Here is a 144179-nt window from a genome sequence, read left to right as displayed (position 1 = left end):
GTCAGAGACAGACCTCATCTGTCCCTCTACCTCCGGCACCTAGCAGAGGGTCAATGAATGCTAATTGAAAAGATGAGGGAATTGATCAATGAATGAGGACACCCACACATGCAGGGCCTCTGTTATGTGTGTGTGGAACTTGTCTTCAGCCCTTGAAAGCTGGGATACAGCAGAACAGATCTGAGAGGCAGAAGACAATGTGGAGAAGGAGGGCAGCCCCTAAGGCTGGGTGACGTGAGGCCCTGTGTGGAGTGGGCCTTCAGCTGGAATTGAAAAAGCCTCGCGGGCTCCTTGCCCAAGCAGAAAGTTCTGCGGCAGAACTGCTCTCATCAATACCTTTCCCTTTGGGCTCTGGCGTAGAGCCCTCTCTCACCCAGCAGTTCCTTAATTACTAAACCACCATCAAATGTATTGGGCACCTAGTATGTGCTCGGCACACTGCTGGGTGCAGAGAATCCAGTATGGTCTGCACAGGCCCCACCCTCATGGACCTTCCAGCTAACAAGCCAGCAAGTCATTAACTGCCTGCGTACAGCATGGGAACACGCATAGCCCTCTGTCTAAGAATGAGTCACCTCCATGTTTATCTTGCATGACAGCCAGGATTATTATGTGGACAGGCAGTTTTCTAGTTTTCTTCCTGCTCATCCCTTTCCTAGAACAGGTGTCAAACTTACTTCCCTCCTGTGGCTTCGGCCCCTACCATGCTAGGCTTATGGGATAACAGGAGGTATTATCTTGATTACTGTCGAGAAAATAGATGTAAACTAGGATAAAAGGAGGTACCTACCACATATCAGTCCTGCTTGTCTGTATCACATGGTCCACGCCCAGAGCTGTACTCCCAGGCTGTCCCAAGGCCAGCGCTCAGCAGAGGACAGGCAGGGAGCAGGTCAGCCGGAGGAATGCTCCTGGGGGTACCACAGGAGGAGAGAGTTTGTTGACTTATGGATACACCTCTATAAGCCTGGCCCAGAAAGGAGGTGGCCCTTCATCCCCCACCCATGTGCAATACCACACACCCTCCCTGGTTTGTCCCCTCATGAGCTCCATCAGAGGGAGAATCTGACAGCTGGAGCAAAAGGACCACAGGAGGGCACAGAGCGGACTGTGGGAAGAGTTGAGAAGATGGGGTGTCAGAAAGCAGATGAGTCTTACACCCATCCCAGGTGGCTTTGGTGGAGGCTGATGGTCGACCCAGTCTATATATTCTATATAGACTCCAAATATGTCCAATGCCAAGGCATGGTCACGGGGTCACCAGAGTAATTCTGTTAGCATCTGACTTGTGGATGCTCGACCAAAAGAAGGACCCATACAGGTCCCTCCACACCACGATTAGATCTATCTGGCAATCTTTTCACTGCTCAGATGGCATCACAAGATGCCAAGAGCTCACAAGAACCACCTGAGGGCAAACTTCTCCAACGAGCGGCCATGATCACGGGGAGTGGGATCGGGGTGCTCGGAGCTATGACTAACAGTGCCCGACCCAACTGAATGCCTGGCAATCCTCTTGTGGGGTCCACGGAACGGAATGGGCTGGGCTGGAGGCTGGCTTTAACGCAGTATGGGTCGAGAAGGCTTTTGTGAAATAGATAAGCCTTTGAGCTTTAGGTCTCCCCAGAGGAGAAGGAGATACTCATAGTTTTACTACATTGTAGTGGAAGTCCAGACATCAGTCAAATCTCTTCAAGGTCATGTGCTGGACTGGTCTCTGTCTTCGTCCTTTACACGGCAGCCACACTCTGAGAAAGGTCTCAAACACAGGCAAGGTTAAGATATGAGCCCCCTGTGTGAAGGGGCTCTCCTTGAAAAAGCCCCATGAAGCCTGGTAAGACTGTCCTGGGCGTGTAGGTGGCCATTGGGAGGTTGTCCTATCCCTCTAGCTCCTGAGATCATGGCCTGTTCCTCCCAACCACCGCCTCCCTCCCCACTCTGACCTTTCTCTTGGTCCCAGTCTCATTCCAGGACAAGCATCAGTTGCTCCTTTCTGAAGGCCAGCTTCAAAGCCTGATGCCCAAAAACTCTCCCTGCTGCACACAGAGAGACTGACTGGCTGTATCTTAGCCTGCTGAGAAAAGGTTCCTGTCGGGAACCTGAGCTAAAAAACAAACCAACAACAACAATAGAACCCCAAAACAAAAAGCAAGGCAGGATGCAGTAAGGTTCAAAGGTCTGTCAGGGCAGTATATCCTGAATCTTAATACGCAGGCAATTCACCCAAGAATGTTGTTATTACGCAGATTCTGACTCAGCAGGAACTCCCAGGTTATGCTGATACTGCCAGAATAAAAACCACACTTTGAGTAACAAGCCTGTGAAATAGCAAAGCCAGAGGCTGGGAACATAGCAGGCCCTTTGCTAAGCTTAGCCAAGTGCCACTGGTAAGCAACAGGGGAACACCTGGGGCAAAGGGGCCTGAGTCCCCATTTGGGCGGGTGTTCCCTGGGGGTCTTGGCCCTGGTGGTCACAGAACCCAGCTCTCTACTGATATTCAAACCTCAGCTTCTCTGCTTCAACCTGTCTGCCCTTAAACAAATTCTAGTTGGGGGACCGTTTTGTCCCCATTTTTCTACTATGGGCCTCCCCTCCCTGATTATTAGCTCCTCAAAAGGAGAGACAGATTTACCCATTTGATTGGTCAAAACTTAGACCATTCGTTGGCTTCTAGGTAAACTTTGCACTCGCCCTCCTCCATTCCCTTGTGTGAACCTGGGCACTTCTTTTCGCCTCCTCACCTCCACACCTGCAGCGGGGCTGGGCCATTACCTGGGCCTGCTCTGGATACCCAGACATCTTAGATTCACTTGAACCTTGAGGCCTAAGCCTCCTTTGCTAAACAGCTGTTCTCGAAAATGGGTACTTGTTCAGAGGTTCCTCAACACTCTTTTGGCTGCAAGTGACAAAACCAATCAAACAAAAACCTGACTCACAGAGCTTAAATAATCCAAGGGACACTTCTATTGTATAACAATCCAAAATGTCCAGGGGGAGGACTGGCCCAAGAATGGGGCAGGGGATGGAGGAGGGGGCAGAGGGCTCCAAGATCAAGGAAGAGAGCACAGAAAGAGAAATGGAGAGTTGCTAATTGAGTGGGGAGACACCTGGAGTCTTTTCAAACATGTGTGATGATGGAGACCACCAGACTGCTCAGGGCATGTAGGGCACACAGGCCAGGGGTGTGGAGACGGACAGCCGGATTCCAGCACCAGCTATAGCTCACCAGCTCGGTGAGCTCAGCTTCTCTGCCCTGCATCCTACCACAGCCAGTAGGCACCTGGATCCAGCTCTGCTCCACAACACATGTGCTGTTTCCTCTGCTTAAACATCTTCCTGCCCCAGCCTCCCTTTCTCCTGCAACACTGTCTTACCCTTTAAGGCTCTGGTCATGGCCCTGGATCCCTCAGAGAGTGCCTTGGGCTCGGTCAGCTGCCCACCCTCCTACCCTCAGTCACCACCCCCTCTCCAGGCAGCACCTGTCCTCTGCATTAGCCCTGATCGTTCCCGTGGATCTTTGACAGTCTGCCTCCTTCACCATGCCTGGCTCCTCCAGAGAGCCAGCCTGTTCAGTTCATAAGGCTGGGCACAGAACCAGGCACACAGGAGGCATGCATAATGAATGGACAGGTGTGCTGCAGCCAATTATAATGATACTTCTCAATCAATAAAATGGATACATTGATATTTTTCCTATCTACCTTCCAGGGTTGTTTCAACAAGCAAAAGAGTATCTATGAGTACATGGTGTAGTTTACTATGTTGATGTCAAAGACCACAAGGAACACATCTGTAGTTAAGACCAAAGTTTTTGGTCTTATTTGCAACAAGGGAGACCACACACCAGAACCTTTGGCATGTTGATCTTGTTGCAATAAGTACCAATAAACCCAACTGTATTTGACCACAGATGTGTTTCTGGTGGTCTTTAGCTGCTAGGAGTCAATGACTGTGATGATATACCAGTAACCATAATAAATGCAACTGGGACAAATTCATCTATTTTAAAAAGCTTATCAGCTTATATTTTAAAAGTAAAAATTATACCCTTTTAAGAAAACATAGCATGGAGGTTCCGGCCAAGATAGAAGTATAGGCAGGAACACTTCGTGTCCTCACACAACCGAAAGAAGGATAAGAACCAATTTAAAAACAAAGAACAACCAGAACTGACAGAAAATCATTTGCATGGAAGTCCAACAACCAAGGAGTTAAAGAAACATTCATCCAGACTGGTAGGAGGGGCAGGCACAGAGGATGCACAGCAAGGCAAGGAGGCAGATCCCACATTCACATGCAGATAAGCTGGGAGGAACAATGGGGGGGCGAGACAGACTGGGAAACCCAGGGATCTAGTGTGGGAAACTAAAGACTCAAAACCCCTGGCTGTAAAAAATCTGTGGGGTTTGCAGCATTGGGGGAAACTCCCAGTCTCCCACGAGAGTCTGTTGGAGAGGCCCACAGGGTCCTTAAACATACATAAACCCACCTACCTGCAAATCAGCTCTTGAAAGGGCACAGTCCACTTGTTGGAAGCAAGGGAAGTGATGGAAAGTGAGACGAGAGCCAAGCAAGCAGCACTGTTCCCTCTCTGACCCCTCCCTCACAGACAGCACCACAATGCAGTGAAGTGTGTTGCCCCGCCCTGGTGAATACTTAAGGTTCTGCCCCTTACCATGTAACAGGTGCGCCAAGACAAAGCAATATGGCCCAAATGAAAGAACAGATCAAAAATCCAGAAAAAGAACTAAGTGACAAGGAGACAGACAACCTATTTGATGCAGAGTTCAAAACGCTGGTAATCAGGATGCTCACAGAATTGATTGAGCTCAGTCACACAATAAAGGAAGAAATGAAGGCCACACAAAGTGAAATAAAGGAAAATATATAGGGAACCAACAGTGAAGGGAAGGAAACCAGGACTCAAATCAACAATTTGTAACAAAAGGAAGAAATAAACATCCAACTGGAAAAGAATGAAGAATCAAGAATGCAAAAACCATGAGGAGAGGCTTAGGAACCTCTGGAACTTCAAATGCTGTAACATCTGAATCATAGGGGTGCCAGAAGAAGAGGAAGAGCAATAAATTGAAAACTTATTTGAAAACATAATGAAGGAAAACTTCCTCAATCTGGCAAAGGAAAGAGATTTCTAAGAAGTTCAGGAAGCCCAGAGAGTCCCAAAGAAATTGGACCCAAGGAAGCACACACCAAGGCACATCATAATTACATTACCCAAGATTAAAGATAAGGAGAGACTCTTAAAAACAGCCAGAGAAAAGGAGAGAATTACCTACAAAAAAGTTCCCATAAGGCTATCAGCTGATTTCTCAAAAGAAACCTTGCAGGCAAGAAGGGGCTGGAAAGAAATATCTGAAGTCATGAAAGGCAAGGACGGAAGATGGCGGCAACATAGGTGGGAGCGGAGTCCACTTCCCCTCAACGCCAGGGAAATACCTAGCTGATCTGAGGAGCAGAGCGAACAGCCAACAGTATCCCAGCATATACGAAGATCAGTGACCAAAGATAGAGGACACTGAAAGATCTGACGGTAAGAAGAGTGCTGAAGGACAATAAGGTCCACGGGACCCAGGACCGCGCGGTACAAGGGCGGCAGAAGCGCCAGCCCTGGCGCAGGGGCTGCGGCAGGAGTCTTGGGAGAGGGCCAGGCTGCTCTGTGAGCAGCCAGGTGCTTGATTAGACCAGGGGGGCTTGAAAAGGAGGAATTTCTCAAAAAGAAAAAGAAAATAGAGACACTCAGGGGCTAATTAGAGAACTCTCGGTAGTAGCCGAGGCCCCTGGCGCCCCTCCCCCTCCACCCCTGGACTGCTACGCTCACCTGAGGTCCGGTCGCGCGCGCGAGCAGATTAGCGAACGGGACCCACACTTGAAACCCCGGAGGGGCGCCCACACCTGAAACCTCCGAGATAATTTGGAGCAGAGTCTAGCTGCTCCACCCACAGGCCCAAAACCTCGGAACCGAGTGCCGCGTGATTCAGTCCCAGGGCGGCCCCGCCCGCCCGAGAGACTCAAGCCCAGGGCGGCTGGATCGGGCCCCCAAGCACAGAGCTTGTGGCTCAGCGGGCTGCGCGCGCTCACCAAGCACAGGGCCTGCTGGGTGCCTGTTTTCTAAATACAAAGCTGCTGGCGAGTGTCCTAACCCCAAGGCGGCTGAATCCGCCACCTGCGCGCCAGCGTTCCAAGCCCTGGCGGCTCTATTGGTCCGCCGGCTGCGCGCTCAGGGCACAAAATAACGTCACAGACCCAAAGCGGCTGGATTCCCCTGCTGCGTGCGCACGCGTCACGAGCCAAAGCAGCTGGATTGGCTGATCAACGGACTGATTGACTGCCAGGGACCACACTTACAAAACAGCGAAGAGTGTGACCCAGGAAGAGAGAAAAGTGAAACCAATCCTTCCAAACACCCCCTCCCGTTGCACAGACAGGACACCAGCAGAAATAACCTGACCGGTTTAAAGCCAACAGAAGGTTTTTTTTTGTTGTTGTTTTTTGTTTTTTTTTATCCTTTTTCTTTCTTTTTCCTTTCCCCCTGAATTCCTTCTTCCTCTCTCTTTTTTTCTTTTTTTTCATTCCTTCTTCCTCCCATCCTTTACCATTTTTATGTCTTCTTCCTGCCTTCTTTTATCTATTTCTATGTTTTAATTTTTGCTAAAATTCCTTCTTATCTTGCCTCCGATCTTTCTTTATTATTCCCTCCTTCCTTCCTTTCCTCCTTTCCTATTTCCTTTTTCCCTCCTTCCCATCTTTCTTTTGGTTTGTTTTGTGTGTGTGTGTGTTTTTTTTTTTTTTTCTTTTCTTTCGCCCCCCCTTTCTCTTTTTCCCACAGGTGAGACAACAAAACCTGGAGTGCTGAAAAGACTAGAGATAGACCGTGTTAAACACATAAACGTCAGCTCAAGACCAGTGAGCACAGGAGAGTAAGGAGACAGCACCACCGAATCCCATTGGCATTCTACCATAGAAGTTCATATCATAAAGCCAGGGAGTCAGAACAAAGCAATTTAAGACGCAGAGGCCAACAAGAAGAACCTCACAAACAATGGGAAGACAAAGAAACAATTCCCAAATGAAAGGAAAGGAGGAAGTCTCAGAAAGAATACTAACCGAAAAAGAGGCAAGTCAACTATCAGATACTGAGTTCAAAGCAATGGTCATCAGGAAACTCACTGAGCTCTCTGAGCTCAAAGAGAACTACCAGAAACTACAAGGAAACTACAATGAACTCACTGCAAACTATATCAACATGAAAAAGGAAATAGAAAATATCAACAAGAGCCAAGCGGAAATGAAGAATACAATTTCTGAATTGAAGAACACAGTAGAAGGAATTAAAAGCAGACTTGATGAAGCAGAGGATCGGATCAGCGAGCTGGAGGATAAAGTAGAAAAAAACACCCAGAAGGAGCAAGAAAAGGAAAAGAGGCTCAGAAAGAATGAAGAGGCAATAAGGGAAATGCAGGACAACATGAAACGTAACAATATCCGTATAATAGGAATACCAGAAGGAGAAGAAGAAGAGCAAGGGATAGAAAACCTGTTTGAAAAAGTAATGATGGAAAATTTCCCTAATCTGAGGAGAGAAAAAGTCACCCAAATCCAGGAAACACAGAGAGTCCCAAGCAAGAGGAACCCAAAGAGACCCACTGCAAGACACATCATAATTAAAATGGCAAATTTCCAAGACAAAGAGAGGATCTTAAAGGCAGCAAGGGAGAAAAAGGAAGTAACATACAAGGGAGCCCCGATAAGGTTAGCAACTGACTTCTCAATGGAAACGCTCCAAGCCAGAAGAGAATGGCAAAAAATATTCCAAGTAATGAGAACCAGAGGCCTCCAACCAAGACTACTTTACCCAGCAAGGCTCTCAATCAAGATAGAAGACCAAATAAAGAGCTTCCCAGACAAAAGAAGTCTAAAAGAATACAGCTCCACCAAACCAGCTCTGCAAGAGATGCTAAAGGGACTGCTTTAAGGAAAGGAAGGAAAAGAGAAAGACAGAGGAACACAGGTAGGAAATAATGGCAATGAATAACTACCTATCGATAATAACCTTAAATGTAAATGGATTAAATGCTCCAATCAAAAGACATAGAACAGCTGAATGGATAAGAAAACATGACCCACACATATGCTGCCTACAAGAAACCCATCTCAGGACAAAAGACTTACACAGACTGAAAGTGAAGGGCTGGAAACAAATTTTCCAAGCAAACGGACAGGAAAAAAAAGCAGGGGTAGCAATACTCATATCAGACAAAATAGACTTCCAAAGAAGGGCCATAAAGAGAGACCCAGAAGGTCACTTCATAATACTCAAAGGAAGAATCCACCAAGAAGACATAAACATTGTAAATATATATGCACCCAACATAGGAGCACCCAAATACATAAAGAAAATCTTGGAGGATTTCAAGAAAGATATTGACAGCAACACAATTATAGTAGGGGATTTTAACACCCCACTATCAAAAATGGACAGGTCTTCCAAACAAAAGATCAACAAAGATATTGTGTCACTTAACAATACCTTAGAGGAAATGGACTTAACTGATATATACAGAGCTTTTCATCCCAAAGAAGCAAAATACACGTTCTTTTCAAGTGTCCATGGAACTTTTTCAAAGATAGACCACATGATAGGACACAAAGCAAGCCTCAACAAATTCAAGAAAATTGAAATCATATCAAGCATCTTCTCTGACCACAAGGGTCTGAAACTAGAAACCAACGCCAAGGGTAAAAACCCAAAACACTCAAAAGCATGGAGACTGAATAGCATGCTATTAAACAATGAATGGGTCAAGAACGAGATTAGGGAAGAAATCAAAAACTTCCTGGAAACAAATGAAAACGAACTCACAACAACCCAAAACCTATGGGACACAGCAAAGGCAGTCCTGAGAGGGAAGTTCATAGCAATACAGGCCTACCTTAAGAAGTTAGAAACAGTTCACACAAACAACCTAACCCTACGCCTACAAGAACTGGAGGAACAACAACAAAAACAGCCCAGAGCAAGCAGAAGGAAGGAAATAACCAAGATCAGAGCAGAACTAAATGACATAGAGACTAAAAGCACAATTGTAAGGATCAATGAATCCAGGAGCTGGTTCTTTGAAAAGATAAACAAAATTGACAAGCCTTTAAGTAGGCTCATCAAAAAGAAAAGAGAGAGGATCCAAATAAACAGAATTAGAAATGAAAGTGGAGAGATTACAACTGATACCACAGAAATACAAAGGATCGTAAGAAATTACTATGAAGACCTATATGCTAAGAAATTTGAAAACCTAGATGAAATGGACACATTTCTAGAAAAATATAATCTTCCAAAACTGAATGAAGAAGAAGCAGAAAACCTGAACAGACCAATATCAGCAAAGGAAATTGAAGCAGTCATCAAGAAACTCCCATCACACAAAAGCCCTGGACCAGATGGTTTCACAGGAGATTTCTACAAAGCATTTAAGGAAGAACTAACCCCTATCCTTCACAGACTATTCGAAAAAATCCAAACTGATGGAAGACTCCCAAACTCTTTTTATGAAGCCAATATCATCCTAATCCCAAAACCAGATAAAGACACAACGAAGAAAGAAAACTTCAGGCCAATATCGCTGATGAACATAGACGCTAAAATTCTCAACAAAATATTAGCAAACCGCATCCAGCAATATATTAAAAAGATCATCCACCATGACCAAGTGGGATTCATCCCAGGGATGCAAGGATGGTACAATATTCGCAAATCAATAAACATAATACATCACATCAACAACAGCAAAGACAAAAATCACATGATCATATCAATAGATGCGGAAAAAGCATTCGATAAGATACAGCACCCATTTCTGATAAAAACACTCAGCAAAGTGGGAATAAAGGGAGCAGTCCTCAACATAATTAAGGCCATATATGAGAGACCTACAGCCAACATCACACTCAATGGACAAAAACTTAGAGCTTTCCCACTAAGATCAGGAACTAGACAAGGATGCCCTCTCTCACCACTCCTATTCAACATAGTATTGGAAGTCCTAGCCACAGCAATCAGACAAGAAAAAGCAATAAAAGGCATCCAAATTGGAAAGGAGGAAATGAAACTGTCACTGTTTGCAGACGACATGATAGTGTACATGGAAAACCCTATAGACTCCACTCAAAAACTACTCGAACTAATAAATGAATTTGGCAAAACAGCTGGATACAGAGTCAATACCCAGAAATCAAAGGCATTCCTGTACACCAGCAGCGAAACTGCAGAAACAGAAATCAGGAAAAAAATCCCATTCGATATAGCAACAAGAAAAATAAAGTACCTAGGAATAAACCTAACCAAGGAGGTAAAAGACCTGTACTCAGAAAACTACACAACACTGAAGAAAGAAATTAAGGAAGATACAAACAAATGGAAGCATGTACCATGTTCATGGATTGGAAGAATCAACATTATCAAAATGGCCATACTACCCAAAGCAATTTATAGATTCAATGCAATCCCTATTAGAGTACCCATGACATATTTCACAGATATAGAACAAACATTGCAGAAATTCATATGGAACCATAAACGACCTCGAATAGCTGCAGCAATTTTGAGAAAGAAAAACAAAGCAGGAGGGATCACAATACCTGATATCAAACTGTATTACAAGGCCACTGTAATCAAAACAGCCTGGTACTGGCATAAAAACAGGCACATAGACCAATGGAACAGAATAGAGAGCCCAGAAATAAACTCAAGTCTATACGATCAATTAATATTTGACAAAGGAGGCAGGAGCATAAAATGGAGCAAAAACAGCCTCTTCAACAGATGGTGTTGGGAGATCTGGACAGCTACGTGCAAAAAAATGAAACTCGATCACCAACTTACGCCATACACGAAAATAAACTCAAGATGGATAAAAGACTTAAATATAAGCCGTAACACCATAAAAGTCCTTGAGGAAAACATTGGCAGGAAAATCTCAGACATTCCACGCAGCAACATCCTCACAGACACATCCCCTAAAGCAAGGGACATAAAGGAAAGAATAAACAAATGGGACCTCATCAAAATAAAAAGCTTCTGCATGGCTAAAGAAAACAGCACCAAATTACAAAGAGTACCAACAGTATGGGAAAACATATTTGCCAACGATACCTCAGACAAGGGCCTGATCTCCAAAATATATAAAGAACTCACTCGACTCCACTCCAGGAAGACAAACAACCCAATTAAAAAATGGGCAAAGGACTTGAACAGACACTTCTCCAAGGAAGACATACAGAGGGCCCAGAGACATATGAAAAGATGCTCAGCATCACTAGCCATCAGAGAGATGCAAATTAAAACCACAATGAGGTATCATCTCACACCAGTCAGAATGGCCAACATAAACAAATCCACAAACAAATGTTGGAGAGGATGTGGAGAAAAGGGAACCCTTGTGCACTGTTGGTGGGAATGCAGACTGGTGAGGCCACTGTGGAAAACAATATGGAATTTCCTCAGAAAACTAAAAATGGAACTGCCCTTTGACCCAGTAATTCCGCTGCTGGGATTATACCCTAAGAACACTGAAACACCAATCCAAAAGAATCTGTGCACCCCAATGTTCATAGCAGCACAATTTACAATAGCCAAGTACTGGAAGCAACCGAAGTGCCCATCAGCAAACGAGTGGATCCAAAAACTATGGTATATTTACACAATGGAATTCTACGCAGCAGAGAGAAAGAAGGAGCTTATACCCTTTGCAACAGCATGGATGAAACTGGAGAGCATTATGCTAAGTGAAATGAGCCAGGAAGTGAGGGACAAGTACCATATGATCTCACCTTTAACTGGAACATAAGCAATAGAAGAAAAAAGCAAACAAAATATAACCAGAGACATTGAAGTTAAGAACAATCTAACAATAGCCAGGGCGGGGGTGGGGGGTGGGGGCGGGGATAGTGGGAAGAGGGTATTACAGGAACTACTATAAAGGACACATGGACAAAACCAAGGGGGAGGGTGGAGAGGGGGGAGGGAGGTGGGTTCACCTGGGGTGGGGTAGAGGGATGGGGAGAAAAGGCATACAACTGTAATTGCATAACAATAAAAAAAAAATTAAAAAAAAAAAAAAAAGAAACTCTACACAAACCTCAGACAACTGAAGTGAAGCAAAAAAAAAAAAAAAAAAAAAAGAAAGGCAAGGACGTACATCCAATATTACTCTATCCAGCAAAACTATCATTTAGAATGGAAGGGCAGATAAAGTGCTTCCCAGGTAAGTAAAGTTAAAGGAGTTCATCATCACCAAGTCCTTACTATATGAAATGTCGAAGGGATTTATCTAAGAAAAAGAAGATGATCAAAAATATGAACAGTAAAATGACAACAAACTCACAACTAGCAACAACCAAACCTAAAAAAAAAACCAAACAAAGCAAACAACTAGAACAGGAACAGAATCACAGAAACAGAGGTCACATGGAGAGTTATCAGTATGGAGGGGGAGGGGGAGAATGGGGGGAAAGGTAGAGGGAATAAGAAGCATAAATGGTAGGTACAAAATAGACGGGGGAGGTTAAGAATAGTATGGGAAATAGAGAAGCCAAAGAACTTATATGTACAACCTGTGGTCATGAACTAAGGGGGGGAAGATTGCTGGAGGGTGGAGGGGTGCAGGGAGGAGGGGGATAAAGGGGAGAAAAAAATTGGGACAACTGTAATAGCATAATCAAGAAAATATACTTAACAAAAGAAAACATTGCATACTAAAACAATACAGGGAGTAGAAAACGGGTAAAGGTATATCATGAAAATGTTAAGAAGAAGAAAGTAAGCATATAGTATTAGTATCAGTCAAAAGGGAATTCCAAGTAGAAATCAGAAACTGGGACGAAAAGGATGTTTGATAAGAGTTATGATAAGATTATACTTCTTATTAAGAAGAAAACATGGCCGTCATGAATCATCATGCACTAAACAACATGTTTTGCAATATATTAAATAAAAACTGGTAGCTGCAGCCCTGGCCGGTGTGGCTCAGTTGGTTGGGCACTGTCCCACCAGCCAAAAGGTAACCTATTCAGCTCCCAGGCAGGGCACATACGTGGGTTGCAGGTTTGGTCCCTGGTCAGGGTGCATATAGAAGGCAACTGATCAATGTTTCTCTCTCTCACACCAGTGTTTCTCTCCTTCTCTTTCTCCCTCCCTTCCCCTCTAAAATAATAATAGTAATATAATAATAATAATAATAATAATAATAATAAAACCTGGTAGCTACAAGGCTCAGAAATAGTAATCAGATTTTCTCTAATTTCTCTCAGAAACTGGCAGATCATGTGGTTTAAAATAAGAAGCAATGATGTACAGCATTTACAAAGCAAAAGTAAAGAGCTGGATCTGAAAGATAAAATTAGGATTTTGTACTAAAAAAAAAGAGTACACATAAAATTTTCATAAAAACTTACAGTCTAATAGCCAAAAAGAGAAGCTACAGGAGTTTCCAGGATAACAAACATATATGCCACATTTACAAACCATAATTCCGTGTAATTAGAAATTAGAAATGAAAGGATGGCAACACACACCCTGAAAAAAACGTTCAATTCTCTAAATTATTTGGAGTTTAACCAAAAAACTCCAACAAAAATCATACCTTAAAACTATTTAGAAGTGAGAGGCGTCATGTAAGCAGGACGGTAAAGTAGGAAGCTACAAGCCCTCCTCCCTCTCACAGAGACCTGGATCAGAATACCTCCATGGGAACCCTGGAGATCAGTGGAGAAGCTACAGCACCCAGGCTATTGTAAAACCGTGACAGAATTCCAGTGAAAGGAACAGGAAAGTCCGTGACATTTGGTGGGTCCATTCACACCCCTTTCACTATGCAGCATAGTCTGGAGCAACCAGGAGAAAACCCCTCCATCCCCATCCTGGGGTCCCTCCCTTGAATGGAAACAAAATATTGGATTGTGTGTCCAACACTCTGGTTTGTCCTGGAGCTGCCTGTGGGACTGGTCTCTGTGTTGCCTGAGTTGGAGCCCGGACAGGCTGGCAGCAGAGTTTGGAAGCCACTGAAAAGAGAGGTGAGTCATGTGCTCATTATAGCTGCACTTGCACAGCAGACACCAGCTAGAGCAGGGGATCGGATCATGTTTGAGGGTCTCAGACCCTCTGGCCGAGCTGGTCACCAAGGATCTTTGCTGCAGGAAGCCAGTAAGCAGAGACCGGGAGAGGTGGTTATTTTCTCAAATGCCCAGATTTCAGCAAAAAATTACAAGGGATACAAAGAGATAGGAAAATGTGACCCAATCAAAGGAACAAAACAAAACTCCAGAAACCAACCCTAAAGAAATGCGTATCTATGAGCTGCCTCCCAAAGAATTTAAAATAATTGTCATAAAGATATTCAATGACCTAAAAGAGAATACATATTGAGAACAAAACAAAATGATGAATGAACAAAATGAGACTGTTGACAAAGAGATAGAAACTATAAAATAAGAACCAAGTAGAAATTCTGAAATGAAAAACTAATGAGGCGTTCAACAGCAGACCTGATCACACAGAAAAATGCATTTGTGAGCTCAGAGAAAGGCCACTGAAAATCACCAAATCAGAGGAGCAAAGAGAGAAAAAAAATGAAGAAAAATGAGGAGAACCTGAGGGATGTATAGGACACTATCAAACACACCAACATACACATTATGGGATTCCCAGAAGGAAAACAGAGAGAAAGCGACAAAGAGTTTATTTGAGGAAATCATCACTGAAAATTTTCCAACTCTGAAGAAAGGAATGAACACACTAAATCAAAAAGATTAAAGAACAACTAGGATAAATCCAAAGTGAATCACGCTGAGACACATTATAATCCAACCGTCTAAAGTCAAAGACAAAGAGAGAATCTTGAAAGCAGCAAGAGAAAAGTGATTCATCCCACACAAGGGAGCTTCCGTAAGATTATGAGTGGATTTCTCAACAGAAACTTTGCAGGCCAAAAGGAAGTGGGGTGTTATATTCAAAGTGCTGAAAGAGGAAAGACATTGTCAACAAAGAATACTGTATCTGGCAAAACTGTCCTTCAAAAATGAGGGAGAAATTAAGACTCTGCCAAATGAACAAAAGCTGAGGGAATGGATTACCACTAGACATGCTCTACAAGAAATGCTAGAGAGAGCCAGCCCTTCAAGTTGAAACAAAAGGATGGTAGACAGCAGCCCAAAGCTGCTTGAAAGCATAATCATATTTGGGAAGAGTAAATACATGGATAGATATAACCCATCCCACTGAAATCCTGAGGCATAGAATTTATATCCACGTGGGACTGAGACAAAATGCTTTTTAAAACTACAAATCTATGTGAACAGGTATCAGTACATGAAGATGTAATCTGTGATATCGGTAACAAAGTTGGGGAGGGTGGAGCTGTAAAAGAGAGGAGGTTTTACATGCAATTGAAGTTACGTTGTTGTCAGTTTAAAATGGAGCGCTATAGTATGAGGGGGTTCTGTGCAGCTGCAATGACAGCCACAAAGAAAATACCTATAGAACGAACACAAGGGAATGAGAAGGGAACTAACTAAAACACACGACTACAAAAGAAAATGAAATACAAAGGAAGGAAGTAAGGAGGGAAAGGGGAGCAAAAAAAAAAAAGCCACAATACATACAGAAAACAGTGAATAAAATGACAATTCTGAGTCCTCCCCTATCAGTGACTAAATGCACACAGATTCAACTCCCCAATCAAAAGACATAGATTGGCTGAATGGATTTAAAAAACAGGATCCAACTACATGCTCTCCACAAGTGACTTTAGCTCTAAGGACACACATGGGCTGAAAGTGAAAGGATGAAATGATATTCTGCACAAATGGTAACCAGAGAGAGAAGTGGCTATAATAATATCAGACAATGTAGACTTTAAATCAAATACTGTTACAAGACATAAAGAAGTACATTATGAAGATAAAAGGGTCAATTCACCAAGTATATATAGCAATTACAAATATTTTGCACCAAACCTCAGAGCTTAAATATCTGAAGCTCACTTTGACAGAATTGAAGGAAGAAACAGACAGCAAGACAATAACAGTAGGAGTCTTCAATACCCCCACCTTCAGTCATGAATAGAAAAACTGAACAGAAGATCAGTAATAAAATGCAGAACTTGAACACTCCAGACCAACTGAATATGACGGGCATACACAGAACACTCCTCCCAATAACAACAGAACGTACATTCTCAGGTGCACATGGGACATTCTCTGTGACAGACCACAAAAGAAGTCTTGACAAATTCGAGACTGAATTATACAAAATATCTTTTCTGCTTACAAATGGAATGAAACTAGAAATCAAGAGCACAAGAGAAACAGAGAATTCGAAAACATGTGGAAATTAAATGACTCACTCTTAAACTACCAGTGGGTAAGAGAAGAAGCCTCAAGAAAATTAGAAAATACCTTGAGATAAATGAAAGTGAAAACACAACATAGGAAAGCTTATGGGATGCACTGAAAACAGTGTTAAGAGGGAAATTGTAAATACAGCTGTAAATATGTACATTAAAAAAATTTCAATTCAACAACTTAAATACCTTTAAAAAAAACTAAGAAAAAGAAAAACCAAAGGTAGCAAAAGCAAGAAATAAAGATTTGAAAAGAGACAAACAAAATAGATAATAGAAAAACAATTTTTAAAGTCAATGGAAGAGTTGGTCTGTTTAAAGATTAGCAAAATTGACAAAATCTTAGGTAGATTAACTAAGAAAAAAAGAAAGACTCAACTAAAATCAGAAATGAAAGAGGGAGTATTACAAACAATGCCACAGAAATAAAACAAAATTATGAAAGAATCCTATGTATACCAATGAGTTTAATAAACTAGAAGAAATAAACTAGAAACACACAACATACCAACTCTGAATCATGAAGAAATAGAAAATCTGAGCAGACTAATAAGCAAGGATGCTGAACCAGCAATCAAAAACCTCTTCCACAAAAAATTCGGGGTCTAGATGGCTCACTGGAGAGTTCTTCCAAATATTTATTGATTCAGGTATAAACAAGTGAATAATTAAACTGAATAGAGAATATAGAATGTAACCTATGCATGTATAGGAATTGAGGATGGCAAAAGAGTTTTTCAAATGATGGAATATTCAACCAATGATTTGGGAGCAATTAATTTTATAATGTGGAAAAGGAAAACAGAATAAAGTTACCTTATGCCTTCACAAATATAAATTCATCTATAAAAGTACTAGGAGAAATGTAGGCTGCTATATTTAAATTAGCTGATAAGAAGGAGGTCTTAAGACATAAAATGCAAAAAACTACAAAAGGAGAAAAAACTAATGAACTTGACCACGCCAGAAGAAAAGTGAACAAACTGGTGATAGGCTGGGAGAAAATATCTGCATAGAATGTATCAGGCTTTAAATAATATATAATGAACTATAGCAAAAAGAAGAGACAGAAAAGATAAGCCATCCAATGGAAAGGTGGCCAAAACCTATGAATAGGCAATTCTCAGGAAAGAATATACAGATGGGCCTAAAACTTTGAGGGAAAGGAACCTTACTCTTTTATCAGAGTATCTGAAGTCCCAAGAGTATCCCCAAAGAGTACTTAAGCCCCCACTTTTGGTATTTTCCCCTCTGTCCTTCTGCCACTGGCCCAAGACATGAGTGTAAGAGTGGGAAGTAGGGTAACGAAAGCCCTAGCTTTAGTTCCCTAAACAGACGACCACAATGGGAAGCCACAGGGAAATGGATAGCATGGGGAGGGCTACAGAAAAGCAGGAGCTTGGGGGGACAACCCATGAAGTTTATGAAATCCTGGGCTCACGTCTGTTCTGTTCATGCGTGGATCCAAAGCACGTATCAAAGGATCTGAGACCTAAACCAAGAGCTAGACCCGTTTCTTACGGAGAAACAACTAACCAAACAACTATGGATTTCTCATCAGAGCCCAGTGGGGCCAGAGGAAGTGGAAGAACACTTTGAGAGTGTTATTCGAAAAGAACTTTCTGTATCCTGATTATGGTAGTGGTTATACAAACCACTTTTTGCATCTAAATTCATAGAATTATACACCAAAAAAGTCAACTTTCAGGTATTAAACAATTAAAAATTCAAAAAAATACAATTTAAGAGTAGACTTCTTCATCTATCAAAACATTATTTCAATATAGAAGGAAATGTCTATGTAGCTTATTCATCTGTACTTTCAGCTACTCAAATAAAGTTACCCATGTGTTAGAGGTTCTGGAACAGCCTGCTTTTGTACTAAAGTTAGGCACTTATGCAGAATTTTTAGCTTTTTTTCCCTGGAGGTCTTCACATAGTGTTAGGCTTTGTTTTAATTATAAGAAAGCTTGCCTCTTGTGGCTTTAAAACATTCATGTGCTACAGAAAATCACACACACACTAGCAGAATTTCTGAGTTACACTGACATCATTGTTTACCAGTTGTGTATACGCTAAGCCTCATTTAAAAAACATTGAGTGGAACAGACTGTATTTGATAACAATGGGAAAGGGATACGTGGGACTAAAGCGTTCTGAGGTCATTTCATTGTCCAGGAAATGGGCAAAGGTATTATCATTCATCTTTGGTAACATCAAAGATGAATGTTATAATTGCCTGGGTAACTATGAATAGAATAAAAATAGAGTCTATGCATAGAAGCTAGTTGAGGGGAAATAAAAATATTAAAATATGTACCTAGTCAAAAATAAGAAAAGAAAGGAGAATGCAGTATGGGATCCCTGGGACAGATAGTAAGCGCACAGATGTGGATTTAAAATGAAATATAACAGCAATTAATTGTCAGTTTATTTAAATAAAAAATACAATTAATATTTTTATAAGCTATATGTTAAATAAAAAGGAGAGAAATATATCATGTAAATATTAACTAAAAGAAAGCTGGCTTAGCTCATTTTAATATATTTCTATTTAGAACTGATAGAACAAGTACACTAAAATCAGCTCTACTTTTGAGCTGATTTGAACAATGCTATTAACCAACTTGATCTAATGGGCATATTTGTTGCACCTAACAACTGGAGATGTACCTTCTTTTCAAGTACAAAAGGAACATTTACAAAAATTTGCTATAAAACAAATTTCAAAGGAATGAAAACATAGAGAGCATGTTCTGTAATCATTACAAACTTATTCTAGGGAATTGATAGGAACAAAAGACAACTGGAAATTCATGAGGAAATACAAGGGCTCTGAAACAATCTTGGAAAAGAATAAAGGTGGAAGACTCACACTTTCTGACCTAAAACTCACTACAAAGCTGTAGTGATCAAGAGAGGGAGGTGCTGCATAAGGACAGACATATGGACCAAAAGAACAGAACTGAGAGCCCAGAAATAAGCCCTAGGATGTATAGTCAATGGATTTTCAACAAAATGGCCAAAAAATTGAATAGGGAAAAGAATATTCTTTTCAACAAATGGCTTGGAAACAACTTGATATACACATACAAGGGAATAAATTTAGACCCCCTACCTCAGACCACACATAAAAATGAACTCATTTTTATGGGTCACAGATATAAATATTACGTACTTATATTTTATTTGAAAACGTGTATAGCTTTACTACAAAATTCTTAGAAGAAAGCACAGGAATAAATCTTTGCAATTAAGGGTGAAACAACGGTTTCTTACATACTGGGGCCCCCCCAAAACAGAATTATCTTCTGGAGGGCGGGCCCCTGTAGTACACGTGGCTACGTGAGTGTTCTAGGGACCCATCTGTATCAGTGTACCAGCTGGTGGTGTTGTGAGAGGCTGTACTTGGCTTCAGTGAATTTTTTTGGAGACTCTTTCAATGTGTTTGCCCATTTCATGATAGGTGATTTACAAGTGCCCCTGCCCACATTGCACTGAGTGTTCAGCAGTTTTTGACCAAAATAAGGCATAACCCCATGCCCCACCCTCCCTATTCACCCAATCTCACCCTGAGCAACTTTTTTTATTTCCCTGAATGGAAAAAAGTCCTCAGAGGGAAACATTTTGTTGATGTGGAAGAGGTGAAACCAAAAACAGCAGAAGCACTAAAAGGCATCAAAATTGACGAGTGCAGAAACTGTTTTCAGCAGTGGAAAAAATGTCTCGATAGGTGTATTGTATCAAATAAAGAGTACTTTGAAGGTGACTGAAGTTTAAACATGTGAGAACAAATACACAATTTTTTATAAATAAATTCTGAGGGTTTTGGGTCCCTCCTTGTATAACATAAAAGCACAATTAATAAAAGAGAAGACTGGTAAGTTGGACTTCACCAAACTAAAAAGCTTTTTTCCTCTAAGGACATTATCAAGAAAGTGAAAAGGCAAACCACAGACTAGAAAAAATATTTTCAAATCATATATAAAAGTCTAGTAACCAGAAAATATTTCTTAAAAACACTACAACTCAAAAATAAACAGGCATGTAACCCAATTTAAAGATGTGCAAAGAATTTGAAAAGACATTTCTTGAAAAAAGATACAAATGGTTGCTAAGCACATAAAAAATGCTCAACCTCATCAGCCACTTAGGAAATGAAAATCAAAACCACAATGAAGTACCACTTTATACCCACTAATATGGCTATGTTCAAAAAGACAGACAATAGCAAGCGTTGGCAAGGATGTAAAGAAACTGAAACCCTTCTATATTGCTAGTCAGAATGGAAAATGGCGTAGCCACTTAGGAAAACATTTTGGATGTTCTTCAAAATACATGACCCAGCAATTCCACTGCTAGGCATGTACCCAAGAGAAATAAAATGCATGCACAAAAAGTTATACACAAATGCTTATAGAAACATTATTCATATCCCAAAGTGCAAATCATCCAGATGTCCATCAAATATCTAGATGGTGTATCCATACAATGAAATACTATTCAGCTACAAAACGAATGCAGTACTGCCACTTGCTACCACATGGACGAACCTGGGAAACATTGTGCTCAGTGATTGAAGCCAGTCACTTATGATATGACCCCATTTACATAAAATAACCAGAAGAGACAAATCTGTAGAGACAAAAACAGATGGGTGGTTGCCTGCGGGGGAGGAGCAGAGAATGGGGAGTGCCTGCCAACAGGTACAAGCTTGCTTTCTGGCGCTATGAAAAGGGTCTAAGGTTAGACTATGGTGAGGCTGCAGAACTCTGTAGCTATCCTGAGATCATGAATTATTTTAATGTTTATTACTCTAGCAGATGAAACTTATGTTATGCAAATATCTCAATAAAGCTGTTAAAATCTATGCTTCTGTATACCAGCAATAGTTAGACATTTAAATAGCAAAAGAAGATGCATTTGCAATAATGTGAACAAATATTAAGTAACTAGGAACAAATCTAATGGAACATGGGCAAAGATCTCTTTAAGAAGATGATCAAATTTGTTAAGAGAAAGTCAGGAGACCAAAAAAGACACGTCATCATCACTGGCTCAAAACCTTGCATTAAAGGAATGGACCTCCAGTTCCCAGTTTGGCAGGTAGAGAGTTTATCACCCCCATCCTCTCAGAAGAGAAAAGCTGAACAAACAGAAAATCAGCAACGCTCCTTAGATCCACAGAGAGTTGAGGTCACAGGGCAGATGGCTGCCTGAAAACTGGGCGAGTAGGTGAATACAAAGAACCACAGCTTACCAGGCAAGTCCTGGGAACAGATGCCCACAGCTGGAGCCAGTGCTGGGAGGAACACTTAAACAAAATCGACAAATTGCTGGAAGCTCAGCATAGACAAAGTTAAGAGTTAAAAATTTGGGAGGGGACAGTCTTGGGGACCCCTTACACTTTTATGAGTTTTATCTCCAGGAGCCAACCAGGTTTTCACTGTGAAGATTGCAGAAGCGTTCCCTTGCGCTTTAGATCGGGGGAGGGGGAAAGGAACCATTTTGGAACATGTCCAGAGCTCTCTGTTCCCCGTAACACGACCTGCCCTTGAGGGAAACTATTATATGAGAGCCTAACTGACTTGAGTTTTACCAAAGCCTAACTAACCTGGAGAAAAGGGAATACCAGCTCCAGTCTTCTCTAGGCTCCTCATCTCAGCTAAAGGGAGAGGGAACTCAGAAGCACTTGTGAAGCCCAGGGGCAGAGGCGTGCTCAAAGATTGAGACCTAATCAAAGGACTACAGAGTGCTTCCTCTTCCCCCCACCCCACTGCCCGCCCGCTCCCCAGGACTTAGAACTCCTGTGCAGCAACAGGGGAATACAGCTAAAACACTACAAGTCTCAGATCCTATTTAAGGAGTCTCTAAAGACACCCAAAGACAACAGAGGAGACAAACACAGGAATACTAGAGAAAATTTCAGCCTCTGATACTACAGCTACAGCAAGCAGTAAATACAGCCAACTGCTCGCCAGACAAACATAAAACTTCACACTATCAGTTCCTCTTATACATCATGTCTGGCTTTCAACAAAAAATTCCAAGCATGCCGAAAGGCAAAGAACATAGTCTGGAGAAATAAAGCAAGCATTAGAACCAGAGTCAGATACGGCAGACATTCTGGGATCGTGAGACTGAGAATTTAATATAACTGTGATTAAGGTGCTGGGGGCTCCAATCCAATGGACAAAAAATGGACAACCTGTAAGAACAGATGGATGATGCAAGCGGAGAAATGGAAACTCTTAAGACAGAATCAAAAGGAAATGCTAGGAGTCAAAAATACTAACAAAAATTAAGAACATGACCTAGGAAAGAATCAGGGAGCTTAAAGGCATGTTAACAGAAACTTCCTGAATGGGAAAGCAAAGAGAAAAAGAAACAGAATATGCAGGAGCTGCGGCGCAAGTACAAAAGGTGTAACATATGTGTAATAGGATTACTAGAAAGGAGAGAGAAAGAAACAGAAGAAATATGTGAAGTAAAAGGATGCCTGATTTGATTTCCAGATTCATGTATTCCCAATCAAAATACACAAGAGGTTTTATTTTAATGTTTTTTATAGAACTGGACAAGCTGATTCTAAAATATATACTAATACACAAAAAGCTAAGATTCCAAGATCTCTTAAAGAAAAACAAAACGGGAAAACTTGCCGTATCAGATATTAAGATACTACACAGTGATGATAGTACAGAGTGTGTGGGTACAGAGCCCATAAAAACGTAGAAGTAGAATAGACTCAAGACCATGGTGGCACCGCAGAACAATGGAAAGTGAACGGCCTTTTTGATAAGCCACTCACTACAGAATACCCATACGACATGCTATATACACCTTAAACTTACACAATGTTACACGTCAAATTTATTCACCAAAAGTGAACTTAGAAAGTCTTCATTTAAAACTACTCATATGAAATACAAGGGAAACTTAGCTCCTCTATCAAACCATGCACAAAAGTCAACTCCAGTTGACTATGCACCTAAGTGTAAAATGCAAAACAATACAGATTTTAGAGGACAGTATAGAAGAATACCTTCTAACTACAGGATAAAATATTTATTTTAAAATAAGGCACAGACACCACTTCCACAAAGGTAAAGGTTGATAAATTTGACTCCATTAAGGAAAAAAAATTGTTCATCAAGAGATGCGACTGAAGCATTGAAAAGACAAGAACAGAGTGGGAGAAAATATTTTCAGTGTAGGAGGTCTGTCCAGAAAAAGTCCAGCCATAACGAGAACAGTTTGCCTGACATTGATGTAACCTGGCAGCCAAGGAGAGTGGACTGGAATGCGCATGGGTGAACAATGACACCTTCACTGTACTAGTCAGTGCGGTGGTGGGGGGTAGATGCCATTGAGTGAGCATGTGTGCATGTGTACTGTGTGGCCATCACATTCAAAATGACTGAGTGGGTAGAGCAACAAATCTGCATCAAATTTTGCATTAAGCTTGAACATTCCTCCATGGAAACTATTTGGATGATTCGGAATCCCAAAGCCATGGGTAACTGGTGATTGGCAGCTGCATTAGGACAACATGCTTGCTCAGGCATCATGTCTCATGCAGAGTGTTTTGGCGAAACTTCAAATCACCCAGGTGACTCAGTCCCCCTACAGCCCAGATTTGGCACCCTGTGACTTCCGGCTTTTCCCAAAGCTCAAATCACCTTTGAAAGGGAAGAGATTTCAGACTGTCGATGGTATTCAGGCCAATATGATGGGACAGCTGATGGTGATTGGGAGAATTGTGTGAGGTCCCAAGGTGCCTACTTTGAAGGGGACTGAGGTGTCAGTGTCCTATGTACAGTTGTTCTTGTGTCTTGTATCTTCTTCAATAAATGTCTCTATTTTTCATGTCACATAGCTGGATACCTTTTGGGCAGACCTCATATGTAACTGACAAAGGGTTGTATACCTTATATCTAATGAATTCCTATAATTCATAAAGGCACACAAATAATAAAAAAATGAGCGAAGGGGTGAAAAGGTATTTAAAATAGGATACCCAAATAAGCAATAAGGAAACCAAAAGGTGTTTAACCTCATTACTAATCCCCCTAATGAGATACCACTATACTCCCTCCCCTCCCCCCACCCCCCGGCTGGTTAAAATGCAAGTTTCACAAGACCAGTGCGACAGAAAGATGACTGATGCATAACAGAATACGAAAACATCACGTTGCGGAACAGAAGGCATAGCAAACAAATGCCAGTGATAGCCTAGGGTGGGAAGTATCAAGGCCACACCATAACAACTTCCTGGCTTACAGCCGGTCTGCATAACTGCAGAGAGCCATGTGTACACACACTCCAAATGAAAACAACACTTCAAGGAACTCTCCCACTTCCTGGAAACAACACCTGAAGACTAAGGTGGAGAGCCCTGAGATTCCTTTCCACTGGTTCTCCCCGGGGTGCTTGATTCAGCCTCCCAGAGAGTGCGGTAGATCCCCTGGCATGGGAACCAGGAAATGTTCCCTCCTCCTCTGCCTCAAGGAATAGGATGGACTCACATGGCAGACAGCAGGTAGGACAAGGTGGCCTTTACTAACTGGTTAAAATCAATTTATTCTCTGGACAAGACTCCTCAAGGTGTGATAAATTACTGATTGTTGCTAAGTGAAATATAATGTCTATGGTTCTTTTAGGTATGCTGACAATTTTTCCTAAGAAATTTGTAAAGCCCTTGCCAGTGTGGCTCAGTTGGCTGGAGCATCATGTCATACACCAAAAGGCTGGGGGTTCAATTCCTATTCAGGGTACATACCTAGGTGTGGGTTCAATCCCCAGTCGGGGCACGTGTGGGAGGCACCCAATTGATGTTTTTCTCTCAAATCGATGTTTCTCTCTCTCTCCCCCTTTCTCTCTCTCTCTAAAATCAATAAACATATTTTTAAATTTTCTTTAAAGAAATCTGTAAAGAAACCAGTCGAACCCGGTGTTTTGCATTTTAATCCAATGCAAAGGTGTCACGCATTTGGAATATTCTTCTCTCTTCCGAAAAGGGGTAGGGGAAACATAAGCGTACTGATGGAGGTTTGCCACTTTGGGAAACAAGGAACAAAGGTGGGCTTCCTGACAGGGTCATGGACCAATAGGATGCAGAAAACCCTAGAACAGGCAAGAGAGCAGGGCTGAGGGCTTCCCGCAGCACAGCGTGCAATGAGCACTCGTGGGTGGTAGTGATCACAGTGATGGTGGAGGTGATGACGATGGTGCTAAACATCCTGAGGATTGGTGGGGGGGGGGGGGGGGGGGCGGGGCGTAGAAATGATAATGGTTAATAGTGATGGTGCACAATGTTGATGATGTTATAAGACAAAAAGAGCTTGTGCACCTAGTGGCAGCAGAGCCAAACACTAAACACTGAGCATTGTGGTGAAGAAATATTGGCTATTTTATTGATGAATGGCACCACCCAGAAGAACAGGACGCTAATGCTCAGAAGCCCAAACACCCTGGTGGCATGTAGGTTGCAGATTATATAGGGCAAAGGCACAAGGCACCATGGGTTAGGGGTTCAAGGTCATGCTGGGAATTGACTGGTCAGAGGTAAGGTAAGGTTAATGATGAGAACCAAAGTCTTGCCACCTTGAAGCTGCCCTTTTTGGGATATTATTGATTTTAAGCTGTCTATTAAGAACCAAGACTCAGAAAAAACCCAAAACTTTGACCCTCCCTCCTTTCCTGCCCAAGAGATTCGGACAGAGAACCCTGCTTCAGGAAGATCTTAGGATGTCGCCTTAGGCTGAGGGGATTGAAGTGTGTAAACAGAGGGATTCAGAGAGGGGCCTGCCAGCTAGATACTCCGCGTCCCGTTGCTGCTGCGTCGCCCAGCGAGAAAATTCCTTCCACGTATGTTCAGCTCTTCCTCAGCTACCCATCATTTTTTTATTCTCACTCCTGAAATGCTCTCACACCTGTTCCCCACCTTCCTCATTTGTCCAAAAATATCTATATACTAATGTTGCCTGTCTTTGGAATTTTCATGTTTATGTGCATTCCCAGGCACATGTATTAAAAATGGATTTTCTCCCATTAATCTGTTGTTCATTCGATCATCAGCCCAGACAGAAGAACTGAGAAGGTGAGAGGGGAAGTATATAAATATTTTTAGTCCTCATAGTAATGAACCATTTTTTCAGGTCTTGAGGACAGTTCTGGATCTGCTCCAGCATCCCTCTGTCCGGCCTCATGGGAAAGTAGCCAGGGAGTCGTTCCCTTTAAGATGCCACCTTAGCCGGCCAGAGGTCCAGATCATGTGACCATTAGTCAGGTCACGTGACTATTAGGTCAGGGCCACTGTCTTCTGTTGTCTAGAGGTAGTTTAACTAACCAGGGGGAAGACTAGCTCTCTGAGGAATATATATATATATATATATATATAGAGAGAGAGAGAGAGAGAGAGAGAGAGAGAATTTCTAAAATGAGGATTTAAAGCTACATTTAATCAAACTAATGAGGCCATTTGCTTCAAACTGATGACAAAGATGGTGGGGGAGAGGGATTGCTGGTTATAGGTGTGGAGGTCATTGAGGGTGGGTGATCGGTGGTGGTAGTAACCTTGAACCTTGACGGTGATGGAAAAGTCTTGGACCCCTCTTGGAAAGAATGTAGCTACAAGGCTTCAAGCTTGTCATCTCCACGGACCCTCTGAATCCACCCCAATTAAGAATAATCATGTGACAGTAAAGGTGTTCTCATTTACCTAAGGTATGACTCAAAACACCTTTAGAAAACTGGGCTATTTTTGTGTGGACCTTTGAGATCAGTCAAAGGAAGAACAGAATGCCTGCTGTGTGAGCCCAGCTTCAGGACAGATCAGCGCAGGCCCCACCCCCATAGGCTCCGCCCCACCCCAAATGCTGCTCTGGCACAGGTGAGAACAAGGTCACTTCGTGTATTGTCTTCAGAACAGCGCATCCTTCTCGGTGGTGCTTCTTACCCATTACGGTTCACTTACTCCTTACTTTGAGCAAGTGGAGCTGCAGAGAGCATTCGCCGAAAACACCTTTATTCCTGCCCCTGGATGAAATCTCCAGTAGATCCCACAGCTTTCTGACCACTCTTGAATAATGAAAAGCTTCTAGTCTCAAGAATTCTACGATTACTATGACCAGTCCAGGGCAATAATTAAATCCTCTCTTGATTGCCAGCTTCTCTGCACTGCTGGCAAAGTGTTCTGGAAGTGCTTGTGAAATGGATACTGTTAGCCTGCTTCCTGATCTGGAAGACAGAGGTATTTCACATTGCGTTAGGATCTAAAACAAGGGGATTAGGTAGCAGAGCCTGTAACTTCCTGAATGCACAGCCCTGCGATGTGTCTGTAGAACTTTGCATACAAGTGCTCTCTCAGGCCAGAACACTCCTCCCAATGTCCTTCCTCTAGCCAACTCTACTTTTCCTCAAAACTTAGCTCCTGCGAAGCCTTCCTGCTGACCCCATGCTGAACTTGGGGCCCCTCCCTCATGCTGCCCTCTCTTAGAGCTTGACCTGTGTGTTCTGATTGTCCTCGCAGATCCACCAGCACATTGTGCAGTGGTGTTTGCCGAACAAACAGAAAGAAAGAGGAAGGGAGGAGTGTCCTAGTCCTTTATGAATGGTGATGAGAATTTACCAATGTGAGGTTGGTAGCATCGGCAACAGAGAAAGAGGAAAGGCAAAGAATGAAAGCAGGAAAGGGGAAGAGGCAGGGTGGGAGTGAAAGGGAAGGTACAGAACCAGAGCCAACGCACCATGGAGGAGAGAAGGTGAAGGGCAAGCTACCCAGATCCACAGGCTTCGTGTGGGAAAGCAGAGATTAAGGGGGTGGAGATCAGCTGTTTCCCAACTCTGCTGCTGACCAGTAGGAGGAGAGGGGAGAGGAGGGTTAGAGGGTTGGTCAGCTTCTCTTTCTCTGCTCCTTACTCTCCCTCCTTCTCCCTGTGGCCTCAAACCTTTAGTGGATGGCCTATGGGTAGGTAGATGGATGGGGATTAAGAATGAGTCTCTTCAAAGAAACTCTCTGAAATGCTTTCTTCCCTGCTCTTCTCTCATTCTTAAAATGAAACTCCTTGGCCATTTTCATTATGAACTATGCTGTGGTAGTCTGTCTCAGACTCGCTTGGAATCTGTCTATCACATTGATGATTCAGTCAAACTAAATCGGACAGGAAGAGGCCCATTTTAACACTGATTACACTAGTAAAAAATGTCACGAGGAAATAAAAATCACGGCACTAAGCATGGGAAAGGGAGCCACTAGTGGAGTTTGAAGAAAATGACAGGGGACCATCCTGATGGACAAAGCAGAGCAGAGGAGGCAGCCATAGAGGAGGTGAAAACCACTGCTCACTGAGGAGCTGGGAAGACTTTGTGGTCAGAAGGTACAGGCACAGAGGACAGGAGCCCATAGGGAGGGGAAGCCAGGTGAGTCCTAGATCTGTCTGAAAAGGGTTGTGTCCAAGAGCACATCCACCCTATGCTTGCTCCTGTCTTGAAGAGGCAGAAGGACAGGCCAGCAGGGTATGCACTCCAGGCTGATCAGAGGGTTCCCTATAAAAGAAATTGGACAGGATCTCTGGGGAAGGATGGGGCTCCAAGGAAAGGCTTCCCTGTTTTATCAGCTGGGGGCTATGTCCTAAGCATAGCCCCTAAATGAAATCCTGCCAGTCAAGGATGGCCAGTCAATCCCGCCCAGGTCTCCCAGTGGGAGGAGGGAGAGACTGAAGAAGTAGATCAACATGATGGTGGAGGACGCAAACACCAGCCACCTATTTAAACCAGAAATCCTCCCTCACTGATATAGATGGGTAGCCAAGGATTCCCAGATTCTGAGTAAAACCTACAGTACACACACATCCACAGCCTCAATAAACAAAGAGAACAATGAATGTGGGACAGAGATAGTTTGGAAATAGAAAACAACTTTTAAAAGATCTAATGAGGCCCTGGTTGGTGTGGCTCAGTTGGTTGGAGCACTGTCCCATAAACCGAAAGGTTGCGGGTCCAATTCCTTGGTCAGGGAACATGTCTAGGTTGCAGGTTCGGTCCCTGGTCAGGGAGCGTTCAGAGGGCGATCAACTGATGCTTCTCTCTCGCATCAGTGTTTCTCTCCCTCTCTCTCCCTCCCTTCCTCTCTCTTTAAAATCAATAAACATGCTGTTGGATGAGGATAAAAAAAAAAATCTACCGATTATCCTTATTGAAATTGTAGGTTTTTCTTCCTTAGACAAAAAGAAAAAGTCAGAAAATAGAAAACAATAAAACACTCTTGGAAATTAAAAATGTAATTGTCAAACTAAAAAATGCAAAGAAGTGAAAAAAATACCCGAGAAGAGTGGTTTTCAAAATGTGATTCCCAACCAGCAGCACCAGCAGCACCTTGGAACTTCTTAACACAGAAATTTCTGGGGTTCCAGCCCAATTTACTAAATCAGAAAGTGGTGGTAGAACCACAAAAGACATTGAACAGCCACAGCAATCTTGAGAAAATGAACAAAGTTGGAGGTATCACAGTCCCTGATATTGTTACAGAACAGACCTGGGGGTAGGGGGATGCGGGGATGAACAATATGCTATTACCGAATGGACCCACCCTTGTGCTCCAGGGGTCCCCCATCCTGTACTAGGTTCACCTTGCCCCCCACCAGGGAAAGACGTCTCTCAATGCCAGAAACTGGTGAAAAGGAAAGGGATTATTTATTTAAAGAGCTATACAAACTTAATAGTAATGAGTTAATGTCTTCATTGAGATCCCGAAGTCCTTTAGAATACCCACAAACACACAGTCCTTCCTTCCCCCTCTGCCCAGTCCGGGGCACCGTATCTCAGAAAAAGAAATAGAAGTCCATGGTTCTTCTCTGTTCAAGCTGCATGGTCCCAAAAAGACCCCATATGGCTGCCGCACCTGGGTTTAAATCCCAGCGCCAATCTTCCTCTGCCGCACCATTTCTGACTCCTCCTACAATCAGCTATACCTGCCAGCATTCCCGTATTTTCCAGCCTTACTGGGCTGCCATAGTAATTCTGGGCAGGTGTGGCCCTGTGGTGTGGAGTCAATCATCTCCAAGCTCTTATACAGGCTCTGCAACCACGGGGAGTTGCCTCCCAGTTACATCATGGGTTGAAGTCACTCCCATCCCCCTGGCTCAAAGCAAGGCCACAGCTATTTAACATATCTGTGAAACCAGTTAAAGGTTATAGATATGTTAAATGACCGTGCCAGGGGTTATCTGCAAAACTTGCTATTCAAAACAACTCTCAATGGCCCTGCTCCATGTGTCCCATCCCCCAGCTCAGACTTGTGGGGGTGAGGACATCCTACATATATTTTTCTAATATTTCCTGGACACCGAGTTCTGGACCCCATTACAAATCCCTATGTGGGCCCCCACCTTGGCTGTACCCTGTTACAATATCAAATTATACTACAAGGCTATAGTAATCAAAACATTATGGCACTGGCATAAAAACAGACACATAGACCAACGGAACAAAATAGAGGTAGGAACACACCCACGCATGTGGTCAATTATATATGACAAAGGAAGGAAGAATATACAGTGGGGTAAAGACAGTCTATTCAATAAATGGTGTTGGCAAAATTAGACAGATACATGCAAAAAATAGACCACCTTACACCATATACGAGAATAAACTTAGAGTGTATTAAAGACTCAAATGTAAGACCAAAACCATAATGCTTCTAGAAGAAAACTTAGGCAGAAAACTCTCTGACATTCCTCTTAGTAATTTTTTTTTTCTGACATATCTTTTGGGCAAGGAAAACAAAAGAAAAACAAATGGGACTCCATCAAACTAAAAAGTTTTTGCACAGCAAAGGAAATCATCAACAAAACAAGAAGACAGCCTACTAAATGAGAGAAGATATTCACCAATCACACATCTGACAAGGGGTTAATATCCAAAATTTATAAAGAACTCATAAAACTCATGACCACCCCCCCCCGAACAATACAATTAAAAAATGGGCAGAAGACCTGAATAGAAATTTCTCCAAAGAGGGATAGATGGCCAACAGACTTTTGAAAAGAAGGTCAGCATCACTAATCATCAGAGAAACGCAAATTAAAACTACAATGAGATATCACATCACACCTGTCAGAATGGCTATTGTTAATAAATCAACAAACAACTGGTGTTGGTTGTGGATGTGGAGAAAAAGGAACCCTCATACATTGTTGGTGGGGATGCAGATTGGTACAGCCACAGTGGAAAACAGTGTGGAGTTTCCTCAAAAAATTAAAAGTGGAACTGCCTTATGACCCAGTGATTTCACTTCTGGCAACATAACTAAAGAAACCCGAAACAGTAACTCAAGGAATATATGCACCCCCATGTTCATTGCAGTGTTATTTACAATAGCCAAGATTTGAAAGCAGTCCAACTGCCAGTCAGTAGATGAGTGGATAAAAAAGTTATGGCACATTTACACAATGGAATACTACTCGGCCATAAAAAAGAAAATTGCCCTGGCTGGTGTGGCTCAGTGGATTGAGTGCAGGCCTGCGAAGCAAAGGGTCGCTGGTTCAATTCCCAGTCAGGGCACATGCCTGGGTTGCAGGTCAAGTCCCCAGTGGGGGTCACGGGAGAGGCAACTACACATTGATCTTTCTCTCCCTCTTTCTCTCTCCCTTACCCTCTCTCTAAAAATAAATAAAGAAAGAAGAAAGTCTTACCTTTTGTGATAACATAGAGGGACCTGGAGAGTATAATGCTAAGTGAAATAAGCCAGTCAAAGACAAATATCATTTGATTTTACTCATATGCGGAATCTAAGGAACAAAATAAACAAACAAAATAGAAACAGACTTAGAGATACAGAGATCAAACTGACAACTGTCAGGGAGGATTGTGGGGGTTGAAATATGTAAGTGAATTAAGTAAACAAAAAAACCAAAAACCAAAAAACCACCCATAGACACAGAGAACAGTATGGTGATTACCAGGAGGAAAGGACGGTGGGGCAGGGAGAAGAGGGCAAAGGAGGACAAATGGTGACAGAAGGAGACTTAGCTTTGGGCGGGGAACACATGATACAGCATACAGATGATGTGTTACAGAAGTGTACACCTGAAACCCGTGTAATTTTATTAACCAATGTCACCCCAATAAATTCAATAAAAATTTTTTTAAAAAAGAAAATGTCATTTAAATCATTTCCCCATTTTCACATTTGAACGTGCCCATTTCTGGTCTCTTTATTCTGTTCCAGTGATGTATTTTTTAATATCCCATGTAAGTCCCCCCCACCACCACTATTACCATCACCATCATTGTCTAACTTTTCCAAATATTCTTGCACATTTTCTCTTCCAGACAAATTTTAAACTTGCTAAGTTCATTTTACATTCACTTATTCCTTTATGTAGACCTGTGTTCCCAACCTATATTAATTTTCTCATCTCGAAAGTTCTTGGAACATTTCTTGCAAAGGAGGTGTACTGGCAACAAATTCCCTCAATTCTCATTTGTCTGAGGAAGTCTTTCTCTTTCACTTTTGAAGAATAATTTTTCAGGGTAAAGAATTCTAGATTGGTGAGTTTTGTTTTCTCTCAACACTTTAATTTCATTCTCCTCTCTTCTTGCTTGCACGTTTTCTGAGGAGAAGTCAGATATAATTCTTACCTTTGTTCCTGTAATGGTAAGTTGTTTTTTCCCTTCTGGTTTCTTTCAGAATTTTTGCTTTATTTTTAATTGGCTATAGTTTGAAATTGGTATGTTTCGTCTAGTTTTTATGGGGGAGGAGGCGTTTATCCTGCTTGGTGTTCTCTCAGCTCCCTAGATCTGTGGTTTGCTGTGACGTTAATTTGCTCCCTCGGCTCACATTGCCCAGCGTTCTCACATGATCTCTACGTTCGCCGTTAGAGGTCTCAGCATACGAATCATTATTGTTTTAAATTCCCATTCCGATAATCTCAACATCCCTGCCATGTGTGGTTGTGATGCTTGCTCGGTCTCTTCAAATAGTTTTTTGCCTTTTAGTATACCTTGTAATTTTTTCTTGATTGCCGGACATGATGTACTGGGTATAAGGAACGACTATAAACAGTTACTATTGGTTTACTGGAAGGCTAGTGATTCTGGTAAGTTTTTCTTTACTAGGATTCTTTCCTTTGATTTTGCTCTTTTAAAAAAATTAGTTCTGATAGTTTTATTAGTTCTAATTCAGAGTCAGCAAGAGCATAAGCAGCTTTCAACTTCCAAGAACTTCAAGAAATAAAATTAACAGATTGAGATTATTAAAAAGGCATATGTACAATGATTAAAAAGATGCAGTGAAAAAACATAAACTATTTAGGTAAAAAGATATGTATTTTACAAGAAAGATTTTAGAAATGAAAAATAAAGCCATTAAACTTTAAAACCCAAATCTCTTAAAAAGTGGAAGAGCCACAACTGAAAAAAAAATACTGATAAATCAGAAGGCAGGTTACAAAATGTTACCTGGAATGCAGTACAGAAAGGTAAAATGAGGAACATTAACAAGAGGTTAAGAGACACAGAGGATAGAGCGGGAAGAGGCAACATCCCCCTTCGAAAATATTTTCTCTCTCTCTTACTGCTAGAGTTTAATTAACCTGATGATAAACTCTAGTCCTATAACCACAGCTTGGCATTTTCTCTGAGACAACCGGGAGTTCAAATGCTTACTGTAGAAATACATGTGTTATAAAAAATGTTTTCCTTAGATCTTCATCAACAATTTCAAAGCCACTTCCTGGTATCTATACCTAGATGAGAAAGTACAGTTGTAACAAAAGTACTGTGCACTTTCTAATTTCACTGCACAATTTTTTTTTTTTAAATCAAAGAACCTAGTTACCGGACAGGAAGGAGGGAAGGTCATTTGTCATGAAGTCACCAGGGCAGTGGCCAGTGCCTCCCTTTCATGGTGGGTCAGCCAAGAGTGTCGATTCTTCAGAATGACATTCCAGGTGGTGTTTGTGCTGGCGAATTAGAGCAGGGAGTTGGTGATGTCCAGGCCATTTCCTTAGTGGCTCCAGGCCACAGGCAGCAGCCCAACCCCAGTAGGCGCCTGTGGTCTCAGGTCTGGGTCCAGAGGTCAGGATTATTGGCCAAATTTGTTGCCCCTACTAGAAAAGTGACTCCAGAGACTCCAGTGAGCTTGGGCACACGCATAAATGTAAGCTGAGAACGCATGCACAGGTGTCAGGGGGACAGAGCTGTAAGAAAGTCCCCCCCCATCAGTGGTTCATGTAAAAACTCCCTATACACGGCCGTCTCACCCTGTGGGTCAACATTAATGATTGTCTCTCTCTCTCTCTCTTTCCCTTCCTCCCTCCTTCCCTGTTTCTTTCAGGAGTGTGTCTCAGAAACAATCTCTGGCGTGCCTTTCTCTAAGACTTTTAAATACATCCAGGTTTTTTTTTTTCCTGCCAGTGAGAACTCTTAGAATAATAAATCCCGTATTTGTATATTGTTCAGTGGAAAGGGGAAGGTTATTTGGTCAGTAAAATTACTCTTTGCTTCAAGACATCACATATTTAATAAACCCTAAGTACTAGAAGAATTTGCAGAGGGGGTGGAGTGGTCCTTTGTGCTTGAGGAGCTTACAATACAACAGACGAAAAAAAAATACATGTTTTTGAGATTCCTTTTTTCAAAGATTTTATTTTTTTATTTCTAGAGAGAGGGGGAGGGAGGGAGAAAGAGATGGAGAGGAACATCAATGTGTGGATGCCTCCTGCACACCCCCAACCGGGGACTGGGCCCGCAACCCAGGCCTGTGCCCTGACCAGGAATCGACCCAGTGACCCTTTAGTTCACAGGCTGGCACTTGATCCACTGAGCCACACCAGCCAGGGCTGTTTTTGAGACTTCTGGGCAAGATGATGGTGTAGGTAAACGGTACTTGCCTCCTCCCACAACCACATCCAAATTACAAGTAAACTGCAGAACCACCATCATTCAGAACCACCTGAAGTCTGGCTGAATGGAAGCCCAACAACTAGGAATTAAAGAAGCAGCCACATTGAGACTAGTAGGAGGGGTAGAGACGTGGAATGGGTAATTCCACACCCACGTGGGGCAGATAAAAATTGGGAGGGATATCTTTGGCTGCAGAGGTCCCAGGCAGTTCCTCTTCAAGCATTGAGTTACTTGGACTCACTCCCTCTGAGTTCCAGTGCTGGGGAAGCAGCTTGAAAGGTACTAGAGACATGTGGGGAGGAAATGAATTGTCTGGGACCAGAGCAAGGGCTTGGGGGGCAGTTTTCTCCCAGACAGAAATGTTGGCAGAGGCCACGGTTCCTTTCATGAGCCCTCCCCTCACAGAGCCGGCAGGCAGGTGTCATATCTGGGACTCCATCAACCTGGCTTATTACCGTTTGCCCCACCCTGGTGATTCCCTGAGGCCCTGTCCCACCCAACTTTCACGCCCACCCAAGCTGTTTCTGGTGGCTTTTCCATACTAAATGGCCTGTCTTGGTTCATGCTTTAGATTTTCCTGAAATCTCTCCGACGAGCAGCACCTGGCCTCAGCATGCCCCATACCTCTCACTAAGTGGCCCAAGCCCTGGCACTAGCAGTAGCGGTCTTGGTTCACAGCTTGGCCTTGCCCAGGCACCGCCAAGCCCGTTGCAAGTAGCAGCCATCTGCAGATCACTTTGTAGCTCCTACTGGGTGCCCCCAGGCAGAACACAGAGGGCAACTGACCTCAGCCTGCATCTCTAGGGAGGTCCCAGAGCCAGCGCACCTAGTGGACAGCTCAGGCCATGTCAAAGCATCACCACCCAACTACCTCCACAAGTGGCACATGCAATAGTGTCTGCCCAAGGGGCAGACTCATTGGACACCAGAGCCCTGCTGAAGCAAGTCCTGCTTTGTGAGGTGGGACCCTGCACAGCTGATCCTCCATGGTAGACAGAGGCTGGTGGTTGGTGGTCACAGCCCATCCTAGCAGCTGATCAGCTTGTGGGTAAATCCCTCCCACTCGAGGTGCCAACAGCAATCAGGCTCAACTACAACAGGAGGGTGCATACAGCCCACACACAGGGCACGCCTGGAGTGCCCAGCTTGTGTGATTGGGAGGCTACGCCACTGGACTCTGCAGGGCACCTACTACATTAGACCATTCTACCAAGCCTGGGAGATGTATCAGCTCTACCTAATACATAGAAACAAACACAGGGAGGCTGCCAGAACAAGGAGGCAAAAACAAAAAAAATCCCAAATGAAAGGACAGAACAAGACTTCAGAAAAAGATCTAAACAAAACGGAGAAAAGCAATCTACTAGACACAGAGTTCCAAGCACTGGTTATAAGGATGCTCAACGAACTTAGTGAAAACCTCAACAGCATAAAAAAGGACCAGTCAGAAATGAAGGATACACTAACTGAAATGAAGAATAACTTACAGGGAATCAACAGCAGAGTAAATGAAGCTGAGAGGCAAATCAGTGATTTGGAATATAAGGAAGCAAAAAACACCCAATCAGAACAGCAAAAAGAAAAAAGAATAAACACATTACGATAGCATAAGGAGCCCCTGGGACAACTTCAAGTGTAGTGACATTCACATCATGGGGGTGCGGGAAGGAGAAAAGAGAGAGGAAGAAATTGGACCCACATTTGAAAAAAAAATGACAGAAAACTTCCCTAATTTGGTGAAGGAAATAGACATGTAAGTCCAGGAAGCACAGAGTCCCAAACAAGATGAACCCAAAGAGGCCAACACCAAGACACGTCATAATTAAAATGCCAAAGGTTAAAGACAAGGAGAGAATCTTAAAAGCAGCAAGAGAAAAAGTTACCTACAGGGGAGTCTCCATAAGACTGTCAGCTGTTTTTTCAATAGAAACTTTGTAGGCTGGAAGGGATTGGCATAAAATATTCAAAGTGTTGAAAAGCAAGGACCTACAAACCAAGATTACTCGACACAGCAAAGCTATCATTTAGAATCAAAGGACAAGTAAAATTTTCCCAGACAAGAAAAAGCTAAAAGAGTTTATGACTACCAAACTAGTATGATATGAAATATTAAAGGGTCTTCTTTAAGAAGAAAAAAATTTTAAATATGAACAAGAAAATGGCAACACCGTATTTTTCGGACTATAAGACGCACCGGACCATAAGACGTACCTGTTTTAGAGAAGGAAAATAGGAAAAAAACCCGCTCCACCGCCGCCCTCCCCCCGCAGCCAGCCAGGTAAGCCACATTCGGACTATGAGATGCACCCCCATTTTCCTCCCAAATGGGGGGGAATGCATCTTATAGTCCGAAAAATATGGTAAATACATATCTATCAACAAACTGAATATAAAAAACAACAAACAAGCAGAACAGAAACAGACTCGTAGATACGATATTTTGACAGTTGTCAGATGGGAGGTTGTAGAGGGGATGGATGAAAAAGATGAAGGAATTAAGAAGTGCAAATTGGATGTTACCAAACAGTCATGGGGATGAAAAGTACAGCATAGGGAACACAGTCAGTAATATCCTGGTAACTATGTACAGTGTCAGATGGGTTCAAGATTTATTGGAATGATCACTGAGTAAGTTATGTAATGTCTAATCAGCGGGGTGTACACGTGAAATTAATAATGTACTTCAACTGTAATTGAAAAATAAAAAGGATTTTAAATGAAAGATAAATAAATAAGTACATGTCTTTGACATTCACGTGACTCTATGGATCCATACTACTTGAGGGACAAGATATTTCTCATAACAATTTTTCAGTGTTTAAAAAAAAAGTTTCAGTGACCTTCAAAACAGGAAAAAAGGTAACTCTGGCAGCCAGGGTATCACAGGGAAGCAAGCAGAAATGATAAAAGATTTGGCCCCTTTGACCTTGGAGACACTGTGAGGGTGGGGGAGCGGCAAAGGGTTTGTCAGGGACCCCAAAATTCCGCCTCTGGATGACGCAGTAAGAGCAACAGGAGTGCAGGAGGGTCTGGCGGAGGAGCAAGAAGGGAAGGTTGTTTTGTGCAGTCTGTGTGGGAGGTGAGGTAGCTGTGTGCTATTTTGAAAGGCTTGGACCAGAGTCCCAGGTGTGGGGGTGCCGGGCACTGAGTAGTTGTCTGCGCTTAGATGGAATCACTGAAGGGGAAGATGGAGAAGACTGGGATAGGAACTCGAAGAATCTGCCGCAACTGGGGGGAATAGGAGAGCGACAGAAGCCTGTGTGGAAGGTAAGAGGAAGAAAAAGCCCAGCGGAGAAATGGTAATGGAGGAGAGGGCTCCAGGCAGTGTGATGTGGGTGGTAGGGTCAGGAAGATGAGGACTTAAGAAAGGCCACTGAATCTGGCAGTGCTGGGAGTCAAAGGACATGCAGACAGAGCAGCCCACCACCCCGCCCCCACCCCCACAGACCAGTGGTCCTAGGTCAGGGGCAATGACACTTGGAGGAAGCCATGGGGTCCAACAGGACTGAAGCCCTTGATTCTTCCAGGCAGTAGGATGGCACTGGGCGGGGGAGACACCGAACTAAGAATGGAGGGAAGTCATGGCCTGGTTCACATGGACATAGGAGGAAGCCACCAAAAATCGTATGGGAAATTGTAGGGGATGAAGACCAGAAATAGAACAGAGCCCAGGGGATCTAGGGTGTGAGAGGACAATTGTGTCGGCAAGGGGGAGAGAGGAGAAAGCTCTCTGAAAGCCCAGGAAGTCCTTCTGTCTAGTATAACCACCCCAGCCTTGGCTTGCTTCCTGGGGCTTCCTCCCTTCACCTAGTTTCCAGGGTAGGGAGGCAATCCTTCCCATGCAATTCCTTCTGGAACTCCTGCCCAGGACTGCGGCATCTCCAGCTGTTCTGGAGAAACAACTGGAGCCAACTTGTCCCCTGTGATGATCCAGCCAGGCCCTTGGTCAGGGACATCCCATCACAGGATGGCTCGGGCAGCTGTGAGCAGAATGGGCTGAAGTGGAAGGGGCTGTCGTTGGCCAGGCAGTAGTGACAGAGTGAAGTGGGGACGTGGACACACTTTAGCAGTGGATGGAGTGTGGGGGCGAGAGAAAGAGGAGCCGTGGCTGGTCTCTCGTACTCAGTGGCACTGAATGATGTCATCTGAACAATAGACTCCCAAATAAGAAGTGAAGTAGGTGACTCTGTGACAGTCCAGGGTTTTGTCCTTGCCTGGGGAGGGGGCAGGGCGCAGGGAAGAGAGTAGATGACTGTTTTCCTGAGAGGGCAGAGGATGGGCAGGGGCGCTGGATGACTGGATGGGAGCATGCGAGGGGCCGCTTCTCACGCTCAGCCTCAGGAGGGACTTCCCTCAAGGATTCAGGGCCAAGGTCTCTGAGCCCGCTCCCGGGAGGCTGTGTGAGATCCAGCCTGCTGAGACTGCCACAGGCCTGACCCTCAGTGGCTCCCAGGTCCTGCCCTGGGAGCGACCATGGTAGTTGAGGCCTGGAAACCTGGCCAGACTCCTCTCACCGTCCTGAGAAATTCCCCCTGACTCTTGTGGAATGCAGCTTTCCACAAGATGGGTGTTTGGGGTTTTTACTCTGGGAAATGGAGTATTTGTCTTCCAAAAAACAGATTCTTGGATAGAAAAGACTGGATTTACAAACAAATATTCTAATAAAAATAGGAAGGGGGAAAATGAAGGAAGGCAGCCTGATTCCAGCTGATGCCACAAGTGGTTTCCTTACTGTCAGGATGAAGCCCAAGTCCAGGGAGTGTGCAAAGCTGCAGTCATACCCTGGGACCGGGTGGTCCGAGCCACTGGGTCTTGAGGGGCAAGGGTTGGGGGAGGGGGCCTTGAGGTTCACAGACGCAGTCTCTCATAGCACCACGGGGCCAATTAGAAAACCAAACTCATGGACAGAAGGGCTGGCCACTCACAGGCAGTGGCTGGATCGGCTCTCCTTAGAGCAGGGGCGCTGCTGGACAGACACGCCCTCCCCAGATGCTCAGGCTTTTAGGTTTTACTCGGCCCTTGAGGAAGGCTCTCTGCAGTCAGAACCGTGGGGGCGTCCACAGCTTCAGAGCCTTTCTTCCCACACACATTTCACCACAGCTGGCTGGTTGTGTGCCCGGCGCCCCCTCCGCCCTTCTCCACTACTGTGCTGTGCAGACGCGCCGACCTCCTCGCCTTCTCAATGAGCAGGCCTGAGCGGAGTTTCGCAGTTGTTCTAGCTGAATGAACACAGCAGTGACCCAATCCCTCCGGTGAAGTATAAACTTACTGTTCTGGAGTGGTAAGGAGAAACAGCCGACCTTTATCTCCCTAGAAACCCCTACTGTACTCACAGTCCAGCAGGAGGGAAAAGCAATGACGGGGTTGTAGCCCTCCCACAGCTCCGCACCCACAGGTCGCAGCCTCGGCACTGAACCCAGCGTGGAAAGCAGCTGGGTTAGTGTCCAGACCGGCCCATTCTGTTCTCCTGCACGTGACTGGTCAGCTAATGGTAGCTACATACAGGTTAGCTTTGGTCCAGTGTGAAAGAAGAGACAAGCCAATCAGATTGCCTCAAAAATTTGATATGAAAATAAGCAAAGAAACTGCCAGTTAGCAGATATGTAGTGTGTACACGTGTAAGGTTAAGTTGTAGACTACATGTAAGCTGAGGAAGAAGGCGGCTGGTAGCCAGACAGAAACAGAGACTTTAAGAGGCTCGGATCAAGGACCGCCTTTTGGGAGGGATGACTTGTGCGGTGGTTTTTATAGGAGAGGGGGAGTTACCTAAATTGACAGGAAGTGGCCCTGATGGGTGTGGCTCACTTGGTTTGGCATTGTCTCACAAACCAAAAGGTCACTGGTTCCAATTCCTGGTCAGGGCACATGCCTGGGTTGTGGGTTTAGCCCCTGGTGGTGTGTGTACGAGAGGCAACCATTGATGTTCTCTCTCACACATTGATGTTTCTGTCCCTCTCTTTCTCCCTCCCTACCCTCCTCTCTAAAAATAAATAAATAAAATCTTTAAAAAAACAGAAAATGCCTAAGTATTTAGAAAAATAGTAAATTGAGGGGAAATGGAAAGCGAACACCGATCCAGTACCGGGTAGAGAGCAAGGCAGGAGAGAGGGTGGGAGCCAGGGGCCAGATGTGAGGGCACCGAGTGCTGAGACGGAAGTCTGAGCACTGTGCAGGGAACACCAAACGTGCTCTGTGGCTGCCTCAACTCTGGGAGCCCCCCGCATCTCGCCACATCAACCCCCTAAACCCACGGCTCCACCATAGGCCTTGTCTCCCAGAACTAAGCCACCCTTACATCCAACTCCAGATCCTGTCCTAACCATAAAGAACTAACTCCTATTCCCACCACTTCGTCCCTTAGTCTCACCTCTACTCTGCAACCTCCCAGCCTCAAGGCTTCCAGGCCCCTCAATATTCCGCCCTGCCTCGCCCAGCTGGAGTCCTTAGCGGACCACCTGACTCATCAACACCCCCGACTCTCTTGCACTGCTACGCTCACACCTGTCCAGAAAAGCTCCAGTTCTCCATCAACCCACAGTCACCTTTACCTTCCACAGCAGACTGCTAGCTGGTTCCCCAAATCTATTCTCTTCTTCCACAGTAACAGGGTTCTAGTTGGGGGCATGGCTGCCCAGCCAGACCCATTCCCAAACTTCCTTCATTAGTGAAGTATGAGCAGAACTGATGTGTACAACTTCTCTCACCTAAAAGGAAATTATCTGCTTCCCTCTTCTCTTACCCCCTTTCAGGAGCTAGGCCCCTCACGTGGCAGAGCCTTACTAGCACTGTCTGTGGAGCGGCGATCTACAGAAGGGATGCAGGGCGCCGAGTGGTTCTGGAAACTGAGCCGCTCCACCAGCCTTGGCCTCCTCCCTTTGGACTGTAATGTGAGAGAGAAGTGCATGCTAATCCTACGTAATCCACTCCTGTTACAGCAGATTCTACCACAGTCAAATCTGTGGAGAAGATGCTGGAACCGATCAGGACAATACCGCCACAGATTTCTCATCTCCAACCTCAGCTCAGTTCCGCTTCTGTTTGATCTTGGTCAGTGCCCTCGCAAAGCGCCCCCCCCCCCATAAAAGCTCCAAATCTCATGATGTTTATCAGAGGTCCACCCGACCTCCTGCATCTCTACACATGTTGAGACCGCTAGTAGGGTCTCCCACCATACCCCACTCCCTCCTGCAGCCCCCTTGGTAAAGGAGTCTTCCCGATGCTCTGGTCAGACTCCCCGGATTAAAATCACAGCTCCCCTATGCATCGGCCTCCCTTGCCTGTACTTTAAAATAAACACGATGACAATACTTAGCAGGTATGTGAGGATTAAATGAGAAAACGTGTATAAAGTAAGTAGCACAATGCCCTGCACACAGTAAGCAACGGCCCCTGTCGCTAACGTTGCTACAACAAAGGCGGCCACAGCACTACCCGATGAAAGCCCTCCACTGAATCTCCGTCACCTACACAGCAAAGTCAACGGTTCTCAATGGTAGGCCCTTCATGACACACTTGCCATTTACTCCTTTAATCTTTCTCTTGTTGCTCTCTGCCTTGAACACTATGCTCCAATAATACCAAACTGTCCAAAGGTCTAAAAAATCGTATCAAATCAACATTCACTAATTCGACAGCTATATGTTAAATACCCACCCTTGGAGCATTAATGACTATTCCAATAAATTAACTCCCTGTTTTGGGAAAGAACATCTACCTCCTTGAAAATAATGACGAGAGAGCCTATTTTTTATCTTGTGTCTAGGAAGTGAAACTGAATTGTTTCCTTATTTGTAAAATAAAAAGGGTCAGGTTATCCTCCTTTTAGCTCTAAAATGCAATGCTATGCCGAGGTGGCTGTAAGGGGGAAAAAACAATTTAATAGCTACTTTTAAATCTTATTATATTGTTTAAATGAACTTGAAATATCACATCCTGTGGAAAGAGAATGAGATCTCTTTAAGAGGGACATAGGATACACGAGCCAGGTGGTGAGGCTGGCAACAAAGGGATACTGAAGAACAGGAGTTCCAAGTGGCCAGAGGAAGGCGCTCAGGCGGAGCCAGGACCAGGTTTCCATGAAGCCCAGAGCGCCAGGCTGTAGCCTCCTGTCTCTTCCTTTTCCTGCCTTCCCAGAAGGGGCAAGAAGGACCCTAGGGACTACTTAACACAAGACAAGCATCTGCTTAGCTGATCAAGAATGTCCGTCGGGTCAAATAAAGCTGCCCTTCTTTCTGCTAAGTCATCTGTGGGTCTTTCTTGGGAAGAAGAAAAAAAAACAGCAAAGGTCAGCGGAACACTGCCTAGAGATTCCAACACAAAACTTAACCTACAAGATTATCAAGACACTGTACTTCCTGAGGAAGAGATTAAGGTCAAGTCAAACCCATTTGGCCTGAGCAAAGTCAGACTTAAAGGAACTTTATTCAGAATATTAAATAACCCTGGCATTTCTCTGGAGCCAGGACTCATGGCCAATTCCTTCTCACATCTACCAGAGTCTCGTATTCTCTGAGTTTTGTAGATACATTCTAAGGTGTTCTTTGAATGTGTATTAAGTAATGCTGTGGCCAAACAGTTTCAACCCAAAAATTAACCAGCCTTACATGAAGGCAAATGTTGTCTACACAGAGGTATATAAAATGTAGTCTGATAAATTCATGTGTTCTAGCTATAAATGAATAAATAAAGGCAGTGCACACCAACTTAAAAAGAGCTGATTGGGCACTCCCTACACTCATTAAGCCTTCACAATCACTGCACTTCCTCTCATATACGACAGAACTTTAAAAAAAAAATTTTATTCATTGACTTTTAGAGAGAGGAAAGGAGAAAGGGAGAGAAACATCAATTTGTTGTTTCCTTATTTACGTATTCATTGGCTGACTCCCGTACATGCCCTGACCGGGGATTGAACTTGCAACTTTGGCATATTGGGATGATGCTCTAACCAACACAGCTACCCAGCCAGGACCCTGACAAAACTTTTGAGGCATTACATATAGTGCTGAAAGGGGGCTGATTCTAGTCTATCACCCCATTTCTGCACAGAAGCAGATATTGCTAGTTGCCCACCAAGAGTGAGGGTAAGAATGTGCTCAAATAAAACGCATTTCCTGAAATGTGCGTAAACTGACAAATTAGTAGTATTTATCCATACGACATGAATGAACCTTAAAAACATTATGCTAGGTGAAAGAAGCCAGACACAAACGGCCACATATTGTATGATTCCACCTACATGAAGTGTCCAGACCAGGTAAATCTAGAGACAGAAAGTAGGTCAGTAGTTGCCAAAAGCTGGGAACTGAACGTGGGGTTTCTCCTGGGGAAAAGAAATCTCATGGTAAAAATCAGATTGTAGTGACGCCGCACAGCTCTGCACATACTGACAATCATTGTATTGTGCACTTTAAATGGGTGATACGTAAATTATATCTCAATAAATCTGCTGGGGAAAAACAATAAAACCTAGTTTCCCGAGATGCCTAACAGCAAGGGGGGGCCCCTGTGCTGCAGGTCTGGCCGGTAAGATGCTGAGGGACGTCTACGAGGAGGAAGTTAATAGTCTCCTCGTAAAAAGGAATCAGCCAACTCACACCTTTTGCCTTTTCATTCTTCTCCCATTTTCCTACCTAGTAAAGGTCCAGGCGCCAGTGGGGGCAGAGGAAGGGCTAAGAACAAACACACATTAAAGATGGCAGAGCAGCAAAAATGGAGAAGACTGGGTGTTGGATGATACCCTGGGAGCGGTTCATCTCTCGGAATCTGTTGTAGCAGAGAAATAACCTTCAATTTAATTAAGAATTTGGTTAGAACTGGATTTCGATCACTTGCAGTCAAATGCTATCCCTAATGATGCACGCCTATGCTTACTTAATCTTGAAGCCAAGAAGGCAGAAGGCAAAAAGTACTCAGAAAAACGCAAAAAAAAAAAAAAATTATTCCAAATGTAACATTAAGATACCAAGGAGTCAGCCTTAATTTCCTTCTTTTTTAAGGAAAAAGTTCTTTTATTTTCCCCCAATTTTAATATATCATCAGGGAGTGCTTACTCCTCTCGAAGAACAAATCACTAAAAAATACTTTAGTTTTGTCCCTAGTCAAGTAGCTCATTTAGTTAAGAGTCCCAATAGACCAAGGTTGTGGGTTCAATCCCTGGTTAGGGCGCAGACAAGAATCAACCGATGAATGCACAAATAAGCAGAACAACAAATCAATGTTTCTCTCTCAAATCAATAAAATAAAAAGTTTTTAAAAAATGCTTTAGTTTTGAAATATTGATAAACCAAGTATGGTCAAAACGCACATTATTTATTATTTTCTCAGAGAAATAGTTTCAAATATCATCAATTCCCACTCTCTTTTAAAAAATAAGTTTTCAACATCTGTTCTTTGAAGGATTAGTAGATATTGGGTTGGCCAAAAGTCTGTTTAGTTTTTTCCATAAAATAAAAGACACATTTTCCATTTCACCTATAACTTTATTGATTTGGATATTTTGAGTATGTTGGCTATCTCCTGCTATTGGCTTCTAGTGGGTTGAGGCCATGGGAGCTGCTAAACATCTTCCAGTGCACCCTGCAGCAAAGAATTATTTGGCCAAGATGTCAACAGTATCAAGAAACTTTGCAAACCACTTTTGACATGTCTGATCAGTCACAGCAGCTTCTCCATACACTGCACAAATCTTCTGTTTTTGGATTTCAGTTGCATTTTTACCTTTCTTCAAATAAAGCAGAACACACCAAAATGTTGCATATTTTCTTCCATCTTAAATATTAAAATGGCTACACAAAAATCACCAATTTTGATGTTTTTTAAAAATGCACGCTGACATGCCAGCTGTCACAATACAATCTGGCGAAATTGTTTCAAACGAAGTTAAAGACAACTAAGCATTACTAGAGCCATCAAATGGAGAAAAACTAAATGAACTTTCTGGCCAATCCAGTATCTTCCATTAGGCCCTCGGGGCCTGGTTAGCCTGAGTTACTTAAAGAATGTCACTCTCAGAAGGAAAATTGAGGCCCACACATTCAGACTACTTATATGTGAATGTATGTACAGTCATCTGTGGCATAACAACATTTCTGTCAACACCAGACCATACATACAACACGGTCCCATAAGACTATAATGGTGCTGAAAACTCCTACCACCTAGTGGCACAGTGCCTGCCTTAAGGTCGTACATAGCACAACGCGTGACTCATGTGTTTGTGGTGATGCTGGGGTGAGCAGACCTGCTGAGCTGTCAGTCACACAAAAGCACAGCACACACGATTACAGCCGTAGGCTGTACCACCTACGTGTGTGCAAGTACACTGTAAGGTGCTTGCACAACGATGCAATCACCTAACGACACTTCTCTCAGAAGGTAACCTGTTGGTTAAGCAGCGCACGACTGGGCGCACCCCACTTATGCAACATGTGCACACGTCCCAGAAAACCAAGTTCAATGTTATCCTGCAATACGAAAGGCAAAAATGAATGTAGGAACAAAAATTATTAATAAGAAACTGTTTAAAGAGTGAGGGGCATGAGAGAGTAACACCTGGAAAACATCTTCCAAAGTCAATGATTTACTTTGTGTATAACTCCAAATAAAAGTGACCTTGTAGAGAAGTATGAAGCACAATTTGCAAATAGGCTAGTTATTCCTATGACCAAATGAAAAGTAGGAAAATGAAGTAAAAAGGGTACTGGGAAATGAGGATGGGGGAGGGGTGCTTCAGCCAGCAGTGGGGTGGGATTATGGTCTTCCCTTCCCTTCCAATCTGCCTCTTTTATTTCATGGCTTATTGGTTTACCGCATACAAAACTGAAAACTTTTCAAATTTGAATGCAAATATCACACTGGTGATAGAACACAATACTTCAAATATGAGATCATGTTTTAAAGGAATTAGCAGGCTTTTTAAAGTCTCTCTATTGCTCTCAAGTAAATTTAGATATTTTTACTCATCGATTCATCAAATATTCAACCCTACCATATGTCCAGTGCTAATTAAGCAATGGTGATTCAGATCTGAGTGAAACGCAAGTTTTTATTCTCAAAACATGTACAGCCAAGTGGTAAATATATATGTATGCTCTGTCTTACCTTTATCAGAGTGCAAGCCCAGGGAACAAGGCTGAAAAGCTCCTGCAGGAGCAGGCTAAGGGATCATAGGTGTCAGAGGAGTGTCCTGGGCGCCCAGGCCACCTATAGTGAAGCGTGGCATTCTAAGAGAAGCAGCACATGCCAAAGAAAGAACCGGTGAAACAGCCCAACACGCTCAGGCAGAAGGAGTGAGCTGGAGGAGAAGCAGGAGGCGAAACTGCAGAGATGAGTGGAGACTGTGCACCTAGGAGTTCTCATTCTACCCTGAAGGCTTTGGGAGACTGCTGAAGAGTTCCAAACAGGCACGGCAGCTCCGTTTTGGGAGCCGTTACTCCTACAGAGGCTGGATGGGTGGGTTAAGGGCCAAGGCCAGTTAAGCAGTTCCAAAGGCAACGGGACAAAAGATGGCAGCCAGCAAGAGGACCGTGATGGGTCGAAGTTTCCAGGTCAGTCAACACAGCAGGTTTTCATACAGGGGGAACGTTTACAGTTTTGTATACCTCGCCCTCACGTTATTTCCCCATTAAAAACATAGCGCTTACCACCACCAAAGGGGACATCGAGTGGAAAGGCCTTCATGCTTGAGGACCAAAGGGCCAGAAAGAAGTGTGTCCTAAACTCCAAAGGGATGTTTCTCCTTCTGTTATAGGTATCATTCTCATTAGCCTGTGAAAGATTTTCTGGGACCATTTCTTCATCTGGAAAACAAACATGCCCTCCTCCCTTTCCCCACCCCCCACCAAAGACCCCCCCAACTTCTTTGATCTTCTCTAGTTAGCTCTCCATGTCCCTTCACAGTGAAACTCTCAACAGCGCTGACAATAGCAGGACCCCCACCTTCCCACCTTGTGCTCCGATCTCCACTTGCTCTGATCCCTCCTAGTTTTGTCAATACCCGCCATGAGGCCCAGCCCCACACAGGCTTCATTTTCCACTCCAGGACATTTTCTTCCCTGGGCTTCCACAACACCTCACTCTCCTGTTTTGGTTATTGCTTTTGCCAACTGCAGTGGCTTCTTCTCAGTCTTTTTTGGTGTCTCTTCTCCCTTTACTAGACCATTAAATGCTGGAGTGCTCAGGGCTCTGTCCTAGGACCTCCTCTCCGTCTACACCACCTCCTGAAGCAAGTTCATCCAGTACCATGGCTTTCCATACAGTCTATAGGTTACACTCCTATACTGGTATGTTCAATGAGACCGCCTCCCTGAGCTACAGACTCTTATCTACCGAAAATTGCCATTTCGTTGACCAATTGGCAACTCAAACAGCCTACAACCAATTACTGATCTTTCTGCCATAGTAAAATCCTGTTCCTCCCTGAATTTTTTTCTATCTCACTATGTAGTCTGGCCATACAACCAGAAGAAGCTCAAGCCCCAGACAAACCAGTCAGCCCTGATCCCTCTCTTTCCTTCTCCACCCCATCCCCGACATCTCATGGATTCAGGTCCTGCCTGTTATATTCAAAACTGATCTCCAATCTGCTCCTTCCAATCTCCCACACCACTATCTTTCCTTTCCTAAACTATGCAACAGCTTCTTAGAAGTCTCATTACTTTCATCTTTGTCTCCCAACAATGCAATCTTCACTTTGGCATAATCTTTTTTAAATGATAAATCAGACCATGTTAATCAATCCCTTACTGAAAAATAATCCTTGAATGAAATTCCACTGTGTATAGAAAAAAATATATAAATGTATCCATGGCTTGCAAGGCCTGCTGTCTGTCCGTGCCCCCCAGCAGTCACAGGGAGCCCTCCCTTCCCTAACTGCACTCTAGCCCCACCGACCTCTGTTCTCTTCTGCTAGCAGCAGCTGCTGGAGGGTAAACAGGAAGGGCTGAGCCTGGAGGCCAGCTTGTTCCTGCTTTGAGACCTCTGCAAATACCCTTTTCATAGCTGCCTTCTTGTCATTCAGGTCTCTGCTCAAATGCCACCTGCTTCAAGAAGCCTGACTAAATAGTACATCTAAAGTTATTCCCTACGACACCATTCTATATTTTTTTCAGAGCACTTACCAAAATCTTATGTTCATTATCTGCTTCTTCTAACGAGAATATAAGACCCAGAAAGGGAAGAACCTCATCTGCCTCGTTCCCTGCATATCTTGAGAGCCAAATATACAGTGGGCACTCAATACATACATATTGAATAAACAGCCCAATCCTCCTTGCTTCTACAAATAAAATATTCTTATAATAGGGGTGTTAGAGGAAAGGACAGAATCCAATACAGCTCTGGGTGACTAGAGCCAGCTTATAATACCACATCAGTGCTCTGTCAATTTGTTCTTTCCTATAGGAATAACGTTTTCTGCAAAGTGTGCTCAGTAACATTCACAATCTACAACAAAACAACTGGATGAAGACCAGCCATGAAAATCTTATGACTGCTCTTTTCTCCCCATGTCAATGGCTCCAAGTAGCTCAGCAAGAAAAATCTGTTTAAACTCTTGAAACACCTACTATAAAACAAATATACCTAATAAAACAGCTCACAAACACAAAACGATAAGGTCAGAGGTACCACGCCTGCCAGATAACGGAGAGCATCTCTTACTACTTGCTAACTGGGGACAGAAGTCAGATGTCAGTGTTTTTTTCTTTTGAACTGACCTTGTACATAGAACTGTGATTTCTAAACAACATGCTAACCTGAACACAAAAAGAGAATGCACTGAATGTTGGACGGGATGTTGTGTAGAATCCATAGTGAGTGCTAAACCATACTGGCTGGCTGAATGCCTTCGAAAGGTTGCAGGCTGTGAACGAAAACATCTGCAACGTACGAACAGCTCAAGGAGCTTTTTAAAAACCAGCCATTTGGGAAGCCGAGTACTTCATAAAATCAAAGAACCAGTGTTAATAAACAGCCCATAGAAAAACCATGGTCTTGGCCTGCTCCTGGCAGAGCATGTACTGTGTGAGCTGTTTTTCCAGATGTGCTAATTCATAAAGCTTCTTTAACAACAGCAAAAGCCTCCAGCTGCTACGCACTCTCCCTTGTACATCTATGAGGATGGGAGCAGAGCGAGGCACCCTCAGGCCTAACTATCGAGGAGGCCCATTCAACCCTGCACTAGGCCCAGTATCAATATAACCAAGCACCACTACACACACATCCCTAATTTAACAGTTCTGGAAAAAAGTTTCAGTGCTGTAATACTTCTTCATAATCATGATTCCAACTGTTTATTAGAACCTGGAGGCTGAGCAGAGTTAGCTGTAACCGCATTAAGGACTGCGGGCCTGAGAGAAACACGCGTGAAACGAAACACGGTATCTTATCTGTTGCATGGTCAAAGATTCACCAGACAGAACCAATCATTGATCAGGAACGGTCTTTTCAATGCTGCCATAACATAAAACAAATCCTTTAATTTTTTGAGTGTTTTAAAAGACAATTTTATACTTAAGCCAGCCTTGGAGATAAGCACAATACTTGCCAGTTTCCATTTTTTAACTCACAACAGCTCGAGCCCCCGCTCCGCACAGCACTACTGTAGGTGCATTAAAAGGGATTCTTAAACTTAGAACATGACTGCACTTTCTGAAGTGGTATTATCACCTTTTCCAGAGAGTAAAAATAAATAAATCACTATTCTTCACTACTGACCCGCACCCAAGCCCACTTCTGGTTCATGGAAAAGCTAATTTCTGCCAATTCAAGATGTTTCAATGAACTCAACTCCTATTTCCTCAAAAATGAAAAAGCAGAACTCCTTTTCATTAAAAAATTAAAAAATAAACAATATTCCACGAAAGGGTTGTTTGTTTCTAATAAGTATTTTTTAATTTCTTTTTTTCCCATTCTAGCTTTTAAGTTTTCTTTCTCCAATATTGCCTTTTCCTGTAGAACGCAAACCAGACAACTTTTTATGCTGTTTTTCTTTTCTTAAGAAAAAGGACGGCATCTCAAAGACCAACCATTCCCAACACTAGTGATAAATATTTTAAAAACTTTAAAGGTGAATAACCTACATTACCTTGATGAAGACAAAAAATAAAAAGCAATCGGCACCAAGATAGCTATTCCAAGTGTTTAAACAATTTTAAAAACTGTTTATTTATTTTGTAAGAATGTAGCCCTAGTCCAAAGTTACTATGTTTTAAAAATTTTTGGCCAAAAAATTTACAAAAACCTTTTCAGTTCAACCTAATAAAAGTGATATCTAGAAAATATTCCATATTATTAAGTCTGTCTTAAAAAGTTCAGATTCTAAAGCATTCCTAAGGCACGGTGTTCTGGAAGACAAATGTGCTTTTGCTGGCGTGGCGTGGCGTGGCGTGGTGTGGTGGATGAAGCCTCCAAGACCAGCTCCCAGTGAGTCCTGACAGGCACCTTCCGCCTGGATGCTGTGGGACTGTGAAAGGACAGTCACACATAGGCCCCCAGGGCCGCGTGGAACTCTGTGAGACACTGTACCAGCTGCTGGAACTTGGGCCTCTCCTCTGGATCTAAGGCCCAGCAGCAAGCCATCACAGCAAATCTGCAGAGTGACAAAAACAGGACATTTGGCTAGTGACAATACAGTACTCTGAACTTCTTAGTCAATTTGATGCCAGTTATGTTTTCTGTCTACATGTGGGTGTGGAAGAGGATGACATATTAAAAATCAGTCAATATCACTATCTGTTGGCACGCCTAAAATGAAAAGAAGCTAAAATGAGTTATCTGGATTTTACATGTGGATTTCAATTCTTCATGAGAGCACATCAAAATACATCAGCAAATACAGGGGGAGTGGGGGAGGGGTTGTCAAGGAACATGTATGAAGGACAAATGGACAAAGCCAAAGGGGGGTAAGATCAAGGGTGGGAGGTGGGGATGGCTGGTGGGGGGAGTGGTAGAGGAAAAACGGTGACAACTGTACTTCAACAACAACAAAAAAGAGAGAGGGAAAAAAATATATCAGCAAATGCAGAGATTTCATGTAAATACCTCTGTTATCCTGTACTTAAGTTCTCAGAGAAAGAAGGTGGAGGAAGAAAAAGCTTTATTAAGCTCTAAGAACCTTGGATCCACAGTAAAGTCAGTGCAAAAGAAAAGCTGTCACCTTTTTATGGTGTAGAGACCTTCAGGGGATTCCAGAACCGAGGCCATACTCACCTATGCACCCTGACCAGTGCCCTGCCCACCTCACTCCCATTAGGTGGGAAGACTGGCTACGTCATGAAAGCAGGAAACAGGAACTATCTCATGTGCCAGCCCAAAACATCTTCCTTGTATATCAACCGACGCCAACTGGCGCGGCAAGATGACGACGAGAAAGGCTTTATATAACTCAGTATGTTCTTAAGGCTCTATAAATAAAAGCCAGCCCTCACTGTACACAGAATAACCCACATAACATTAAGCATTTTCTTACTTTACATTAGTCTCTTGGGTTAGATTACCAGGGGTATCAAACTCATTTTCACCAGGGGCCCCATCAGCCTCGCAGTTGCCTTCAAAGGGCCAAATATAATTTTAGGACTTTATAAATGTGACTACTCCGTAACAGTTAAGTGAGAGCTCAGTGCTGCGGCCGGGTAGAAACAAGGTGCCAGGCTGGATAAAACAAGGTGGAGGGCCGGATTCGGCCCGCGGGCCTTGTGTTTGCCACCTGTGGATTAAGCACTATAAATTTGAGATGCAAAAAGTCCTCGTGCCAGATGCAGTAAAGAGTGAACGACTCTGGCTGACTTTGTGGTTCTCTAGGAGAGTCTAATTCAAGTCCAAAAATCATTATTTTCAAAAGGGAAGTCTCTGGACACCTGCTCTTTTCCTTTTATCCCAACACTGGAAAAAGAATGCAACCCAGATCTTCAAGCTCAGAAAAACTTACAGTTCATCAGGACAGTTGATAGGCTGGGCTATTCGGTAACCATCTTTCAGGTACGCAGCCATCTCAAAGGGGTCGATGTCCACATAGGGCGTCTGGCCCAGCGTCATGAGCTCCCACAGCGTCACACCGAAGGCCCACTGAGGAGGAGAGCAGCAACACAGGAGGGCATATTTAAAACAACTGTCAGAGTGCGGCAGCCCATGGCCAGGTATGGACCAAAAATAGATCAACCAATCTTAAAGAATGCAAAATATTATCTACAAAAACAAATCAACAACCCCCAGTTTATCTTGCTGGGAGAGTAAGCATTTTATTCTATTTTATTTTTTAATATTATTATTATTTAGTCCTCACGTGAGGATATGTTCAGTGATTTTAGAGGGAGAGGAAAAGAGGGAGAGAGAAACATTGATGGGAGAGAGAGACATCAACTGGTTGCCTCCCATACACTCTGTGGCTGGGGTCTGAACCTGCAACCTAGGTACGTGTCCTGACTAGGGACTGAACCTGCAACCTTTTGGTGTACGGGACGATGCTCCAACCAACTGAGCCACCTAGCCAGGACGAGAAGAAAGCATTTTAATGAATGCATCCTTTAATGAGAATACTGTTAATGTATATTCTAAGATAATTAGATCCATTGGAAAGAACTTTTTACTGTTGATTATTAGTTTTTACTGTTGATTTGGGGCCCCCACTACTCAAAACTATTATTGATTTTCCTAATATGAAAATTTGTTACTTAAATACTGTAGCTCATATGCACAATTGAGAAATGGAAAATGAATATAATTTTACCCTAATTGGAGGGAAAAGCATCCTGAACAAGTGAAATATGTAAATTATGTAAAATATAAGATATCATGGAATTTTACTGTATGCAAATAATTTAACGGGTGAAGTATCCTCAGAAAATATCTTCCAACCTTGAGTAAGAGCTCGGATTTATTTAAAAGCAACATGTGAACTCCTGGCAGAACAGAAACCATGAGCAGCAGTGCTCATTCCTGGTCCTCCCTGGCTCCCCTGGCTCCCGGGGAGTGTATGGAGGGCAGGCTGCATGTCTGCACAGAGCTGCTGCCACGTGTGAAGCCCAAGGTCAGAAAGGAGGCTGCCTGTGCACCATGGTATCATGTTCAGGAATCCTTTCAAGGTCTAGACATTTTGCAGCCTCTATCTCACTTCCCTTTCACAACAAACCTGTGAGAACCACTGACTGCCAGATTTGACAGGGGAGGAAACTGCGGTTCAGAGAAGTAACTTGCCCCCCAAATTTTTGAGGGAGTGAAAGAGAAAAAAATAGAAAAAAAGAAAAGGAAAAACACACAAGGCAAAAACAAGTCTGTTTACAAAATCTAAGCAGGGTGCATTAACTTTTGTTTCTATTTTTCAGTAACAACATAATCCCAAAATACTCTCTCAAATATACAGATTTTTTTGGAAGTCTTATATTAATGAACAATATAGTTTTGCTCATTAGTATAAGTTTTATTTTTTATAATCTATGTAAACAAAAAAACAATGGAATGATATCTTACAGAATATTTTAAGAACTGCTAATGGAGAATACTATATCAAACCAAAACATACTTCAACAATGAAAGCCAAATTCAGTTTTCAGACAAACCGAAGCTGAGAGAATGTCGCCAGACCTATACTGCAAGACATATGAGAGCAATTCTTCACACGGAAAGAAAAGACACCAGGTGGAAATCTGGACCTACACAAAGAATGAGTAGTTCTGAAAACATATGCGTAACAACTAGGTATTTTTTCCTCATGTAAAAATGTCCTAGATTGTTTAAAGCAAAACTAGCAACAATATATTGTGGGGTTTATAATACAGGGCAAAGTACAATGTATGCCCACAATAGCACTAAGGATGGAAGGGGATACGTAGAAATATTATATGTACGCTGCTCGTGTTAAATATGAAGTGGCATAACACTGTTTGAAGCAGAAGGTCTATACTGGAAACCTAGAGCACGTTTCCCAACCTCAGCCATACTGATGCTGAGGGATAGGTAATTCTTTACTGGGAGGGGTTTTGTGCGTTGCAGGATGTTTAGCAGCATCCCTGGCCTCTACCCACCAGATGCCCCAAGTTGTGATAACTGAAAATGCCTCCAGATATTGCCAAATGTCCCTTGGCAAGGGTGGGAGTGGTTTGGGGTGGAGGGTAAATTGCTCCCAGTTGAGAACCACTAAGGTAGACCAATCAAAAAAATAAAAAGATACAAATTACCAATGATCAGGAATGAAAGTGAAAATGTCATTACAAATCCTATAGACATCAAAAAATATTATGAACTCAGCTTTATGCTAATAAATTTAATAACTTTGATAGACAAATTCCCTGAAATGTACAAATTACCAAAACCAACACAAGAGCAAACAGAAAATCTTTATAGCCCTACAGCTATTAAAGAAATTGAGTTCATAATTAAAAAATCTTTCCACAAAAAACTCTGCATCCCAACAGTCTCACTGGGTGAATGCTATCAAACTTGAAAGAAAAAAATAATACAAATCTGTATTAGTTTCCTAGTGCTGCCACAACGAATTCCCACAAACTGGGTGCCTTACCCAACAGAGTTTATGTTCTCACAGTTCTGCAGGCTAGAAGTCCGAGATGGAGGGGTCCGCAGGGCTCTGCCCCTCTGTAGCCTGTGGGAGTAGCCTTCCTCGCCCATTCCTAGCTGCGGGTGGCTTGTTGGCGATCCTTGGCGTTATTTGCTTTGCAATATGTCAATCTCTGTCTCTGTTCCACATGACATTCTCCCCTCAAATGTCGTGTCCGTGTCTTTTATAAGGATACTAGTCGTACTGGATACTAGTCATAAAGTCCACCCTACATGAGTATGACTTCATTTTAACATTTTATCTGCAAAAACCCTATTTCCAAATAAGGTCACATTCTGAGATTCTAAGGGTTAGGACTTCAATCTATTTTGTAGAGTTTGCGAGGGTGGGGCATAAAATTCAATCCACAACACAACCCTACAGGAACTCTCTGGGAAGGTGGAACACTTCACAACCCATTCTGAAGCCAACATTACCCTAAATACCAAAACCAAAGAGTTCAGCCTTTTGGAACTTAGTATCTTTTTCATTAACAGTGACCATGAGGGAGGAACAACACTTTTGGTGGGGGGTAGGAGGGGGCGGCAGGGAACAGATGGAGATGGATGTGTAGATTTTAAATCTCCAGACACAGAGCCACTGGAATTTCCCTTAGACTTACTGGTTTAAAAGGGAAACCTTCTATTCCACTTAAACATGACAAAATGATGCCCATTAATAAAAGTTAAAGGACACTGTGTGCTTACATACAGGCATTTGTCTACCTTAATACCTGACTCTCCATGAACTTTTAGTATTGACAGTGAACGGTACCTGTAATGCTTAATTCTTTAAATAGTGGCCAATTTCCTTAGGGAAGGTAGTTCACTATACAGAACAGAGCCCCAAGAAGTGAAACTGGCTGGAAGGAGTTTCCCACCCCTTCTTCAGGAGATGAGATGGGTCTGTTGTGTTCACTGACTGTGGCAGCAGCTGTGGGAATGGAATAATCAATCCAGACCAGACTTTGGAGGAAGAAACGCTCGCTGGGAAGCGGTAGCAAATGGACACTTCCACTTTGCAATGGGGAATAACTCCATCCACTGCCAAGGCGGGGGCGTTTCAACAACTTCAGACTGTAAGGGACTTTCGCAGTCGTGCTGGTGGTTTCTGAGAGCTGGAGTGTACCCAGGTACCCCGTAACAGTACAATGAGCATAGGCTGACTTTAAAAAATGACTTCCTTCACATTGTTCTGTCCACATTATTGTCGCTGAGCATTCATCTAAGGTTCTCGGATTAAAAACTGCAGTGCTAATAAACACCAAATAAAACCACAGGGTACACTGCGGTTTCATTTCCTTAAACGCCAACAAGTGATTAATTACATGTTGGCTCACCAACCCTTTAAAAAAAAATCAAGACCAATTCCACACGGATGATTTGTGGAAAACTTGCTTTCTCATGTCTTCTGATAACTGAACCATTTAGGCGGACTTATTCTATAATTTCCTTTTGTTTGACGTCATTGGAAAGGGAGCGATAAGAAGGTCAAGTTGTTTTTTCCAGAGTTTTATAAAAGGCTGCTGCTACTATTAGATAGAAGGGTCTCAAGGTCTGGGCCATTCTTACTAAGTGCTATTCTTCCTAAATATTAAAATGCAGCAGAGTATTTTGCAGATGGAGCTATAAACAGGATGAGCTGACAGGAACTCAACCAGATAAGAACAGCCAATTACAAAGGATAAATCAACACGTAATGCACCGTATAGTGTATATAAGCAATGGCTAAGGCTCTCTGCAGAGAGGCACAGCTTTGGATATGAATCCCATCTTCTTTACTTGCTGCAAGTAAATAAAACTACCTTGCAAAAACCAGGAACCCCTTGAGTTGGGTAAGACTATGTCTATTTAAAGAACATTTAGAAAATAACAAACTCTATCATCTTACTCTTCTTCTCCCAGCTTGTGTTATTGTGTAGCTTTTTAATATATAGTATATAAGGCATTTTTGCACTAAAATATTCTGATGTGTCTTGTCAAAAACCATATAAATAAATTTCTTTTTTATTCTATAATGTAATGTTAACTAATATTGGGGGTATTAAGAGATTTCCACTCTGCTACTTCAGAACTTATAATGCAAGGCTGACCTCAGTATACTATATACGATGAGAAAAAATTTTTTCCAATTCCCAATTATTTCACCTGGCCACAGTAACAGCATAATTTCTGCTAATACTAAATACCTAACAACCCTTTCTCATGGAAACGGGTTCAGATCACCAAAGTGCAATTAACTGAATCTGGGCCAAGCGCTTTCCAAGCTTGACTGATGAGAAGAATCATCTGGGGCGTTTGTTTAACATACAGATTCCCGAGTCCTATCCTAAAAGTTCGGAAGCCTGGAAGACAGTATTTCTAACAAGAGTCCTAGCTGTGTCTTCAGATCCAGCAAGGAACTGGTCTTACATATGTTAGCAGAGGTGGTCAGCAAGCAAAGACAGTTTTTATGTGTATTGTAGTTTGGCTGACATACAGTGAACGGCACATAAAGTGCTCGATTTGGTAAGTTCTGACATGTATACACCCTGAAACCACTGTCAAAATCAATACACATACCGTCACCTCCAAAAGATTCTTCCTGCTCTAATCCTTTCCTCCCACCCCTACCACCCCGAGTAACCGTCTGCTCTCTGTCATTACAGATTAGTTTTTATTCTCTAGAATTATATACAAAGGGAATAATTCAAACTGTACTTTTTTTTCCCCTAGCTTCTTTCACTCAGAATAACATTTATCCATGGTGTACGTATAATGTTTCATCAGTTCTTCCCTGTCCATTGCATGAATATAGCAATTTGTTTACCCATTTACCTGTTGATGGACATCTGAGTAATTTCCAGGTTCGGCTACTAAAAATAAAGCTGCTATGAACATTTGCATATAAGTACTGGTAAGGACGTATGTTTTCATTTACCTACCAGTACGATGACTGTATATGTTTAACTTTTTAAAAAACTGCCAAACTGCTTCTGGCCAAGATGGAGGCGTAGGTGGATCGGTTTCACTTCCTCTCATAACCAGAAGAAGGATAACAACCAATTAAAAAAAAAAAAAAAACCAGAACTGCCAGGAAGTCAAGCTGTATGGGAGTCCAACAACCAAGGAGTTAAAGAAGCCAAATTCATCCAGACTGGTAGGAGGGGCAGAGATGGGCAGCCAGGCAGCCGGCGGGGTGGTCCCACTTTCACGTTTGGATAAACCAGGAGGAACAACAACTGGGAAGAGAGACAGACCCACTGACCCAGGGTTCCAGCGTGGGGAAACTAAAGCCTCAAAACCTTTGGCTGTAAAAATCTCTGGGGGTTGCAGTGGTGGGACAAACTGCCAGTCTGACAGGAGAGTCCACTGGAGGGGCCCACAGGGTCCTAGAGTGTACACAAGCCCACCCACCTGGGAATCAGCACCAGGGCAGCACCTGGAAGGGTGCAACTTGCTTGTGGGAAGCAGGGAGAGTGAATGAAGGTGGGGCGAGAGCCAAGCAAGTGGCATTGTTCCCTCTCTGACCCCTCCTGCACATACAGCTCCACAACACAGGAAAGCGGGTTGCCCTGCTCTGGCGAATACCTAAGGCTCCGCCCCTTACAATGTAACAGGTGTGCTGAGAGAAAGAAATATGTCCCAAATGAAAGGACAGATCAAAACCCCAGAAGAAAAAACAAAAGGAGAAAAAAAGCCCCCAAAAACTCCAGAAGAAGAACTAAGTGACTAGGAGATAGCCATTTTATCAGATGCAGAGTTCAAAACACTGGTAATCAGGATGCTCACAGAACTGATTGAGTACACTATAAAATAAAGAAAGAAGTGAAGGCTATCAAAGTGAAAAAGGGAGGGGGAGCGGGGAGAACAGGGGAAAAGGTACAGGGAATAAGAATCATAATTGGTAGGTACAAAATAGACAGGGGGAGTTTAAGAATCGTATATGAAATGGAGAGGACAAAGAACTTATATGTACGACCCATGGACATGAACTAAGGGGAGGGGAATGCTGGAGGAAATGGGGGTACCACACAGAGGGGGATAAAGGGGAGAAAAAATGGTACAACCGTAATAGCACAATCAATAAGATATACTTAGAAAAAAAAAGCAAGCAAGCACCAGAGGAACAATGGACTGCCAAACCTCAAGAAGACCTGAAAGTCATCTTTTGAAAACAATGACTTACAGTCTTTTCATTACTTTTTGTTTAACCCCATGTTATAAAGAACTTGTTCCTCTCGAATGAGATGAAAATATTTAGATATATTTGGCAAAAATTTCTAAACATCTCTGAATTTTGTCTTGCAGGAGAAGTTATGTTGAACATACGTTCAGTGCATGTCTTACAGGTGTTTGCACTTCCCTGGAAAGCCTTCAAAACTATACTTTAAGCAAATATGAAAATAACCTACCCTGATATTTGTAAATTGGGGACCTATGGTAACTCTGAAGGACAGGGAAGTGTTTTCCTTAAAAGTCACTAAAGCAGCCCCAGCTGAAGAGTGTGAAAGTTTTGTCAGCTGTGCTAAAAACTGTCTTGTGCTTTATCATAGCTTGTTGTTGCATACAATGTGCCCCCGTATGTGGATCTGCAACTAAACGAATTCCTAAGCCCCCTACCAGAAGGTCTAGTGCTAAGATACATGCTCAACAGTATACAGAATAAGTACTTTGATATGAAACTGATCTCAAATAAGATAGTTTAAATTTACAGTGGGGGAATGATGGGGGACTCAAATGTTGGAAAAAAATTTTAGTTTCAGGTAATAGCTAATAAGCTTAGTAATCAATGTATGTAAAAAGCTATTGTTTCAGGAACTGAAGGTATGACCCACCTTGACTCCGGAAGACCACAAGCAGTTATACCTTTGTGCCCCAGGAGGACTGCAAGCCATCAAGATGGCATCAGAGGCATTGTACTCCAGGGTGAGACGCCCAGGACACAGATAAAGACCACCGCCCAAGGCACAGATGAGAGAATGCTGCAGCTTTTATCTGATTAACTTTTCCCCTGAATTCCAAACCTCTTACCTACACTTTTCTTCTCCTTATAAAAAAGGTCGGCTTAAAATGTAATTTAAGATGGACTGTTAGGGTACAAACTTGCCATCTTCTCAGATCACCATTCAGAAACTTTATGAATAAAGCACCCATAAAGATTCAAAAAAAATTTGCCAAACTATTTCCCAAAGTCAATGTACCATATTAGGTTTCCACCAGGAAGTACCAGGTAAAGAGAGTCCTGTCTTTCAGCATTAAGTATGATTTTAGTTATAAGTTTTAGGTTTAGCAGATGCCCTTTATCAGATGAGGAAGTTGTCTTCCATTCCTAGACTGCTAGCAACTTTTATTAGTAATGAGTTTTTAATTTTCTTTTAATACTTTTCTGTATAAGATGATTTTTTAAAAAGATTTTATTTAATTATTTTTAGAGAGAGGTGATGGGAGGGAGAAAGAGTGAGAGACATCAATGTGTGTTGCCTCTTGCGCGCCCCCTACTGGGGACCTGGCCTGCAACTTAGGCATATGCCCTAACTGGGACTCGAACCAGCAAACTTTGGTTCACAGGTCGGCACTTAATCCACTGAGCCACACCAGCCAGGGCTGTTTTTTTCTTTTTTAGTGTATTAACACAGTAAATTGCCCTGTTTGATTTTCAAGTGGTAAAACTTACATCCTTGGGATAAAGCTTATGTGGTCATATTATCATTTTTCAAATGTATTTTTGGATTTTACTTGCTAAACTTTAGGTTAAAATTTTTGAATCTATGATCATGAGGACTACTGAGCTGATCCTTCTCTGACACTGTTTCAGATAATGTTGACCTTATAAAATGAATTAGAAAGTACTCTTTCCTCAATTTTCTGAAAATTGTGTCGAGTTTGTATTATTTCTTCCTGAAATGTTTGGAGGTACTCAGCAATGCCCTAGAATTCACTGTGGACCTAGAGTTTGCTTTTAGGACAGGATTTTAACTTTTAAAAATTCCATTTCATATATACACACACATATATACAGCTATTCTGATCATCCACTCCTTGAGTGAGCTTATCTTACAAAAAAATCTGCCATTTCAGCCAAGTGTCCAAATTTACAGGGAAACAGTTGTTCATAATATTTTGCTACTTAATACCCAGGAGAATCTATAAATGATGTTACCTCTCATTCAATATATTGTTAATTTGCAACTTTTTTTTTCAGTCTGGCAAGAGGCTTATCATTAATGATATACTCGAAGAGTTAAGCATTGGTTTCACTGATTTTCTCTATTATTTTTGTTTCACACTTCACTGACTTCTAATCTTTATTATTTCCCTTCATCTACTCACTTGGGGTTTAATTTTTTCTTTTTATATTTTCTTAAGATGAAAACTAAGGTCACTAATTTGAGACTTTCCCTCTTTTCTAATATTGATATATAATAGTATCTATGTCCCCCTTGAGCAGCATCATCCCCAAATTTTTGAAATGTGTTTAATTCTATTCTAAGTATTTTATAATTTCCCTTTGGCTTTCTTCTTTGACACCTGCACTACATTACCTGGAAGTGTCTAGTTTCTAAACATTTGGGATTTTCTAGATTCTTTTCAATTTTTAAATTCATTACATTGTGCTCACAAAACCCTACCTTGTATGAATGAAATCCTTCTAAATGTACTGACTTGTTCTATGGTGTAGAATATGGTCCAGCCTAGTAAACATTCCGTGTACACTTGAAAAATAACGGATTCTGCTGTTGTTGGAATGGGGGTTCTGTAGTTGTTCAACCATCAGGAGGGTTGATGCTGTCATTCAACTTACTGATTTTCTGTTTGATTAGTTACAGAGAGCGCGGCATTGAAATGTTTTCGATTATCTTTTAAAGAGATTTAAGTAACAAGAAAAAATCTTATGTATTGCCCTTACAGTTAACATTTCTGGTGCCCTTTGTTCCTTTGTGTAGACCCAAGTTTCTGTGTGGTATCACTGGTACCTAAAGGGTTTCCTCCAACACTTCCTGTGCAGTGGGACTGAAGTCAGTATTTCTCTTTCATTTTTGAAAGACATTTTTCCTGGGTATAGAAGTCTACATTCATAGTTTTTTTTTTCTTATGGTACTTTATTACTACTTTTTAAAATTAATTAATTTTTTAAAAGATTTTATTTATTTATTTATTTTTTCGAGGGGGGAAGGGTGGGAGAAAGAGAGGAAGAGAAACATCAATGTGTGGTTGCCTCTTATGTACCCACTACTTGGGACCTGGCCCACAACCCAGGCATGTGCCAACTTGGAATTGAACCAGCGACCCTTCGGTTTGCTGGCTGGCACTCAATCCACTGAGCCACATGAGCCAGGGCGTAATTTATTTATTTTTAGAGTGTGAGGAAAGGGGAGAGGGACAGAGAGAAACATCAATCTGTTGTTGTACTTATTTATACATTCATCAGTTGTTTCTTGTATGTGACCTGACTGAAGACAGAACCTGCAACCTTGACATATCAGGACAATGCTCTAACCAACTGAGCTAGCTGGCCAGGGACTCTTAAAGTACATATCACATGATGTTGCTTCATTGTTTTCTCTCTTGCATAGCTTGCAGAGAGAAATTTGCTGCCGTTCTTTCCTTGGTTCCTTTGTTAAACACATTACAGAGGAATGTTTTTGCTTTGTTTTTTTCAGGCTACTTTTAAGATTTTCTCTTTATACTAGTTTTGAGTAATTTGATTATAATGTGACTATGGTTTAGTTTCTTAAGGATTCCTGTGTTTGGAGTCTGAGTTCTTAGATATGTGGGTTTATTGTTTTCACCAAATTTGGAAACACTTCAGTAGCTAGGTCTACACTGTTCTTTCTGTCCACCCCCTATCCTCCATTCCATGTCTTTGGGGACCCCAATTATACATATATTCAGCAAACTGAAGCTCTCTAACAGCTACTGGGAGAGCTGAATGAGAGATCCTTCTTCAAGAACCTCCTGTATCTTCTCTCTCCTATCTCTTGCTTTATGCCCATCTAAGGAGAGAGGTATACCTCCTGTGCCAAGACTATATACTTTTACCTGGACTCCTGGGCACACATACCTGTCATCTCTTGGACCTCCCCTCCAATACCACATGTCCAGTCTTCCTCCCCATTGCTTCCCTAGCCTAAAAAAACCAAACCAAACAACACAATATAGAATTGAACCAGCGACCCTTTGGTTCGCAGGCTAGCACTCAATCTACTGGGCTACACCAGCCAGGGCTGCACATACGTTTATAGACTAAATCCTCCTCAAAACTATTTCCTTCCTTGGCTTCTATGACATAGCATTCTCTGGATTCTCGTTAAATTTTTCCATTTTATTTCTTTTCTCACTAAAAAGAAATATTTGTGCCCTGACTGGGTGGCTCAGTGGATTGAGCGCAGGCCTGTGATCCTAAAGATCACTGGTTCAATTACCTATCAGGGTACATGCCTGGGTTGTGGGCCGGGTCCCTGGCTGAGGGTGTGCAAGAGGCAACCAACTGATGGTTCTCTCCCTCTCTTTAGCCCTCCCTTCTCCTCTCTCTGAAAATAAATAAATAAAAATCTAAAAAAAAAAAAAGAAGAAGAAGAAACATTTCCTACCCCTTTGGCTTCCTTCTCTCTATGCTCTGAGATCAAATGCTCTTGTTCAGTCACCACTTGTAGGGAGCTGATGTCCATTTTCTAACATCCTGCTTGTATGCCTTTCCAGAGCTCCAGACCCACACTCTACATATCAGTTTCTGGAATTCAATGCCCCACATCAAATTAATTATGCTTTCCACAAACCAGAGAGTCTACCTGCTGTCCTCAATCATGTTGCATCTTCACAGTGACTCAGGGTTCACTGCAAAAGCAGAACAAATAAAAGTACAAATCAAAGATTACACTAAAGTTTTCAGAAACACGGGCCCTAGGTAAAAAGGCAGAGTAGACATCTATGCAACATTATCTAATAGTTAAAGGGGGAGAGCCTTAGACCACAGGGGTGAATTAAGTCATTTATTCAAATAACACCTGTGGTCAAGAAAACAGATGGGATCTCTGATGCGAAGTCTGTGGGAGTGAGACAAGGAGAAATGTGAGGATCCAGCATAGAAATACAAGGACAGTGTGAAGCCATTTCGGGTTCTTTTACACAGTAAAGTACACAGCTCTCCAAGGATAAGATCAGCACTGCAGGCTGTGAATGTTCTTAAAATAAATGATCCAAAAGGCATACATATGTACGTCAACTGCAACTCTGTAACTGGAACATCTGCTGAGGGAAAATGAGTAAGGCAGAGTTCCCACTGCCCATTCTGGGAAGAATGACTTGCCCATAAATATGTAAGACAGCATGTGATAGGTGGGATTAGGTAGGTACAAAATTCTCTGTGGAATCCAAAGACAACAAAATCAAAGGTCATAAAGGTACCCAGTATGTTTGGACCCAGTAGGAATTCCAGAGTGGCTGAAATGCAGAATCTAAGGAAAAGTACAATAGGAAATATGAAGCTAAAAAAGGGACGATGAGGTAAGGAACAGAGGCTCTGAAAAACAGGGCAGGCAGTTGGCTCTGTCTCTGCTAACTCGCTTTAAGAGTTCACTGTGAAGACCGAAATATTCCCAGCAGTGGGAGATTAAGTTTACTCAACTTTCGAACATTAATAAATATTCACAAGTGTTCAAAACTGACACTCCACTGTGCACAAGGTACAGGCTTTATTAACAGATGCCCCTCCCTAAATATCCAAATTTTTAAAGATTTTATTTTGTGAATTTTAATTTTCCAGACACCTATTTTCTAGGCCTTTTCAATAACTATAACCGAAATATACATCAATAGGATAATGTTACTTTAAAAGGGTTTCATTACTTAAATTTTAAGATCTAGAAAATTTATACAAGTAACCCTTAAAGGGGTTGGGTCCTTTTTAATAATTCTTCAATGGTAACTGTTACCTAAATCTCTTAATACTCCTACAGATTTATCACTGTGGTAAATATTTTTTTTATTACAACTGAACAAATGTACCCAGATGTACGATGTCTGTATACAAAATGCACTGACTGCAGCAGGTATCAAATTTAGCACGTGTTGCTAACTTCACATCAAAGTGCAGCTACCTTTGGGCACACAGTGTCATATATAACTGACAGCAGACTACTTATACGATAAATCTGTCCTAGGATCTGTGATTAGAAGACAGAAGAGCCAATATTGAATGCCTGAAGGCCATCGTACATTTCTGCTATTTACGACACTTTCCTTCACTGTACAAGATGCTTAGACATTGTTCTACCAGAACCCTGGGTCTGTTTGAGGAGAACATTAATATAAAGGGCAGGGCAGGAATGTTATTTAACAAGATATCTTAAGGAAAATATCTATTCTTAGGGAGAACCAAACACAGGAAATACATCAAGGGCAACTACTCAATCAAAGAAAACAGCAACCAGTCACCTCTGAAAATATATGAACTGTTCCTGAAGTAAACCCATTTATTCTCATTCTCAGGAAATATTAGGAGTATTAAAATAATACTATTAAATAAAGCCAAACAGCATATTCCTAATATTAAACTTTAAATCTTTATTTCCTAATGCCTGAATGACACTGTCACCACTTTAGCTTGTTCTTAATGTCTTTATAGCAATTCCTCTTGATGCGAATTTAATATTTGAATAGTAAGTCTTAAGACTGTTGATGCATAAAATCTGCAACCATACTGGAAACAAATAAATAAATATTGGGCTTCTAAGCATTATTCTAAAAATATAATGAAGAAATAATATAAAGTTTCCCATACTTTTAAAAATAGTAAGCATTCTCTGAAAACTATAGTTTTGTCTTTGATACTGGAGTAGTTCAGAAAACCACTCTTCATAGGTATGTTGTGAATGTGAGTTTTTCCTGCCCAGCTCTGCTCAGAGTGTGGCAATGACTTTCCATGGGCCTGGGCAGCCACAAGTAATGAGAAGCACTCTGCTATATACACACCGTCGGGATAACTTTACAGATTTCCCTCCTTCTAAGTAATGTCTAATGTTTACCAAAAAAATAGCATAAAGGCACAAGAACACATTTTAATTTGTGCAGCACCCTAAAAACTGCTCAAATAACTGTTCATTGTATTAAAGGATCTCTTCATGGCCATAAACCACACTGATAAGGTTAGCATTAAAATCATTTCCTTGACTTGTTTTTCTCAAGAAAATGCTTTTTAAACACAGTGAAATACCATAAAGACAAGAAAACCAACAAGAAAGAAACTCTTACTTTTGCATTCTTGATGATTTAGTCTCTTAATACAAGGTAGTCTCGTAACAAAATTATGTTAGCTACTATAATTAGCTACTAAAAAATTCAAAGAAGATATAAATCAAAAAAATTATTTTCAAATAAAGGAAAAGTCACAAAAAAATCTATGGTGGTATTCACATCTGATAAAATCAGAATAAAAACAATATCCAGAAATTCTTAAGAATGCCTATGATGACGTCATACCTTAAAAAATTAGAAAGAGATTTATAACTAGTCAAATCTAGTTGTGCATATTTCCTAAGTTCAACAGTTAAAAGCTGATTTTAACATTGTAAGAATCTTGACATATTGAAATATTGAAACTTTCCATTAAAAATTGTGAAAACACAACCCAGAGATATGATGTATTATTTTTAAGATGGAAAACATTAATATATTTCCAAACAAATCATGCAAAGTTTTTAACTTATAAAGAAATGCAAAAATGTTAAGGTTTTTTTTAAAGGACAAAGAAAATGTCCCTTCCAAGGAAGTAATATAATTATTTAGTTGTTACATTTATACCTAAAATATGTATTTTACATGTGTGGAGACTGGTGGGAATGAGGTTATATTACTTGTTTTGCATGGGACTCTGCATGAGGTTTTTTCAGCCCCAAAGTGGATATTAAGTGTAGCTTTTCAACTCCCAACTCTATCCATAAAGAAAAAGTGGGAACAGAGCATAATGGTTATGCATGCTCATTTTTCTTTTTTGAACTATTTAAAAATGTATTTTAATTATAATTAATGCACTATAGTTGTATTAGTTTCAGACGTACAACACAGTGATGCAACATTTATATACCTTATGAAGTGATCACCACAGTTAAGTCTAGCAGCCATCTGTCACCACACAGTTTTTATAATATTATTGATTGTATTCCCTCTCCTGGACATTATATCTGCCAAAACATTTATAACCACAAGTCTGTTCTTCTTAATTCCCTTAACCTTTACCAGCACCCCCCCCCACCTCCCTTCTCCTCTGGGAACCATCAGTTTGGTTCTCTATGAGCTTGTTTCTGTTTCTTTTTGTTGTTGTCGTTCATTTGTCTCCTATTTTCAATACAAAAGTTAAAAAGCAATCTTTAACATTTGTGCTTTAATACAGGAATTAAAATAATAGTCAGTCCCATAAAAAATGAAAAGCAGGATTTTTACACTGAAAACCACCCCATCGTCACAAGGAAACAGAAGGGTATTCCTATTCCCTTAAATATCCATTATCCAAGGCAAAACCTATTTGAGGGGGGAAATATATATGTGTACACACACACACACACACACACAAACAAACAATTTTAAAGGAAATGAACTGGTGAGAATCTACAGGAGAAAAACCTGAACATTGCAGGAGTTAAACCCTGACAAATGTCCATCAATGGGCAGTCTCACCATCGCACTCTAAGTACGGCTCTGAAGAATCTGGGTCACACAGACATTTCAAGTAAGTTTATGCCAAAACATGCTAAAAATGATTATAATTTTAAAGTAATTCACCTGTTAATTTGCTTACCATTAAGTTCATGATTTTTTAAAATAAAGCTGTCAAATGATCAAGGAGCAACAAGGTATTTGGCATGACTACATTCTGACAGAAGGCAGATTCTTATGTAAAATTTGTGAACTGTTGCAAATGTATAAAATATAATAATGAAAAAATAACTAATTTTAAATGTAACTTTGAAATATTTGCTTAACTCAACCACGTGTCCTCAGCACAGACTTCACCAGCTAACACAGGCAGGATGCCTAGCTGAAAAGGTATAGGTCCCGCTGCTTAGAGATGTGTCAGTAAGTACAGTCTCACTGATTGAGAGTGTATCATCTAACTGAACTTTCACTCTGCACTCCTTTCAAATATTTGATCATAATATAAATATAAATATATAAAAAACATGCCTGGGTTGCAGACCAGGTTCTCAGTAGGGGGCATGTGAGAGGCAACCACACATTGATGTTACTCTCTGTCTTTCTCCCGCCCACCCCCTCTAAAAATAAATTAAAAAAATATTTTTTAAAAAGGAAGAAGTATATTCTTTGTACTTTGTACTCAATACTCTTTGCGGGAGAAGAATAAACCACCCTAGACTGCAGCTACACGGCATACTGATAAACTGTCATCTAAGAATCATCTTCCATTTTCTGCCCACTAGACTAGTTTTGGGTTTACCTCAACTGCCAACTAATTTCTACTAAGGCAACCATACTATATTTCATTGAGTAAAAAAATCATCAATACTTTAAATCAGCCATTGAAAAATTTATTAACATCCCAAAGAGATGAGTGAATTAACCTTTACATCAACTATGGAATGAGATTTTTTAAAAAACACTAAGGAAAACTTTTTACTTCTCTACATTAAAAAATGTTCAGAAATATTTTATTGAGTTGTACATTTGAAACCTATATGGTTTTGTGAACAAATATCATCCCAATAAATTAAATTATTAACCGTAATATTTTGTAATCAGTTCTGAGCTGGAAAAAAAAAGTTTAGAAGTAGGCTTTTCTACTAAAGGGGTAAATTTGAAAACCATATTGCTCTAACTCAACTGATACTGTTTTTTAAAACTATGTTCTAAAACCAAAGTTAAATCCACTTTTCCCCCCATAAAAACAGCTTTGCTTAATGTAGAAACAGGTGAAGAATTCCAGCTACAATTCATAACTTCAGAATAAAGATTTGGCAACCTTAAAACACAAGCACCTTATCAAACAGTACAATTGGTCCCTACTAATATTCAATACAGCAGCTGTGTGCTGGCCTAAAATCAAACCCTGCTTTCCCTTTTTATATTATGAGAAAAATCAAAAGCAAAAAAGCAATCCCTCCCCGACAAAGAAAAGTTCCAGGCTTTCTTTAGGTAACCATTAAAACTGTGTGGTGCTTTGCACATTTGCACTGCTTTACTTGAAATTTTAACTTCCTGACGTTAATGTTAGAAAAGTTTTATTCTGTTATGAAAACTCTGAAAAAACAGCCTAGGCCTGTCTCCCCGCTGCTATACAGAGCTACGAGTCCGGATGTGTTTCCCCAGCCATGCTCTCACGCACCTGTGCCTCTGACCAGGAAAGGCTACGGCGACGTGAAGCACGGTTCTAGCAGGTTAACTCCTGCGGCTGCCCATGAAGCAAAGCATCCCTTTCTCCATCATTCATATTTACTCTGCCCATCTGACAAGTGTCAGATGGGGTTTTTTTTCAGCGAATGGTTGATTTTAAATTAAGTTAAAACTAAGTATTTTGAAGATATGCACAATAAAACACCTTAATAGAAAAAAAGTAAAAAAATAATCAAATAAATTGTTCACCCACATCAAGTGAACACATTTTATCAGGACACTTGGTACGTGATAAAGGCACAATATATATCAAATAGCTAACCTAGCTTCTGAAAAAGAAAAAAATGTAAGTAGATTTTAATTGATAATAGAAGGTTTCTACCTCACCAAATCATTCTTATTTCAAGGATTTTAAACAAAAATATCAGCTTTTCATTACAGAAATCTGAAGTTCAATTACGGAGTGCAGTAAGCTGAATGGTGGCCCCAAAGATATGTCCACATCCGAGTCCCTGAAACTTGTAAGGATCACCTTATATGGCAAAAGAAGTGATTCCGTTAAGGGCCTTGAGAACAGAAGCTTACAGTGGATTACGAAGGTGGGCCCTGAATGCAATCACACGTATCGTTGCAAGAGAGGCAGAGGGAGTTTTGGGAGACAATCACACGAGGAGGAGAAGGTGACATGAATATGGAGCAGGGAGAAGGGCAGCTGCAAGCCAGGAAACGCCAACAGCCTCTAGAAGCTGAAAGAGGTGAGGAAAGTTTGCCTCTTAGAGCCTCTGGAGAAGCACAGCCCTGCCTACATCTTGACTCCAAATATTTGGCTTCTGGAATTCAACTCTGAGAAAATAAATCTCTGTCGCTGTAAACCACCAAGACCGTGCAATTTGTTACAGCAGACACAGGACACTAATGTCCTGAGGGAAAGAGTTTATTAAAGGGTAATCCTTAAAGTACACACACTTAGAAGTAAAAGGATTACTCTATACTATAAATAAAATATTTCAAGACACAATATATAATGATAAAGTAAGCACTTTTTTTTTACAGTTCTAACTTTGAAGCAAATTATTCTATTGAGATTTTACATGTAACACTAACAGATATCACTGAGGGATGACCATTCAGTGCTTGCAGTTAGCGCAAAAATTATGATGGCAGCTGCTTATTTTATTCCACAATCCCACCCCGTCCCCAAATACTTCTTTATACCTACACAGTGATTGTTATAAAAAGCTACTTTTTGACCACGAACACATTCCCATGGCTCCCTGCACTTGTACAACTCAGTTTTGTACAACTTACCTATCTCATCAGCAGTTTAACCTGATCTCTGAATGTTAACTACAGTAATAAAGTGCAGCAAGAGACAGGAAAATAAATTAATCTTTCAAACCAGACCACGAAGTGACAGAATTTAAAAACAATAAAAAATGTCTGCAAAACACTCACAAGTACACATGACCTCTGAAACTATACATCGCTAAGTACGAAGAATCTCACTATTGGATCTGCTCAAACGGGCAGAGCCACCCAGAAACCGACAGAGGGGAAGGGAGTGACATCTGAGGAATTATAAGCTACACGGGCCATAATACTTCGAAGAGGTCATTTTAAAAAGAAAACAATAAATCTTTATGATCTGGGAACCACTTGGTCATTCTGAGACTTCAATAAGAAAAGAAAAATAATCAAATCCTAGAGCCTCAATGTTGCTACCTATAACACTGGGATGCTGGCATCTGCCCACCTCCTAGTGAGGTTACACACAATAATGGGCCACGGATTGGCCCCCAGCCTCTCATCATAACCTGGCTGACTAGGAGCTAACTACATTTGCTTTCTCAATGAAAAACTTCAGGGAAAAGTTCCTAGATTTAAAGAAAGAAAAAAAAAAAAAAAGGAAATACTTCAAACCAGAAAGCCTCATTTCCATTTTGCTGCCATCCGGGGGTTTGAGCACTTACCACATCACTAGCACTGGAGAACTCATTATTCACCAGGCTCTCCAGAGCCATCCACCGAACCGGCCTGTTTTCATTGTCCCCCAGACAGTGATAGTCCATGGGGAACAAGTCTCTGGAGAGGGCGTTGTCTGTGATCTTAACTTGAAGTGTATCATCAATGCTGAAAAGTAAAGACATAAATACCAAATGCAATCAGAGTATTTAAAAAATCTGGGTCATGATCACCCTTAAGTACAACATAATTTCCAGTGTTACTTCTGGAAAGAACCCCAAATCCAAGGAACATGACACATCAAATGCCAGTGATGAGCCCATGGCACCTACACACAGTTCCTGGCAGCCAGGTCTTTGTGGATGACCTCCCTTCGGGCCAGATAGCTCATCCCACAGGCAATCTGAATAGCCATGTGGACCAGGTCTTGTTGAGAAATCGCCTGTGGGAACAGAAAATGACGACGTTTGCAGTTACCACAGAAGTTGTGATAGCAGCTGCTTATCTTATTACTTAATTCCACTCCATCCCAAAATACTTTTAATACCTACACACTTAAAAAAAAAGCCACTTTTGACCACAAATGCGTCCCTTGTAGTCACATTTACTATAGTCTTTACCATTCTGTAAAGTAGTTTAACATTTACTTCTCTCATCTGTTAGGTAAATCTCCCCAACACCCAGCACATACAGTAGCTGCTCTAAGTGTCTGTTCAATGCTGAATTCACAAGGTAATATTTCAAATGCTTATTACTCAATAACTAGTCCTTTTAAAATAGTTATTTATTTATTTTTATTTAATTATATTTTATTGATTATGATAGTACAGTTGTCCTGATTTTCCCCCTTGGCCCCCCCTCCACCCAGCATCCCCTGCTGCCTGCCTCAGGTAATACCCCACCATTGTTCTTGTCCATGGGTCATGCATATAAATTCTTTGAATACTCCCTTTCCTATTCTGTACTTTACATCTCCATGGCTATTCTGTAACTACCTATTTGTACTTCTTAATCCCCTCACCTCCTTACCCATTCCCTTACAGCACCTCCCATCTGGCAACCATGAAAATGTTCTCTGTATCCATGATTCTGTCTCTGTTCCTGTTTGGTTTCTTTTTCCCATTCAGTTGTTGACAGATACGTACTTTTTGGTCATTTTAATGTTCCTAGTTTTGATCTTTTTCATTTTCTTAAAGCCCCTTTAACATTTCATATAAAAATAGTTTGGTGATGATGAACTCCTTTAGTTTTTTCTTATCTGGGAAGCTCTTTATCTGCCCTTCCATTCTAAATGATAGCTCTGCTGGGTAGCACAATTTTGGCTATAGGTCCCTGGCTTTCCATGACTTTGAATATTTCTGTCCAATCCCTTCTAGCCTGCAAAGTTTCTTTTGAGAAATCAGCTGACAGTCTTATGGGAACTCCCCTGTATGTAACTAACTGCTTTTCTATTGCTGCATTTAAGATTCTCGCTTTATCTTTAACCTCTGGTATTTTAATTACGATGTGTCTTGGAGTGGGCCTCTTTGCATCCAACTTGTTTGGGACTCTCCGTGCTTCCTGGACTTGCAAGTCTATTTCCTTTGCCAAATTAGGTTAGTTTTCTTTCACTACTTTTTTCCAAATAGATTTCCAATCTCTTGTTCTTCCTCTTCTCCTTCTGGCACCCCTATGATGCAAATGTTGGACCTCTGAAGTTGTCCCAGAGGATGCTTATGCTATCTTTGTTTTTTTCTTTTTTGGATTATTTTTTCTTCTTATTGTTCTGATTGTTCTTCTTATTGTTTTTTGTTTCCTTATGTTGCAAATCATTTATTGGATTATCAGCTTCATTCCTTCTAGTGTTGTTTCCCTGTAAATTGTTCTTTATTTCAATTAGTGTATTATTCCTTTCTTCCTTCCTTTAATGCTGCTCAAGTCCTCACTAAGTTCCTTGAGCATCCTTATAACCAGTGTTTTGAACTCTGCATCTGATAGACTGCTTATCTCCATTTTATTTAGCTCTTTTTCTGGAGTTTTGATCTGTTCTTTCTTTTGGGCCATGTTCCTTTGTCTCCTTGCTTTGGCAGCCTCCCTGTGTTGGTTTCTATGTATCAGGTAGAGCTGCTGTTGACTCTGTGTCTTGGTAGCATGGCCTAATGTAGTAGGTGACCTGTAGGGTCCAGTGGCACAGCCTCTCCTATCACCCAAGCTGGGTATTCAAGGTGCACCCTTCGTGTGTCTGAGTACACCCTCCTCTTGTAGATGAGCCTTGGTTGCAGTAAGCACATCAATGGGAGGGATTTACCCAGGCCAGTCAGCTGCAGGGATTGGCTGTGACCACTGACCATAAATCTCCATCCTCTGTGGAGGATCAGTTGTGCAGGGGCAGGATGGTGGTGCTCCGATGTGGTCTGTAGCTGTCTGTTGGGTGTGCTGGCCCTGGTGCAGGCCAAGGTCAGCCCCTACCTGTTTTTGTCTGAGCTATAAAGCAATATGAGATGGCTGCTACTTGTGCTGGGCTTGGAGATTCCCAGGCAAAGCCAAGCTGTGAATCTAGGCTGGCTGCTGTTAGTGCTGGGCCTTGGACTCACTGAAGCCAGCTGTTGCTCATTGGAGAGGATTTACGAAGTTGTGAAGCATAAGCCAAGACCAGCCATTGATTTGGAAAAGCAGCTCAGGTGGGCTCTTAAGTTGGGTGGGGCAGAGTCTCTAGGGATCTCTAAGGCGGGTCAAACAGTGTTAGCCAAGTTGATGGGGGTCTCAGATATGACACCAGCTTGCCAGTTCTGTGGGGGGAGGGTTTAGAAAAGGGACAATGGCCTCTGCTTACCTGATGCCAGACACTTCAGTTTCTCCCAGTAGGCCACACTGGTGCCTTTCAAGCTGCTAGCCCAGTGCAGGAGCTCAGAGGGAGTGAATCTGAGTAGGTGAGTCCACGTGTGTTAAGAGGAACTGCTTGGGGCTCTAGCAGTTTCTTCCATCTACTCAATCCCCGCTGGTTTTTGCAGTCAGAAGTTGTGGAGACTTATCTTCCTGGCAGTGGAACCCTAGGCTGGGGGACTGGTGTGGGGCTGGGACCCCTCACTCCTGAGATATCCCTCCTTAATTTTTATCCACCACACGTGGGTGAAGGAACAGATTATTCCACCTCTGCACCCCTCCTACCAGTCTGGATGGATTTGATTTCTTTAATTCCGTAGTTGTCAGACTTTCATTCAACTCAATTTCTGACATTCTGAGTAATGGTTGTCCTATATTTTAGTTGTAATTTTGATATGGTTGTGTGAAGAGGTGAGCCACATCTGTCTACACTGCCATCTTGACTAGAAGTCTAAAATAGTTTTTATTAGGATGTTATCCCCTCCCCTAAGGACCATTGTCAAACTAATACAAGCCTATAGCTCTCTGCAATGATGTACTCCTCTGGAGCCCATATTGCGCACTGGGGAATGAAATTCTTCCCCAGGTGATGCAGGTGGGCTTCAGCCTCCAGCCCACGTTAGGAACCTGGCTATAATCCTGTCAACATACAAAGTTTATCAAACCAAATACTCACGGCAACCTCTGAATCTGCTTTCCCCTGACAACTGTAATAAGTATATTACTGTAAGTCTTGAAACAAACTTAACAGGGCTACAAAATACAGTGGCAGCAAAACACATCCTACGCTTTACTATCACCGCCATCATAATGTGTTTGGAATCTAACCAAATGCTTCACAGCTATGTGGACAAGCAGTGACAACAAAGAAACTCTCAGGTGACTATACCTTACGGCTAAGTATATTAAAAATATGCCCTTCAGTCATCACAGACTTTTGGTACAATATGAACCAAATGGCTCTAAACATAGATCGAATGGGCCTGTTTCTACTCCTGGAAGGAAGATCCAGTACAAGCGCCCTCAAGAGTTATCAGAAAAATGACTGAGAGGGTGTCCCAGAGGGCCTGAGGTGACTCTGAATAAACACACAACGGGTATGCGAGGAAAAACTTCAGCATCAGCACAGTGTACACCTTCAGGCAGGAATCACAAACCAACCTTCCTCCAACCCAAAAGGTTATAACGTCATTTCACTTTGAGTTTCTTTTTACAGGCCTTTACACCGTTTATGCTTAAAATTTAAACATCTACTTTCAAAGATAGTATCAGAAGCTACTGGTAGATAACTTGTATTTGGCAAATTTTTCTCACCTGAGGATTATTGGCCTCTACTAATTTGCACTGCCGTAGAAACAGTTTTAGATTCCCCCAGTTCATGTGAGGCAGTATCACCATGGGCTTTTCTCCTTCTTCTATACACACGTGGGTAATAGGAAGAAGATTTCTATAAAATAATCAGAAATCAGGAGAAAGACAAGTGAAATCTTAAACCTCAGGGGCTCATTTGTAATATAAAGCAATAAAATAAAATCTCTAACATATCTAAAAATATGATTACTATTAAAAATGTAAAATTGTAAATGCTCTTTTAAACTAGACTTTAACATTTCCCATATGTGCACTAGGGAAAAGTTATAAACTCAAAGTTGTTTCCTGTGGACTGTATTCTCTGAAGACACATTCTAGCCACACTAACTCTTTATTTCCCTCTAATAAAGGATAATCAGAGACAAATGTTTGACCGTGAGCATGTTATGGTAATATATCATTTTGTCCATCATCACACCTAAAAAAAAAAAGCCCCATACAGACTGTGGAACAAGAATATGATAATCAAGAAGACTCTAAGAAGCTGAAGTTGTTGCAAAAGCCAAGAGAGTCTTAACTGGTCACTGAGTATTTAGAATCCTATTTCCAAATCCATAATTTACAATTGACTGTCTGTGTGGCCATCTCCTTCGGCCTTAGTTTCCATACCTCTAACATAGGAATCCCACCACCCATAAAATGTTGCTATAACAGGCAAAGTTAAATAAGCATGTGGTAAACAATCTTACTCCTGTTTTCATTTTATGGCACAATACATACATTTCATCCTATTGCCTAATTATACCTTTTCTACTGGTATCTGGAAATAACCATTAATTCCTCCCATGGTTACGTAAGTTTTTATATAATTACCTCATCTTCCCCATTAAGCTGAAAATTCCTAGAAGGCAAAAGCTAACGGGGACTCTTTACTTTTACACCCAATGCCTCATATTCTGTACCTTAGAAAACAAGCATTTAATAAATATTTAATAACACAGAAATAACATAGCCTTAAAAAACATCACTGTTCCTTAACTTAGCAAATTCTGCTTCTCAAGATGTTTAATAAGGAAAAAAGAAAGCTATGTGAACAAGGACAGTTAATGCAATATTAGTAGCAAAAAGCTGCAAGCAACTCGAATGTCCAAAAGTAAGGAAAGGAGAGGATACCCCATAATTGAATAGTATGTACCAAGTAAACGGTCACAAAGAACTGTTAAGAGAGTATGAGTAAAAGCTGATCTCATAGAAAAGCAAAACACAAAATTCACGTGTTTGCAGGACAATTACAGTTATAGAGAAAAAAAATAAAACTCTACACAGAAATATGCCAAGATTTAAGAGTTGTTGTATTGAGTTGTAGGAATTTTGGATCATTTCTAGCTTGCTTTTCTGTATTTCCCAAACTGTCTCAATTGAGTATGTATCTCTTTTGAAAGCACCATCACACCATTCGGGCCTGAGCAACAGTGCAGAAGTGAAAGCTCTGGGCTCCCCTGTGCTGTGCAGGAGTTACTAACAGGGAGAGCACTGACCCGAGGAGCCAGGAGCCAGGAGCCAGGAAAATGCCGACTCAGATGAGTGAACCTGAAGGAGGTAACCTCCCTGTAAGGCTTCTGCCTGCCCGACAGCCCGAGAGTGGCAGCGCAGATCTGTCTCACTTTACAAGTCTTTACAAGTAGGAAACACATGTGAGGAGAGAGGTCAGATAACCTGTCAAGGTCAAACAGCAAGTACATAAAGAATACAAAATCAAATCTTATCTGATTCCAAAAGCCTTACGCTTTCCCCTCGACGTTTCCTCCGAGGAGAACAAAAGGGAGCACAGGGGACAGAATCTCTTTTCACACCAAGTCCCATGCACACTAAAATGACAACAGCAAGTTTGCACTCGGGATTAAATGAGCGTTTCAGGGGTAATGTGCAGCTGCCCCATCTCTCCCTACCCCTGCCAGAAATCATTTCCCTGCTGCTTTCCTCATGACGAACATTCACTGCGCAGAGCTGAATGCATTTTCTCCAGGCACGGTAAGCTTGCTGTATTTGATTGCAATAAATGAGATCGAATCATTTATTCTATCATCAGAGGCTTAAAATCCGCTCTGGGAAAGGTAACAAGCAGCATGAAAACGTTTCAAAGTACAAATGACTGTTCTTCATTCTGTGCATTTTATAAAGACCGGGAGGATAAAGAGAAGGTCTGGGGTCTACGAGTGGATGAGAGAGAAGAACAAGGTAGCAGAAGGGCAGATTCTGCAGGAACTTGGACAAGAGCTGCGTCCCCCTCTCAGTCCTGCAAGTGTCCTTGTGGAGTCAGAGCTGGAAGGAATTCAGTGTAAGAGGTGCCGCCATCAGGCACCCTTGGGCCAATGGAGAATTAAACTATAAGTAAAAATAGCTTAAGAGTTCTTTGGCATGAAGCACTTCCGATGTAATTAAGATAGATTGATAGCCACCTTTAATTATACAGCTATTTAAATTTATAATAAAAATTATTCACACAAATTCCAGAGGAAAAAGGAGTGAAAATAAGGCATTTAAAAAACACTTTAAAATATTTTACCACTTTACAACTCTCCTTAATCATGGAATGTTAAAACATGAATTAAACATGTTTTACATGTGTAATTACATAACCAGTTTTTAAAAAGGTAAAATTTTTTGCCCAGTGTCATTTTTTGCTTAGTGTATTTAGCTTACTTGATAAATTCTGATATGACCCCTGAAGATCATTATTACATTTTTATCCCTCATGCCTAGCAGACAGTTCCAAATATGAAACGGGCACTTAATGAATTCGATGAAAGAATGAAAACCAAACGTGTACACACAGCGTGAACAGTCTAGACATCAGAGGTCAAAAGAACTGCGTGGTAGGCCTTAGTTCCCTTAAAAATGAAGTGCGGCAGTGAGTGGAAAGAATAATACACTTTCCACATACTGACAATGTGTTTTGCTCATTAAAAACTAGGAGTCCTGGTATGGCTTTACAGCCAAGAAACACAATGAACCTGATCAAACGATAAGTTACCTTTAGAAGACTTCTCCCAATTACCGAATGTCCAGTATCAAAATAACTCCAATTGAGTATGTCATCCCACTCCATCCTCTCAGGGTGTAATGGGGCTGCTAATTCATCCTGGTAGGATACTGGAAAACCCCAGAGCTTAAAGCCACATGAGAAAGTGCGGCACACGCTTGCTCTAAACATTTTTAGCCAAAGCATCTTTGGGCTACAATAGCTATAAACTACTTCTTGGGTATATCCTGTCTTTGTCTGCATTTATCCTTGCCACCCATTTCTGTGCTGCAGTGGTACAGGTCTTTCATCAGGGTAAGAACACTAGCTAGGCCCCTGGCCGGCTGGCTCGGATGGTTGGAGCATCGTTCTGTACACCAAAAGGTTGCGGGTTTGATCCCTGGTCAGGGCACATACCTAGGTTGTGGGTTCGATCCCTGGCTGGGATGCACACAGGAGACAACCGATCCATGTTACTTATATCAATGTTTCTCTCTCCACCTTCTTTCCTCTCTAAAATCAATAATATACATCTTCGGGTGAGGATTAAAGAAAGAATACTAGCTAGGCACCTAAGTACTGGGTAAACGTCCCATTCTAGTATTAAAACACTTTGGCTCCTCTCCCTAGAGTCAGCATAACAGAACATCAAGCACTCCCAGCAGTGTCAAAAAGGACACTTCCCACAGTGATCATAACCAGTTCTTGTTTTGTTTTGCACAGGAAACAAAATGTGGGTTTCCCCCCCTAAAAAATAAAGTCTAAAGGAGAAGTTACCCATCCATCCCTCGGTGAATGAGTTCTATTCTCAGACTGAATCAAGCTGATCGAAGGTAGCATGCTTAAACCATGTGGCTTTAAGCTCTCACAAGGACATCCTTAGATCCTCAATGCTTAGTTCCTCAAGTGTGTTCAATTTTTTCAAAGGTCCTGGCTTTTTTATTTTCAATGAAACTAAAAAGTGTATCTGTTGACTAATCAACGTCCCAAGTGTATGATGAACCCGAGATATCTGCCTCAGAATTTCAAACTAGAAAAACTTTTTGCTCCCTCAAGGAACACCTGTTTCTTCCCCCTTCTAACACTGAGATTTATCAACTTGTAATGTTTCCTTCAGCTTTGGTTGCCCAGAAGCTAAGAGTTGCTTTATGTTCAATCACAGCAAAAATATTTGTCTCCTTACTATTAGGCTTATTTGTTTTCTTTTCCACCATCACAATGCAAAAAAACTGAGTTTCATTTTCATTACCATTTTACTGATCTTACTATATATAGCTGCCCTCTTTTTAGGCGCTCAAATTCTTTTACATATGAACCAAAGTATAAACAAAATTACAAAATAAAACTAGGCATAGTCACCTTATTTTTTAGCAGGACTCAAGTAACTCCTCAAAATACAGAGAAATTAAATGCAGGATGCCATGCATGCCTCATTTTCTTTTTCCCCCCCAAAACTCATGAATATCTTCCAACAGAGATGGTCACTGTCCCATTTTTTTAACATGTGTGACTAAATTTTCAGTAAGCTACAAATTAGACTCTGTCTAGGGTCTTAAAAAAGAAGTTGCCTCAATATTGATACTGCTGCACACTGTGATCTATATATTTAAGCCCCTTTTGTCTCAGAAGGTAAAAGCCTTTATTATAGCTCTATGAAGAGAACTAATATCAAGCTTAAAAAAAAAGATTTATTTATTTTTAGAAAGAGGGGAAGGTAAGGAGAAAGAAAGAAACATCAATGCGTGGTTGCCTCTTGCACGCCCCCCTGCTGGGGACCTGGCCTGCATGCAACCCAGGCATGTGCCCTGACCGGGAATCGAACTGCCACCTTTTGTTTTGCAGGCCTGTGCTCAATCCGCTGAACTACACCAGTCAGGTATATCAAGTTTTTTAAAAAACCTCTTCCTATAGAACTACAAGTGTCTTTTAAAGAAAACAATTTTATTTATTTTTAGAGAGACGGGGAGGGAGGGAGGAAGACAGAGAGAGAAACATTGATGTGAGAGAAAACAGATCGGTTGCCTCTCCTATGTACCCTGGAAGGGGGATCGAACCCGCAACACAGGCATGTGCCCTGACTGGGAATCGAACTTGCAACCTTTCACCTTGAGGAATGAAGTCCAAACAACTGAGCCACACCTGCAAGAGCCAAGTAGCTTTTTAAAAATCATACTATGACCTAATAAGAGGTTGGGTAAATCAAATGTGGTGATACATACATTTAATGAACTACTCTGTAGCCTTTTTAAATGTGGACATGGATTTATAGTTACTGACATGAAAAGTCAGATACATTGTTTTGTTATAGTAGAGCATGTTTAATGTGTTAAGGATAATAATAGTACTGATTACATAGAAAAACATTTTTAAATTCATGCTGGAAATTTACTGAAAGTGTTGAGATGTCCAGTTTATTTTAAAATACCTCCGCACTCACAAATGATCTATCATCTATCTAGACAGAAGATACACATCCACATGTATATAAACACACAAAGCAAAAACGGCAAAATGTTAACTAACAACGAATTTAGGAGGTAGTCTTTTCGTTTTTACTATTCTTGTCTTTAGCGTTCTTTATGTTCAAAAATTTTGTTACAGTTCTTTAGCACATGTATATCATTATCCTATTTTTAAAAGGGAAACACGCACATAAATATGTATAAACTCTCAAATGCTTAGCTATGATTATCCAGATGTGGGCTCACATACTCTTCTTTATACTTTTAAATTTTGTGCCATGAGCATGCATTTCACTTTTATATTCAGAAAAAAATCAAACTATTCCAAAAACTTTCAATTCAGAACACATGACTGTTCTTAAAATAAAAATGTAACAGACAATGTCACCATGCTCAACAAACGCTGGTGCTCCTCTCTCACCTGTGATGAAGACCCCGCAGCTTACAACTCTCAGTGAGCATCATCGTCACCTGAATTTCAGAAGCTTGATCTGTATAAAGAAAAAGACACTGTCTTGGGTGATACTACTACATGTGACATTAATATCTTCTGCTATTAGCAAATAATGTGGACTATATCTTTGAGATTATAAGGTAAAGTTTCCTTGTAAATCACAAGTAAATTTAAATGGGTCTAGCTTAAAATTCTATTGTAGTAGGTAGTATTTCATTGAATAGGTCGACATTAAAAGAAGCCATTAAAGATAAATTTGACTACATAAAAATTAGAAATCAAGGTTCCATAAACAAAGTAGAGAAAGTTCATAACAGACCGGAAGGATATCTGCAACACATAAGGTGTACAAAGGGCTATTTTCCTTTCTGTCCCTCTTCTTTAAAGAGTTCGCACAAATCAATAAGAAAAAAAACTGAAGAAGGCATTTTCCCACTGTTTGAAAAAAACATTTCCATTAAGTAAACAGTATATTTTCATTATAAAATTAAAACTGAGTGTCAACTTTTAAAAAATGGTTTTCAATACCAAAATCAAACTTAAGAGTATTCTTAAAAACACTTTCAAAGAAACCAGTAACTATTTTGTGGTCAACAGTAAAAATAGTAATAATAACTTATAAAGCTTTTGATCAACGCAATACGAGGGAGAAAAAGATATAACGATTGGCAAACTCAAGTTCCACATCCCAGCCCCACCTAGTAAAATGCTGAACCAACAGTAAGGTCCAGACCCTGAACTCAGGCACTAACATTACATGTCACATTCAGTCCCTAGAAGCGGAGCTGTCAAAGCTGAGAAAATGTAAATTTCTTTTACTTCCAGCTCTACCTGATGGAATCGCTCCCTCCCCCAGCACTTGTTATGAGTGTCCCCTTCCCAGACAGCTTCAGTTAGTTAAGACTTTCATCGGAACGTCAAAGAAGTGGACAAAACGCCAAGAACGTGCAACGCTGGGCACTTGTTTGGAAAAGGTGATCCACACCACTGTCTATGAAATAAACTCTAGTTATCTAAAAGCTGCTTGACGTTTAGGATCGTGTAGTAAATGGCAGGATGTGCCTCGTTCCTCTCTATGTAGTCTGAGTAATTTTTAATGAAATTATAGCCAGGACTACTGGGGGGCCGGTAGGATCTTTTTGGATTGAAAACTAGTGATAGTTGGAGGTCCACACCCAGTTGGTAAGAGTTTACCTTCCCATCAACTGGTACAGAGAGCCAAGTAAAACAGAAGGTAATTTCAGGATGTGTCATTTTTTGCATACTTTTCAAGTTCTTAACCTTGATAAACATGTTCTATTAAGCAAGAGATACCTGAACTGCATGTGATGAGCTAAGAAAACTCTGAATTGGAGAAAAAATAATTTTATCTACTTAGTAAGAAAAAATAATTTTCCTGGATTCCTTTCCAAGTCTAGCCCTAGTCTTTTAATTTTAAATACTGAAAGAGCTATCTTTAAGATGTATATATTTGAAAAGAATATTATAAAATAATTTATATTCTAGAAGTTACAATAAAGAACAAAATGATAAATACATTCACAAGTAACAAAAAATTAGCTATTAGAGAAAATAACACCAATAACCTCAAATTAATTCATTTATTTTTATGAAATTCAATTTCACAATGATGTGTGAAATTCAGATGCCTAACTTTATTTTTTTTTAACTTTTTAAAAGATTTTATTTATTTATTTCCAGAGAGGGGAGGGAGAAAGAAAGGGAGAGAAATATCAGTGTGTGGTTGCCTCTCACGTGCCCCCAACTGGGGAGCTGGCCCGCAACCCAGGCACATGCCCTGACTAGGAATCGAACCAGTGACCCTTTGGTTCGCAGGCCAGCGCTCAGTCCACTGAGCCACACCAGCCAGGGCCCAGATTCATAACTTTAATCTCTGTAAATTTATATTGAAATATTAAGTATCTATGCAAAACTATGAATTTTTTAAGAAGCCAAATTCCAGATTTCCTGCTCATGCCCAAAGGTAAAGGTCAATGATCATTTCAATACGTATTTTTTGCATTTTAAGCTGCACTTCTAATTGTGTAGCACGTAATGATGCTCACAGATTTGTGAAAGAACTCTGTCAGTTCTATGTAGGTTCAATTAAAAAATAAAAATAACGCTGTCAAAGAATAAATCTCAGAGATACTCATGGAGTCATCCAACCATTTGGAGGCAGGGACTGTGGTCAGTGCACTTCCTCTCGGTTTGCTTGGGAAACCGTGACCATCTATCTTGGCTAAGGACTCACTGTGCTTTCTCTTGTTTTGTCTGTCTCAAAGGGAACATTAAATACAGTGTTAAGACAGAGAAACAAGCAAATGACTCCGATTCAAGTGTATACGGAAAGAGAAATCTTATCTTGTGAAACAGTCCCAGTATGCACATTGTGTTTTCTTATCACTATTATTTCCTTCTTTCTCCCCTTCCAACCCTAAATCAACCCAATTCTGTATGGAAATCTCTTTTGTTAAGAATCATCCAGAACAAATTAATAATAGCCCAGTTCTAAACTGTCCACAGTATATTTACAAACCTCAGAAGAAATATTAGAGTTAAAGGGAAATGTTTCCTTTAAAAATGGAGACAGTATATCCAAAGGCAGTCATGACTAAACTTAAGGCTCAGTTTTTATATTGAAGAAGAGTAAATTTGTACACTATCCTTCAAAACTAGTTAGAAAATCTAGTGGGACCTAATTTCAATACTAGCCTTTAAGATTGTTTTGGGGCCAGGAAAGGCAGGTGAATAAAATGCTGAATAATACAGTGAGTTAAACCATTTACTTAGAAAAGATAAAAAGGTGTGTGTGTGTGAGAGAGTGGCATTTGTACCACCCTTAAACAGCAATTTTGCTAAATTCAAAGAAATCAAACACCAAAGAATTTGTTAGGTTATTACAGCCGATGTCACCTCCTACTCATAAACTAAATTTAATTTTGCCCTCAGTCTCTGCATTCAAAATGCTAAATTTGCTTTTCCCAAAATTAGTGTCTCGTCATCTCAGTCTGTATCAGACGGTGCCAGGCAGCAAGCACTTTGTAAACGAACTACCACATTTTTCTTTCTCTTAAAAAGGGTAAACAGGCTCCAACGAAGAATTATTTAAGCTCTTAGAAACATCAATTATAATATTAAAATTCTAATGCTTTAAAGTCTTACTAGTATTTAATTTACTAATATTAGGGAATAAGCCATATATAAATAATATTACAATGTATTTTGATAGGGAATCTCTAACTTAAAAACTTATATAAAACAGTAATTGAAAAAGCAGGTATTACATTTCTCCAAATAGTTAATTAATATGTTTATGAAAATAAAAACTAGTGCTACCTTTTAGAAAGTAATCTGGCAATATCTTTCAAAATTTTAAATGTAATACCTCTTGGGGCAGCAAGTCCATTCATCGCTGTCCATGCAAAACTGTATCAAGACACGCCCACACATGGACACGTGGATGAGGGTATTTTCCGCAGCATTATGTATAACAGCGGGGGGAAGGAGGGCAGGGGGAAGGTAATTCATATGAGGTATAGTGGGTTATCTTTTTTCTGTATAATGTGCAGTACTGGACAGATGGAGAGAGAGGAGGGAAAACTATTAACATTTGTTACTTGAATTTATTGGGGTAGCACTGGTTAATAACACTACACAGGTTTCGGTTGTACAGTTCTACAATACATCGTCTGTATGTGGTATTATATGTTCACCACCGCAGGTCAAGTCTCCTTCCTTCCCCGTACGTTCCCTCTTTACCCTCTTTTAACTGCCCCCCTTAGCAATGTGTGGTTTTTTTTTTTAAGGGAAAAAACAAAGAATTTTAACTTAGGAAAACCACAATATTAGATACAGCAACAATGAAGGCAAGTGGATGCAGTTTAACTGGAAGCCTGAGTCATATCTAATAAATGTTTAGTGTCTTAATTTATTAGACTTCTATTTTCTATACCTTAATGAGAACAACCCACATCTCCTTAATAGTCTCATGTGAGCTAACTTAACACGGACAGGTTTATAAAGGTCTGGCACACACTGAGAATTGGAGTCAGAATTTAGCTGGCATGAGCCCCCTTAGACAGGAAAGCATATGGAAAAAGTATGGGAAAAAAATCCTACCTTTCACTGTTTTTACAAATGCTTGTTTTTCTTTATTTGGATCTTTTTCATCTATTAAAATCCCATGGAAAATACGCCCAAAAGTACCTAAAAGGAAAAAAATAATTAACAAGATCATAAAATAACCTTCATAAAATTGTAAGTGCAAAACTTCCTGGCACAATCTAACTTAACGATAACAAGGACATGTATGTAGGATCAACAACATTACTATCGCCCTAGAGTAAAGAGACCCAAATCTTTGTTTTTTAAGGCCTGTCAGAAGTTCTTTGTAACTATGAAATAATTTACTTTTAGAAATCTCACAAGTACATGAGAATTCTTCCTGAATTATCCTAAATAAACTAATGATACCGCCAGGAACACTGAAACTCAGTAGTGTGGTATCCACAGAGGCATTTATGAGTTTCTGGCTTAGCCTCAGAACAATGACAAAGGAGAGAAATGGGCTACTCTCACACATTCAAAGACAACACAAAAATCTGCTTCTGTTAATTACTATTTGTCACTGGGGACAGTTGAAGACCCTCACTTAGCTGTGACGGACCTACAAGCATCCCAACCAACAGATAAATTCACATGACTCGTATGTATCCAAAACATTTCAAACTGAATTATAAAAGGGGGGAAGTGGGATTCTGTATTTAACAACTTGCAGAGCTCAATGAAATATTTTGTTACTAATTTCTGTACTCTTCTTTCAGCCTCTCTCCAATCAATACCCTAAAACTCAAAAACAGAAAGCAAGGACCAACAAGTGGAGAGGGAAAGGGTACTAATATCTACCAAGCATCTATCATGTGCCAGTTCATTTAATGTGCATTATTTCATCTAGTCTTCATAACCAGACTACCAATAAAGAATGTAGTCCAAATTTACAGAAGAGAAAACTGGACATAGAAGATACTCATTTTTCCAAGGTCACACTGGTAATACTCCATGAGAATGAGACTAGAAGTTGGGTGTAACTCCAAAGCCCATGCATGCTCCTTCTGCTAGAACCACATGCCATCTGTCATAGAAAAAAATTACTTAAGACTATTTCAAAGAGGGCAGCTAGGTAGTGATCATCTTTAAACAACTAAACAGCCCTGGCTGGTGTGGCTCAGTGGATTGAGCATGGGCCTGCCAAAGGGTTGCTGGTTCAATTCCCAGTCCAGGGCACATGCTTGGGTTGTGGCCCAGGCCCCCAGTAGGAGGCACTCAAGAGGCAACCACACACTGATGCTTCTCTCCCTCTCTTCCTCACTCCCTCCCCCTCTCTAAAAATAAATAAAGGCAAATTAAAGATTTAAACAAGGGGAAAGTGAAAATCAGTTTTATAAAGAAAATAAATTGTGGAGCCCTGGCTGCTTTGGCTCAGTGGATGGAGCACTGGCTTGCAAACCAAAGAAAATAAATTGTGCGCTGCTTTCTATCCTGAGACACAAAATTCTTAAAATTTCTTAAAATTTGAAACACAAAAATGTTTAGTGCTTACATTAAATCTCCCCTGAAAACCTGATTTTGAGATAATAAATACCTTCTTGGAGTACATCTTTTAGAGTTATCCTCTCCCTGGATATTGCTATATCCTTCACCTTAGCTTTGGCTTCCAAAAGAGTGACACTCCTTAGATCGTTCTTCTCTATCCGCAAGGTAGGATAACCTGAGGAGCCAACAAAGCCAAACCAAGAACTATAAATACCCTTATTATGGCGTCAGCGTCAACGCGTCCAGTTAGAACCTCAGACTCGAGGCACAGGAATGAACGAATGTAACAACCATAAAGGGAAAAGGCACACACACGCACAGGGGGAATGACTTATGAAGGTAATACTCCACTTAAAAAAAACCACACACAACATTTTTACACCTACCCCAAAACCTTATGATGCAGAATTAACCTAAGAAACATTAAAAATAATATTACCATTACCACCACTCCAACTGCCTTTCAGCCAAAGGAAACAAGTTTTGATTCATGGAATTCAATTTAATCTGCTTTACGGACAGCTTGCCTCCCATAAAATTTTCTAACATACTCTCCTAACAGAAGGGCGTTTCAAATGAAGAGATGTTTGTAAAAACATCTTTTCTTTTAAAATATATTGTCAATTTAATCATTCTGACATTCATAGAGCCTACTGATACCATGGTGAGATTCATATTTGCTTTTCCATTCCCTTAACTCCCATTCGGTTTTTAGTATGATAACAGCAAAAACAAAATTTCTAGCCATAAATTAAAATTTTCATTCCAAAAAGTTAGAATAAAAGGAGGATCCATTGTTAGCAAGGGGAAATTAGAATGGTATCTCCACTGATTTATTTGCTGTGGGAGATAATGGGAAGAAAAATCCCAGGGGAGTTAGCGGACCTAGACGATGATCACCCACGGCTGCTCGAAGACAGACACGAACAGCTCTGGGGAACTGGGGAACGAGCGGTAGCCCTGGCACACCTGCCTGCACTGGACGGCGGTTTGGCCACGACGTGCCTGCGTGTGTGAGTGTAATGTGAGCACTGTGTCTGTTTACTACTGTCTGAGGTTCTCGGAATTTCTTGGACCCGAGGTCTGTTGTGTTTTGCTATTTTGGAAAACTCTTGGCCACTGTGTCTTCGAATCGTTTTTCTGCTCCTTTTTAAAAAATTTATAAACAAATGTATGTCCACTGAGTTTTTAATAACTACTTATTTTATCACACATAATAAATGATTTTTCTTCTTAAGGTTATATCCACAAAAATGGGGACTTTTTTATTGACTATAACTAAAAAAGTATTTTAATGAATAAACGTATTCCCACTGATTTTTTAACAGAATTTCCTCTTATCATATATAATAATTGAATTACCTGCCTCTTTAATGGCAAATAATGACAAATTGCCTCTAAAGAGCAAAGACTGACAGCCGAACATTACAAGCAGTGTGCTCGCGCTGCACAGTCTGGACTACTTTCACATTTATCATCCTATTTCCTGAAGAACTCGCACTTCTTTCTTTTGTTGGTAGTGATGACAACTGCTGTTAGGACTTCTTTTACATGTCTTTTAGTCTACAGTGCCCCCTCTTCCCCTTTTCTTTTTCTTGCCACTGTCTTATTAAAGAAACTCGGTCAGTTATACCAGAGAATATCTGGCATCTGCTTTTTTGAATATCATTTAACTTCTCTATTGCTTGTAAATTATAAATCAGTTCTATATAAATCAGTGATTATAACTGATTATAAATCAATTATAATCAGCCTGATTAGATCTGATTAGGTCCAGGCTAACTCTTGAAGGTGGGAGAGGAAACACGAAAACCTCCGGGGCGGTGCATCGCACCTGGGAACGCAAACTGTCTGCAATACTTGACCCACTTTAGTGGCGCAAAGTTTCATTAGCGGATTCAGATGGCGACAGTCTGATTCCTCGAATGGTAAAGTTTCCATTTCCCTTTGTTCACAGCATTTTAAACATTAACAATCTTTTCCTGAGTCAAATATCTTTTTGGGATTACAAATATAATTTCAAATCCTATCATTCCTTCCATGTTGATTAGCTGAGATTCTTCTGTAAAGAAATAGTTTGCCCCTGAACCAGCGCTATCTGGTTACTCTGAAATACGGTTCCTGAAGCCGGCTGTCAGTTAGGTATTTATCACTGGTATCTTAGATACTTCATAATGAAAAGGTACCATTACGAACTCATGGATTTTTACACATTTTACGTTGGATGCTCAAATAGACCCATTTTTGCGAGCTCTTTGAGTGTTTCACAGCTTCGTTGATTTGGGGCTCAGTAACATGTCCCAGGTTTATCTTATAGATTTCTGACCCAGTCCTGGAACCATCCATTTTCCCCAAGAATTCTGGTTCTTTTTATTGAGACAGTATTGAAAGACCACAGCAGGGCACTGGGTGAAGAACAGATATTCTTAGCACTACTTTACTAGAGAAAAGTGCTAGCCCAAGGGAGGTAACAGCTAACTGCCTACAAGGAACTAATTTAACTAACCAATGGCACCACTGAGTGGAGCCCTGAACTGTGACCCACCAAGTACCCTGATGATTACGCTGTTCCTTATTTGTATGGTCCCTGATGGCTCTCTATGTGTAATTTATACTCTAAGAATGATAACTTCCCCCTAAACATGCACGTTACAGTATAAACACTTTGATCAAAATCCTTTTAAGGAAGTCAGATCTCATGCTCTCACTTCTAATAGAAGCTAGTGTCTTATCCTGATGAGGAAACATACAGTCCTTACCAGAGCCCATGACACCGTCACACAGGTCTCTGTCTCCATGCACGCAATCGCTTATTCCCCTACCGAAACACCTGAAAACCTTCCTTCTGAATTTCTGTAGAAGTGCTTTTGCAGTCAAATGCTCTACCCCTGAGCTATACCCCCACAGAAGTGATTTTGTAGCCATTTTAACATACTTGATCTACAGAAGTCTTCGTGAAACTAAATCTAGCAATTAAACTTAAATTTTATTTTTCACTCTCCAATTTTAGAAAGTCTCTTTTAATGCTCTAGAAAGCAAAAGCTGAAGATCAAGCCTAGGTCTGCACTTGTAAGATACTATGGACAAAGCGTGGTACACATGTCCCATAAGTAACTAACCACACGGGACCACTGACAGACCACAGAAGACTTCAGTAAATCATCGTCAGAATTGCATTAACTCTTACTGGTAATAGGAGTTGCATTGTTGGGTGTGTCGGCTCTCAGATACTGAGTCGTCTGGGTAGAGGGCTGAGACAGCCCTTGCGAACTGCTGCTGGCACTGATGCTGCAAACAAAAGAAATAGGCGGCAAGTCAGCTTCAGCGAGAAGTTTCCTTCCTCCATGCATATGAAATGCATGCAGACATCATAACTAGCCTGAAGTCCTGATGGGGATCACAAAATGCACGGGCCTCCATCACAAACGTTCCATTCTGAAATTTTTAATCTACCCCTGTACCTCCACAATCACGTCATTCAGAAATGTAGGGGCTAGTCCTCAGACACCACAGACAGCAGTCATATGACAGTACACTACAGGAATGACGAGTCACCTCTCACGAGAAGAGCACAGGCCATTCAATTAGACTGCTTTTAAGAAAAGGAACAGAAAGACAGGTCTCTTTTAATGATGGTCCGAAATTAAATGGCATACAGATGAGGGAATAACAAAGCATTTACTAATTATTTTTGTTATTACTAATATCATGCATCACCAATCCTCAGAATGACCAGGAACGACAAGGCACCCATTTTGGGAGTTCTGAGTCCTACTCAAAGATATTCTGGAAATCAAAGTTGTTAAACAGTCCAGGATACAATGGAAATCAAAGTTGTTAAACAGTCCAGGATTCAATAATGGGTAGGGAAAGGAGGCATTACCATCCCCAAATAGGCGGAAGATAAAGAACTTCAATTTACTTCCCATAAAATGGGATTAAGAAAAACCTACCTCCCAGGAGTTTTGTGAGGCTAAAGTTGTATAATATATGCAGAAACACTACTCAGATATTCCCTGCATCCAACGTGCACCGTGATGGTAGAATGCCCAGACCCCAAATCATTTACTACTGTTTCTCTCCAGTAGGTGGCACTCTTGTACCAACTCAGAATTCTTCAGAAGACTGGGCATGCAAAGATGTCACCAGTATATCCATGTCCACTTTTTGTTTTTTTGTTCAACAGATACTTAGTGGGTCCCTACAACAAGCAAAGCCCTATGTTAAGTGGTCAAAACAAACCTTCTTTGGAACCCCCAGACTTACAATTAAAAGAGAAGCAGGCAGCAGTTGGGAATCCACCCCTGGCAACTGTTAAAGCCACTATCTACATAGCTACATCACACGAGGAGGAAAATGAAATTAAAATGTACATTTTCTAGCACTTCATAGTTTAAAACCAGTCTAAATAAATTATCTAATTTGATTTTCATAAGCAAATGAGGTTAATTATAGAGATATTAACTCTGCTTTAGCGTTACAGTTAGAAGTAAGGGCGAAGATCACTTTCCTTCAGAGCACTTACTGTAATTTCTATTTCTCTATTTCTGCGTAACTTTATTACTCATTCAACAAATACTTAGGAAGTGTCTACTACATGCCAGACACTGTGCTGGGTGCTGGGAGTCCAGCAGAGCACCCAATATACAAAGACCCCTGCCCTTGCGAAGCCTGCAGTCCAGCGGGGACTTCTTCTCTAATGTCTGTCTCGCCCACGCAGACTATCAAGTCCAGTGCCATCAGGACTACTTTCTAGCCACCACTGTTAGCTTGCCTAGCATGTAATCGATAATGGCTAATAGAATAGGAAATAGCGGAAGAAATCAGTCCATCACTCCTAGCGCACTGCACCTTTCTGAAAACATCAGTCATGATAACAGCACTTACTATGTGTGGTTTGTGTCCTAAGAGCTTATGGTACTACTTCACTGAAAGTTCACGACATCCCTAGGAGGTATGTGCCATTAATATCTCTGCTTTACAGATGAGAAAAACTGAGACATAAAGATGCCATATAACATACTAAGGCCATAAAGCTAGTAAGCAGAGCAACCAGAGTCTAGAGATGCTCTGGCTCCAGAGTCTATGCTCCTGACCACCAAGCTATGCTCTGAAAACAAGCAATAATTTAAGTTGCTTTTATTCAGGCAATGTCTGGAAATCTTCACCTGAAAACCAGAGAGAATTGGAACCAGTTCATGGGTGGTAACAGACTATTTCAGCAGGCAGAGGTGTATGTCCCAACGAATCCCAAAGTTGTCACACAACTGTGGCCCACGTGGGCTCACAGCCCTGGCACACGTGCAAACACTCAAGGACAGCGAGTGCATCAGGACGGCTTCTAAATGTCATGTTCTTCAGTGACTCCTCTAGCTCCACCTGTGTCCTCTCTGAGTCCCATCAAAAAGTTCCTGCTGCCTCATTTCTCCCTCAGTGTTTCCAGAGACCATTTGTTCCTCTCTAAAACCTAAATCTAACTTCAACACCACCACATACACACAACATATTCTGAAACACATCACCCATGCATTTCTCTTTTCATTCTTATCTCCTTTCTTTTTTCCCGCTTCTCAGGTAAAGAAAGTAGAGCAGTAAGAACAGAGAATACTTAGAGGCAGATATTGAATTCAACCAGGCTCCCCGTCCCCTTGGTCCCAAATGTGCTCACCCACTGCATGAACAACACTGTGTTAGGGCTGGCGGCCAGCAGTAGGTAACACACACTGCTCTCTAACTGGAAAAAGCTTACATTCTAGTAGGAGAGACAAGTATACAAAAAAGTGATTTCAGGAGGAAAAGGTGTAAGAATTGCTACCCACAAGAGAGAGATGGAGAGGAAGACAAAGAGATGAGAGGAATGGGTAGCTGGAGGTGGGGGGGGGGGGTACTTAGAAATACTTCATGACAGAGACGGCAATAAAGTTGAAACCTGAAGAACAAACAGAGTTTGGGCTGCTAGAAAACGTAGGGAGCCTTGGGGACAGTGGGAAAGCATGAACAAAAGTCCTGAAGGGCGGAGTGCAGGGCAAAAGTGAGGGACAAGTAATCACTTGCCTGGAGCGCTAAGAAAGGATATGGAAAGAGAGAGAGAAAGGGTCAAAGAAGATGGGAGATACATCTTCACATAGAGGAGGGCTTTGCGAGCCAAGGCATGAAGCTGGGAACATCTCAGCCAGCAACTGGGAGTGACGGAGGAGGGAAAGAAGAATCGTGTACTGGAGACTGTATCGTTCCACCTTTACTTCTCACCCTGTCCTGGCTGTAATGTCCTCCTTGTCATCTGATTCACCCAGGCTGGGACAAGCACCTTTCATTCCCCACACTACAATACACATACCATAATCATCAACTTTACAAACTTTGATAATTATGGGTTAATGTCAAAGATTAAATACCTGAAGCCATGTGGTATATCATTAATTTTTTTAATTCCCAGCACTTAGCATATCTAACCCAGGGTATCTCAAAGGCTACACATTAGAGTCATCCAGGAAGCTTTAAGAAAAATAATGATGCCCAAAGACCACCCCAGGCCGATTATATCAGAATCTCTGGAAGGCAGGACTCATGTACTGGTGTGTTTTAAAAGCTTACCCATGACTCTAACATGCGACCAGTTTGAGAACCAATGATTTACCGGTAAATCATAGCAGGTTCCAAATAAACGTTTACTGGATAGATGGATGGGTGGATGGATGGACAGATGGATAATGATGGAGGAACAAACTAGGTGGAAGAAACAGGGCTATTTTTAAAAGTTACTAGGAGTCTGGTCATACCAAAGGGGATGAGGAAAAATTTTTGATCTTGGCCTCTCCGCCAACTAATAAACTATAATTTCTGACTTTACAAATTAAAAAAAAATAAAATTAGAGAAACACAATGAAGGCAATCACAAAGACAGTAATTTTTCATTTGGCTAGGGCTTAATCATCCTTTCTCCTTCCCCCACACCCCTGTGCACCAGTGTATGGGCTCCCAGGCAACGCAAGTAACTGCTTTTATTTCCTTCCTGTCCCAAAACATGTACGATACCTGTCATCCAGTTCAATCCTTTTCATACTATGAAGGTGCAAAACAGCTAAGATTATTGCTACAAGAAATATCACTGCACAGCAAACCCCTACGCTGATATAGAACACGCGTGTAGAAGTGGTTGGAGCTGTGTGTACAGGATCATCTGAAATAAAAATGAAAAGCACATTAAGCTTTTTAAACAAATTCATCAATAGCTTTGTGACCCAATATACACAATAAATATCTTGTTCTTTGTATAAAAAAGATTACTATTTTATGTGTCCATTCTTTGATAAGATGCAAGTTCGCATAATTTTAGAAATGTTTTGTGGTTTTTAAAAACAGAACTTCACACAGAACTTTCGGTTGATGAGCACAGAAGTCCCAAGCAGTGCCGTCTATAGAGTGTGCTGCGGGGAAGGAAAGGTTCCAAGGTGTGCTGGCCAGTACAGGAGCATTTGAAACATAGCTAGTGCAACTCAGGAACTGAAGAGTTCCTTTTATTTCATTATAATTAAAGTTAAAGAACCACCTGTGGCTAGCAGTTACCATACTGGACAGCGTATTTCCTCAACAGTGACGCCGTAGAGAGACCAGACATCACTGTTGCCAACCAGCAGTGACTCACAGGAGAAGGACATACAACACCGCAACCCGTAAGTTTAAAAAAAAAGTTTAATCTTTTTCTCTTTTGAGAGTAACAGAAATTATTTTGCTTATATGAGTTTAAAGATAAAAGAAGAAAAACAAGACTCTATTCATGAAATAAAATGCTTTATATTATTCAAAAAAGAGAAAGAAAGAAAGCCTCAGCAATAAAGAAAATGACTCAGAGAAACACACAGAGGCAAAATGAGAAAGAGACACAAGGAGACAAAGGCACAGAGAACAATGAGCAAGCAGAACGCAAGACAGAGAAAGAGAACTGGTGTGATTGGGGACCTCAGTAAGTTTTAGTGAGAGCTTACATCGTAATTCTACTGAATGAAACCAGAGAAATGAATTTGGGTTTTATCCCAAGTGAGATGGGAAATCACCGCAAGCTTCCAAGCAAAGGAACGGCACAACTGTCACACCTGAGGACAAAAGCAAAGATGGCTGCCTTCCTGCTGTGCAGGGCAGGGAGAGCCGAAGCAGGGGACAAGTGACAGGTCCAAGAAAGCAACAGGGTGCTTCAGCAAGAGTGTTAAGACTGAAGATAAGAAGTTAACGGATTGGGAAGCAGAGTCTACAGACCTTGCTAATGGAGTAGAAAGAAAAACAGGAATCAAAGCTCTGGCTTAAAGAATGAGGTGAAGAATGCACCTTTACAAAACAAACAAAAAGCAAGCTAGGGGAGAGAATCAAGAGTTTTGTTGTGTCCAAGAATATGTAGCACACATCTATGGAGATGTCAAGCTGACAGAAACACAAGTTTGGAGTTTGGGGATAGGTTAGGACAAAAGGTGAAAGTTACAGCTTTCAAAAACCTGGAAATAGGATTGCTTTCTAACACTCTGAATCACAAACAGTAAATCAGAACACACAAATGCAAAGAGATCAAACGGCTTCTAGGGCATCTGGCCTAGAGTGCAGCCCAAATGAAGGCATGACTCTCCACCAGCCCGCCACAGGCTGTTCCGTCGTGGGAGGGGCGCAAAGGAATGTCCCACAGGCTGCTATTGGCGGTGCCTATCCAAATACACTCCATGGAAGAGGAACCCTCTGCTGGGCAAATCCCCCTAAAGCACCCTACCTGATTATCCCCAAATCCCGGACTTTCGCATGCACTGTTCCCATTCCCCACTTGGACATCTCACTGCCACCTTTCAGGTCTCTGGTGAGATGTCACTGTCCTCAGAAAGCTGTCTCTCACTCCTTCGAGGGAGATCACACACCCCTCCCAGGGGTTCCCAAAGCCCCGTGCCTTATCACAGCTGGCCGCACTGTGTTGTCATCACTGCCCACTGCCTGTCCATCCCCTCCACCATGGTCAAGCCCTTGAGGGCAGGGTCTGTTTGCTCAGAATTTAATCCTGTGCCTCAATGATACCATCTGGAACACCACAGACTCTCAATAAATGCTGAATGGATGGATGGATGGATAGACGGAAAGGGAGGAAAGGAGGAAGGGAGGAGGGAAGAAATCGAGGGAGACCAAGAATATGCAATACTCTACTGTCTTTGAGAGAAATAACATCCTACTAGCTTAAAAGAAATAGGTAAGATCACCAGATTTTTAAAAGGAAACTTAGGGGGCAGTGATTTTTTTTAAATAGTTTTTCTTTTTCTTCTCAGAGATAAATCTAAATGAAACATTCTAAAAAGGCCGACAGTATCTCATATTATTTTACCTTCAGAAAAGGTCTACTGTGGGACATCCAGATACTTTTTGCCTTCTGAGCTAACGAAGACAAAGGAACGGGAAGCAGTTTGTACCAAAGGAAAGTCTGTACCATCTACAAACTGTTCTTGCCAAAAGAGTGGGTCCTAAACCTAATCAAGTACGGAATCTAACTACCAATTTATAGAACAGAGAAAAACATGTTAAGTGATACCACAAGGATGCATATATGGAAAATTCTACAGGACAAATAAATCAATTTCTTCAACAAATACATGGTGTCAGGGGAGAGGGCGATTTCTGGCTAATACAAAATACATGTGAATCAAGTACAGTGTATATTGACTTCATTTGTATCCTGATTCAGGGGAGAAACAAAAAAGACATTCCTGAGGTTGATTTGAACATGGACTAGCTTTTAGGAGATATCAAGGAATCATTGTTAATTCTGCCATATGTAATAAACCAAATACAAGCGAATAGGTGTGGGATGATTGCAGGTTGCTTAATGACCTTAAAAAGAGATCCACACTGAAATATTTATGGGTGAGATGACAGGATGCATGGTATATACTTTAAAATACTCTACCCCTTCCCGCCCACCTACCCATCCGAAACAGGAGGAGAGACTCAATGGAACAACACTGGCAAATGCTGATTATTACTGAAGCAGGGTGATGGCCACGTTGGGGCTCATCTCGGCTTGTGCATACTTGCAATTCACCTCCACTTTTTAAAAACTTACTTCCACAGAAGAATCTAGTAACCTTTCAGACATGCTATTAAAACTATCTCAGAAAGAGTAAATCTCAGTGATGTTTCCATGTCAGAAAAGGAAAACAGAAGTCTAAGTTACTATCTAACACAATCATTACCATAAAAACAAAAGCCGACTTTGACTTTCTGCTCTGTAGGTTTCAATAACACGGTAGCTGTCTTTAAGCTTAGGTGTTCACCTGAATGAAGTTGGCTGAGGGTTATGGCCAGGTCACACGTCAGAGTCTCTAACCTTCTGCTAAACAGATGAAGATCTGACTCGTATTTCATGCTCACACTTTAACTATGACCATCTGAAATGATGTGATATGGATTCTTGCTTACAAAAGTTTCTTGAGATCCCTTGTTATGAAGTATGTATGAATTTTACCTCGGAAGAGTTTTTAACATTCTAATAACTTCATCTGACTGTATACCAATCTACAGAACATCAGCGAATTAAACAGCGTGGCGTCATTTCTCTTTTGACGTACTGGAAACCACACGGCCTCCGCACTTCATGCGGTCACGTTCATTTGCAATCAACCATTTTTCATCCCCAGTGATGGAGAAGAAAAATACAGTAACACTTACAAATAGTTCTGCTAGTGTTTTTGTCCAAGGCTGAAGTTTTTACTTCTTCAAGTTCTGAATTAAAAAGGAGATAGAAGATGCTTTAGAAATTATTTTTCAAGAAAATCCTTAAATACTGTAATTACATTTTCTAAATTTTCTTTCACAGTTTTATATTTTATCAGAACACTGCCTGAACTAAGTAACAAGGTATTTGTTGCAAGATAATAAATGATTATTATTCTGATAATCATCACTATAATCATCATTAACCAAAGGGTGTTCCACACAGATACTCAATGAAAGAAGCGTTTCTGTGGTCAAGAAGTTTAAGGAAAGCCACACACTGTAACCCCTGTGGAGGTTCACAGTGCACATTAGCAGAGTGTAAAGGCTCTAAGCCCCAGGTGGCAAACACAAGGCCCGTGGGCTGAATCTGGCCCTCCACCATGTTTTATCCAGCCCGGCACCTGGCTTCTACCCGGCAGCAGTGCCGCGCTCCTTTCACCTAGCGAAGGAGTAGTCACATTTACACAGTCCTAAAATTACATTCGGCCCTTTGAAGGCAACCACCAGGCTGATGTGGCCCCCGGTGAAAATGAGTTTGATACCCCTGCTCTAAGGAGTTCTAGAGTAACACATCTGTCTGATCCAGCAATTTCCACCCTCATATGATAAAGGAAGCTTTTCTTGCCAGTAACCCCCACTAACATTCAGTGTAGTACAGATGCATTTTCTGTGCAGTTTTAATGTCATGGGATGGAAAACCAGATAAACAAACCATATTAGCATCACATACTAAACTAAGCGTCATGATTGGGGTGGTCATTAGTATGGCCACCAAATAGAAAGGGTGGTGCTATATTAAACTTAAGTCTATAACAGAACAGGAAATTACACCAACTGTTAATTTTGAAGTTAATTTTCCTGTATATATATAAAAGGAAATGGAGACGGCCTGAGATCAATCTGAGTATCAGCTGATCTCTAACCTCAGGCAATACTAGCACTGGTAGGCTCCACAGACCAGCATTCTTTGAGCATAAAACAGGACCGTCATGGACAGTCATCACCCACCTCCCCTGGGCATTCCTCACCGACTGGTGTGCGAGCTTAGGCGGCCTCTCAACACCCAGGCTCCTCACGTTAATTATATAGAGACTAGTGGGCTAGACAGTCTTTCAAGTCTACTTTTAAAATACATAGGAGTAGATACGTGGTGAATACACTAGAACAGAAGAACATATCAAAACACCAAAGCTAACTATCTCCATTTAAAAAATGTCCACTCTAATGCAGTACAGCTTTTTTATTGACAGGTACCTGGACATTAGCCATTATAACTCACTTGGTGGTCTGAGGTATTTTCATAATACTCAGCATTAACTCCAGTTAGGAAATGTGTCAAGAGGCAGTTTAATACCTGGACTAGGTACAAACCACTAGCTGAGTTTGTGCTCCAGCTGTAGCACTTAGCTGTGTGACCTTGGCAGTTGGTCAGATTCCCTGAGCCACACCTTCCTCTTCAGAAAATGGAGGTAAATGAGAGAGCCTACTGCCTAGGGTTGTTGTAAGGGTTAAATGAGTTCAATGCATGTAAAGCACTTGGACGTAGTAAGCACTTAATAAGTTTGGAGGGATTTTTTTCTTTCTCATGTACTATAATTTCATAAGTAACAGATTATTCAAAAGCAAAAGCTACTAACATTTATTAAATACCCACAAATGGTATTCTAAGCTTTAGGTTAGATTCAATTAATCTTTAAAAAACAACAACAACTCTTAAACAGGTTAGTATGCCCATTTTACAGTTTAATGAACCTGAGACTTAGGTTAAGTCATGTCTCCCAATCTCTTGCCAAGAGCAGAGCCATAATTCGAACCCAGGTCTATCGGGCCCCGGGCCACACTTATGCGTAATGGTAACTCATAAGGGAAACCCACTTACTCCCTACTCAGGGGCCCCTATCAGAATTACCTGATTTCCTTAAGTCTCCAGCTGCTGTAGTGCTAGTTCACGTTCCTAATATAAAATTCCCTAGCAATTCTGATAAAAGATTTTGAGAAAGCAGGGACTGAGTGGGGCCTGAATGGGGTTCCTGGCTATGACGTCACCTGGTGATTACTTTGGGATTTCATCTGTTAGTACTCTTTTTCTCATTGGCAATTATAATCAAGATTTGGTTAGAAATCTGTAAAAAAAGACTAGAAAATCTGTTTTTGACTTTGTCACATCTACAGATAAAACACATACTTTGGTAAATAAATTCCTTACTTTTGTAGCACATTTTCCTTCGTTTAAAATTTAAGACTGTAAAGTTTTTTGAAGAATTTACTGTCAAGTTGAGCTGCATTAGTATCATAACCTCAGAATCTACTTTGCCAGTACAGGAAAGCTCGACCCGAAACACTGTTTAAAAAAAAAAGAAAAATTATGTAAAATACATTTACATAAGATACTAAACAGAAACTTTCAGAGAACTTATCTTCAGACTACACAGCTTCAGACATCAAATACTTGTTACAGAACAAACCAAGAAATAAATGAAGAGATAATTATTTTCAACTTTTGCTCATGATTTTTAATATTGCTTTTTCCTCTTATTATAACGTAGTAAAGCTACAGCATCGTAAGGCAAACCCTGCTACCTTACCATGCACATCAAAAAAAACAACAATAAAAATTATTTGATAAAGAGGTGAGACAATTCACCACCAAAATGCAGTATGCACTGCTCTTAATGAAGAGATTACATATACCGTGTAAACGAATCTGATAAATTCTCAACTACGAATAAGTAGAAAATACCTTTCTGAACAGAAAGTGTCTTTAATTAATTACTGTAGCAATGGGATAACAGACTTTGGTGCACATCCATTTTCTTCCAATCTTTCAGTTTAGGATTCTTTTTCTACAAATTTAGAATATATCATTCTACTATCCGTATGAGCACCTAAGAGACATGGGCATTTCTGAATAGCTTTACTGACCCACAAAAATTAATCAGCCCTCCTATGCTTTCTTAAAGCTTCAATAAATGTATGTCACTAATAACAGTGAACTGGACTGCCAGAGACTTCCACAGCACTGCTCTCGCTTAAACTTCCAAGTTTAAAAAATTCCCGTTTTCTTAAAATCTCACATCTTCAGGAGCCTTTCTCAAAAGGCTGGTGCAAAAGTAGTTAAACTGGTGTAAATATAACATTTAAGTCATTTACTACGCCGTGCCCTGAGTGCCTATCCCGTGCCAGATGCTACGCTAGGTGCTGAGGGTAGACAGTTGAACAAGACAGCGCCTGCCCTCAGCGTGGCCACAGGCTAGCAGGGAGAGGCAAAGACAAAGAATTCTGAGATACAGGAAGAGGCAGAAAAAGGACGGTGCAGATTTTGAGCCTTGCAGAGTATTCAGTATGAACAGGCATTTACAAGCACAAAAGAGGGAAAGATGGTCCCAAACACAGAGACCAGCACGTGCAAAGGACCGATACCAGAACTGCACGTAGTGTGGACTGCTGGAACGCTGGGAGAGTGCAGAAACAAGGGCAGACAGACAGGCAGAGACAGACAGTAAACGTACAGCACACTGGCTGCAGAGTCTGGGATGTATTCAGTTGACAGAGGTCGGGCACTGATGGGCATGGTGTCACACTGTCAGATCATCCGGGCCACAGTGTGGGAATTACTCCAGGAGGAACAAGACCAGATACAAGGACCCAGAGGCCAGGACCAGCAATGCAGAAAAGGAGATGAGGAAGAGTGGAGCACAGACAGTTCTAGAGATGATGGAGAAGAGGGAATGGCTTAAAACACAGTACAGATAATCAACGTTTATAAAAACTACTTTCCAAAGTTCTTATATATCTTATGCCTATGAAATAAGATGTACTACACATCAGTATAGTATACAAACTGTTTTGGGGAGGACACAGGGGACACAACTGTAAACAGTATGTTAACTCTGTCTTTGAGACTTACCTGATAAAGTGCGTGGAACTTCCCCCTGAGCAGAAATGTTGACCTGGGGCATATCCATTGCCACAAAGTTGTCTACTTGGAATCCTAGCTTATATTCAACCTGTAATGTGGAAAAATAAAGAAACTGGATCTGTGATAACAGAAAGGACACTAACAACTTGACTTCACTGATTAGCTCATTAACTAATGAATACATGAGCCTTTCCTGTGTACAAATAATCTAGCTGTTAAAAAATGCAATTGTTAGAAACAATCCTAGGAATTTTCAAGTGGATGAAAACTCAACCCAGCCGGCCACCCTCTACCTCATGAATAGTACCACTCTCCTGTAAAACTGCCATCTAGATTTCAGAAATCCTGCTGAGAACTACACAGCCACTGACAAAGAAGCCCCAGAGAGCCGCTGGGATGTGTCATTCACACACCAAGACTAGCCAGCAATGCCTTCTCTGGCTGATAAAAGCCAAGCTCTGATGGGCTCCATGTGGCTGGGAGACCCACTCCCACAAGCAGATTCCAAGGCAAGAATTTCTCATAGAACATCTAAGCCACGTTCTCTAGTCCCACATCCACCATTAAGCAAGTTCATGGTTGGGTGCCCATCTAAACTCTGGATCTGTTTCTCAAGTAATTCAGAATCCAGAAGGGAAAAGAGATGACTAAAAAGATGCCCCTGGAACACCAGTATTATCTACTGATACCTGGCCTACATGGCTTGAAAGAACCAAGCAGCATCAATTAATAAACAGTCTTGCTGCTCAGAAAGATGTTCATGGAAGAAAGAGCACAAACTGCAAAGCCACAGTGGAAATTCAGAATGGCTGCACCTTGCAGAGCTTCAATGAGGCCTCATGTTTCACAGTGTTCTTTGCACTGCCCATGGGGTTTTGATAAGAATAGTAATCTACTCCCATTCAGTGGTCACAAAGGCAGCTTTGGTGAAGGGTTAGGGATGGTGGAAGCCAAGGGGCAGTGGGTTGGAAAAGAGTCACAGGAAAGAGGTTCAAGAAGCCATTATTTGAAACATTTTCTTATTTTCAATTACAGTTGACATACAATACTATATTAGTTTCAGGTGCACAACCTAGTGATTAGACATTTATATAACTTACAAAGTGATCACCCCAATAGGTCTAGTACCCACCTAACATCATACATAGTTATTACGATATTAATGACTACATTCCCTATGCTGTGCTTTACAACTGGCAATTTGTAAATCTTCTTTAAGAAACTTAACTAGGAAGAATGGAGCCAGGCAGTAGCTGGGGAGGGGGAAACAGTTTCCATAGCTTTTCTTTCTTATTTTATCAATAGGAGATATTCAAATGAGTTTATATGCTAATGAAAAAGGCCAATGAAATGGGACACCATAAAGAAGGAAACTGAGAAAGAGTATCATCCCAGACTGTAAGAGAAACTACTGTTTTGCAGTTATTGTAGGTACACAAACTATTGTTAATGGCTGTATTTGTTAAGTGTAATGTTTACAACAAAGAAAATGTTCTTGTTGCTGCACATCAGTGACTTAGTGGCACCTTGGCTAGGAAGTGTCCCTTCTCACCTTAGTACACCACAATACTGTCCCTGCCACCAGGGGGTGCTGGAGAGCTAGGGCCCAGAGAGTCTGGGCCAAGCAGTAGCAGGCTTTTCAGCAATTCTCATTGACTAAACAGTAAGAGAATGCACGGCCTACATCCCTATATCCATGCCATCTCTAAACAGGACCGTACATGGGGAGCTAGTGCACAGAAGAAACTGGCAGTCAGCAAGAACTGGATTTGGAACCATTAGAGACTATGTGATCCTTTGGTAAATTATTAACTTTCCAAGTTTCAGTTGTTGTAAAAGGAAGGTAATAGAACCTGTTATGAGGATCAAATAGGATAATTAATGCAACACATCTAACTGTCACCTGGCACCGGACCCCTCTGATGAATGCAGATTCCAGCAGAATCAGCAGTCAGTCCAGATTAGCTACCCCACTGCCCCACTGCACTTGCCACTGACCAGCCTGCTCCTGACCCTAGAGATTCACTCTGACACAGCCTTCCTGTGCTCTACCAAGAACACTGCTGCAACCCTTCTGTTTTACACCCCTCTACCTTGAGAACCCCACTATTCTAAACAGCCGCCCACACTCTTAGCCTCTTCACGATGTCTTCCCCACCTGTTCCCCAACCTGGCTTTCCTCAGAAGTCATGTCCTCCCTTGCTTATCATTCAGTTCCCACAACACCTGATCCTCAGGGACTAGGCAGTAGGGCTGTCATTCTTTTAGGACCATTAGGTCCTTTCTAGACACCCCTTCCCCACCAAAATCACCTACATGCTGAAGCTCACACGTTTTCCTATCGGTAGCCATTTGTCATACCATCAACATAAACAACAGGCCTGGGACTTAGCAGAGGCCTTGGCCCTTGGCTCACTTTTCTCCTGCCATCTTCCTGGGGGCTTCATCATTCAATATTCCTACATACTAAAGAACCTTCTCCATACCCAAAACCAATGCAAAAATCCCACTCTATCAAAGATCCCATCACTACCTCTGATTCCTATAAAACCAGTTCTTTGTCCCCAGCACTCTAATTCGGTCAACATTTATGAAGCACATTTACAAGCCAAGGGCTGTGCTCATAGCTGTAGTGCAAATAGCCAGTAAGCTATTTCCCTCCTCTCCAGCCCAGCCAGTGACCTGGTTTCATTTTCCCAGAGTCCCTGCACCAAAGAAGATAGTGTTATTGACACTGTCATATCAACATCCCGTCAACTGGCTCACTCCCTTCACCCTGACAGGGCAGCCCCAGCTCCTGACCGTCCCTCATTCTATTCCTGCTGTCCAGCACTGTGGGAGGAAGTCACATCCCAGGAGAGGAGGGTGCCCTCACGCTATGCTGGCCCCCGGGGTCAGGGCAGCCCCTTAATACTGCTCGGCTGTCCTTTCCTCACCAACCCTCTCTCCCTGGTGTCCCCATTCCAAATCTCAAAGGACCTCAACTGCTCACCACCTGCTGCTCTGCCCGCTTCCCCACTCAGCAACATTCTTGTCCCCTTCAGTTAGCACACAGGAACCCCCTCTCTGCCTTTCTTTTCGCCATGAGGAAGATCTGATAGAACGCCCACACTTTACACCCATCCAAGGAAAGTTCTATTCTCCTATCCAAATGCTAAGTCCTTCTCCTTAGTACACGAGGTTCTAGCCCATTTCACCATGATGGGATCTCGTATTATCAAACGGTCTTTCTCGCTCTCCTGTATCTTTAATCTCCCCCATGTGCCCAATTATACTAGACATATCTACCTAATAATCTTATAGTCCTTGAATTTAACAGATTGAAAGCCAACTTATGTTTCCCCACACTTGACTATCCCCTTGATTGCAGGACTCAAGTCATGATAAGCAGAGGTACAGCCAGTCAGGGACCAGAACCCCTGGGAAAGCAGAGAATAGCACACGGGGTCAGAGGCCTTAACTGCAGTGCTGAGGACAGGGAGCAAGACTCACAGCAGAGCACCTCAGCATGAGTGGAGAGATGGGCAAGGCGGAGGGAAGTGAGCTTGTGAGTGAGCTGGGCAGCATGGGGGGCAGGAGCAGAGGTGGCAAAGGGGCTCAGTAAGATGGTTGAGAAGGACAACACTGTGGCCAGAACAGCAGCCTAGAGGAGTAAGTTGGAAAGCATGGAAGTCTGCCCTTTGCTGGCTGCCTTTGTGAGGGGCTGTCAAAACATGCGAGGCATTCACAAAGCAGTTCTCTTCTCCCTCTGGAATCTTTAAGATATAAATTTTAAAACTGCAGTTTCTGGGGTCAGAGAAGAAACTGACCACTGTTAAACTCCCATTTTCTGTGCTTTGGCATCTGTCAATCCATATGGGCTCTCACTGGCCAGTAACCCTTTGAAGAAATGGGTCTGTTCTACAACAAACATTTATAATCTACTGGAACAAAGGAAATTTGAACAGCAGTTGTTTGTCAGAAAAAAAGAATGAGCCAAAATACTTCAGAAAAGAAACTAGTGAAAATATAAATATTTGAATAAGCTAAAAAATAAACATGTCTGATAATCTTCCCTTACTTGGTAACAAATGGCAATTGCAAATAGGCGACTGATGAGTAAAGCCATTTCCCTCGGAAACACGGTACAGATTTAAAGTGAATACACTTGCCTCCAGCTGAACAGCCTCTTGGTTTCTCTGAAATCATCAGGAGCGCTGCCTACCCCATAGAAACCCCACTGCAGGGGATGCAGCAGGCTGCGCCCAGGGGCTGCTGGAGGAACTCTGGGCGCGTTCCCTGCAGACCCTCCTGACAATGATGAGAAATTCCAAAGCCAGAGAACAGCTACGGGGTGGGGGTATGTACGGGAAGTGTTCTGCCACCCTTTGATATATTTTTGCCTTTCAACTCTCTAAAATATATATATTGACATTTAACAAGTGCAGTTTCTTTCCGGATATTGGAGAATGTTTTGGAATACAGAAGAAACTAATTATCTGCTAAAACAACCCAGTAATTTTTGCTTTTTAAAAGTGTGTGGCCTTGTGAAAGAGTAGCATTATCAGAGTTCCCATCCCATCTGGAAACGCAATTACCCAGTGGTATTTATCTGCCACTCACTATGGCAATGTGACAAACACAGCAAAAATAAGTCACAGCCCCAACCTCTGAGGAGACCACAATCCGTCTGGCAAGACAAAACAGAGTTGTGTAAATACTCAAGAACAACACTATTAGCAAAGCTTTGATGTGTGAAAACTAATGTTAAAAATATCTGCAACGTGAACTGACATACCAAGCATGGAGAATCTTTCATCTGGCGAAATCTTAAAAAACAAGAAGTGAGAGTTTCTGATACAGTGTTAGAGCTGGGGAGCCACGGCCCTCCTTCTGAAAGTTCCTGACCACATCCCAGAGCCCATGTGATCCGGTGAAGAGCCCTTATCCACGTCTCTCCTGCCCCCCCTTAGCATGACTTTCCCATTTCAGGTCAGCTCTACTCTCCGCTTCCCCCCAAATATGGGTCTTAGTTTCCTCTTACAACAACTGATCAATAAACCCAAGTACAACCATGTAATAATACCTGATGCAGTCACCTGAAGGGAAGATAAAGTCCAACTCTGTAAGCAATGAGAAATTCACCAGGACACACTGAAAAACGTGCCGTGTATTTCTTGTTCAAACACACACGCACGCACGCACGCACAGATGCTTCTGCACTGCAGCATACCTCTAGAAGGGGAGGCTAGAAGCAAGTGACAGTGGTGCCTCAGGCAAGGGGAGCAGGCGGCCGCATGGCTACCAGGTGGCTCCAGGAAGGGGTAAGGGACTTATTTTTCACCGTTGTACCCCTTATGCCTTTTGGATGTTGCACCATGGGCATACACTGAATATTCAAAAGATTAATTTTCAAAATAAAAAATCTTAAAACTAATCAACTGTGCTAAAATCACCGGAGATTATGACCTGAAACTGGAATTACGAGCTGTAATGGTGGCCGAAGCCTGACCCTAGATTAACACACATATTCCTTAGCTTTTTACTGTAAAATGTTTTAAGATACAAGATGATTACTTCCTCTAAATTCTTACACCTGTTACAGATGAACTTAGGAAATTAGTTTAGCTGTATAGTCAATCTATGAATTCCATTCATTTTTCCAGATTTACAACTCGATTCAGAATAAAATAGCTGAAGGAGGCCCTGTGTGCAACCGGTGTCAAATGCGCCCAGCCTATGTTTTCATGCTTCTAGAAGCAGGAAATGCACAGCTCCTCAGGCAGCACATCGCAACTCTGAAGGGCTTTACTGTTCAGAAGTTCCCTGCCGATGAGCTGTGCCCTACGGCTTCTACCTGCACCTCTTCTGCAGTTGGCGAAGGAGCATCTGTGACTAAGAACCAGGTGCTGTACCAGGCACAGGGGACACAGAGAAAGACAAAAGGGGTTCCCACCCTTGGGGCGCTCAGCACCCAGGAGGGACACAGAAAAGAAAATCACCGCTGCACTACTCTTAAGAGCACGGTGAGGGCTGTGAGGGAGGAGAGGGAGGCACTGGGGGCACAGAAAAGGACACTGACACAGTCAAGGAGAAGTAACACCGGGTCTGATGAAGAATGAGGAAAAGTACATTTCTAGCAGAGCAAACAGTAGCTCAGGGCATTCGAGAAATTGCCAGAAGGAAAAAATGGCACAAAACAATTAGCTGGAGAGGACACAGAAAAGAAAGGCAAGGACAAGACGCGAAGGCTTCCTAAGAAATCAGAATTTTATTCTGGTGGCAACTGAGAATAGAGCCTGGAGCAAATTTGTACCAGGTGCTCCTAAAGGCGAGTCCAGAGACAAGGAGACCGTGTACAAGACCGTTTTCATATCTAGGTAAGAAACAATGGAGGTCCAAACTAAGGATGAGGCATTAGGTCCTGAGAGAGGCAGGAGATGAATTCAAGGTGTAATTATGGAAGAGAGGAAGGTGTGAGAGGAGTCGAGGGTCCCTTCTCAGCTTCTGGCCTTGCCACGTGACTAGTGCTGATGCCCTCCAACAAGTCAGTGAACACCCACTGCGTGGGGAATGTCGTACCAGCAACAGCAGCCCGAGTGTGCACTCATGACAGTGTTTAAAACCTGCCACAGAAGTACTGCAGTTTAGATTATGCTGTAAGAGATCGAGTGAAGAATACGGAGACACAACAGAGCCGTACACCATGAGCCCAGGCCACCAGTGCTTCCCACTCAAACAACGGTTCATCTGAGCCCCTTCTTCTGTCTACTCTCCTCCACTGCAACTTCCTCCTGGGACAGGTTCCAAAAACTCCTCAAACACCTTCTAACAGTCTTGTCAGCTCCCTGATATGCATTCCAAATAAAATTGGAATCACATATCAATACATATGTGTTTTTTACAGGAATGAATAAAAGGTTTAGTTCGGTTCAATGGTAAATGCCACATCCCACATTATCTTTTTAGTCAGAGGTCCCTCCTCAGTCACTTGCCCAGGAAGCATCCTCATGACCTATCAGCATTCTTTTCTCCTAAATGAGCCCAGAAAGAATCCCACCTCGTTCAAGGTCACTAGAGTAACTGGAATAAACCCTCTACTATTTCACTTGATGTCTCTGTTTTAAAATACATATATTATTTGTATTTATATTCATCACACTAAAGGTAGAAAAGGTAACAAAGGATTACTTATCATTTCCTGGAGAATATAAGAATCTACTCTGCCTGAAAGCCGTTCACAGAAATTGGATCTCAGAGTTGCAGAGGAACTTAAAATTCAAGACCAGCCAGCCACTCCACAAATGTGTGAAGACCTTCTACAACACTCCCACCAAAAGGCCGCCTAGTGCAGATCTGACCTCCTCCAGCGAGAGGGAGCACAGTATTCCTCGTGATAGCACTGGCAGAAAAGTGAAACCTATTCTTAGCACAGATGCAAAAACGAGGGGTTGAAAGTGTGATGAGGAATGGGATTTTTAAATACAACTTCAAATGATCTCTCCACAGTTCCTTACCCGTCACAAGGAAGAACACTTTACAACAGGGCAGAAACCCGGCGAACTAGGTGATCAGAATCAACACTGCCCGCAACAGGACAAGCTGACATCACGGGCGCTGTGAAGGACAGTGCCTCTGTGGTGTTAGAGCCAGAGACACTCCTCAATCCAATCAAGGGGAGCCTCGGACAACTCAAACTGAGGAGCTTTCTACACAGTAACTGGCCTTTATGTTTTCAAAATGTCAAGGTCAAGAAACACAAACAATGGCCACGGGCATGTTCCAGAATAAAAGGGGACAAATTTGCATGCATGACCCTAAATTAGATTTAAAAAAAAAAAGGAACTATAAAGATTGGCATAACTAACAAAATGTGAGTGCTGTGGTACAATAATAACATTGTATCAATGTTAAGTTTCCTTTGATCATTGTACTTTGGTTATGTAAAAAATAACCTTGTTCTTTGAAAATATACACTAATTAATGTATTTAGGGGTAAAGAGATGCCATGCTTGCAATTCGCATTCACATAGTTCAAGGGGAAAAAGTGTGTGCATGTGAGGGTAGGGAGAAGGAAAGACAGAATTAATGATAAAGAAGGCAAATGGAACAAACCAGTAACAACTGGTGAATCTGGGTAATGGATATGTGAAAATTCTTTGTATTATTGTATCAAAATTAAGTTTACCAGCCCCTTCCAAATAACAAGGTCACACAATGTTATGCCAGAATATGGAAAAATGTATTAGCCCAGTTTCCTTGAAGAGTTCAAGTGCATACTCATCGAAACCGACATATCTCAGATTAAATGTCTCAGGTGAAATCTTTTCTGAATTATCTATCCCAGTAATTTTGCCTCTTCAGTATATCCAGGTTTACCATGGAGTAAGTGTCCTTAATTGTTTCACAGAAATTTTTCTCTCTTTACATCTGTTTTTGCATGTTTTCATTCTAAGGATATCTGTCCACTCCTAAAAGAACACCGTATTAGAGTATTAGCACACCCCCTGGCAACAATGCTGGACAGCCTGGGGTGCTCCAGACGGCAAGGCACACATGCCTTCCCCAGAATCCACACGAACTCAACTTCAACCACATTCCCACAGCTATGTTTTAATGCATGTTATTTGTGTGTGTGTAATGTTTCTATAAAGTATGCATGAGTGCACTTAACACAATAATATGAATATACGCATTTTACTTTTAATATTTAGTGTTAGGGAGTGAAGAAAAGGACTATGCACCTTTATTCTCTTTGTAAGGAATGTTGGTTTATTGGTACCATCTTGGGAGACGGAAGGGAGAAACACTTCGGCATTGTCAATCCAAATTTTAAACATACACCTTCTTTGACCCAATCATTTCACTTCTTGTGATAATTTATCATTCAGAAATAATGCCACGAGTGCAAAAAGTTTCTGAACAAAGATGTCCTTAATGTATAAACATACACATTTATACACACATACATACACATATGTATATATACACATGTACACATTCACACACACATTTTTTCCATGTTTCTGTATTTATCAATAACAGCAATGAAAGATGAACTACCAATTGTTTTCATCATCCTGTTTCCATGGATTCTGTCTGCCAAATGAAGTGAAGGAAACTACTTAAAGGAGTGAAAGAACGCACTGTTTGAAATAATAAAGTGCTATTACAAATCCATGTGTCATACATCATACATCCATATACTCTCATATTACCACGGCGCTAAAGAGAATGAGTTAAACCTTAACTGGAGAAATGGAAAGATGCCAAGATATGGTATTGGGTAGGGGAAAATGCTGTTTAACACGTGTGTCATAAAATCCCCTTTTTGTTTAAAAAGAAAAAAAATGAGCCTTGAAGTATTACCAAACTATAAATAATGATTACTTCTGGATATAGATGTACAAAGTCTTAAAAGTTCTTAAAACAATTCTATAATACTTGAATTCTCCCAATAACCATTATCGCTTTATAAGCAGAAATAAAAATCTGTATTAAAGTGGTCAAATTTAACCAACTTGCAAAAATACAGGACAGACACTACTTTTACAATACTTTAAAAAAACACTCTACAATAGGTGTTCTTATTTGTTTTTAGTAGCAAAATTATTTTTATTTCCCAAATAAAATCCTACTCAGAAGCCTACATACAAAGCTGACTGGAGGAAGTGGGCTCTACACGCAGCCTCCCACTCTTGGTCCCAAGGGAAAACTTGGGTTCAAGGAGCCCAGACAGTCAGAGGAAAGTGAAGCATTCAGCAACAAGGAAGCCAGGCAAGAGGTCCTTACGGTTAAAGGAGCTGAGCCGCAGCACACAGGGGTGCCCGGGTCAGCTGTACCTTACTTTCACTGTTTCCCCATAAATGGGAGGACACCACCCATTATATGAAACACGTCTACCACAGCTTTCTCACCGACTCCCCCACCCCCACTCATGTCGCGTCACCATGACAGCACTGTCACTAGCAGGTCCAAGTGTCCCTTCTTCAAGCTAGACCTTCATCCCTGTTTGAAAAGCCGGGAAGGATGTAAGTGTCCAGGCTGCCTTCATGTTAAAAGATGGGAGAACATCTAGAGGAACAGGCTAAGGATGGAAAATATAAATCTGAAAAGACCCGGTACTGCTACAGCCACTGACCCTTTTGGGCAGATGGCAGCCCACCCTTCAGATACAGCCCTTGCCTCAGCCACTGGGCCTGGGTGGCCCTGACCTGGAATCTCTGGTTGGCCACTCTCTTACCTTGGACTTGGCATGCCAAGTGAAGTGCAGGAAGTTTGTCTCACTGGGTACTAACAGGTTGAAGGATAGAGCGTAGTGACTAATAAGGTCATTTCTCACATAATAAAGTTCTGCATCAAGACCTAGAAAAAAACAGAGAAAAAAAGAATTAAACTCCTAAAATATTCTCAAAATCATTAACCGTCAGTATTTCAACTACAAACAATAGGATGAAAATAAAATTGATATACAAATGCACATCCCAAATGTCTCCCATTCTGAAGCAAGAAGGACATGGGGTCTCATCAACACCGACAAAGATGAAGAAACTGGGCTTCAAAACAATTAAGTAGCTATCTGGTTAAACACAGGATGCTGGAACCAGAACTCTGGTAGTCTCCCCGTCTTCTGAGGGCCAATGTGACACTCTTCCTTTTGGACACTGTGCTTCTCAGAGTAACGCCTACAAACAAAAGCCCCTTGTCTCCCCCAAACCCATGTGGATTTAGAAAGAGAGATCCAAATGGAAGGCAGAAAGGCACCTGGTGAAAACACTACTGTCAGCCCAGGCCTCAAGCCCCCAGCCAGAGGTGACCTCCGCTCGCTGCTGGCTCGTCAGCAGGATGCCCTGAACGCTCCGACAGCACACTCACAACAGCTGTCGCACAAACACACGTCCTCTTCCCTGCAGCACATCAAGATTCTCCTCGTATTCTCACACGGTTTTCTGCACAAAACACATGCTCGGTAAACTCCTGCTAAACAGCGAGTTGGCACTTCAGATAGAGCAGAAGTAATTGTGATGCCTGAGAAATACTGGAGAAGTAACTCTCAAATGTCACTCCGATTTGTCACGCCCCTTCATCCTCCAGGTACTTAAAATTTTTCTTTAAAATTAATTCAGTTTTTTAAAGCAAAAATTTTTAAGGTGAAATTTAACCACTAACTTGAGTAGCAAATCAGAAATTACTCTGAAAAGATATCAGGTAACCCAAAAAAACCAATTGAAAAGAAAATAAGAGTATTACTAAATTCTAAATACTTGTGCCCATCGAAGAAGTAAAACTGAGCCCGGCTCACTGTTTACAAACGGGAAGGTGACAGGGGCGTGAGCACGAGTGTGAGAGAGGTAAAGAATCAGAGGCTTTTTCTATGAGAACCCAAACGAACTGGAAGAGTAAAAGCAGGGAGTAGCTTCCTCTCAGCTGATTTACTGCTGTTTAAAGTTGTGTCAGGTGTCCCTCTAGTAACGCATGACATACGTTGTCCACACATTGGAGGGAAAAGGTACAGAGGAGACCAACTGAAATGGAAATGTCATCCTTACTGAGCCTGCACTTGGGCCTCACACCTCGCGGTAGCAGAGGAGTCAAGATGGGGGTCTCACACCTTCTAAGAGTCAGACACAGAAACAAATAACTGCCCCAGGCACTGTTGTAACATTAGTCATCTCATTTCTGAACTGAATCTAACACAATCACCAATTCGGAAATAAGATTCGAGGCTTCCATCGGGAGAAGTTGCTGCCCTGGCCGGGTAGCACTGCTTTATTTATCCTACAGAGGGCATGGAAAGCAATGGGAAAAGAATAGAGGTCTTCTGTAAAAGGCTCTCCCTGCTGGCAGGACAGAAAGTGCTAGCAAACATCTGGAGGGAGGAAATCGGGGAAAGGAGAAGAAAGAAGGTGAAAAGATGAGAGAAAGGAGAAAAAAGCAACAAGAAAGCTGGGGACAAAGAAAACATCAGCAATCACAATAACTAAATAGCACAAATTTGCTTTTTTAAAAAAAATCTGAATCTTACTTTTGTTTAGATTAATGCTCTTTACAAACACCACACCTGGAATAATATTTTAAAATATATGCCAGGCAAAAGAAAGGAAGGAAGAAGGAAGGAAGGTGGATGAGGCACTATTAATATCAAACTAGAACTCAAAGTAAAAGATTTTACATCAATAAATCCATTAATTAATATCAAATTTATCAAGACAATTTCCTTATTAATAAAAACAAGGACAAATAGTAGTGCAACTAACAAAAGAGTTTCAAGTACACAAAGCAAAAACCACTAGGAATAAAATCAAGAAAAACCAGACAAATCCACAATAGTTGGAAACTAACATGCTGTCAGAATACAAAAGATTCAAACAGGTAAAAATTTAGTGTGAGTATATGGTTTGAACAACACAATCATAGAACACAAAACAAGGAGGGGGGTAATCATTAATTAATCCATACACTTTAAAAACAATGAGTTCTAACTAGAAATAATAGATGACCTTTTCTGATCAAATACCACAATAAGGAAATTAATTACAGTATAGAAAGACAAAAGATGATTATTGAAAAGATTAATGAAATAGTTACACCCTCTGCAAGACTAAGAAAAAAACACAAATTACCAGTATTAGGAATGAAGAGGAAACATCACTATAAATCCTACAGGTGTTGATAAGATTATGAACTTTATGATAATAAATTTAATAACTTATACAAAATAGAATAATCTTTGGAAAACAAAATTTACCAGAACTGACAAAGAATTAAAAATCCAAACAATTAAAAAACCTTTCTTCAAAGCTCCAGGTCCAGATGAAATCTTCAAACATTTAAGAAAAATTTAATACCAATCTTACATAAATTCTTTCAGAAAACAGTTCAAGAAAATACTTCCTAACTCATTTTATGAGGCCAGCATCACACTGATATTAAAACCTAATGAAAACATTATTATAAGAAAAAAGTTATAGATGGACATTCCTCATGAACATAGGTACAAACATTCACCATAAAACATCAGCAAACTGAATCCAGCAATAAATGAAAAGGATAAAATATCATAACCAAGTGTGTATGAAAGGTTAACCTTTAAAAGTCAATGTATTTTTACAGGAACTACTATAAAGGACACATGGACAAAATCAAGGGAGAGGGTGGAGGTGGGGGAGGGAGGTGGGTTCAGCTGGGGTGGGGTAGAGGGATGGGGAGAAAAGGCATACAACTGTAACTGAATAACAATAACAATTTTTAAAAAGTCAATGTATTTCAACTCATTAATGAATAAAGCAAACAAAAAAACAGATCATCTCAATAGATGCAGAAAAAGCATTTGGTAAAATTCACAGCCTCTTAATGGTAAAAACTATTAGCAAACTAGAGAAAGACAAACTTTCTCAGTCTGCTAAAAAGCATCTACTAAAACCCTGTAGCTAATCAATGGTGAATTATTAAATTCTTATTTCTGAAATCAGAAAAAACAAGACAAGATGTCCACTTCCATCACTTCGACTTTGTACTGGAGGTCCTAGCCAATGTGTTAAGATAAGAAAATGCACAGAAGTTGGAAAGGATGAACTAAAACTCATTATTCAGAGATGATAGGATTATGTGCGTAGGAAACATGATGGGATCTACTCAAATACTATTAAAACCAATTCCTGAATTCAGCAGTTTTAGAAACAAGACCATTAAAAAAAAAAAAAAACCACCTGTATTTCCATATACTTGCAACAACTGCAAAATAAAATTTACAAAGCAATACCATAACATCAACAAATAACTAGAAATATGTAAGTCCTCTAAATTGAAAACTACAAAATGTGGCTAAGAAAAATCAGAGATGACCTAAGTAAGTGGAGAGACCATTTTCTTAGGTAAGCCTCAATATTAAGATAAGTCTCTCAAATTGATTTAGAGATTTAAAATAATCCTGATCAAAATCCCAACAGATTTTTTGAAGAAATTATGTCTAAAAGGAAATTTAAATGCCAAAACAATCTTGAAAACTAACAGATGATGTTGGAAGACTCACACTCACTGATTTCACAACATAATGAAGAGCCACAGTCATCAAAACAGGGCGTCGCTGGTGTAAGGAGAGGCATCATCGATGAACAGAACCCAAAAATAAACCCGCAATTATACAAAGAAATTTCCATAAAGACACCAAAGCAGTTAAATTAAAGTTATATACCACACAAAAACAAATTTGAGATTGATTATTATAAACCTAATGTAAAAGCTAAAACTATAAAGCTTCTGGAAAAAAAATGTGACTATCTTCACAACCTGGGGTAAGCAAAAATGTCTTGGACTGGTCACACAATATGAACCAAAAGAAAAAAAAAACTGATAAATTGGGTGGCATCAATATTAAAAGTGTGTGCTCCTCAAATGGCATCGTGAAGAAAATAAAATTCAAGTCACAAACGGAGAATATATTCACAACACATCTATCTTTTTAAAAAGGACTGCTTTCTAGAATACATAAAGATCTACACAAGTAAGACAACTCAATTAAATAAAATGGGCAAAAGATGTGAACATACATTTTGCAAGAAAAGATAGGTAAATGAACAATAAGTATATGAAAAGGTACTAAACATCATTAGTCATCATCTAATTCTCTACCAATTAAAACCACAATGAGATACAATTACCACCCACAAGAATGACTAAATGTTGGCAAGCATGTGGAGCAACTGCAATTCTCACACACTGTTGTGGGAGCATAAAAAATGCTCAACTACTTTGGAAAACGGGCAGTTTTTCTTATTAAGTTAAACATACAACTACTCTATGATCCAGTAATTCCACTCCTAGGTAGTTATCCAAAAGAAATGAAAACATATGTCCACATACACACACATACAAATCATACATGTACGTGATTTTTTAAAAAGATTTTATTTATTTTATAGAGAGGAAGAGAGAGAGGGAGAGAAACATCAATGTGTGGTTGCCTCTCACACACCTCCCACTGGGGATCTGGCCAGCAGCAACACAGGCATGTGCCTTGACTGGGAATCAAACTGGGACCCTTTGTTTTGCAGGCTGGCGCTCAATCCACTGAGCCACACCAGCCAGGACTGTACATGAATGCTGACAGCACTTATTCAGAACAGCCAGTACGGGGAACAATACAAATGTCCATCAACAGATGAATAACCAATTGTGGTATATTTGTACAGTGGAATACGATTCAGCAATGAAAATTAACTATAGAGACTTTATAACAAAAGGGATGAATCTCAAAGACTGTGAGTAAAAGAAGCTATACACAAGAGTACATCCTATATAATGCTATTTATATAAAGTTCTAGAACAGGCAAAACTAATTTACCCTGATAAGAAATCAGATCAATGAGGTTGCCTGGGAGACGGGTGAACTTATTGCAAGGGGGCACAAGGAAACTTCTGGGGTGATGGAAATATTCTATTTCTAGTTGGGGTAGTGCATGTATTTTCCAAAAGTCAACCAACTACACATTTTAAATCTGCTCATTTCATTATATGTAAACTAAAATTTTTAAAAGAAGGGAAAAAAAGTCCACAGTTTTTACCTCTTTGTTCTAACCTTAAAAAGCTTGCAAACCACAGAAAGTTACTAAAACTAACATATAAAATCTTAGAAAAAACTAATTAACCTTAGGTAATCAACAACTTCCGAATTTAAACTTCAAACATCTTTCACAGGGAAATAAAGAACTCTGGTCCTAATAAATAATACTTATAATGCCATTACTGGTAATAACAACAACAATGTGTAAATATTTAAGTTTTCCAGACATAGTTCAAAATATCAAGAAATCTAGGGGTTCTGTAAATTTAATTCCCTTAAATAGCTAGGTTAAAAAGAGCTGTAAGTAGAAAAGAAAGAAAGAACGAAAATGCAAGCACATCCTCAAACCATTCTCGCGGTCATTTAATAATTTGTGGCTTAAGTCCTACTTGAAATTGCCTAAATTCTTACATCTCATGAGACTGAGGGGATACAGCCAATTCCCTTTCCAACTTCCTGAGGCCATCTGTTCTCCCCAAACTGCTAAAGGCCTCTCCTGTTCTACCCTCTCAAACTCTAGATAGAAACCCTGGTTCCTAACTAATAAACATTCTCTCAGAACACACATGAGCAACCTCACAACACTCTCACTGAATGCTTGGCAAAGACTGGCGTCTGTAACTTTCTGAAGCTTCTAAGACCTATTTGGCCTTCAGTTTTTGCTGGTGTGCTTACTACCTGGTCATCCATCCACAATCCCTTCTCTCCAATAACCCATTTGTATACTATCATCCCCTAATGCCACTGTGACTTTCACAACCTCCACCTTCTAGAAGAACAGCTGGCCCCGTAGAGCCCAAAGGACCCACTCTCCCACCCTCATGGGCACTGCCCCGGTTCCATTTAGGCATATGCCATCAAACTATGCCACCTTCTATCCTCCCCAGTGTCTTGCTACTTCATTCACTGAGGATTCTGGAACCAGTTTATAAGGTTTCTACACATCCTTCTCCTGTGACTTCTTATTGCAAACTCCCAATTTCCTGGAGACCAACCCACTCTCAACCTGTCCTTCAATGGTCCTTTTATTCTTCAACTTCAACAAGTTTTCATCCAAACCAAAGCAATCCATTTCTATGGACAGCAGCAATATGTAAATTGCTCTACCACCAAACTCTTTAGCTCCTTCCCTTTATCGTTACAATAGCTGTTCTCTAGGCTCCTATCTCCAGTGTCCATAATCCTTTAGTTTCTCCCATTCTATTATACCAATCATTTCTCATTTTCTTCTTACCACCCTCAATCCCAAATACTTCAATTACCGTATTTTGCTGTGTATAACGTGGTCTCATGTATAATGCGCACCCACATTCTTGGCCCAAACTTTCAGGAAAAAAGTCTTTCATTTTAATTTTTTATTTCAATTTTTATTTACTTATATTTAGAAATAACACCTATTATCGTGTTCCAGGGTATTATTTTGCATACAGGTACCATTACTGCTTTCTAGAGTCACACTTTTAATGCATAAGCATAAATAAAAGAATTAAAAACATATAGCTAGGGAATTAGTACTATCCAAGTATAATGCACATCCTTATTTTTCCCTCAAAAATTTGGGCAAAAAAGTGTGCATTATACATGGCAAAATACAGTACTTACTTATCAGTGCCTTCAGCTTTTCCCCACCAGCCTACGTCAGGCACGCATACCCTACCGTGAAAACACGCAATCTTGAACTGACTTGACTCCCCTACTCTGTTTTCTCTGGTGTGATAACTGAATGCTGCATAATCCTGGATGAAGCCATTCCCACAAATGAGAGTCACTATAAAACCCTAACTTCTATCTTCAACAAATAAATTAATATTCATAAGCTACTGACAGTTTAGAGCCCTGTGACCCACCAAAATAAACTGATAATTTGAAATTCACTACCCTAGACTGAGATACTGAAATTGTAATGCAATCACTAACCAGAGTTGCTATTTTCTGAGTACAGACTTTGAAATCATTTGTTTTGCAGTGGACACTCTTTATTGACGACGGCATTTGATTCCTAGTGGGAAAGGGTTTGAATTTTTTCAAAGAAGCCACGCAACTGAGAGTCAAAGTTTTGCCTATCAAATTAACAAATATAGTCTGTTATGTCAGAAGACAGGTTCCTGTAACACCAATTAGCTTCTAACTGGTTAGTAAATGAAATAACAATGCCAGTATAACATAGAAATTGTGTCAGTTCCCATTTGAATTTTCCCAAGCAAGGGGAACTGGAAAAGCAGGTAAAGAATTGTAACTTTCAGTGGGAGAAGAAAAGACCCTTTCTCAGCTCAGCTACTACCAGGCAGGAGTCCTCTCAGCCCTATTTTAAGAAAACTAAAAATAAGCACCTGAGCCCAGAGCTGCCCCTTAGAGGAGCACTGCCTGCCTCTGCACGGGTCCTGGGCCTCAGCAAGCTGTACTTCCTCTTGTGCCATCTCTATAGCGGCCTCCCTGACTTAAGGAAAGCTCCTTTCATCTGCACTGTATCTCAGGACCATGCAAGCCAGAAATCTCCATCCTATTATGTTTTAATATCTTCAACTCTCCTCTGAGGGAGCCTCAGCCATCATAAGTGGTTTAACTGGGCTGTCCAAGTTATCTCATAAGGTACCAATTATGCTTTTGTTAGTACTTGGTTTGAAAATTGCAGAGGTCTTGAGTGGTTTGCCCTTAACCTTATTTTTCCCAGAAGGCCTGTTATTTTTAGTGAGTAGGCAATCTTAAAAGGTTTTTTTTTTAAAGGAATGTATTTGATGTAGTAACAGAAACACTTATAGTCTTTAAATATAATACTGAATGTTAGGCAGGGTATGGCAAGCAAGCAATTTGTGAATATATATCAAGGTTTCATAAATATTTATACTCTTTGATCCAGTAATTCTACTTCTAAAAATCCATACTAAGGAAACCAAATAAAGATACAAATTTTTATGTAAAAAGATATTAATCAAAGTACTGGCTTGGCAAAAAAGTTCATTTAGTTCTTTTCCATATGATGGCTCTAGTAGTGCTTAGTTGTGTTTATCTTCATTCGAAACCATTTTGTTAGATTGTATTTTGACAGCTGTCTTATCAGCCTGCATTAAAAAAAACCTTACCAAAATTGGTGAATTTTTGCACAGCCATCTTAACATTGAAGATGGAAGAAAATACACGTTTTTGGCATATTATGCTTTATTATTTCAAGAAAGGTAAAAACACAACTGAAACGCAAAAGAAAAAGGATTTGTGCAGTGTATGGAGAATGTGTTACTACTGATAAAATGGGTCAAAAGCGGTTTGTGAAGTTTATCGGTACTACTGCCATTTTGGCCAAATAACTCTTTGCTGTGAGGCTGTCTTATGAATTGGAAGATGTTTAGCAGCACCTCTGGCCTCTACCCACTAGGAGCCAATATTGGGAGATAGCTGACATACTCAAAATATCCCAATAAATAAAGTTATTGATGAAAATAAAAAATGTGTCTTTCGTTTTACAGAAAAAATGTAACAGGCTTTTTGGCCAACCCAACAACATCTAAAATTGAAGAAAAGAAAGAATATAAATGACTGGCAATAGAGCACTGATTTTTCAGCTTCGCTTTCTTTGGAAGAGAAGAGGTGATACCCCACATCACTATACCCCTTTGATCAAATATCTCCCTGTTCATCTATGTGACATACTGAGCTTCCCCTTGGAAGACAGGTTTTAAAGACCAAAAAGCACTGAAAAATAATAAGAAGCCATGAACAGGATTGTTACAAATAAATTATAATGAACTAGATTTGCTTAAAATGTAACATTAAATAAAAATGGGCAAGATACAAACTATAGGCAGCAAATTTGGAATAATATCCGGCACCTAGAATAGTTTTTGCATGTAATAGGTAATAATAAATGTGCAGTGAATGAACGTTAAACGTGTATCTATATGCACAATGTGTGTGCCCCATATTTCAAAAAAGAAAGGAAACATCAAAAAAATATTGACAGTGGTTGATTATGAATAGTGTGTTATGGGTTATTTTTTATTGCATGCTTTTATTTTTTCTTCCCTTAAATTTTCTATGAAAACTAAGTTAACTGAAAAAAATTAGTCTTCATAAATGTTTAGAGAAATATACATACAGCTGCAGCAATTCACCAAACAAAAATCCAATTATTGCCTAAAATAATACATAAAGACCAGTGGGAGCTGGAGAGAAAGCCCTCAAACAACAAAAGAATCACATTCATAAAAGAGTCACATTGGTAAAGGTACATCTTTGACATATCAAGATTAACACTAGTAATGATAAATTACTAATGACTAAAACGCTTTCCTCCAACTTTCCTTTAGAATACCCAAATATACTGAAAGGCAAGATTTGGCAAAGTGCTATAAACTGAAAAGAGAAGATCAAAGCTCAGAGAGAATTTCCACATGCAACACTGACAAGAGGACTGAAATGAGGTGAAAATTCTTGCACTACCCATGCTCATATTCTGAATGAGAGTAACAGGGGAAAGAGACTTAAATAAATGGAAACACATCCCATCTTCATGAATTGGAAGGTTTACAATTGAAACGTGGCAATACTACCCAAACAGATCTATCGGTACAATTTCTATCAAAATTCTAACCATCTTTTTCTGCAGAAATGAAAAGCAGATTCTCCAATTAATATGGAATTTCAAGTGTCCCCCAAGAACCAAACAACCTTGAAAAAGAACAACACAGGTGAAGGATTCATACTTCCCTATTTCAAAACTCACCACAAAGCCACAGAAACCAATACAGTGTGGTCCCAACATAAACACAGACGTGTAGACCAAGTCCAGAAATGAACCTATATATTTCTAGCCCATTAATTTTTGGCAAGACCATTTAATGGGGAAAGAAGAGATCTTAAACAAATGGTGCTGAAAGAAGTACCGTATTTTTCAGACCATAAGACACACCTAGATTTTAGAGGAGGAAAATTTGAAAAAAAAAATTGAAGCAAAAATGTGGTTAAATATTTAATAACATTCTTTAAAGCAGAAATCCTGTAGTGAGCCAGGTAAGCTACATTCGGACTATAAGACCCACCCCCATTTTCCTCCCAAATTTGGGGGGGGAAATGGGTCTTATAGTCCAAAAAATACGGTAGACATCCACAGACAAATTAATAAAATTAAGACTGCTACTTCACACCATAAGTAAAAGCTAATCAAAGTATTGATATATCAACAACCTAAATACAAGGCCTTAAATGTTAAAACTCTTAGAAGAAGACATAGGGAGGGCTTCATGACCTTGGATTTAGCAATGGATTCTCAGATATGACATTAAAAGCACAAGCAACAGAAGTAGATAAAAATTAAATGCTTCTGTGCATCCAAAGACATTATCAAGGTGAGGGACAGCCTACAAAATGGAGGAAAATGTTTGCAAATGCTGTATCTGATAAAGGCCCGGTATCTATAATATATAAAGAACTCCTACAACTCAACAACAAAAAGACAAATCAATTAAAAAATGGGCAAGGGCCTTGGCTGGTGTGGCTCAGTGAATTGAGCACTGGCCTGCAAATCAAGGGGTCACTGGTTTGATTCCCAGTTCAGGGCGCATGCCTGGGTTGTGAGCCGGGTCCCCAGCAAAGGGCGCACGAGAGGTGACCACACATTGATGTTTCTCCCCCTCCTTCCCTCCCTTCCTCTCTCTAAAAAGTAAATAAACAAAATATTTTTTTAAATGGGCAAGGGACTTGAAAAGATCTTTCTCCACAGAATATACCATACTTTGCCATGCACAATGTGCTCCTGTGTATGGTGCACACCCATTCTTTTGCACACTACACACAGGATTATTATACCCATGGTATGTAACCATTATACCCATGTATAATGGGCATCCTTATTTTTCCCTCAAAAAATTTGGGCAAAAACGTACACATTATACATGGCAAAATACACTATACGAATGGCCCACAAACACATGAAAAGATGCTCAACATTGTTATTCACTGGGGAAATGCACATCAAAACCATAATGAGGTATCGCTTCACACCCACTGCTGTTAATTAACAAAAACAAACAAACAGAAATCAGCAAGTGTAAGCAAGGATGTGGAGAAATTAAGAACTTTTGTACTCTGCTCGTGGAAATGCAAAATGATACAGCCACTGTGAGAAACAGTTTGGTGTTCCTCAAAAGTTAAACAAGGAATTGCCACATGACCCACAACTCTACTCCTAGGTATACGTTCAAAATTGAAAACGTACTCAGTCAAGTACACTTATACACATGTTCACGGCAGCATTACTCGTAATAGTAAAAATGTGGAACTAGCCCTACTGTCCATGACAGATGAATGAATAAACAAATTGTGGTACATGCGTAGAATGAAGTATTATTCAGCCATAGAAAGAAAGGAAGTACTGATGCATGCTACCATGTGGACAAACCTCGAAAACTTCACGCTAAATAAAGGCCAGCCCTATTCAGCTAGCTCAGTTGGCTGGAGCATCGTCCTGATATGCCAAGATTGTGAGTTTGATCCCCAGTCAGGGCACATATAAGAAGCAACCAATGAATGCATAAATAAGTGGAACAACAAATCAATGTTTCTCCCTCTCCTTCCTCTAACATCAATAGACAAATATAAATAAATAAATAAATAAATAAATAAATACCAGATACAAAAGGTCTCATATTGTATGATTCCATTTATATGGAATACCCAGAACAGATAACTCCACAGAGATAGAATGCAAATTGGTCATCGCCAGGGGCTGGGCACGGGGGAGAAGGGGATGAGAAGCAACTGCACAATGCGTAAACTGTTTTACTTTGGAGCAATGGAAATGTTTTGGAACTAAGCAGAGGTGGTGGTTGTACAACTACACGTGTATATGTGCTAAAGGTTACTACTGAATTGTTCACTTTAAAAGAATTAATTTTATGTTATGTGAATTTTACTTCAACAAATTATTATTAAAAAACAAAAAAGAAAAAGAGCTGGTCCCTGACCCATAAATGGGGAGGGAGTGTAATAAAACCAGCCTCCAGTGACTTGAAAGGATTACAAAGAAACTATCACTTACAAGAGAAAATCAGGTTTCAGTTAAGCTGAAGAGATAAAGAAGCTCTGCGAAGAAAGTCAGAGGAGACCTCAGAACAGACCTGGAGCTCCACAGATCCAGGGGCAAGGCCAGGAGAAAAGAGGACACGGCAGGTAAAGCAGAGTGGGTCAGGTGGAAAGGGGCTCTGCTGGAAGGCAGGCAGACACAGGAGTGGCCAGCTGTGCACTGAAGCAGTAACATTTTGTTGGTAGAACGCACAAAACTTTCCTCTTCTAACCTAGCTGCTCAATTACCATCACCAGAATGCCGATGCCAGCGAAAACAGGAATGTTGCTCTCGCTAGAAAAGATGACATTTGTTCATAATTTTAAGAACCCAAAATCCAAGCTGAAAAACCAAAGTTATTCCTGCAAAACTCTCAACACCCGGTAAGAAAATTTCTTTTTTCCCTAGACAATCTTAAATTCAAACTTAACTCAGGCCTGTATTCTACATGACTTGGCCTGTCCAGCTCAAGTTCAAAAAAAATTTTTTAAAGATTTTATTTATTTATTTTCAGAGAGAGGCGAGGGAAGACAGACATACATTGGTTGCCTCTTGTTTGCTCCCAGATCGGGAGGCAGGGGGCAGCCCCCTACAGGGGAGCAGGAAGGGGAACCCAGCCAGCAACCCAGGCATGTGCCCTGACAGGGAATTGAACCGGAAACCTTTTGGATCACAAGCCAGTGCTCAATCCACTGAGTCACACCAGCCAGGGCTCAAGTTCAAATAATTTAATAATTCAAAACTTTTTCCAAACGATTTTAAAAGTTAACTACTGGTTTCCCAAGGCTACAACAACAGATGATCAGTGTCAAAGAGCAAACCATCCCCCTTTGTAGAAAGAGCCACCTTTACAACACTTGCTCACAAGCCTGTCTCCCCCAATACCTTACAAGCTGGGCTGGGGGCTTAGAACTGGTAGCTACTCAAATGTCAGATGCATAAATAGCTGGCTATTGATAAAAATCAACTATATCAAAGATGGATTTTGATGAACTAGACGAAATGCTCTTTTTTGTTTTTAAAGTCAGAAATCAGTTAAGGCAAGAAAATAAAAGTGATGTCATGGAAAGAGAACTAAAGCACAGTTTCTGCTAATAAGTGGCTGAACTTTGGCAACCAAATATTTAACCACCTTCTCCAGGCATCAATTTCCTTAACTGTAAAACAAGGGAAGTAAACCAGATGATGTTATTGTCCCTCCTCAGCCACAAAATCCTATTATTCTATGATATCATCCATGGTTTCCAAATGTCAGCCAAAACTCTATTTTTTTCTATGATATCATCGACAGTTTCCAAATGCTAGTCAAACTTGAGTAAAAAAAAATTATTTAGTCAAGATAATCTTCTAGGTTCTGAGGACAATGTGGTATATGAGCCAGAGGAAAAAAAGCCAAAATCACTTACTACATATGAAATCATTAAATACTCTATATTTTAATCGACATTAAAAGATAAATACGAAGCTCTTCAAATTTTCCTAGGTTATAGAAACTAACAAGCTGAAATAGATATAATAAAATACAATTTGTCCATCAGAATCTAATAAATCTACAGTCAAATTACTCCAAGAAAATTAGTGAGACCTAATATTTAACTGCATCATAAGACAGGGAATTTACAAATGTCAGACTGTAGGAAGGGGCATGTCTTCATAATTAAAAAAGAAAAAGCATATAAATCTCCAATTACTGTAGCTGTTTAAACAATCATCTTGTAGATCAAGTACGATTTTTTATGTAATCCTCAGTCCATCTTGTACAACCTGAAGTATCCTGACGGAGCTGGGTGGAGGTGCGTACATACACTCACAGAGAGTCTACAAAGGATGGACGTGAGTTTCTAAGAGCAAGAAGATGCACACGATCCATCGACAACAGAAGACAAGGTAAATAGGCCACCACCCTCCACCCCCTTCCTCCAGGATGCCTCCACATTTCCTGCCTAAGACTGGCCTCCTCAGAGGAAAAGCAAGAGGACCCACCCCCTTTCAGTCCCTGAGAGGTCACTACAGAGTCAGCTTCAAGGGAAGGAATCTCCGGACCCTCCCAAGGAAAAACCAGGCATCTGTAGTCACTGAGCACCGTTCCTCACTTCAGTGAGCACCTTCGCCACTTTAGGAAGAAAACACGATATGAGGTCAAAATCACTCATTCACTTAAAAGCAATCCATGAGAATGGCTCTTAGTTATCACTGAATTAACAAACCAAGCTCCAGGTCGGGTGCAAAGACCCACTTACTAAGCATCTCCCTGCCCCTATCCTCCAGAGATTACATTTCACTATAATCCCAGACCCCTGAAAATGGAGGCCCAAACCTATCCACCACCAGTGCTCTGCCAGGTTTGCCTCTCTCATAACTGTGAAGATATCACCCTTAGGAGAAGTTATGTGAAATCTGTCACTTCTGATTTCAAATGGGTGACTCAGATGATGCACTGTCACTTTCCGCGTCTGAAAATACTATGGAGATGGATAAGAAATTAGAGAGCGAGCTGGACACTAACCTACAGGATCAGGGAACAAGATTTCACATTCAATTAATATGTCATTTAAAAATATATCTATAAAAGAACTCCCCCAAAGGTGTGATTCGTACCACAACTGCAGAGATGGTAAAGGTGATTCCTAAATCCTATCCAAGGATAGTAAGGAAGAAAAACATAACCCATGATCTGTAGCACTAAAACATAAAGTTCCAGTATCTGGTATAAAAAAATACTCTGAAAAAGAGATGTGTCATTGGTTCCTGCCCTATTTAAAGAAAATGATCTGACGCTTACACAAGCATTTTGGGTACGGCCCTGTAACAGAGATGGAGTCATTTACTCATAGTTGGCCATAATCCCCACTCCAGTCCTTTCACAGGCAACTCCTCACAGGAGCACGCTCCAGTCAGCTGTGCAGGCCATTAGGTAGTTCGCTGTGACCCCGCGGTCTCAGAGCACAATGGAAAACTCACAAACACCACTTCTCCCTGCCAGCACAGGGAGCTTTGCAAAGTGCTAACTTGGGGTCCAGTTCCAAATCTACCTGAATTCTTTTCTCAGGCAAGTCACTTAGTGCTCTGCTAGAAGTCAGTTCCATGAAGCAAAGGTCTTTATTTGTTTTATTCATCATATTATGTCCCAAGCCCCTACGATACAGCCTAGTGTAGACTCGATAAATCATTGTTCAGTGAGTAATAAATGCTGCTACTCAAGGCAATCGATCAACCATGTGATATGTAAATGACCTCTCTGTCTAACATTCTGTGATTTTGGTTTTCATCCAAAAACATGTAAATCCCCCACCAATAACTAAAATAAAGTGTTTTGAGGATTATGTAGCATTTCCATATGCATTACAGCAACTATGGTAACAGACATCCTGTTTTTGGTTGAAAAGCATCTTACCTTATATTGAAGAGACCAACACTCAGAAACATTATTTACTTGTCTACCCACATATAGCAGGAAAAGATGGAATTAAAACTCAGTATGTAGCTTCCAAATCCAATACTGCCCCACACAACGCTATCTACTATATACCTACACTTGTGCACCTGTGCACGCACACACACACAAACCTTAGGATGCTTTTCTTTAAATTGGACTAAATTCCCTTCTTTAACAAATAATTTAGAGTTAAACAACTGTAGAAAAGATGCAAACAATCAAAAAGATAATCCTTGGCCATTTCTACTTCTGGACAAAATTAAAATAACAAACTAGATTAACCCTCTTACCTGAAACAACAACAACAATGAAAATCAGACAAAATATATGAGAGTTCAGCAAGACAAAGACAGTAAGGAATGCAGGACAAAGAACCAGAGGAGAGGGCTGCACAGACAGAGCATCCATGATCTCTGTAGATCTCAGACCACATCCTCCAGCCTTCAGCTGAGTAGTGATCAGAGCAAGCACTGAGAAAGGATAAAAGGTAAGTAAGTGTCTCGTACCTACTCCCACCAGCCAGACTGGAAAGCTTCATGATTCACATGATTCACTGGAGAAAGTACACAGAATGCCCTTTTTTTTAGAGGTTTATTTTATTCTCATTCAAGAAAGAGTGGAAGGGGGAGAGAGAGAAAGAGAAACATAGATGTGAGAGAGAAACATTGATTGGTTGCCTCCTGCACACACCTCAACTGGGGATTGAACCTACAACCTAGGCATGTGCCCCGACTGGGAATCTAACCTGCAACCTTTTGGTTACCAACCAATGCTCCAACCAACTGAGCCACACCAGCCAGGACCAGTATGGTCTTGACTCATAACGGTGAGTAATTAGCCCTACGCTGAGCACTGTCCATGTCCTATCTAACAAGTCTTTTAAGCAAGAGCTGAAAGGATCAAACTGTTCACAAGTAACTTAACAGTCCTAGAACAAAAGCCAAGATATTTATAGGAATACAAAAACATCCAACACCCACCATGGAAAATTCACAATGCCTCTCATTCAGTCAAAAACTACCAGGTATGTGAGATAGACAGATAGATAGATAGATCAATTAAAACCAACCCAGGACTGGCAAACAAAGATACTGAAACAACTTGAAACAACTATTATAACTGAACACATGATCAAAAAGTTAAGTAGAGCCGTGGCCTAGTGGCTCAGTTAGTTGGAGCTTTGGGAGCATCGTCCCAAAGACCAAAAGGTTGCTGGTTCGATCCCTGGTCAAGGCACATACCTAGGTTGAGGGTCTCCACCAAGTCCCTAGGTTGAGGGGTGTACAGGAGGCAATTGATAGATGTTTCTTTCACATCAATGTTTATCTCCCTCACATCGATGTTTCTCTCTCCCTAAAATCAATGGCATATTCTCAGGTGAGGATTAAAAAAAAAAAGTTCAGTAAAGACACGGGAGATATAAAAAGCTCCAAATCAAACTTATGAGATGTTTGACATGAAAAAACACACTGGATAAAATTAACAGCAGGTTGGGCATTTCAGACGAAAAGATTTCAGACATTATACTTCCCAGCTTTTATTTATAGAAAAGGCCAGAATCTCTCCCGAATCCTTCACATCCTTTAACTGTAGCGTGTACCAAGAGTCTCCTGGGAAACTGCTATGTGCTAGGATATGGGCTGGCCTCAGTGCAGTAGAGGAAAGGCAGAAAGTGATGGGCTCAGGGACACAAGTCTGTTTGTAGAGGGCATAGAGAGCTGTGGAAGCCAAGATGGGTGGGCACCTTACCCAGGGAGGGGGGCACAAGGACAAAAACTTGGGAAAATTAGGCAACTTCAAAGAAAATAAGCTATTCAAAACTAATTTACTTAAGCTTCTATTCCTAAGTGTAAGTTCAGTCCAATCCCCCTTCTGGATAATAACTTAGCAGACAATGAGAAGTGACCAAGAGAATGGTGACCCCAGTAAGGTACAAGATACTGAATCCAAAAAGAAAGTATGATTCATTCACTTATTCAATCATTGAGCTTTTACTGACCATCTACTACATACTAGGCACTGTCTCAGGTGCTAGGGACATAGAGTGGAACAATAAAAGAGGCCTCACTCAAAGAGAAGAAACTTTCCTATGGGACTGGGGGGAGGTGTAGAAACAACAAAATTATCACATGCTTAAAGAAAACAGAGTGGGACAACCCTAGAAAGGCAAGGCTCTCTGAGCAAGTGGCGCTTTAAGTGGAGATCCAGAAGGCTCCAGCCACGTAAAGATCTGGGGAAAATACGTGAGGCAGAGCACTCACCTGATGCAGACGCTAGGGAGAGAAAGAGCTTGGCACCAGAGAACCACGCACATGGTACACACAGCGGGGGGGCAGGGGGGGAGAGAGGAACCCCTGGCAGACAAGAGTGTCAACATAAACGCTCATTTCTAACTCAGGAAGATCGGAGTAGCCTACATATCCGATATTTACTAATTATTGCTCACTTCTTAGGCATGATAATGGTTATTATAAATTTTTAAAGAGTCCCTATTTTTTAGAGATACATAATAAAAAGTTTACAAAATTTTAAGTCCGGGTTTGTTTCAAAACAATCAAAGTAAAGGGTAGGGGAAGGGAGGACAAGGGAGCGGACTGGGGAGTGGAGAGGTACAGACAAAACAAAACTGACCATGAGTTATTAATCGTGGCCTGGATGATGGGGACACAGAGGCTCAGCAAACTACTCTGTCTGCTTTTGAATGTTTAGAATTTTCCATAATGAATACATTTTTTAAAAAGCAAACTTACTTGAAATATAAGGGGGTATTTATAAATATAAATGCCCCCTCCTGAGGGAATTTTTTAGGGTGGTAAAACCATTCCGCGTGATATTCTGGTGGATACACGGCACTGTGCATTTGTCAAAACCCATAAAACAAAATGAACCTTAATGTATGCAAATCTTATAAAATTCTGTAGGTCAGGGGATCCTGGAGGAAATATAGCAGAACAGATGCCCACTTTCAGAACCAGCTTTTGTGGGACTCAGATGCCCCCGTTAAGCTTTCATCAGGGGTCCCTGCAAGACCCTCAAAGTCCAAGAATCCCTGCCACACTATACAAAACTTATTATGTGTAGGTATCCATGCCTTTGTCTAGCAAAAGGCCCTAAAGCTTTTACAAAAATGGTTGAGAACCACTGACATTTCTCTTGCCCCCAATTTACTAGCTGAGACTGAACTGCTTTTGCTCTTACACCTGATGGCAATACCTCACTACGATCATTTGGATTCCCTGCAAGGACATTACTACACAGCCGTTACCACAGCAAATAATAAATACCACCAGTGAATTTCACTACTCTGAACGTTGTGACAGGCACCAAAAAAAAAGAGAAAAAGAAAAAGAAAAGAAAGAAAGATAAGGTGGAAAATTATGTGTAAGTTTTCTTTACAATACTATCTATTTATAATACCGTATTTCATTTAATCTAAAGTGCACCATTATTTTTTGTGCTACTAAGAATGAAAAGCAAACCGCCAATTAACTGATGACTGCCCACGGAGTGCAAAATGCTTCCCATTTCAGCGGTGTTCAAATGTAGAAAGACTACACATCTTACAATCAATGAAACGTGGCATTCAAAAGGTTCATTAGCTGTGGCCCATCTCAGGTCTCCTAAACAAATCGCTCAGAGTAGGCCGAGGAACCTGTATTTTGTTTGCATCCCTCCATGATTCTGGTTAGATAAAGACTAAGTAAACTGCTAACCTGCAGAGGCAGCACAGTAGAGAAAGCATGTACTTTGGAGTCACACAGCCCCAGGCATCTCTGTGACCTCCAGCAAATTCTGTAATTTCCCAGAGGTTCAGCTTTATCTGTAAAAAAATGTCAATGCCACTTACTTCCTATGGTTGATAAAATAAGAGAACACATGTGAAGTATTGCCACCTAGCAAGGGGTGTATGACAACACACATATTTATTGAAGGGCATATTTATTCATGAACAAGACATAACATTTATCTTACGAATAAGAATGGGACCTATGAAACTGCTTTCAGAAATACTCTACCACTCAGCACTGTCACGTGCTAGGCACAGTAAAAAGAATCTTCAGTAAGTGTTTACTCTATAACTCAGCAATATGGAGGCTTTTTTTTTTTTTCTGGCTCATCACATTTTAAGAGGCCCTACATAAATGAAAGCTGTTTAAAAACATTTTGATCAGAAATATCGTACTTGATTTACATCAACAAGGATAACACAAAAAAGCATACTTTCAAGTGTGATATAATTTCATAGTAGCTAATGGCTCTGTTTCATGTCCAAGTCCTTTTTTTGTTTGGTTTTAGTTTGTATAACTGGCAAGTTTTTTCAGAACACTGGCATAGCTGCATTAAAATTCCAAAAGCAACCCTGTGGGGCTTCTCCATTCACGGTGTTCAAAAAATACCTTCATGTTTTGCTTCTAAAGTGACCCTTAAAATCCAAGCAGTATTTTAGGCAGCACCTTCAGAACTGACTAGTCAACTCAGGATGTGACTCATAGGGGACAGGTTTAGCTATAATTGGACAGAGTTCTACCACATGTGTAGCATGAAGAAGGAAAAAATAACTCAAAACCCACAATTGCACAATGTCTCACTCAGCTTTGCTCTCCCAATGAAGAACACATGGATTCAAACTGATGCTGTGTCGATGCCACCAATCCCACCCAGAACGCCCAGGGCGAAGAGTCTGCTGCAGGGTGCTAACCCACCTCCCCCCGCACCCCACCTCCTCAGGGTTTCAGCAGTGGTAGGATGTGCCAGGCACTTCGGCAGAGAGGACACCCTCACGGCCTTCCCGCACCAAGCACTTGGCCTGAGGCTGAAGAGGAAAGAAAGATGTTGGGACAAGAGCAACACATGGCTCATCTCATTTTTCTTTCCCTCAACCACTTCCCAAAAGGAAAGAGTCCTTCGATTCAGCTGCCCAGATCTGAAACTCTCGACTCCTCTGTGACTCCTCCCTCTTCTCTAATGCTCAGGTCTCCACCAAGTCTCCCGCAAACTCCCTGTAAATTCCTCACAAATCCATCCCACCCCTGCAACTGCCCGAGCTGATCCCTCTTATCACAAGGCTGACTTTGTCCCACTTCCCAGATCCAGCTTTTCAGTCTACAAGCCATCATTCTCGGTGGGGCCAAAGGTATCTTTCTATAACTCAGTCCTGACTGGGCACCGGCCTCTCCTAAACTCTTCAATAGCTCCTCATTACTTATAAGATAAAATTTAAAGTCCTAATCCAATCTCAACCTACTTCCCAGCTTTATACTCTACCACTCCCTGACTTTGCCGATTTTTCTCAGCCTAGCCACCTTAGATTTCTCCTACCCCTTAATTTCACACACATCTGCTTCCACAGGACTATGGCTTTGGTCACACTATTTTCTTTGGCAAGAAATGTTTTTTTTCTGCCTATCAAACTCATCCTTCAAGATGAGACTCAAATGTCTCCTTTCCTAAAACACTCTAAGCCTCTCTCCCCTCCCCCCTTCTACTGTCGAAAGTCATCACTTCCACAGTAACTTATCTCAAATCAGTAATATAACTCTAACAGATATAACAGTCTTGCCTACAAAATCCTAAGTTCCTCAAGAAAAGTTCAATAATTTTGAGTCACCATTTTCTACCATGATAATGGGCTTCAAAATTTTTTACTGGGCTGCTTTGGGGAGCAATTATCTCAGTTAGTATTGGCCTGATTTTAAATAAGATGTGAACAATGAGTAACTCTTCCAGGGGGTATTTATTTTAACAGAGAAGCAAGTTGTCCAAAGCAAACTGCTCACTGCTCACTTCTAAGCGCCTATTCTTAGAAGTCCCGCTGACCCCTACAGGTTCCCCGTCACCGCCAATACTGCTGCCACAACCAGGTTATGCCACAACCCTGCTCACTAGCATTTTACTCCCACCTCCTAGTACTGCCGCAGCCACATACCACTTTCACAAGCTCTGGACTTTAGGAAGTGCAATTAGAGAATGGGAGAATGAAGATAATGGTCCAGACCACAAGCAAGCACATGTGGCAGCAAGCCTGCAGATCACACTCCTGGAGCACTCTGGGTAGTCACTCCTCCCGAACTGAGGGAGAGGCAGTATGGATTCCGGACGCCGGCAGGGCGGAGTCAAGATCTGACACTCTCCTCACTGCACAAAGGGCCCAGACTCAGTCCTTATGAGTAAAATGAGAAAACGGATGCCTATGATGCCGCTTGTTAAGAGGAGTAAATGAGAGCAATGAAGCAAGGCCTAGGGACACAGGGATGCCACATAGGATGAAAAGCTCCTGAGGCTTCGGAGTCCTCATACAAAATGGACTTCCATCAGCACTGCATGACCACTACCGAGGAACTGAACTGGTTACCTATACCTCCTCCAAGTCCGTTTCCTCATCTGCAAAACGGAGCTAACAGCAGGTACCTAACACGGGGATTGCCTTTGGACCTGACACAGAAAAAAGATCCACACAACAGCAGCATTCTGAAAAGTGTGGGCTGCTACTTCAACCACCACTAATCTTCTTAATACTGTTATTCAAAAAAAACCAAAACCCTGCTACAACACGGCACCAGCTCTTCAACAGTCAAAGAGCCCAATCCTACCTGTTATTTATACATTGTGGAATGACCACTAGCCTTTATCCCCACTTCCTCCCAAAACTCTCCCAAAATGGTAACAATGAAATCACAAAGACACGAAACCACAGAGACAAACAGAAAGAAAAGAAGACAACAACACATTATACATTTCAACAACTTTTGCAAGCTGGATAGCAGTTGAAGGAGTGGTCACTGCCCCTCAGGACTCCTGAGCAGCTCAGCAATAGAGCCCAAAAAGCCCCGAAAGGCCAGCCTGGGCTCAGGCCTCATGAAGGGGGAGCTTCTGAAGCAGGTATTCAAAGCAGTTGGGCCCCCAGGTCCAGCAGGAGGCCCAAAGTTGTTTCTAAAGAAACTGAACCACACTGGCAGGAGTACTATACACAGAAGTCAGAATCTAACCCAAACCTAGGCCACTGGTGTATCACAAACCTACCAGAGGCCGAAAATTGCAGGTATCTTCTCTGTAGACACTGACTAGTCCCAAAGAAGATGTCAAAGTGCTGATATGGGGGGCAGACGCCCAGTGAAAAGTCCACCTGTACCCCCACCCCAGGGCAGTCGCATTAGCCCACCAGCACACACACATTTGCTCTCCCTTAATCAACTTTTCAGCATCTTGCTCTTAATTATAGGCAGCCAAGGATCACTGGACATTTGTGACATAAACAAACATAAAACAAACCCTGAAATTAACAGTCACAATGGAGGAAGCAGAATATTAACAACATACTAAATATATCAAATAGTTAAAAAACAACATGCACACACAGATAATACATCTATAAAATAAGAATGAAATAGAAAAGGACAGAGAGAATGAAAAAGAGCTTCTAAAATTTAAAAACATCATTGAAATTTAAAAAATAAAAGCTTGGAAGACAAAATTAAGAAATTCTCACCTTCTTTCCACTTTCAGTACAAAGATATAAATAAGAGGCAACATAAGTTAAGAAAATCTGGAGATTCAATAACCAAACCAATAGATATCTCAGAAAGAAAGAACAAAAAATGAAGGGTAGGAAATTCTCAAAGAAGTAATGGACATTTTTGGAAACTGAAGGATGTGGTTCTCTAGATTGAAATAGCCCACTAAGACAAGATGGACGATGGACCATGGACAGAAGGAAGGACCCAAACAAGAGCTTATAAAATTTCAGAACATTAGAGAAAAAGACTTCAAAAAAAAAAAAAAAAAGAAATCAGAATGGCTTTGGATTTTCATCAGAAACCCTAATGCCCGAAAAATTGTGAAAATGCCATCAAAATTGTGTGGGGAAAAATTTATTTTCAACCCAGTATTCTAAATTTGCCACATCATCTATAAAAAGCATGCAGACCGGACAGACCCTTCAGCCATTCAAGGCCTCGGCTAATTCACCCTCCCGTGTGCCCCTTTTGAAAGGGGGATACACTTCAACAAAACAAAGCACAACCATTAAAAGGAAGACAGGAGATCTAGAAAACACAGGCTCCAAGACAAAAAAGAAGGGAACAGGAGTCACAGGAGAAACAGTCCTACTGTCCAGAATGGAATAAGAGAATGGAAGGCTCTGGAGGGCCAGTGTCTAAGGGGAAAACAAGTGGCACTGATAGATGATCTGATGTGCAATGTGGAAAAAAAAATCAAAAGGCATTTAACATATTTCTTGGAGGAGTTGAAAGAATGTAGCCTTATATTAGAAAAACTAATCAAAAAGTTTAAAAGGCAATTCATTATTTGCTCCAGGAAAAACAAAAATGGTTAGGGGGAAAAAGGCAATCATGGGTCACTATTTAATTCGGACGTGAGCAATAAATATATATGCAATGATGTAAATACTGACTGCTGGTTTTACCAAAAATTGTTATATAACTACATTGGGGGGCCTGGGGAACAGAAGAGGGCAAGTACTCAGTTATGACACTAGGAAGTCAAAATCCTACTATACACTGATTTAGAAATATGAAAGTAAAACACAGGAAAAAATAAGGAGAACTGGTGTAAGACAGTAACTTCTCCTGGAAAGTAGAGCCTGGAGGATTAAAAGGCCAAAGGTGGGAGAGACTGTTGTTTTTCATTTTGAGCTTTTTAGCACTATTTGATATTTTATAAATTATGTGTGTGTGTTAACTGATTAAAACAACAATTTATTCTCATATCAAGGGCAATTCTTTCAATTGAAAAAGTTGCCACTATCAACTTTTTTATGTGTCTTACTTGGTATTCCAAACTCATTGTCTCAGAAATTATAAAGTAATGGTTAGTTTTTCCCAAGTCAGCTTTCAGAAGGCATTTTACCCATAAGGACATAAAAATATGATACGAAGTAGTATTTCAAGTAGTCTTAAATACCGTAAGAGTTTCTGTGGGGAACTGCTTTCAAAGAAGTCAGGAGGCCTGGTATACACCTCAGTCCTACCCACTTGCTCTTCTGCACCCAGGTGCAGCCAAGGAAAACTTTAAAGGCAGAAAGTATAAGGGACATGAGAAGGGAATGGAAAGAGAGGACCTGGATCTGGCAGGATGGATAATCAAGAGACTCACTGTAACAGGTCAACTCTCTCTGCATTGGAGAAAATACTGCTGAAGGTCCCTCTTGCCTCAGAGGTGGACCAGGTTGATCAGCAAGGCATCCTCCCCCTCTGCTCCCAACAGCCCATTCCTGCTCATCAACAGATAACAAATACATCATTTCAAGTATTAATTAGCAATCATTATTTTCCACCATGCCACAATCAAACTTCTATAGTAGAAACAATATCTTCACTTAATTCAATAAAACTTTGTGGGCAATGTCAACACTATGTTTGATTTTTTTTAAAGATTATAAAATTGTGTGACCTTGAACAAGTTACGTAAAGCCTTCCTTTAGTCATCTCTAAAATGGGAATAATGATGCCTACCTAATCAGATCACAAGAGAAGTAGAGGAAATGATGTGTATAAAACAAGTAGGGGCAGGTATATGACAGGCACTCAATCAGTGTCAGCCTCTGGTTGTCCCCTGCCCCCTACCCCCAACCAGACTGGTTTCTTACATGTAAACAGTCACAAATTATACACATGCTTTTAACAACGGCAAAATAAACTTTACAAAACCATGCATAATACATTGAAATCTTTTAAAATTAATGTGATGAGTCAACTTATAAGCATTCATTAGTTTTCCTAAACCTTAGTTTTATGATCTAAGTACCGACAAAACTTGCAGTTCTAATTCAGCTAAACTAGGTTCAGCCGATTCAGCTAGACGAAAAAGAGGATTAAAAATGCAAGACATTATAAAAACACAGCATTCTTCTTTGGTTAAAGACTGCAAACCCCCGTATGTAACAATGTCTAAACAGTCTGCTAAAAGCAATTCCTCAAATACCTCAAGGAAGTCTTTAACTTACAAAAAACAAAACTGTCCAATAATTGATGCTTAAGAGATTAATTTTGTCAACTCACTCGGATGCACCACAAACCTGAGACGACATAAAGGGACTGCCATAACACACAAGAGAAAGTAAAGGTCTAGGTATGTGCATCTACCAAAGACTTCCCGTTTGGACCATTTCTACCACACCTTCCTCTACGGGCTCATTCCAGAATTCACAAAGTCCCAACTCGAGAACACCGTTATGTTTTAAATTCATTCCCAAACGACAAAGCTAATTAAGTAGAACAGAACCAATTTCTCCAAAGTCAAGTTCTCCTTTCCCTACAAGGTATTCAAAGTAGGACAGGGGCCCAGAAATACAGGGTCAGTCCACACTCAAACACATCCCAGACAAGAATCAAAAAGGTACCGAAGAAGCTAAAAGGGGTGGGCTACCTAGAGATTCATTCACCATTTAAAAGCATGCTTATCAATACCAAGATGTGGAGACTGCCACGAACATGTAATGAAATGTACTTATAACCTCTCTGTCTCTCTCATTTTTTTTTTAAGCATGATAACCAGAGAGTATGAGCTCAGTCAGTAGTGAGCCTCTCCTGGGACATCAAAACAACCGCTAAGGCTTTACAGATTTAGTCAACAAAAAACGTGGATTTCAAGGTGTCCAAAATCCAGGGCCCTAAAGTGACACGCATAAGAAGGGTCAAGGAAACATGGTGCGGCAGGGAAGAAAAGTTGAAAGGGCGCTTGACTCTAGAAAATATGGTGAAGGGCTCAGGAGGCTACGGGAAGGATGGAATGGGGTGGATCCCGGGGCTTTCGCAGAGGCCGAGGGGTCCCCAGGTCTTTCCCGGGGAGGAGCGAGGGCGTAGGGGAGAATCCAAAATGCTGACCCCAGGCGGGGGCGACGCAGGGACCACACCTCCCACTCAGCTCCACAGGCAGAGGCCGGGGCCCCGAGGCGACCCCGGGTGCAGGGACTGGATGAGGATCCCCGGGGAACCGGGAGGGGGCCGACCCAAGGCTCAAGGCGCGCGGACTGGGCCGTCCTCGGCCGGAAGCCGCCGGGGCCCGGCCCGACCTGCCCGCCCCGGCGCAGGCGGCCCCACTCACCGATGAGCCGGCGCACCTCGTCCTCGCTCAGGTAGAGGCTCACGCTGGGCCCCGCGGCCGCGGGCAGCAGCGCAGGGGGCCGCGGGGCCGGGGCGGCGGCTGCGCCGGGCGCAGGCAGCAGGGGCACCAGCGCGAGCAGGAGCAGCAGCGGCGGCGGCGGGGCTCTCAGGCCGCGGGCCCCCGGGAGGCGGCCCCGGTGCGGCGGCCCCGGCCGCGCCGTCCCGCGCATGGCCACCGCCGCCGCCGCCAGGAGAGACCGTTGGCCGCCCGCCGCGGCGCCGCCGCCGCCCACCCCCGGCCCCGAGCCCCTCACAGCCCCGAGCCGGGGGCGGCCGCCCAGCTCATTGCGCCGCCGGCCCGTAGCAGCCGGCCGCCGCTTTAAACCGCCGGAGCGCGCCGCCGCCGCCGCCGCCGTCGCCTCGGCGGCATCGTCCACTACAAGGGGCTGGTCGCGGGGGCGCGCCCGTGCGCGTCGCCGCCGTCCCGAGCGCGCGCGCGCAAGCATCGCTTGCTCCGTCCCGGCCGGGCTTGGCGCGGAGCGCTTTGATTTTAAAGTGCAGTCTCGGGAGAAGGGATAGCAGATCACCCTCTAAAGGAGTCTGCCCCCGCCCCCACGTTGTTACCAGCCTGATGTGTGCTTGTCTATTGTCTGTAACACCCTTACCGCGGCGGGGAGTGCGGGCAGACAGGCCCGGGCTGTGCCTGCAGCCGAATGGACACCCCAGACCCAAGGAATACCTGGAGGCGGCCACTCTGGTTGCAAAAGAGAAACTTGCGTTTTTGCTCAGTGAAAAAATGGAGAAAAATAGAAATCACCTTGTATCCCACCATCGGAAGTCAACAGTAACATTTCTTGTTTGTTCTCATGCATGTATACTTTATACATTTAAGCCCTTCTAAAAGAGCTTAGCAAACTTCACCAACCTATTGTTAAACGTTACAAATTTTTATTCTTTTATAGTTGTTCTGCGTTCTTATTATCAAACTGCATCTGGGATCGTAAACCCGTGGTCCACGCCGGACTTTGACAGCCCCCTCTCCCAAGAATGTAACATAGTGTGCAAATGTGTGTCTGTGTCTGTGTGTGTTGTGTGTATGCCTGAGCACACAGAGAAGTGGTATGCACATCTCATCATTTGGGAGTCCCCATCTCCCAAAGAGGTCAAGAATCATGGATACATAGTCTTTTTTTAGAGGCAGCTCAGGGAGGCCTTACGAGGACCTTGATGTATTTAAATGATGCACCCGCTATTGCGGTCAAATTTGCTCCAGGTGCCCCGTTTCTCCGTGAAGCTTCCAAGCCTCCTTGCCCGTCCCGGGCGACCTCGCCCCCATTGTCAGGTCCCAGGCCTGACCCCAGGCCTCCCAGCGGCCCTCGGCCAGGGGAGCAGCTGCTCCTGGGCCAGGCAGCTCCCAGGCGCAGTTGCTCCACCGCAGTGAGGCCCTGGGAGGCGGTTATTTTTATCCTCGGGGGAGGCGCTGGGAAGAGAGAGGCTGATCAGGCCCAAGTCCTGGAACTTGATTTTCTCCTTCTGGGGTGACAGAGAAGGGTTCCATTTAGAGACAGGCTGGCCTCGGCTTATTAAGCTTCAGCCCGCCAGCACAGTACTGCGCCCATCATTCTGCGGGAGGAGGCTGGGCAGAGCGTGAGGGCTGAGGAAAAGTGCTCCACCAGAGACTGATCAAAACCACACAGGTCGGCAAAAATACTTATGTTGGAGCAGGCACTGCTCCCTATTAGGGGACGAGCTCTATCAGGAAGGGCTTGGGCGCTGGGAATGGGCTGTGTGGACAGGGCTCCAATTCAGAGAGGAGACATTTTTTTAAAGGATGCCATATTCTCTGAATTTTTGAAAATGGCTCACAGTCCCCAAGTAAGGAAGCTCCTGTCTTCAATGCAATGTCCTCTTATCAGTGGCTTCCCGAGGCAGTCGGTGATACAAACACAGCAGAGCTGTCACTCAGGCCTAGCTGGGTTCTGGTACTTGTTCATGGGGTGGCCTTGGGAAAATTACTTAAACTCTCCAAGCCTTGGTTTTCTCATTCATAAAATCAGGGTGACGATGCCTGACTCACAGGGCTTTTACAAAATTTAATTGGAGAAGATGTGAGTAAAACACGTAGGCAGATTCTGGACTCTGTGTCAGTCACACACCCATTGTTATTGCTATTATAATTAATCCCTTCCCTCTAATGATCACTTTCTGGAAAGTTTCATCACCAATAACCTCCAAACCATTCAAACCAGGGATCCTCAGGAATTTCATTCAATATAGCACCACACCTGGCCCAAAGCCAAGCTCAATATATTCTTTGTACCAGGCAGCATGCTTGGCACAAGGACATAGAGATGAGCAAGTACATCCTTGAGGATGTACTATAAACAAATATTTATTGCACATTATCATCATTGCTATGAAGAAAAAGTTAGTGGTTCTCAAATTGTGGTTCTCAGACCATCAGGATTCTCACTTCAAACCTTATAGAAATGCAAATTCCTAGGCCCTACTCCAGACTAACATAAGTAGCAACTTCTGTTAGCAATGCCCAGAGAACTGGTATGCACATTTTATCATTTGTTCTAAGAAGTCCTTGTTCCCCAAAGAGCATCATGGGACTTCTAGGTGATGCTGGCCACTCTGTCAAGAAAAACTCAGCTCTACCCTCTCTCTTTTGGACGATTGCAGTTGTCTCTCACTGGCCTCCCTGCTTTCCCCTTACTCCTCTAGTCTGCTCTCAACACAGCACCCAGAGCCATCCAGTCAAACATCAGCCAGATCATGTCACTTCCCGGCTTTTAGACTGCCGATGGCTCCCTAACTCATCTAGACTAAAAGGCAAAGTCCTTACAAGAAATCAAGGAATTTAATAAGTCACCAACTATTTTTTAAAAAGATATTAAGGCAGTGCTCACTCTCCACCTTTTTCTCTTCCCTTCTGATCTTATCTCCTTCTATCCTCCTGGTACTCACAAAGCTCCAGCCATAATGGCTTCCTTGCTGTACTTCCAACACACCAGATGCAATCCTACCTCAGGGCCTTTGCACTGCTGTTCCCTGACCCTGGAATGCTCTTCCTTCTGACATCCACAGACTTCATCTCTCACCTCTTCAAATCTATACTTAAATGTTAACTTCTAAATAAGATTAAAACTGTGAATTTCCCAACACTTTAACTTCCCAGGGAAGGAAACAGTTCCCAGTCTCTCCTGGTCTCACACAAAGCTCTTCCCATAACCCCCTACCTATCCCTGGAGAAGGAGTCCCCTCTCCCTCCCCAGCCAAGGTATGGGTGGCAACTTTTGACATTTCCCAATAAGCCTCACCATGAAAATGCTGGGAAGCCCTGACCTCAGCCTCCTGAGGTTTCTTTGCCTAGAGGAAATGAAGGCCACAATCACCACCATACTCAATGCACTGCCCCCGCTCTTGGTTTTGCTTTTCATTGTGGTTGACCTTACTCTGCTTCTCCAGGAGTCAAATTTCAGAAGGACTGGAAAATACCATCATCAGGACTTGCTTCACTACTCCTTTAAAAAGGACAGCCTTGAGCTTGAAATGCAGCAGGGTGGGTGGGTGGGTGGGAGTGCATGGTGGGGAGGGGCATATGAAGCCTTTGTGATAATAAAAACGACTGGGGTGTTCCCTGCATGGAGTCGCCGATGCCCCACTTAGAGTCCCCTGGCGCATGTAAGGATAGACACCCAGCTCCGGGAGCCCTGGGAACAAATCCCCAACCGGGACTGTGCTCACTCAGCGGGGGAGGGGTCTACAAAACAGTGGCTCTAAGTTCTGGAAACTGCCCCTTCCTTTGCCAGAAGCACTTGGGGATGCTGCTCTGTGTACTATAGGGCAGTTTACTATTTGGGTTTTTTTTGTTTTTTTGTTTGTTTGTTTTACTTTTTAGAGACAGAGGGGAAGAGAGGGAGAAAGAGGGGGAGAGAAACATTGATGTGTGAGAAACACATCTATCAGTTGCCTCTCACATGCCTGAAACTGGGGAACCTGGCCCACAACCCTGGCATGTGCCCTGACTGGGAATTGAACCGGCAATCTTTTGGTTTGCAGGCTGGTGCTCAGACTACTGAGCCACACCAGCCAGGGCCTAGCTTTTAGAACTTCTCCCTTCACAAGAAATATAGTAACCCACTGCATTGTGAAGGAGTCAAGTGGCACCGACTTCACAGTTCTGGTGATAGACTGCACATTCTTGCACATGCTTCCTTGTGCACATGTGTAGGCATTCAGAAGGGTAGGTTCTCAGAAGTGGAATTGCTGAGTCAAAGGAGTTACCTTTTCATATTGATAGATTCCCCTTACTTGTCCTTTGAAAGACTTCGCCAATATACACTACCACCAATGGCATAAATGAGAGAGACGAGATAATACAGTGCGTCATTGTTTTTCATTTTGCTTTTGACAGTCTGGGGAAAAGAAAAATAAGTCATTGTTCAATCTGCATTTCCCTCACTAGTGAGGTGGAGCGTCTTCTCATAAATATTTATTGTCCATTCGATTTACTTCATGAAGTACCTGTCCACAATTTTTGACTACTTTCCTAGTGAGCT

At 41.5% G+C, this 144179-nt stretch overlaps 1 protein-coding gene across 3 annotated transcripts; it reads right to left on the bottom strand.

Moving 5' to 3' along the window:
- Nucleotides 1-51452: 51452 nt before the first annotated feature.
- Nucleotides 51453-140046, bottom strand: RYK (receptor like tyrosine kinase). 3 transcript variants are annotated; one of them, XM_053929715.1, is made up of 15 exons: nt 139613-140046; nt 112743-112864; nt 102509-102608; nt 100808-100942; nt 98554-98607; nt 94900-95044; nt 91052-91152; nt 87914-88039; nt 86392-86478; nt 82237-82306; nt 76335-76467; nt 72491-72600; nt 72167-72326; nt 53251-53387; nt 51453-51912 (listed from the first exon to the last, which is right to left on the bottom strand). In XM_053929715.1, the coding sequence occupies exons 1-15, from the start codon at nt 139839-139841 to the stop codon at nt 51801-51803; spliced, it is 1821 nt and encodes a 606-aa protein (XP_053785690.1). In that variant the 5' UTR covers nt 139842-140046; the 3' UTR covers nt 51453-51800. The 3 variants fall into 3 exon arrangements, with proteins under 3 accessions (XP_053785690.1, XP_053785689.1, XP_053785691.1); XM_053929714.1 differs by having other exon boundaries at nt 87914-88048; nt 139613-140043; XM_053929716.1 differs by lacking the exons at nt 98554-98607; nt 100808-100942 and having other exon boundaries at nt 87914-88048; nt 139613-140043.
- Between the last annotated feature and the right edge of the window lie 4133 nt (nt 140047-144179).

This window comes from Desmodus rotundus, chromosome 8 (assembly GCF_022682495.2).
Source record: "Desmodus rotundus isolate HL8 chromosome 8, HLdesRot8A.1, whole genome shotgun sequence".
Taxonomy (NCBI): domain Eukaryota; kingdom Metazoa; phylum Chordata; class Mammalia; order Chiroptera; family Phyllostomidae; genus Desmodus; species Desmodus rotundus.
Note: the sequence above shows the minus strand (reverse complement) of the source record. Positions and strands in the feature narration are given on the sequence as shown.

What these genes read in the sequence shown, in the direction of transcription:
- RYK (XM_053929714.1), bottom strand. Translation starts at nt 139,841, where the DNA reads ATGCGCGGGACGGCGCGGCCGGGGCCGCCGCACCGGGGCCGCCTCCCG. An exon ending in AAACACTAGCAGAACTATTT is followed by an intron (nt 95,045 to 98,553) that starts GTAAGTGTTACT and finishes TTTTTATTTCAG; the next exon opens with ATGATCCTGTACACACAGCT. An exon ending in TAGAGGCCAATAATCCTCAG is followed by an intron (nt 72,601 to 76,334) that starts GTGAGAAAAATT and finishes CTGTTCCCACAG; the next exon opens with GCGATTTCTCAACAAGACCT.